Source organism: Mustela nivalis (assembly GCF_964662115.1).
Source record: "Mustela nivalis genome assembly, chromosome: 6".
Taxonomy (NCBI): Eukaryota; Metazoa; Chordata; class Mammalia; order Carnivora; family Mustelidae; genus Mustela; species Mustela nivalis.
The window spans coordinates 129980787-130124965 of record NC_139025.1 but is presented as its reverse complement, the minus strand read 5'-3'; the positions used below and the strand labels follow the sequence as shown (position 1 = coordinate 130124965).

General features: G+C 46.4%; 1 protein-coding gene across 3 annotated transcripts; it reads right to left on the bottom strand.

Annotated features, from left to right (window-relative positions):
- Nucleotides 1–39763: 39763 nt before the first annotated feature.
- LOC309867540 (protein FAM169B-like) lies at nucleotides 39764–127104 on the bottom strand. Of its 3 annotated transcripts, XM_082736492.1 has the most exons (10): nucleotides 109765–110260; nucleotides 109158–109297; nucleotides 107317–107447; nucleotides 103496–103595; nucleotides 78919–79004; nucleotides 72644–72821; nucleotides 52317–52499; nucleotides 48455–48586; nucleotides 43889–43977; nucleotides 39764–42602 (listed from the first exon to the last, which is right to left on the bottom strand). In XM_082736492.1, the coding sequence occupies exons 2-10, from the start codon at nucleotides 109222–109224 to the stop codon at nucleotides 42417–42419; spliced, it is 1152 nt and encodes a 383-aa protein (XP_082592618.1). In that variant the 5' UTR covers nucleotides 109225–109297; nucleotides 109765–110260; the 3' UTR covers nucleotides 39764–42416. The 3 variants fall into 3 exon arrangements, with proteins under 3 accessions (XP_082592618.1, XP_082592617.1, XP_082592619.1); XM_082736491.1 differs by lacking the exons at nucleotides 109158–109297; nucleotides 109765–110260 and adding an exon at nucleotides 126736–127104; XM_082736493.1 differs by lacking the exon at nucleotides 109158–109297 and having other exon boundaries at nucleotides 109765–110242.
- Between the last annotated feature and the right edge of the window lie 17075 nt (nucleotides 127105–144179).

The window sequence follows — 144179 nt, the reverse complement described above, 5'->3', positions numbered from 1 at the left end:
ACAAAGTGTGCCAACTTCTAGAGGAATGAAAGAAAGCCAAGAGGTCATGGGACTTGGCACCATGGTACACCTCCTTTACTGCTGCCTGGCTTTGCCTCGTGGCTGGATCCTAGAGGCTTGAGAATAAGGGAAGATGCCGGTGAGGGTCCCCCACCTCCGCCACAGCACAGCCACACAACAGAGCTTCAGCTGATACTGTGGGTGATGCCTGCCTCTCAACTGGAGACCCTGGAATTGAGAATTCTCAGTTTCGATCGTTTATCTCCAATCATCTTTGGAATTGAAGCCCACTGTGTGATCAGACTTGAGCTTTGCAAACACAGAATCAATTTCCCATAAGGTATTTTGAACAAGGGACCCTTCCCCAACTTCCTTCTCTAAACTGTCACCTTATAGCTCCTTCCATTGGAAGGGCACTGAGCTATGACTGACACTTGGAGGGGAACATAAATGACCCATACAGCAGTCCTTATAGCCTTGATATCTATACTCCAGTAGGTATATTGTAATGGGTATATCTATACTCTAACAGGGAACATACCCATAAAACAAAATGTGTGAGGGCACCTGGGTGGCTCAGTGGGTTAAGCCACTGCCTTCGGCTCAGGTCATGATCCCAGGGTCCTGGAATCGAGGCCCGCATCGGGCTCTCTGCTCAGCAGGGAGCCTGCTTCCCTCTCTCTCTCTCTACCTGCCTCTCTGTCTACTTGTGATCTCTCTCTGTCAGATAAATAAATAAAATCTTTAAAAAAAAAAATGTGTGACACAAGTGTCACCCAGGCAGCAAAAGAGTGTCTCACTCTTACTCAGTGTGTGGTCCAGGGACTAGCAACAACAGGGTCACTTGGAGCTGGTGAGAAACTGGGAGTCACAGGCAGGAGACTGATAAACATATGTGTCAACAGGGTCCGCTGGGCATTAGAAATACAAGAGATTATAAAGGGAAAGGGGTTCCGGAGCAGGAGGGGGAGCCTTCCCCTGACTGGGAGAGCAGACAGGCCGGCAGGCAGAAAGCAGACTGCCTCCCTGATAGATGCAGCCCCGAGAAAGCTCTGGCCAGACCAGCAGCCGATGGCAAATGAGCTGGAGTGGACAGTGACCATTTCAGTGACATAACCAACCCCCTCTTTATCATCCTGCCCTTACTTCCCTTAGTCCTGTTTTTGTTTTGTAAGCCTCGAAACCTATGTGTAAAATCACATAATTAAAAAAAAAATTTTCAGATAAACCTGTTTTTATTTCTTGAGTTTGAGTAACCTTTTCTCAAAAGATGACCCTAATCATTGAATGTTGATCTCACTTTTCTGCCAAACCAGTATTTAATGAAACTGTTTTATGGCTGAAATGTCAGGGATCATTTTTAAGTGCTTCCTGGACCATCAGATATATTCGCACCCCCCCCCAAGCCCCCAACACGATCTTCCTCTGTCAAAGCTTTATGTTCTCCGGTAAGCTAAGAAAAAAGTTTTCCAGCTTTCGGTATGCACAGAAAGGATTAGAAAGATATTTTTTCACACTTCAGGCATCAGATGCTGGGTTTTAAAATACCCTGCATGGTGTGAACTTAGCTTTCAACATCAAATGCAGCTTTAATCCAAGTTTGAAACCAAGCGGCTGAGAAATGAAGATGTTGAGCAGCAAAACACACGCCGCAGAGCGAGTGTCGTGCCGTGAAATTGACATAAGTGTGGGCAAGTGTAGCCATTCACACCCAAATAGACATCTGGAGATCATACGTGATTCTGGATCCTCCACCTCCATCCCTGGTGGGGTGGGGGGGTAGGGGGGGAGTGTGCATGCACAAACACACACGCCAGTTACTAGACATGCCAACTGAAATGTCGTGTGTCCTTTGTACTAATGTCCATTCCATACGTGTACTTGACATCTGTACTAGGGGAAAGCTGGGGAGATGCCCAATGAAACATAGTTGCTACTCTTCCCATTTTAAAAAGAAATAGCCCCTCACACCCTGGAAATCACTGTGTTCTGTATCATCATGATTTGCTCTGTTTTGACAACTCAGATTATTGAAGAACAGAAAATACTAGTTGAGCCTCTGTAGGACTGGGGGTTTGCTGCCTACAGGTGCACCCAGGGGTGACACTGCTGGTGATGTGCGCCCCTGGACCCGGTGCTTGTCCCACATTTCCAAGTCTAGCCTTTGTGATGTGTGTCCTTGTGGCTGTTCTGTGTGCTGAACCTCAAAGGCAGGTGATCAGTGCAACAGGAGAAACCCGGCTTCAGATTGTAAGATCTGGCCCCAGTCCTAGCTCGACTGCCTGGCTCCCTCTGTTTAGCAAGTGAGCCTCGATATGCTCCTCTGGAAAATGGGTCCATGTTGTTTCCTTGCACGGCTTAAGTAAAGATTCAAGGAGTGGAGGTAAATGGGCTTCATATACAATACGGGGGCCCCCAAAGCAAGACCACCTTCCTGAGCACATGGCTGTCACCAAGGAAAGGGCAGACTGGGGCCTAGGTAGATCCAAGAAACTACAAGGGGTCAAAAAGCCTTTCCTATGCTCACCCTCCAAAGTGCTTCTTCCCAGGGAAAAGGTCCTTTAATATTTAACAAAGTATGACGGAATCCTTTCAACATTAGCACTTCTTCCAACACAACCACACCCCTGCGAGTCTCTTTGGAGAAGTCAGACTCTTAGTTTTTATTGCTTTGAAGCCTGATTAAACTCATCCTTTTTAAGCATTTCATAACAGCATCCTTTAATAGCCACACTATGTGCAAGAAAGCACTAATAATAAATGTTTTATCTTTAGCCCTCATAGCAGTCCCTACTTCACAGATGAGGAAAATCGAGGCACATGAGGTGCAGTAAGTTGCCTTAGGCCACAGAGCTCCTAAGCGGTAACGCAAAGATCCAAACTGAGGGCTGTAACTGGCCAGCACGCATTCCCTTCACCACCGAGCTCTCCGGCCTTACCAGCACTCCTTAGAACACACCCTGCCCCCAACTGATACTTTAGGTATTTTAGATCGACAGGAATATTTAGGGAGCATCTGAAGGGAACACTGGGAAGGTGAAGGTAGAAACAAAGAAAAGGCTGTGATTACATTGGTGTCTAGCTCCCAAAGGGACCACCCTGACTGTCCCGGCTGAAGCCTGATGTCCCTGCTTTATTAAGAGCTTCCTCCTTCATGCTCAGAAGTGGCCAGGCCAGATCAATAAGCTGTATGGTCACCATAGGGTTAAATCTTTTGCAAAGATATATAGACAGTAAATGAATAATAAAAGGAATTTGTAAGAAGCTGTTCTTATGGAAAAAATAGCTACTGTTTCTCTGCAAAAACCCTGGGCAGACTTTATCTCATGCTTTACGATTTTTAGGTACCAAGTCCTTAAACCTAATCTGGATCACAGATTATAACATTGCTCTATAAATTAAATATCCAACACCTTAGTATGCAATACCACAAATCTAGGAGTCCTGGAGAATAAAGATCATTCCCAAACTCTGTTTGAAAACCTTGTCACTTCCTGTTTTATTTATTTTTTTTTAAGATTTTATTTATTTATTTGACAGAGAGAGATCACAAGTAGGCAGAGAGGCAGGCAGAGAGAGAGAGAGAGAGAGAGAGAGAGGAGGAAGCAGGCTCCCTGCCGAGCAGAGAGCCCGATGCGGGACTCGATCCCAGGACCCTGAGATCATGACCTGAGCCGAAGGCAGCGGCTTAACCCACTGAGCCACCCAGGCGCCCTCACTTCCTGTTTTAAAGTACGCATTTGTGTGTGTGGCTCTGTTTCGCTTTGCTTTGTGAATTACATTCCAACTTCAGTTTACCTTTTCTTTCTAATTTATTCCATGACTGTGGCTAGTAAATAAAGGAGACAATTATTTAAATCTTATTCTAATTACATAGTTTAAGACGATGTTTACCCGAAAATTGATGAATGTTTATGTTCGACTGAGTTAATAAAAAGTTCCATTTTATAGAAGTCTTTCTGGTTAGTTAACTCTAGACACCATAGCTAAGTCAATAAGGAAAGTTGAACAGAACCGTGTAATTCCCCAAATCTTAGCTATTTAAATGAGGTATTTGGGTTAATAATAATTAAGGCATACTGGCTCATCGGTGTGAAGATTTCTCTCTGTGCTGAAAGGTGTAATTTTGTGAGAAGAACCCGCTGCTGGTCCCCACCCCCACCACTGCAGGATCTCTGCTGGGGGACCAGAGTCCATCCTACCACCTGAGGGGTACCAGAGGAGGAATAAAGGATCTTCTCGGCTCAAACCTCCCAACACAAACAGCTGGTACCCCGAGAGGCCACAGTTCTCTCCAGGAACCCATGGGTTTGCTCCCTGAGACCTGGAAGCCAAACCAATGCCCACCCACTACCGGCAATTAGCACAGGATATACAGGGAAGCTCTCCGTGGCTCTGTAGCGTTCCTATGCCAGAATGTTCCCCTGGCTAACTCGGGGAAACTGCAGACAGACAAAAGTTTGGGGGAGAGAACTCCAACTTAATCAACCTTAAATAAAGCAACTATTTTCCAGGAACAAAGCTTCTTCTAGGCTGCCTTTTACATAATGCAATTACCCACATTTCCAGTTCTTTTCTCAGAGCCCCAGAGCTGGAACATTCGTTTCCTGTAAAATTGGGACCTCTGACCCCCTTCAACGTTGAAGTGTATCCCAGGTTGGGGCTACTGATTATCTCCTTTTTATTTTAGCTGGTTTCACTCAAAGGACAAAACATAGGGTCCTTGAGCGTTTGACCCTCCTGAAAATATTTAACATCTGAATTAAACCGACAAGCTTTGCTGGAGTGCTCTTCACATTTTATGTCTGAGGCTATTTTCCCCCAGCACTGAATCACTAAAACATAAGTAGATAAAGACAGCCCTGATAAATTGTGTTCCCTGAACTAAACGCCATCAAGCAAATTCTTGAATTTTCCCTTTTCCGCAGCAAGTGTTATAAACCGTTCTACACCCTCCGTGTCCCCGCTGGATTCAATTATTCTGGAAACAAACATTATTGTTCAAAATGAAGATCCAGGGGCTATTAGCATGATCCAACAGCTGTACTAGGGGTGAACCCAGAAGCAATGAGGCAGAGATGCGGATGGAGGCGAGAAAGGCTGCTTTGATGGAGGATGAGAGACAATAAAATTATACAGCCATCTTGTTTACTGCCCTTTCGGGATTAACGCCAAAAGACCCATTCCGTGACAATGGACTGCAAAGAGGAATAATGGGGCTTATTGGACATTTCCAGAAGGCATGTCTGGACTACCTTTTTCCCAGTGAATCAGTCAACAATATTTATTAAGCACCTCTGTCACATAAAACATGCTGCAAGGTGCTACGGGGGATATGGAAAAGAGAGCAAGCACGGTGCCTTTCTCAAGAAAGACAGGCATTCTTCTGCCTGGTAAACTATGTACCTATTTCATGCAAAGTAATAGACTAGACACGGGGACTAAGAGGAGAGACACACTCTAGCCCGAGGCTGTGTGTGCCCAGCTCCCATGCAGCCCGTGGCTTCGGTGACCGTGTCAAGGCTAGTGGTCTTGTGGTCCTGGCCACAGCTGGACTCAACAGGGCAAAACCCCAGCTCCTGGGTATGAAATGAACACTCCTGATGTCTGATGGAAACCAGTGGGAGTGTTTTTTGAGATGCTGAGCCACAAAACAGAGCAGGTCAATGCAGTGCCAAAAAAGCTACACAGACTCGGGCTTAGAGAAGGGGCCAGAACACAGGAGGAAATAGCAGCAGAGATGACCAAGGTCACGTGCAGCCGATAAGGCCAGAGCTGTAGGTCACTGTGTGGCCCCTGAGAAAGGGGACAGGAACTCAGGCACTGACCTCTAGGCTTCAGCGTACACGGCTCTCTCAAAGTGGGGCTCCAAGCAGATCCCTAGAGTGGGGGGGAGGGTGGGTAGAGTGGTCCGTATCTGGCCCATCCCTGAGGGATCTAACGGAGAAGGGCAGAGGGTCTCACCTCTGCAGATGAGCTGGGGACTCAGAGAGGAATCCATCCACAGGTGGGAGCTTGTCCTGGAAACGTTTTTAAAGGGATGAGCCCATGGGGCATGTGGGTGGCTTGGTCAACTGAGCATCCAACTCTTTGATATCCCCTCAGGTCATGATCTCAGGGTCGTGAGACGGAGCCCCACGTCAGGCTCCATGCTCCCTGGGATTCTCTCTCTCTTTCTCCCTCTGTCCTTCCCCCTGTTGACGCTCTCTTTCTCTCTCTCTCTCTCTCAAATAAATTCTCTAAAGGGATCAGACCACAGAGAGGTGTGTGCAGATAGACGGATGGAGAAGCTGAGCCTAAGGAGGGGGCAAGAGCGACCAGTTGGAGGCGATTCCCACTCTCCTCCTGAGGGCCAGAACCTCTGAAGGACCGACAGACACAGATGCATAATAACGATGGAGAGGTGGCTCTGGAGATTGGCTAGACCCAGAGTAATAGCTGCATCAAACAGGGGCACTGATCAAGCGCTACCAAATGATCTGTGTCCCCACCCCCACCCCTGCCAGAATCCATGTGTTAAAGCCTTGACCTGACAGTGATGATACTTAGAGATGGGGCTTCTATGAGAGAATCAGGTTTAACCTGCGGGTCAGCCCCATGATGGGATCGGTGCCCTTTAGAAGAAGAGACACCAAATGGCTCGCTTCCTTTCTCTCTTTTTGCCAAGTGAGGACACAGTGAGAAGGCAGCCAGCCATCTACAAGTCAGGAAAAAGGGCCCTCACCAGAAATCAACCATGCTGGCACCTTGAACTCGGACTTCTGGCCTCCAGAACTGAGGAAACAGATTTCTGATGTTCAAGCCCCCTAGTCTATAGTATTTTGTTTTATAGCCCACACTAAGATATCCATAAAGTGGTCCTTACCTTCTCTTCCATTCTCCCTCCCCAGGCTACAGTCTTGAGGGGTCAGTACTCAGGACTACAAGCTGAGGGAAAGACAGCAATGGAGATGACCCCATGCCCTCCCATGGGGGAGGCTGCCAACCCGCGGCCTAGATGTTTTAACTTGTTCTGAATCAGATTCAGAGCATTAAATACTATGCAGGACTGGCATCTTCATTCCTGGAAGGAAACTCCATTTGCTGTAGATGCTACAGGACCTCCTGTTCCTTTAGAGTGACAGGTAAGGTCATAGAGTCCAGGGGTGGCAGGAAAGTGGGGAGAAAATTGAGTTGCATTTTGATCACATCCCCAAGCTGTGAATGTTTAAGAACACAACAAGGAGTGACTGAAAAAACCCTCCACCATGGAGGTGGCTTCAAGTGAGGCATGTGGAATAAGCAAGTTCAAGTAAGTCAGGGCAGGGAAGGGAGAAGGTCAGGACAAGAAACTTGGGAGGGTTACTGGTGACCAGAAATGTGACCTGGTCTAAGCAGGAAAGTGGCATGAAGTAAGCCATGTTTGGGGATGATAGCAGAAGCAAGACCAGTTAGCAGCTTTATAAATTCCTTAGCCAAGAACATTATTAAGACCTGCGGGTCAGACACACAAACAGAAGAGAATGGGCACAGCAGAGGCATTCAAAGGTAGACTCCACGGGACCTGGTCCCAGGCTGGCTATCGGTGGGAGGTGACGGAGGAGAACAGTCCCAAGACGATGGGATACTCCTGACCTGGGAAGAGTAGAGCAGCTTCAGGAGAAAGATTTACATTAGTCAGCGCTCTCCAGAGACACAGAACCAATGCGAGACGTGTAGATACAGAGATTTATTCTAAGAAATTGGCTCACACAATTGTGGAGCCTGGAAAGTTCAAAGCTGCACTGTGGCTTGTAGGCTCAAGACTTAGGAGAGCCAATGGTGCAGTTCCAGTTCAAAGGAAGTCAGCTAGAGAATCTTCTCTTGCTGGGGGAGGCCAGTCAATTTGTTCTATTCAGGCCTTCAACTAATTGGATGAGGCCCACCCACGTTGTGGAAGCCACCAATCTGCTTTACCCAAAACCTACCAATTTAAATGTTCATCTCAACCTCAAACACCCTCCATGTTGACACATAAAATTAACCACCACAAAGAGCACTAAAACACCCATCTTGCTCAGATGTCCACGAGCACATTGGGAGCTGATTGCTCTCCTCAGTACAGAAATGTCAAAGTTCCCAGCCTCTAAGGATAGGTACACATCTCCTTGAAGAACCATGTGAGGACTTCTACTGACACCAACAGAATCAAGTCCCCAGCCCTGTTGGGTCCCACCTGTAGCACAGAAGTCACAGCTGTTAGGTGGAGCCTTTGGAAACTTCCCAGCTGTGCCCATGAGCCAACGGGGGACATCATTACCAATTTAAGACAGAACTTTCCAGAGTTCACCCACATAATCCCTATGGTGAAGGAGGGGGAATATGAAAAGTTTACCGATTTGTGCAGATGATAAGGATTTTCCCAAAGAAGGAACAATGTCTTACCAAGCAAATATGGAATCTATTTTGTATTCTGTGTTCTCCAAGTTCTGGGCTAGCCTAAAGACTACGGGGTACCCAGTATCACCTTGTATCTGTTGGATGTTTTATAATGTGTTCATGCACCTCTCATTTAAACCTTAAGACAGCTTTGAAAGTTGGGTCATTATTCTCCATTTGTAAGTTAGGAAAGAACACCAGGTGTTCTCACCAGCCTACAGCCTCTAACTCTGAGCCCAGTGTATCTCGGGCAACACAGCCTCTTCCAGAATGGAAGCCAGATGAATGACCAAACCGTGGGGCACTGGGCCAGATCCTAGTGTAGATTGTTGCTGATCATGGTGCATTAACCCTTAAAAGGAGGAAGGGGTGATAGAATCAACAGGGGGGAAAGGTTCTGGGAATAAAAAATAGAGACCTTGCTCCCAGTAGGTCAGCAGAAAGAACATAAAAATGACACAAAAAAATAACCCCTTCTTCACGTCACTGCAGCCTCTGCACACAGGGGACATATTCATTCAGAGGCAAGCAAACCAGAGTGCCTTCAGGGAGATGAGCCGCCCCAAGAGATGCTGGAAGGATATACTTACAGTAACAAGAATTATTATGACATTCCTCCTCTCTCTCTGCCTGCCTCTCTGCCTACTTGTGATCTCTGTCTGTCATATAAATAAATAAAATCTTAAAAAAAATAATAAGAATTACAATGGCAGGCAAATTCTGAGATGGTCCCTGAGCCTCCCTCCGCCAGTATTCCCAGTATACCCCTACCTTCTCCCAAATATTCCATCGTCAAAAACAAATCTGTGTTCTGCCATGAAGGGATTTCACAGACACAACTAAGGTTCCAAGTCAGCTGACTTCAACTTAACAAAGGGAGAGTGTTCTGGGACTTCTGACACCGAACTAACGACCTGAGCCCTTAGATGGGACTGGGCTCCTCTTGGCCAAAGAGCCTCAAAGCATAAAAGGAATTTGATGCAGGGCGCCTGTGTGGCTCCCTTGGTTAAGCATCTGACTCTTAATTTCGGCTCAGGTCATGATCTCACAGTGGTGAGGGCTCCCCACTCAGTGGGGAATCTGTTTGACAGTCTCTCTCTCCCTCTCTCCCTTGGCCGCTCCCCCTGCTCTCACATGCATGTGCGCCCACGTGCTCTCTCTCTAAATAAATAAATAAGTAAATCTTTCAAAAATAAAAAGGGACTCAAAGCAAGGGCAGAGCTCTGTGGCTGACTTTGAAGATGGAGGAGACCATGTGGCGAGCACATGGGTGTCCTCTAGGAGCTGAGAGCAGCCCCCCACTGAAGGTCCGATTAAAGGAACGGGGACCTCATCCCTGCAGTGGCAAAGAAATGAACCTGACCAGCTACGTGACTGAGCTTGGGAGCAGATTCTTGCCCAGATCCCCCATGAAGGAACACAGCCCAGCCCACACCCTGATTCAGCCTGTCAGACCCAGAGCAGAGAATCCAGCCCTGCCACATCAGGACCTTTGACCTACAGAACTAGGAGCTAACACATGGGCAGCCCGGTAAGCCACTAAGTATGTGGTAAAATGTTACACAGCAGAAAAAAAATAAATAATATAAATAATATATATATTTATTTACATATATAAATAAATTTATTAGTATATATTTTTATATATTTATATTATATATTTATATTTATATTTATATATTTTAATATATAAATAAATATATTTTATATATAAATAATATAAATATATTTATTTATATATATAAATATAATAAATAATATAAATGCTAATACTCAGAGCTTCCTTTTTGCCAGACAGGACAAGTTTAATTAATTCAATTCATTCCCAGGACCCATGAGGTATATACCAATCCCCATTTTACAGGTGAAAAAATCAGAGCCCAGAGCATTTAGCCAATTCTTAACCATTTATTTTTATAAACATATATTTTTATCCCCAGGGGTACAGGTCTGTGAATCACCAGGTTTACACACTAACCATTTATTTTTTAAAATAAAGATTGTATGAGAGTAAGACTTGCAACAAGTTTTGATATACAAACGCATAATGGAAGGAATACAACAGTGCCCATCCCATACTTACTGCATCGTGGCTGCTGTTGTGACAGCACCTGAGGTCTCTCAGCAAACGTCCAGGCCACAATTCAGTATTATTAACTCTAGTCACCAGGGCACACTTAGATCTCTAGAATGTATTCATCCTACGTAACCAAAACTTTGTACACTCTGACCAACATCTCCCCATTTCCCTGACCCTCCAGTAGCTGCTGTTCTTTAACTTTTTCAGATCCCATGTATAAATGAGGTTATACAGTATTTCCCTATATCTGGCTTATTTCACTTGGCATAATGTCCTCCAGGTTCAACCGTGTTGTTGAAATGGCAGGATTTGCTTTTTTAAGGCTGAATAATATTTTATATTCAATATTTCATATATATATGACTGAGATATCATATTTTCTCTGTCCATTCATCCATCTATGGATGGATATTAGGTTGTTTCCATGTCTTGGATATTGTGAATAATGTTGCAATGACACCAATAATGTTGCAAGATACCAATTTCACCCACGTAGGTGGTTCAGTTGGTTGAGTGACAGACTCTCGATTTCAGTTCACGTCATAATCTCAGGGTCCTCAGATCAAGCCCCGTGTCAGGCTCTATTCACAGTGGAGAGTCTGTTTGTCCCTCTCCCTCCCCCTGCTTGCACTCTCTCTTCCTTAAATAAATAAATGAGTAAATAAATAAATAAAATAAATAAATAAATAAAATCTGTTTAAAAAGAAAAGATATTAAAAAAATTAAAATTAAAAATAAAAGGAAAAGATATTGATTTCATTTCCTTTAAAGATTTTTTTTTTTTTATTCATTTGACAGAGAGATCACAAGTAAGCAGAGAGGCAGGCAGAGAGAAAGGAAGGGGAGCAGGCTCCCTGCTGAGCAGAGAGCCCAATGTGGGACTCGATCCCAGGACCCTGCGATCATGACCTGAGCTGAAGGCAGCGGCTTAACCCACTGAGCCACCCAGGCGCCCCTGATTTCATTTCCTTTAAATATAGGCCTGGAAGTGGGATTGGTGGATCATTTAAATTTTTGAAGACATTCCATATTGTTTTCCGCACTGGCTACACTAGTGCCCGATCCCAACAACAGTTCACAGGGTTACTTTAGCTCTACATCCTCCCCAGGAATTATTAGCTCACACCTTCTTGACAACAGCCATTCTGACATGTGTGAGGTGATATCTCATTGTGGTTTTGATTTGCATTTCCCTGATAATGGGTGAGATTGAGCCCATTTTCATGTACCACTTGTGTCTTATCTACTTCTCCTAACATTTAGTCAGCACTGAAATTCCACATGGCTGCTGGCCTCCCCCACTTAGAGTCCTGGGTCACTTCCACAAGCCCTCATCTCTCTACTCAGAATCAGTCTGAGGAGTACCTGCCTCCTGCCTCTGCCACTGGGGCTCTAGTCTTACCTTCTTTAAGGCTGACGGGGTGCCTCCTTGAATGAGGTGACTCAGGGGCCCCCAAAATGATGCTGAGTAGCAAACAGGTCACCCAAATCTAGCAGAGGGTGAAAGACAGTGTGTTGCTTTGGGAGGCTGTCATGACAAAGTACCACCAATGGGGCAGCTTAAAAAACAGAAACTTAGCTCTCACAGTTCTGGAAGCTATGGGGCCAATATTGTGGTGGTGGCAAGGTAGATGTCTTCCGAGGCCTCTCTCCTTGTAGATGGCCACCTTCTCCTCTCTGGGGCTTCACATGTCTTCCCCCTGCGCGTGTCTGTGTCCAGACCTCCTCCTCTTATAAGGACACCAGTCCAGTTGGGTTAGCTTCCACCCTCATGCCCTCCTGTGAACCTAATTATCTCTTAAAAGACCCTACCTCTCTCCAAATCCAGTCACGTTCTGAGGTACTGGGTCAGGACTTCCGCATAGGAATTGGGGAGTGAGGGAGCAGGGGAAAGGCTGGGAAGGAGACACAAATCAGTCTATAAGAGGCACCCAGTCCAAAACCAAAGGTTCGAACAAACTTGTTAGAGCCCAGGTGAAAGGCTCCTCAGGGCTCCGTGCCAGCATTTCACGGTCTGATGCGCAGCAGAGTTGCCGTCCCCCGATTCCATCTCCTCTGTCTCCCCAACTGTCTCAGGACCCCCGGGCCTGGCACCCTTTCCTGCCCTGCCCCCCCCACCCAGCGACACAGTCGGTACCGCACAGAGCACCCGTACCACAGCACAATCAGCTCTTCTCCTCAGAATTTCAAAGGCGAGCAATATTTTGCAGTTCAAGTGGGGCCAAGGGCTGACATTAAACAAATTTCAAGGGTTATTTGAAGTTAATTGAGTTTAATCATATAATGATTTTATAATTAGTCATAGTGCTCTTGTTTCTGTGTGAGTGGACCCAGGCTCTGAAGAAACGACCGTAGCAGCCAGGGCAGCACTGGGGGAAGGCAGCAGGGCCAGGGAGAAGGGGGCGGCTTGCGGAAGAGATGCTCTCGGGCCCCTGCTGGGTCCCCAACAGCAGCAGGCTCGAGCCGGGATATCCCCGCTGGGGCTCTGACACCCCACCGGGCTTGCTGGTGTCCCTGCATGTCTGTCCGGCTGACCTGGGGTGGACACCTCCCCACCCCCCTCATCTGGGCTAAAATGGAGCCTTAGCACCAGGAGCACAGCACAGGGGAAACTACTGAGGTGAGCAGACTCATCTCCAGCTCCACAAATGTGGCGCCAGACCAGACCATGAATTTAGCAAGGCTTTTAGGCCAAAACACTGACTGAGCGTAGTCGAGCAATAGGCCTGAACTCCAGAGCAGGAACCAGCGATAGCAGGATCAGGCTCCGATCCCTGCGGGTCTTCCAAGCGGCTGTGGCGTGGGTCCAGTGTCCCTTCCCGCAGCCACACTTGGGTTGCAGGTTGGCTTCCAATACCACAACAGTCAGTGCTCAGGACCTCACCATGCCCTTCACTGGCTAGATTATGAGAGCCTGGCGGAGACTCCATGGACTGCTCCAGAAAGCTGGGCCTCTCGGGGACAACCGGACTATCTCAGGTGGGTCGGGGGGAGGCTGAATAGCCCCGCGTGACAGAGCACAACGTGTCTTCCTATGTGTGAGTCTCCAAACAATCAGGCAATATTTTCCTTACGGCCACAAAAGGAATGGAGAAGGAAACTCCCGTTGATGCAGCGCTCGCTCATGGTCAGACCCTGTGTTATCTCCTTAGTTTCTCGGGGCCACCTTCTGGGGTCCCAATGGAACAGAGGTTCCAACAGGTAAAGTCACCTGCCAGAGGTCACACGTTCAGGGCCAGGTCTATCTAACCACGGCACCTAGGACCACGCATCTACCACAACACACCGGCTGGTGGGTGGAAAGAAGGCATGGTGGGAAATCTGGGTGGGTTAGGGCAGAAGCCCCCCCCACATTGGGCAAGGGCACCAGAAGTGGCTCCATCCCACTGCCCTTGCCAAGGGAAGTCCTAGGTTCTGGCTTACACAGAATGTCAACGAGAGGAACACTGAGGCTTATCTTTGTCTCCCCAGTGCCTCCCCCACAGAGGTCACGTCAACCATAAGGACGGGATTCCAGAAAAATGATTCAAGGAGACTAAAGCATGGGCAATTAAGAGTATAGACTTCAGCATTGTGGTTTTTATTTGATGATAGAAACACTTTTAAAAGACAGTGTGCAGGGGCACCTGGGTGGCTCAGTGGGTTAAGCCTCTGCCTTTGGCTCAGGTCATGATCCCAGGGTCCTGGAATTGAGCCCTGTATCGGGCTCTCTGCTCAGTGGGGAGCCTGCTACCTCCTCACTCTCTGCCTACTTGTGATATCTCTCTCTCTCTCTCTAATAAATAAAATCTTAAAAAATATATTTAAAAAAAGACAGTGTGCAGTCTACATGCCCATCAGCAGATGAGTAGACTAGGAAAATGTGGTCTGCTCATACAACAGACCAGAAAAGGAAGGAGATTCTAACACACGCTACAGCATGGATGGACTTGGAGTCTGTCACGCTAAGTGAAACAAACATATCACGAAGGACCAAACCCACATGACTGTACTTCCCTGAGGTCCCTGGAGTCATCAAGTTTATAGAGACGGAAAGTAGGATGGTGGTGGCCGGGGGCTGCGGGGGGAGGCAACGGGGTGTTGGTGTTTAATGGGGGACAGAGATTTGATTTTGCAAGATGAGAAGAATTCTCGAGATGTGTAGTAGGGATGGGCAACAACGTGAATGCACTTAACACCATTGGACTGGGACCTAAAAATTTTAAGATAGTAAGTTTAATGTTGTGTCTATTTTACCACAATAAAAAGAATTGGGGGGAAAAGGTGCCATGTAGTCAGGGCCTGTGCTACTTCCCGGAGCTCCTGGGTGGACACCCACCCCCAAGCCACCTCATACACTTACAATCACACCTGTTCTCACAACACTCACATATACTCTTACATTCACAACCCACAATCTTTCATACCCACTCACACACACACCTCACACACATACTCTCATATTCATACACACATACTCTCACAAAAGCATGTACATTCTCACACACTCACACAGACATATACACTCACATACAGACCTTCATATTCTCACACATCTCACACACACACTCATATATCTTACACTCTCATAGAGTCCACACACACAGTGCTCTCACAACTCACACACTTTCACACACATATACACACTCACACATCCCACACACATATATACCCACATACATGTTTTATGTGCATACACACTCTCATGCTCACACTTCTCACATACTCACACATTCACACCAAGGCACACTCTTCCACATTCATCACTCACATGTTCTTGCACACACACACACACACCACCCTTTGACACACTATCATCCACACACTAATACACATTCTCTCACCTACAAACACACTCCCACACACATACATACATACATACATACTCTCACACACTCACACACTCACAAATACACACACTCTCACACACACAGTTAATCTCTCAGTCCATTCCGTCCATCGCTTCCTTCCCAAGGGGATCCTGTCACCTTCAGCCTCCCTGTTGCTCCTGTCACTGCTGAGCCCTTAAAGCAATAGTCTACAACTCTGCTACCTCCCCACAAAGTGTTTCCCAGAACATCTGTTGAAAATGCAGACGCCTGAACCCCATGCTGGGAGATTCTACTTTGGGTAGGCCTGGGCCCAGAATCTGTGATCTTAACTGATGATTTGGAGGTGTGAGGATGAGCTGAACTGGTATAACCCCTTGCTTGCCCCCTGAGAGACTTCTCTTCTCTCCAGTGCTTCCAGGTCTGGAGTTCTCCTGGAGAGCTGAAGGCACGGGAAGGTTAGTCTCTGACCCTCTGAGGTTCAACTGTTCTTTAGGGAAAGCACCATTTTAAAGCAACACTAAATGCAATTCCCATCACTCATGGAAAGACAAACCATGAATGAGGGTCCCTACCATGGAACTGGTACTGTTGGTGACATCTGACTATCTTAACAACTCACCGGGCCAGGTCTGTGGCTTCCAACATCCATGCCCCCTACATATGGGATACCACCACTAAGACCCTCCATCAAGAGATCTGTTATTAACCCCACTGACTTCCCATGCCATTTCTTTCAGACATTCTGAAATTCGAACCCTCTTTCCATACTCAGCAGCTCAAACTGTGGGTTTTTAGAAAGTTAACCAGCATTATTGAGCCAAAATCCAGGAACACAACTAAACCCACAATATCTGCCAGTGCCTGGTTTAGATAATTTCAATTCTAAGTGACACACCACCCAGATTGAAACTGGTTTTAAAATATGGACTTTGGGGCACCTGGGTGGTTCAGTTGGTTAAGCGACTGCCTTTGGTTCAGGTCATGATCCCCAGGTCCGGGGATCAAGTCCTGCATCGGGCTCCCTGCTCAGTGGGGAGTCTGGGTCTCCCTCTCCCATTCCCCCTGCTTGTGTTCCTGCTCTGTCTCTCTCCCTGTCAAATAAATAAATAAAATCTTAAAAAAATAAAATAAAATAAAATAAGGACTTTGATGACTTCCTGTAACAGGGTGTTCAGGTGGGGCATTAATCTGTCCCTCAATGGTGTCTTCAAGGATTGTACTCTGCTATTCCCAGTCAACTTCCTTTTAACACTGGTCCTTTCAAGGTTCAAAGTGGCTACCACCAGCAACCCTCCATCAAAGCAGATGAGCTGAAAAGTAGATTGTTCTTACCCTGCACCAGAGAGAGCTCCCCCTCCACCAGTCCATCAGTAGGCTCTGGAACTTTTCTTATGGGGCTAACATAGGTACAATGCGCACCCTTTGACTCAGCTCGGCTGCCAGAAGACTGCTATGGGCTGATTCCCCAGCCACATCTCCTGCTTCCCATAGCTATACTGGAAGGGTGGGGGGGCTTACAAAATTGGGTTCCCCTTAGGAAGGGGAATTGAATGCTAAGTAAATGGCCCCAAGAACCCCTGCAGTCCCCATAATGTTAGCTCTTCTCACGGCAAAGCCTGGCTCAGACACCCTTGGCCAATACATGATCAGAAGCCAGCATACGCTCTGTGCAGCACATCTCTCCAGAAAGAAACTCATCCAAGTGGGGAGCTTCACAAGCCGGTCCTGGCAAAGCCAGACGCCTCCATCACAGAGCCCTTCGTTGCTCTTACGAATTTACAGGAGTTCTTTCAGTGCTTGGCTGTGAGCCCCTGATTAAACATTAATAAAAGATCAAGGTTATGGACGTAGGGACCCCCTGACAAAAATCACTCTTTGTCTCTCTCCCCAGGAACCCTCCTTTGGCAACACTGGGCTCTTCTCTATCTCCCTGCATGTCCCGTGGCAGATTAAGGGCTGAGAGACCGTGAGAACAAACTGTCTTTGGCGCACACAGAGGGAGACATTTCCAAAGCTTTGGCATTTAAGAACGCTGCCCCGGATCTCGGGCCTTTGGGGCTCTGGTTGAAAGAGTTTGGGCTTCCCCACAAAGTACTTCCAGGCCACACGAGGAATGGGTGGTCAGCATACTAGAATCGCTGCATTCAAGGCCACCTTTCCTGTAGGTTAGTGTTATTGATTACCTACACCTCGGGCCCTGACAGGTAATCAATAGGCCCTCTGACCCAGAGATGTGACTTGGCCTGTGGGGGCTTTAAAAACAAGAAGTGAACATGGCAAGTCTGGTTCACGCTTTTCATACACGAGAATTACATTTTTTTTTCCCCCAGAGCTGCAAAGCTGTTTCTGCTCAAATTACCCCAGACATCTGAGGAAAGCATAATCAGAAGGCTCTGTTCATTTTTCCTGCTGGTTAGTTCCACAACCAACTCAAGCCATTAAGAACAAGTGACAGGCCAAACTTTGGGAAAATCTATGGATGCCCCCAAAAAGCCAGGGCTCTCTACCATCACTGTGTAGGGGGGTCTCACCCAAGCTTCTCAGGAAGGGATGCAGGAAAGGAAGATGCCGCGGTGGAGGGAGAGAAGGACACGAAGGGGACTGAGCGTCTGCCAGGGAAAGAGGAGAGAACATAGAAGCCATCTGACATCGTGACCTTCAAAAATGGAAGGTTCATGGCCAGTGATAATGACACTGACCCTGAGAATACTGATGTAGTGGGATGGGGTGAGGAGTAGAGCTGCGAAGAGTAAAAGACTCTCAAAAAGAAACAGAAACCCAGTACCTCTGGAATGATTTCTGATGTCACCTCCTCCAGGAAGGCAGCCCTAATACAACTTGATACCCTATACAGACCAGGAGCCATCTTCTCAGTGTGTCCATATTGGCACATCTGTTGCGCTTTCTGCGGGTCTCTGTGTGTACATATATATTGCTGTCCCCTCGAGGGTGAGTCCACTGAGGTTGAGGGTAAGATCAAACCAGGTCACATTGAAATCTCAGCCCCAAATAAAACCCAGCACCTAACAGACTCCCAACAAAGCGGAATGAGTGAATGAATGAATGAGTAATTTACAAGTAAATGAATTTATGAGTGAATAAAACAATTTAGGAACAAGTTAAGTGAGTGAATGAAAGTATAGCATCCAAAAAAAAAAAAAAAAAAAACACAGCCGACAAGGTGCTAATATCCCCAAGGATAATAACCTGAAAGAAATGGGGAGGGGGGCATCTTTCATCTCTTGCCCAGAAACTGGCAAAGAATTGGCTGGATGCCATATAAAGAACAGAGACTTTCACATCGAGGGCTCGGTCCAAATCTTGGTTCCACAAGCAAAGGGAGTTTAGGTAAACTATTTTGCCTGTCCCTCAGTGCTATCATCTAAGAAATGGGAACACTATAAGGCCCACCTTATCGAGGAAAATAACCTGAAGCACAGGGGCATCTCTCATCTCTTTCCCCCAGTGCCAGGGGAGAGGAAATTCTAGAGGTTCTCACATTGGCAATTAAAAGCCCAGTTTGTGGGTGACGTGGTCCATGTACAATCCCTGAGGCCCACCCAACCACAAAGGGCCCAGGAAGTATAAACCCAGATGTGCCTAGAGTGGAAGTAAAGGGACACGGTTGGTGAAGAGCAGTCCTGAGCCCCACACACCACAAGAGAAGGAACATCCAGTAAGCGCCATCCAAACCAGCCCCGGACAGCAGCGCCATGAGGATCACTGGAAGGAAAAGACATCAAACTGCTCCAGGAATCCAGCAACTCAGAAAAGGGGGTCGTGGCAGAAGACGGCTTTACTTTGCCTTTAGCAAAGGGTGGGGGGGACTCAGAATTTCCTCGCTGCTCTCTTTAAAAAAAAAAAAAAAAAAAAGTCAGCTGTGTTCCTACCAACTGAGCACACACATCCTCTCACAATACTGCCTGTGTTGGGCAAGAACAAGACAGAACGCCTCCAAGAGTTCAGATTCTTGCACAGGGGTGAGACAGGGCTTCTTTCCCTAATTTGGAAGTGAGTTTTAAAATGTGCAAAGCAGCAGAAATTCCTCTGGGCACATTACTCTGCCAGGTACGGCTGTGAGTTATTAGCAGCAGCTCCCCCTGGCTCTGCCAAGGCTTACAGGGGACTCAGGAAAGGACCTCATTTCCCAGGTCAAGATCATTAGGGAGTTTAATTAGCACCTTGGCTTCAGAATCTTTATGTAAGCCCATCCTCTGAGGCCTATATAAGATCGACTGGAGATCCCCATTCCTTGCCAGATGGAAAGTTCAGTGCTCCCTAAGATATCTTTGGACTCTTGGGGCTTACATTCACAGGGCTCCTATGGTGCTGCTTCCCTTTTACCCCTGTCTGTCATCCCACCTGCGGAAGGGAACCATGTGCGAGATGCAGACATGGGGAACCATCTTGTGTGACTCTACCAGCAAGGGCTCTGGTGCTGTGTGAACAGAACGAGGACATGACAGCGGGCTGGCGGATGGGGCATCGGGGTGTACTGGGTATCAGGGACAGAAGCTGGACTCTAGCCAGCCCTAGGTTGAATGGCAGGGGAGGCTTTTAAGCAAGGAGTAAACAGAGTCAGAGACGTACTTTGGATGGATCTCTGGCTGTTGGTGAGCAAGTCAACAGAAATGGAGAGGGCAGAGGGGAGGCTCCCACAGGGCTGCTGGCGCAAGGCCAGGTGTCGGAGCTGGGGTCGCGGAGGGGAGGGAGGGAGGGAGGCAGGGACCGGGTTTTAAAATAGATTGAGAAAGCAAACTTGGCAGGGCTTCATAACTGAAAACAGGGATGGGGGAGAAACAGGGGTTCGGAGGGTGATGGGAATCAGTGGAGGAAGAGGACGGGGAAGCCAGAATGTGTCCAGAAAAGAGCAAGTCATCCAGCCGGGCTGGCAGGTGTGATGCTCTTAGGAACAAGATACGGTGGGGGGCTTTGAAGCCCGGAATGGGGGGCGACTTTGTGCTGAATCCTGTAGGAAAAAGGCCGCCCCTGGAGAGTGCTCAGCAAAGAACTAGCAGGTCTGGCTCCCTTTGCTGGCAGCTTGTCTGTCTCGGCTGGGATAAACCGACATGGAAGAGCCTTAGAGACTCACTTCCTTAGAAAAACAGAGAGCGACATTTCTATGAGGGGTATGGTGATTTTAAAATAGGCCCCCAAATTCTTCAGAACTGCTCCCTTCAAAGGTGGGACCTAAATCCCCTCCCTTAAAGTTGGCACTGGCTTCTGACAAATAGAATTTGGGGGAAGAAAAGGGATCTGACTCCAAGACTAGGTCTTAAGACGCATTGCATCCTACCCATTGCTCTCTCTCATGGGCCTGTGCTCTGGGAGAAGGCAGCGGCCAAGGGTGAGAACACTCAAGCAGCACCGTGGAGAGGCCCACATGGTGAGAAACTGAGGCCTCCCGCCAACAGTCATGGGAGCGCACCGTCTTGGAAGTCCATCCTCTGGCCCCAGTCAACCAGTCAGATGACTGGGACTCCGGCGTCTTGGTGCTGCCTCACCAGAGGCCCCGAGCCAGAACCACCTGGCTAAGACATTGGCAAACACCTGACTCTCAGAAGTGTGTGAGGTAATAAATATTTGTTGGTTTTAACCACTACACGTGGGGGCGGGGTAATTTATCACACAGCAGTAGGCGGCTATAGGGGGCTGCTCAGAATATCACTGGACGCTGAGTGATAAAGTAAAGGGAGAAAGGAGACCCGTTAGACAGCTCTTGACAAAGTTTAGAAAAGACACGTGAGGGGCTGAAGGAGAGTGCTGGGAACAGAAAGGATTGGACCACCCAGGACTGACGAAAGACAGAAACGCTAGGGATCTCAGCAACTGGCTGACCACGAGAGGTGTAGGACAGACAGATCGCAAAGATAACTGAAAGGTTTAGAGGCTGAGAGGTTTGAGAGGGACCTAAAAGCCTTTTGGAAATGGAAACTGCATGCGTATGTCCTTGTCATAAACATCATTCCCACCATTGTTAGTTTGAGTGCTTAGAACAGTTTCCCCCTTTTTTTTTTTTGAAAGATTTATGGACGTATTTATTTTAGAGTGGGGGAGGGGCAGAGGGAGAGAATCTTCAAGCAGACCCCTTGCTAGCGAGGAGCCCCAGGCAGGGGTCTCCATCTCAGAACCCTGAGATCATGACCTGAGCCGAAACCAAGATTCGGACGCTCAGTTGACTGAGTCACGCAGGTGTCGCAAGAACAGTTTGCCTTTTAAAGAATACATTCCCAAAGATGGCTTCTTCAGAAACTATTTCACTTAGAGGGGTTTTCCAAACACACCAACTCGGCTCCTGAAACGACCAACGCGGGTCCTCTTCCACGAAAGAATCCCCATGTTGGTGTCGTGTTTTCTGAAATGTTTGTGATTGTCCTTGAGTATTTGAGGAACTTGGAAGCCAGCCTGGCCTCTTTCAGCGGTCAAGTGAGCAAGAGAAAAACCCTTTCCAGCAGCATCTCGGAGCACGTGGAACGCGTGCGTGTGGACCACGGAGCTGGCTCGCATGCAAGCGTGCACACGGACTCACAGCTGCCCCATCAGAGTCCCCAGCGGAGAGAACGTCGCAGGCACCACCACTGATTGACCCATCAACACTCTGGAGCCGAGCGGGGAGCAATGCGCTCAGCTGGCCCTGGGTGGAGCGTTGACAGCGTCTTCTGCAGAGGACTCGCGAATCAGACGGGACTCTTATGTTGGACAGCACAGGCAGCAGATGTAGATACGCCTCTGCCAAGTGCCAGATACAGCCCAACATTTGGCAAAAGCCGAGGCTGGCCCCCTGGAAGCCGGCACATTTGCATGCTCCTCGCCGCGGCTCCCTGAAGGGGCCCCAGACATGCTGCGGGGATTCAAGGTTGAACAGGGAAGGGAGAAGCAGCGCAGGTGCCCGCCTGCCACCCAATGAACTCACGCTCCTCCCCCGAGGTCATGCCAAGGTGAAGGGAAGGTCCAAGCAGAGTAACAGGGAAGGTCGTTTTATTCTTTATCTTATTCACAAGCACCTCCACCTCCTTCATTCGGGCACCCATCACGATCCTCCCGTGATGGCCAGACAGGCTGACCGTCCAGGCTGGGGTTTTAGTGGCCTGTGCTCAGTCACCTGCTCTACAGGCAGGTACTTTGAACTGACTACCAGCTCCACTGCCAGGCCTCTAGAAAGAGCCCCAGCGGAGGCCCTGCCCACCTCCGCAGAAGCTCAGGGAGTGCTCTGTCTCTGCCATTGGATCAGTGGTTTTCAACTACTGTGTGCTCTGTGTCACCCAAGGGGGGCTGAGTGATGTCTGGAGATGCTGTTTGATTGTCCCAACTCTGGGGGGAAGGGAGGTGCTCCTGGCCTCAAGCGTGTGGAGGGATGCGGCTAAGTTCCTTACAGAGCCCAGGACAGCACCCACGGCACACAGTCCTCCAGCCCAAAGGCTAGTACTGCGTGGGGTGAGAAGACCTGGTCTGGAGGGTCAACTGCACCCAGGCAGGTGTGGGGTCTTTTCTTGTTCACTGCTTTGTCCCCAGTGCCTAGGACATGGAGACTGGCTCACAGGAGGTCCGGGGTGGGAAAGTTGGGAGCGGAGGCACACTGGACAAAACTAAAGGCTGGAGGAAGGAGCATTACTAATCTTGGCTTCACCTCCGTATCAGAGTTTCAACGCCCTCCAAAACCATACCCATCCAAACCCAGCCATCGATGTCAAGCCAGATGCCCCTCCTGGCCCATCAGGCAGCGTCACTCTTGGTCAACTTACTTACTGTGCACACTCTGGGAACCACACGTGGCCTTACACATCGTCCTTCACCCTCATCCCTAGAACCCACAAAGTCTGAGCCTGCGCGCACACGCATGCACACGTGGGAATGCACACACGGGAAGTAACGTGCGGGGCCACGTGACTCTTGCCCAGTGCTGGAGCTCTTTGCCCAGTGCCTAAAGACATTCCTGTTCCCACTGCAAACAAGACCCTGAGTTCTAAACTTGGCCATTGCAGAGTGGTCCAGACAACGTTTCTCTTCCCCTTCCAAGCCGCCCCCTGAAAGAGCAGGAACCTCAGTGAGACACCCACGGCCAAGTCAGCATGCCAGCCTCTTCCAGAAGGGTCACTGCTCTCCTGGGCCCCTCCAGCCCACCCCAGGCCAGCGTCCCTGGTGACTGCCCCGGCTGACCAAGCAAGAAACAAAGTAGAGAAGCTGCTGACACGGTGTCCGCACCTGGCCTGCCGGCTGAGCTTTACATAATACTGGTGGCAGCTCCATTCGAATGACAAGCCCAGCCTTTCCGCTGCCACCTGGGAAGACGTCATCTGCGACAGGGAACCATGCAGTCTAGAACACCAGAAACACAAGCCAATACCTTAGGGACCCGAGCATGGCCTCGATGGGTGGAGTCCCTGAAGTTTGACCTTTTTCCTTAGCGGGGACTGAAGGTGTCTCTACTGATCGCGTCTCTTAGTTCTGTATGCTGATGCTTTGACATCTGAGCCCTGGCGGACCCTGGAGGGACTGCCCCCTCCAGGGCTAGCCAACTCCTAAATAATTCCATGATGCGGAGTTTCATAGGCAAACCCGCCCCTCCAGCGCACCACCCCCCCAGTGTCCCCTCTATCAGGCTGGTACACTCAGAGCAGCTAAGCCTCTGCCCTGATCACCCAGGACCAAGTCACCAGACAACTAGGGACAGACCCTAAGCCCCCGAGCCCTGAAGCTATTCAACCCAGCCAATCCCGAGCTGCGCAACCTGCCTCGCCCCTCCCTCCCACGGAAACCACAAAGAACACTCTTAACCTCCATTTTCCCTTGCTCCCTGTGCCTCCTGATTGGCCGGGGTGGGCTCCCCCGCGGCCCCAGGGGGAGTCCTGGGCCCCTGGCCCTAGAGAACTGTGAATATGATAAACTTCTTTCGGACAATCATCATTTCTGTTTCTGGTCAAAACAAAACAAATCCCAGAGGCCCTCAAAACGACGCTAAACCAGCAGTCGTCCGGAATGCCCATGCCACCAGCATTTCTAGATGCCGGGGCTCACGCAGGCCTGGGTGGTGGCAGCCTGTCCAACACCTTCTCCAGTCTCAGTGCTGGAGGCGTGAAGGGAAAAGGCAGCCAGGATGTGAGAGGGGGAGAAAGGCCTCGTTTTGGAAGCACCAACTGTGTGCAAGTATGATGCCCATTAGGGACATTCTGCCTTTTCTCATGGTTACAAACTCTGAACACAGGAGGGACCCTGAGGCACTTGGCCTCACACTCATCAGATCTGGAACCAAGAATTGAACCTGAGACTCAAATTCGGACACCCCATCCCCATGGACACTTTAAAGCATCAAAAACGATGTGTCCATTTTCTTTGCTGGAACTGGCAAAGATCATGCAGACAAAGCCACCTACAGGGTGTCCTTGCTACGGTCATAGCACGTCCCCTGCTGTCTGGTTCTCCCACCGTCCCCTCCCTGGTGACAATCAGTTGTCTGATAGCCCATGGCCAATCACCACTTCCAGGGTCCCTTCTTCTTGGGACAGTAGCATTTTAAAGCTCCAAGGGGGAGGAAGCCTTCTAAGTGTTTTCTCCAAACCCCTGCTGTTTGTACCCATAACATATGCTGAAGTGTTTTAAAAACTATGCAGCAACACTGCCAAAAAGGTAAAAGGTAGGTTGTTCCCAGGCCGGAGCTGCTCCTTGGGGAGGACTGAACAGAGCAGCCCTGCCAGTAAGTCCAGAGAACGGGACGTCTGCGAAGCGTGGGAACCTCCAGCATCGCTCATGCCTGAAGTTGGGACTTCCTGCCAGAAGCCAGGAGGCCCATTCAGCTCTTGCAACCACAGCAGAGAAGAAAGACATTTTTTTCCCAGAACCCACATTGAAAAAGAGCCACCTTTTGACATGACAGCGTGTGCACAGATCCTGCAGAAGCAAAGAGAAACAGAACCAGTTCGAGCTAGGAGGAGGCACTTGGGGAGGGTTCTGACTTTAAATCTGCCTCCAGATGTCACACTCAAGAAGGAACAACATCCCCTGCACTGTGTCCCTCAGCACGATCGTACAGTAACACCAGACACGGGCAAAACAAGGAATGTCCCACTTAAAAAAAAAAAAAAAAAAAAAAAAGCAGAGGTACTGTATGCTTTAGAAATGTCAATGTCATAAAAGAAAGAACTGTTGAAACAACACTCCAGAGGAAGGAGTCTAAAGAGACATGACAAATAAATGTAGTCTCTGCTCCTCAACAGGATCTCATAGTACGGGTGGGGGTGTGAAAAAGGACATTATTAGACCAAGTGACGGAACTAGAGTACAGATAGATTAGATGAAACTACCATATCGATAAAAATCAATAATCACTGTGATCCCACAAGCGAGCATCTCCGTTCTTAGGAAATGGAGACTACATGAAAAATTTTTTTTAAAAAAAGAGAAATATGCATTGAAATATTCAGGTTTGGGAGCACCTGGGTGGCTCAGTCATTAAGCATCTGTCTTCAGCTCAGGTCATCATGATCTTGGGGTGGGGACCGAGCCCCGCATTGGGCTCCCTGCTCAGCGGGAAGCCTGTTTCTCCCTTTCCCACTCCGCCTGCTTGTGTTCCCTCTGTGTGTGTGTGTGTGTGTGTGTCAAATAAATAAATAAAATCTTTTTTAAAAATTATGAGATATTCCAGTTTGTTAGGCCATGACAGACATAAAGACCGGGGCAGAAGAAAATATTACACACAGAGCACATCCGGGTCAAGGGTGTGACGATGCCCCTTATACTAGCTGCGATTTTGCAGCTCCTGTCCATTTAAAAATTCCAAATAAAAACTTGATTTTTAAATCTGATCTTGAGTGAATACCAGCAGAGGGGGAGAACGTTCCACCATCAGAGCATTAGCCGTCGACAAAGCAAGATCGGGCAGGGGCGGCACGAGCACGGGTCCAGGAGAGAACTGTTCTGATCTTCTCCAGTACCTGCTATGTTCCCGAAGCTTCCCTAGGTCTAGGTATATAGTAGGGATTGGAACTGAAACTGACAGTCTCGCGGAGTTTATAGATCAGACAAGCTGGAAATCACACAAGGAAATTCCTCCCCAGAAACTGCTGGAAACTCTAAGGGAGACGTTTGAAAAGGTATCAAAAGTAGTAAAATGGTAACGTGAAATTACAGAGGAGTTAGCCCAGAACAGAAAGCAAAGGAGGGGCCAGGCAGAGCAGTGAGGAGAAGGGGCCCCCTCCCTGACACAAGAGCACCTCCAGGGCACCATTCACTCCACCTTTTCTTGCACTTGGACACCTTGCTCCCTCCAAGTTTATCTCCCTTGGGCTCTCTTGGATGCACCTGGCTCTGGCTGCTGCTCGCCGTCATCTGGTCTTGCCCCCTGCACCTGGAAGGCTTCTAGAAGAGGCTCTAGAAGAAGCCTCACTCTAAAACCAGAGCCTCGCCCATGCCTCCTGGAGGCCTTCGCAGACTGAGCACTTTCTTGTCAGCCTCTCCAACGGACTCAGAACTGTGCCCTGTGGGGGCTGCCCTGATTTTCTCAGGCAGCCCTGGGGCTTGGGGGAGCTGATCTGGGGGGGAGGAGGTAGGGATGCCAGTGGAGCAATGTGTCCCCAGAGCAGGGGGGCCTTCTGCCTCCTCTAATGCCCATGAGAAGACAGATCTCAAGACGTCCCAGCAGGGGCAGCCCCCTCAGTCTGGACACAGCTTCCAGGGATGGCTCCTAGAGGCCACCCTTCTTCAGGTCTGGCCACCCTCAGACCTTCTGTGCCTCTGTTTCCTCACCTGTAAACAGGTACACCACAGGCCCTCCCTCATGGGGTGTGGGAGGATCCCACCAGTTCCTTTTTCTAGAACAGTGCCCAGCACACAGAAGGCATCTTATTGTCACTGCTGCTGTTGTGCTTAGGGCTGGGCCAGCCTCATCTTCCAAGAGACAGCCAAATCCGGGGGTGTTCCTAGATGTGGCCCCCTGCCACCCAGAACTCCATAGAGTTACCACACCATGGTGTTTAGCACATGGGGAGGCTCTTGGATTGGCCCTGCCTCGACCTTCCGCTCGCCCTAAACCCAGGGCCTGCCCTGGGCCGCCTGCTGTCCTGCGGCCCCCAACACCCACAGGCCCCCTCCTTCACGTGCCTTGGCCTGAAAGCCTCAAACGCAGCAGAAAGCTCTGTCCCTCTGGAGGCCTTCTGCATGTCCCCTGCCAATCCGGTGCTGCTTTTCCTTTTACTCCTGTCGCTGCTAAATTGATGCACAGATACACAAAAGAACAAGGGGGATGCAACCACATTAGAGGCTTTTCCGGGGAAAGAAAAGAGCCTGTGGCCACTTTCATGAGCACTCCTCCACTGACCGATATTAGGGCCTGTGACCTGACCTATGCCACCCGACAGGGATAGGGCAGGGAGTAGGAGGAAGGCATGCAGTGTACGGGGAAGGAGACTTGTAAAGTCCTAAAGAGCTTTCCAGCTACAGTCCCGCAGTCAGCGTTCCCCCTGGCCAAAGCCTCCTGGCTGCATATCATTTCCTGAACATCTTAGTGAAACAGGCCACGGCTCACAATGGCACGTTGTTATTTCACTTCGGGAAACTGGTGGAACCCAGGGAAGCTGGGAGGCGGTGCCCGCGCCACGCAGGGCCCGCAAGAAAGTGCAACAGCGCCATCTAGTGGTCGCATCTGGCAGCTGCGAGGTCCGCGGGCGGAGACCCAGCTTTCATTCTAGGGAAAACGCGACCCCGCCCCATCCGTGCTCCGGTGGTGACAGGGCCTCCCAAGCTGAGAAGATAACTAGATCGGCTACAAGGCCACATCATTAAGAGACGTAATAACCAAAACGTGTACAGGAGGCTGACCTGTTTGGCTTGGGCGTTGATGAGGAACCCAAAAGGGCAACATCACAGGATACCTGGAACTCCCAGTGCATGAAACCTGGTGCGGGGCCTCTGGGGTCTCAGGGCCTCTTGCCATGGTGAAAGCCAGCCAGCCCAGGGCCCATCTGCCTGGCCTGCCTGTTAGCAAAGCTGTCATGGAAAGGCCTCCTCCAAAGGGAGAAAGACTGTGTTCTTTGGAAAAGAGAGACCTCAAAGGGGCACAGGTTCTCAGACCTGAGTGTGCTTCCGTGTCACCCAGAGGCTTTGTTAAAATAAGGATTCCTGAGCCACAGCCAAGGCTCTCTGACTTGTGGGTCTGGGGTGAGGCCTGAGAATCTGCATTTCTATCACATTCTTGGTTACATTGATGGTGCTCATCCAGGGCCCCACTCTGAGACCCCCGCTTAAGCCTAACAGTTATTTAAAAAAAAAAAAAAAAGTCTCATAGTTAGTTAGGCTGGACCGCTTCTCCCTAAACATTGCGCCCGTGGTCGGCACTTATCTTACTCCAGTTACACGGCAGAATTCCAGTACCTCTCGGTCTGGCAACTCTCTTAGGAAAAGCCGGGGAGGAACCTAGACGAGGGGTCTCTCCCATTTTCACACCATCACAAGTTGGACTCCACCAGGAGACAAAGTCAGACCCAGTGTCAGGCCTGCTGACACTGCAAAGACCCTTGGTTCCAACCGCAGCATCGAGCAGGACAATGGGCTCAGGATACCTACCATCCACATTCACAAGGGGACCACTGTACATCTTCTCTGCAAAGTTAATGCCTGTGTGCTTTCCACAACCTTCCCACAAAGACCCGTACTGAGGTCATTCCATGCTTGAGATTTATGAATACAAATGGGAAACTTTTGCACTGGTACAACCAGCTGATTCCTTGACAGGATCGTATTCTCAGCCTATAATTTTGAGCTTGCAGGCTTTGCCTGACACCCCGGCCAGAAAGCCAGCACATGTGTTCCGCGGATCAGAAGGGTGCCGTGCTCTTAGTACTAACCTATCACATTCTGTCCAATCAGACCAAGGGTATTTAGCCAATCAGAAGTAAGCATTTTCCAGCGCCCCAACCCCATTGTGTACAAGCCAATCACACGATAAATGTTTCCAACCAATCAGAAGTGAGAGCAATGCTCTGCACCCGCCATCATAGCCAGTCAGGCCACAGATAAATTCACCCAATCAGAAGTGATCAATAGGCTGCACTGTGCCCACAGAAATCTACAACACCGTTTATACCTGTTCTGTTAAGAACGGTTTCTCAGTTGATATGGTTCTTAATTGCATCAAAGATCAATTGAAAAGGTGATTTGCTTTTGACTGGGAACTACGAATTCATTACAAATGTTTGCCTGTGACAGAAATATATAAAAGCTGGAGAAACTCTAACCCCCTCAGAGTTGACTTAACCATTAGCACAGCAGGTACTCTGCCTAGGGCTCAAGGAAATTATTGTATTTTAAAATAAGAAAGAAAAAAAAAGAAAAGAAAAGAATACACTCTGTCTGGGTTCGATTCATCTTTATATTAACAGAGTAGCAAAATGTAATTTTTTTTTTCTAAATGGAGAAAGGGGCCCACAGAGGCAAAAGCACAAATGCCCATGGAAGTCACACATCAAGCAAATGGGCAGAATTAGATTGTCCTGAAGGCCAGTAACAGCGCTAACCATCTGTAGCTGTGTGTAACTGCTTTGCCTTCTATAACCCTTTGCCTTCTTTCTCTTCTACAAAGAGTAAACTGGAGTAAAAAGCATATCCGTCTGGACTCTTGGTTGCAAGTAAAAAACAAACCAAAAAAATTCAAACTGGCTTAAGCAAAAGAGAGACTGCTATCTCTTGAAAAATCTAGGGGGATTCTGGCTTCAGGTGCAACTGGATCCAGGGACGCCATCAAAGCCACTAGGATTTGACATGTCCCCTCTCTCTGCTCCAGTTCCATTTTCAGGCCCTCCCCTGTAGCCACAGGATGACACAGTCTCCCCATGTTCACCTCCCACCAACTTCTTCTTAGGCAGCTTAGACTCATTCTGTCTTGACTAACACATCCTCTGACTGGCCTTGGTCAGGGTCACCTGCCCCACTCAGACCTCAAGGCAGAAGAGCCACCCTGACAACCCAATGGCACATGCCTAACAGATAAGAAGTCTCTGCATACATCAGGGTACAGGATCACCCAACAACCCTGGGGGGTCAGGATCTTATTATTCCCATTTCACAGATGAGGAGCTTGAGGCCCTGACAGGTTAAGCAGCTCAACTAAGATCACCTGCTCAGAAAGTGGCAGAACCAGAACACTAAGCCAAATCTCCAGACTCTGAGTATGCTCTTGGCCACTTCACTACTATCTCCTCGCAGTCTAAGAATCAAGGAAAGAAAAGTATCACAGGCCCAAAAGAAGTACAGGGGGGAAGAAAACAAGAAAATGTGACAAACTTTTACCAACACCCTTGCTGGTCAGTTCACTGCTGTATGTCCAAGAGACAGCCTTCCAGGTCAAGTCCTTATGTTGTTTTCCAACCTCTGTCATACCCACATCACTCCTGCAATGTTGCCACGTGTACTATTACTTGTTTTCCTTAAATCAGTTTGCCTATTCTACTTATAAAAATGGGTTTTAAATATCCTGTCATAACAGTAAATCACAACAGTAGCCTCTCTCCTCAAACGAAGACTCCTTTCAAAATCAACCCAGAATGATTCAAAGTGGTCACCTGTACCCCACGCAACATCACCCTTCATCCCAGGCAGGGTAGGGTCCATGGGCTGTTTGGGGAATCAGAGCTAGCTGGTCACACCAGAACACAGGCAATCACTGTGCTGTTCCGCTAAGGTCCTCTCTGCTGTGCCCACCACATCCCATGAACACTGGGGTCCAGGGGAGGAAAGTCAGAGCCCTCTGGGGCAGAAGGCATGGATGGTAGGTCCCAAGTGTGGCCAAAGCAGCGCTAGCTTGGGGCTCAGTCCCCTTCCTCCCTCATAGGGCAGCTGGGTGTGCTGCAGCATCTGTAATAGCTAATTTTATGTGTCAACTTGACTGGCTCACAGGGTGCCCAGATATTAGGCCATTATTTGGGGGTGTGTTGGTGAGGGTGTTTCCAGATGAGATCAGCAATTGAAACAGTAGAGTGAGTAAGGAAGATGGACAATGGTCCTCCCTTATTGTTGGGCATCATTCCAACCCACTGAGGGCCTGAATAGAACAAAAAGGTGGAGAAGGAGCTCTCATTCATTCATTCTTTCTCCTTCCCTCCCTCCCTGCCTGACTGCATGAGCTGAGACATCAGTCTTTTCCCCTCAGACAGGGACCGATATCCTCATCACCCCTGGTTCTCAATCCTTCAGACCCAGACTGGAATTCACACCAACTTTCCTGGACCTCCAGCTTGAACATGGCAGGTCCTGGGACTTCTAGGTCTCCATAATTGCAGGAGCCAATTCCTTATAATGAAGCTCTTCTTGGAGATGGACAGGTTGGCAGGTAGGTGGATGGAGAGGTAGATAAACACTTTAGTAGTTCTGTCTCTGGAAAGCCCTGACTGAAATAGCACCCTTGGCCTCCTACCCTCACTAAGGTAAGATGTTATTCAGGAGCCACAAGCCTCTCAGGGCTTCCAGAACACTCTTGGCTGGCCTGTTAGTCATCTCAGGTCCCCAGCTTACTTCCTCCATGATTATTTCCGTGATGCTCTGGGTGGAGGAAACCAAGGCAGCCCTGGGGTGAGCCGTGGCCATACCCGCATCTTCGCCTACAGTTGCTCAGACCAGCTAGCCAGATGCATGGTAGTGTAAGTCTCTGCAGAGTGGGAGAGAGCCTTCAGAGATCCCACAAGGAGCACCTCACTGTATGGAGATGGAAACCTGCCCAGGGATCTGTGGCTTCCCACCCCGGGGTCAGGCGGCAGAGATGGGCTAGGTCACAATCCCCTGACTCTTTTTTTTTTTTTTTTAGATTTTTTATTTATTTATTTGACAGACAGAGATCACGAGTAGGCAGAGAGGCAGGCAGAGAGAGAGAGAGAGGAGGAAGCAGGCTCCCTGCTGAGCAGAGAGCCCGATGCGGGACTTGATCCCAGGACCCTGGGATCATGACCTGAGCCGAAGGCAGCGGCTTAACCCACTGAGCCACCCAGGCGCCCCACCCCTGACTCTTGATACAATTTTCTCTCTTACTTGATCAAGAATATTCCCACTCCCAAATTAAACTGGGTCAGCTCAGGTTCCTAGCTCCAAACCCCCCAGAGGAAAAACCTAGAAAATGGGCCAGGGTGATGAAAGAGAAGGGGAGAAGTGAACCCAAATCACAGGTGCGTGGTGACCTGTCTCCAGGTACATGGTCCCCAGGGTTTCCTGAATCCTCTCTCCCAGGGGCGATTACGGAGGGGCTGGTAATGCTGAGAGGGAGCATGGGGTCTGGGGCATGGATGGAGGAACAGCCTGGACTTGTGCTCCTCCCCTGCAAGATTTGCTCCTTAGTCAGTCAATGTACCCTCCCTTGGGAAGCTGGGTTGAGGCCTCCTGGGACCCCCTGTAGTGGAGCACAGAAGGGAGGAAATGTGCTGAGTAAGAAAAATAAAATGCCATCAAATGTCAAAAATGAGTCAGGCTTAAAGAGTCCTGCCCTGGGGTGGTGGGGCACCTTTAAAGAAACAGAATTGAAATCAGGATCCTGAAGAGGCATCTGCTCCCCCTTGTTCACTGCAGCATTATTGATAAGAACAATGACACAGAAACAAAGAGCCTGTCCACAGCTGAACAGGGAAAGGACACATGGATATACATGCCATGGAATATTATCCAGCCTCAAAAAGGGAAATCCTGTGACCAGCAGCAACATGGCTGAAACGGGAGAACATTCGGCTGAGTGAAAGAAGCTGGACACGGATAAATACCACAGGATTCCACGTATATGCGGCACCTAAAATAATCAGACCCCTAGGAGCAAAGAACTGAATGCTGTTTACCAGGGGCTAGGGGAGGGGGCCGGTGACAGTCCATGAGTGAGTTCTAGAGATCTAACATACAGCAGAGTGCCTCCAGCCAGCCACACCAGGTATTACACACCTGAAACTGGTGAAGGGGGTGGATCTCATGTCAGGTGTTTTTTTGTTTTGTTTTGTTTTGTTTTGTTTTGTTTTAAGATTCCATTTATGTATTTGACAGAGATCACAAGCAGGCAGAGAGGTAGGCGGAGAAAGAGGGGGAAGCAGGCTCCCTGCTGAGCAGAGAGCACGATGTGGGGCTCAACCCAGGACCCTGTGACCATGACCTGAGCCGAAGGCAGAGGTTTTAACCCACTGAGCCATCCAGGCGCCCCCTCATGTCAGGTGTTTTTACACCAATATAAGGGGCACAGGAAACTCCTGGAGGTGACAGGCCAGACCATTACCCTGATAATGTGGTGATGGTTGCACAGGTGTGTGCATACAAACAATATGTGTAGCACCAAATATGTGTAGTTTCATGTGTGTCAGTTACACCTCAATGAAGCTGTTTTTAGAAGAGAACTGGGGCGCCTGCATGGCTCAGTGGATTAAGCATCTGCCTTCGGCTCAGATCATGATCCCAGGGTCCTGGGATCAAGCCCCACATCGGGCTCCCTGCTCAGCAGAACGTCCGCTTCTTCCTCTCCCTCTCCCCCTCCCCACCCTTTGTGCTCTGTCTCTCTTGCAAATAAATAAAGTCTTTAATAAGAGAGAGAGAGGGAGAACCAAAGGGAAAGACCTCCCCACTTCCCTGCATGGGAAGGATGTGGGCCACACAAATGGGTGTACGAAAACCAAGAAGGCAGGGTTCCCTTGACCAGCAGCACGACCGCTTCCCTTTCGAGACCGCATCTTCAAAGCTCTCAACCCGTGGGGGGTCTGGGAAGGAAGCAAGGGCTCCCACTTTCCCCAGCAGCAAAGGGAAGCAGGGTGCACTGCGGTGCATCTTTATTTTTGCATTGGAAAGCCCATAGGGTTAATGAGGAAATGGGGAAATCTGGAAACTGCAACGCCTGGACTCCCAATGAAATCTGAACATCTTTTCCTTTAAAGCACATCAACGAAACAGATTCACAGAGGCAGGTATGTGCAGTCTGCACTCCCGTTTCTTTCACTTACAAAGCTCAGTGTTCCCAATGATAACTAAAGACACCCCTCCCCACCAACAGCCAGGCCGGGCCTCTTTGGTTTCTGCAGGAAAGCGGGCGGGTGTCCACTGCCCTGGGACACCTGGCTTAGGGCTGCAGTGCTTGGCGAAGCAGGCTTTGGTTTGTGCAAGGCTGCCATCGTGTGGTCGCCGCAGGTATTCTCCGAAAATGGCCCAGAGGGAGAGGGGGCGTGCTCTCTGCAAACCGAGATTGAGATCACCCTTGTTCTACCACCAGCTGGAATGGGGGCTGCAGACATAGATTAAGAGGAAAATCAAGTTCTAATGTTGCCATCCAGGGCTGAGTCCTCCCCAGAGCACTCCCCGGGCCCTATGATGGACCTCAGCTCTAGGCACACGGTGATATCTCCAGTAAATGCAGAAGGATGGTCTCACCAGTCAGGGCAGTAGGGAGCCCCAAGCACTGGTGTGGTCTCCGCTGGGTCGTCCTACGAGCCCCGCCCCAGCCTCAGAGCTATACACCCTCCCCGGGGCTCCTTGAACGCTCCTCGTGTAGGAACTGGGCCAGTACAAAACAAGTGCTTGGTCAACAGCACTTCAAGGTCTTCACCCAGGTCTCCTCAAGGCCTGACCTCTCGGCTCGCTCTGAAGTCGCATCCCAGCCTGGAGTTCCCAGAGAAGGAAAGGCCCCAAAGAGCAGCCTGAGTCCCGGGTTATGCAAGCATCATGGGGACGCCTGAGCTTACCCCATGTCAAAGCCACTATGTCCCCAATGGAAAGTAAAAGATTTCCCTTGTGGCCAGGAGCAGCAAGTCATGGGTTGTGAGGCCATCGCAGGTTTCGGCTTCACCTCCCGACAGGGACCAGGCAAAGCACCAGAGGATGCCAGTGGGGCTGCAGGGCCAGAGTCCAGGTGTCGAGGGCCACCAGTGCGGCCCTTCGTGGTCACGTGGTTGGGTCCCTGAGACCAGAGACACTGAAAGGACAACTGTACACGTGAGCTGAAGCCAGTGTAGGCAGGATAGATCCAGGCCAAGAGGTGATGTCCCCTCCTTGCCAAGGCCCCTGTCCCAGGCAGCCCCAGAAATGAATGCTCACCAAGGGAGGCCGCAAACGGCCCGAGTTCCACCTACAGAGTTACGTTTAAGTACATTCCTTAAAGCGTTTCCTTGTGTAGTTTGTGTGGATTTTATTTATACAGATTTCTTTTTTTTTTTTTTTAAGATTTAATTTATTCAACAGAGAGAGACACAGCGAGAGAGGGAACACAAGCAAGGGGAGTGGGAGAGGGAGAAGCAGGCTTCCTACAGAGCAGGGAGCCTGATGTGGGGCTTGATCCCAGGACCCTGGGATCATGACCTGAGCCAAAGGCAGATGCTTAACAATTGAGCTACCCAGGAGCCCCCAATTTTTTTTCTTTTTTTAAAAAAAAGATCTTATTTATTTTAGAGAGAAAGAGAGGACAAGCAGGGGGGAGGGCAGGAGGGGAGGGTGAAGAAAAGTCCCCGCTGAGCAGGGAGCCCGATGTGGGGCTGAATCCCAGGACCCCGGGATCATGACCTGAGCCAAAGGCAGATGCTTAACCAACGGAGCCACCCAGGTGCCCTAATTTATACAAATTTTCTGAAGTTACTTTACAAATATAATATACACAGTTATATGTATGTGTGTGTGTGTGTGTATATATATATATATCCATATATATTCAATGACATGCTTTTTACCTGTTGTTGGTACTCCGAGAATCCAGCAAACATTCCCCAAATCAAGCAAGTGTAGAACCAAGAAGGAATAATAACCAACCAAGCCTATTCCTGCAAATCATACTGAGCCAGGAAGACTGCACCACACTCCACCCAAGGACATGACTTCTAATCCCATGAAGTTTGAACAGAGTCCGCTAAGACCAAAGGAGCCATCTGCTCAGTGCACACCTCACACAACCTCCATGAGCTGCCCACCAGTGAGCAGGTGCCACCAGTCGGGGGCAATGACGGCCCCGAGAGTCTGCAAGTTCTAGAGCTCACCTGCACACTGCCAAGGGTCACTGCTGGAGAGGTGACCTTCTAGAAAGCCTGAGGAACACATTCAGGGAAGTCTTTCAGTTGCTGGGCCATTTGGAGGATTTTTCTTACAGGAAATTCCGCTTTCTGAGAAGGTCTCATCTGATGCTGCGAATGACAGAAAGTCCCATTGCCTGGATGCTTGGTTGGGTGCTGGACTTGCAGACCCTCCGTGGGCATTGCTGTGGTTTCCAGCTCTTTTTTCTTGCTTGGCCACGGTGACATACTGTGCCCTGTGTAAAATGGTGGAGGTGGAGGGGGGAGAGGAAGGTGGCCAAGGAATTTCATGGCTTCTCAACATGGAAACCTAGACACCTAACATCAAAACTTCCAGATGCTGACCATCTCTCCCTAGAAAGAGAACTAAATCAAAATCAACTTTTAGAATGTTTTTTGCAGAAAATGGGGGTTTTAGAAATTGTTTCATAATCTGTTGGGTCCCTAAGGTTTCCGCAAGTAGCTGACCAGTTGATTTCTTTCTTCCTCATCCCAAAGGACATGTTCTGAAAGCCTTCCTGAACAAAATATCTGATGCTAAGAATGCCTAAAACCCCAGTCCCTGAAAGGAAATCTGTCTGAGGCCCCAGTAGGCAACAGTGAAGTCCATCACCACTGCCAGACCCCAAATCCATAAGGCAAGCTTTTGCAGGACCACAGACTCCCAACATCCTCTGCCCGTCTTATATCTGGTTTTTCCCACATTATGCTAAGTGGGTTTTCCATGGTGTAGCACATATCAGTACTTCATTCATTTTTAAAGATTTTTTATTTTTATTTATTTGTCATAGAGAGAGAAGTGAGAGCAAGCACAGGCAGACAGAGTGGCAGGCAGAGGCAGAGGGAGAAGCAGGCTCCCCACCAAGCAAGGAGCCCGATGTGGGACTCGATCCCAGCATTTTTATAGCTAAATACTATTCCGTTGTATGGATATAGTACATTTTGTTTATCCCTTTATCAGGCCTTAAGTCTGATTTCAGTTTGGCTGTTATCAATTTTATGCTGCTTTAAACACCTGTGTGTGAGTTTTTGTGGCCACAGTTCTTCGGTTCTCTTGGCTATGTACCCAGAAGTAAATTTCTGGATCATATGGTAAGTTTGGCGTGCAGCGATGTACAAGGCACTGAACCTCTCACAGGACATGGGCCTGGGATCCTGAGATGGCTTTCTTCGAAGTATTGACTGCTTTGTAGATTTTTCTGTTATCATTGTATAATCAAACAACTTTCTCCCTAATAACGCCCTTTAGATGGACGGCATTTATAAGACACAATCATTATTACTTCCACACCAAATGCACAAGCCACCAAAGAAAAGTAGATAAACTGTGCATCAAGAATTCAAATTGCTGCACTTTAAAGGACACCATCAAGAATGTGAAGACACAACCCGCAGAACAGAAATTATCTGTGAACGATACATGCGATCAGAGACTTGGTTCTGAAATATACAAAGAACTGTTACAACTCAATAATACAACAACCCAATGAAGAATGAAAAGAGCCAGCAGACGTCATCAGCCGTCAGGGAAGTGCACATGAAAACCACAAGGAGAAACGAGCTTTCTGGCACTGGGATGACAGCTCGGCAAAAAGACAAAGAGCATCAAGCACTGGCTGGGGTCGGGAGACAGTGGAACCCTCGTGCACTGCTGGACGAAACGGAAAACGGTGTCACCACTTCAAAAGAGAACTTGGCAGTTTCTCAAAAAGTTAAACGCAGATTCACCCTATGCCCCAGAAATTCCATCTCGGGTATATACCCAAGAGAACTAAATACGTCCACATAAAGACGTGTGCCCGAACATTCACAGCAGTATTGCTGATAATGCCAAGACATCAATCTAAAAGCCCACTAATAGGAGGCGCCTGGGGGGCTCAGTCGGTGAAGCGACTGACTCTTGATTTTGGCTCAGATCATGATCTCAGGGTCGTGAGACAGAGCCCCATGTCAGGCTCTGTGCTCGACGGGGAGTCTGCTGTGGATTCTCTCTCCCTCTGCCTCGGCCCCTCCCCAAGCTCGCTCACTCACTCTCTCTAAAATACATAAATAAACCTTTTTAAAAAATAAAAAGTCTTCGTGGCAACTGCGTGGCTCAGTGGATTAAAGCCTCTGCCTTCAGCTCGGGTCATGATCCTGGGGTCCTTTGGTCAAGCCCCATGTCGGGCTCTCTGCTTGTTGGGGAGCCTGCTTACCCCTCTCTCTCTCTCTCTCTGCCTGCCTCTCTGCCTGCTTGTGATCTCTGTCTGTTAAATAAATAAATAAAAATATTTAAAGAAAAAGAAAAAGAAATAAAAAGTCCATTTAAATTAAATTTAAAAGTTCATTTAAAAAATTAAACCCATTAATTGATAAAAAAGTTAAGTGAGCAAAACGCGGTATATATCCCTACACTGGAGTATTATTCAGCTATAAAAAGAGGGGAAAATAAAATAAGATGAAATCAGAGATGGAAACAAACCATAAGAGACTTTTTTTTTAAGATTTTATTTATTTGACAGACAAAGATCACAAGTAGGCAGAGAGGCAGGCAGAGAGAGAGGAGGAAGCAGGCTCCCTGCCAAGCAGAGAGCCCGATGAGGGGCTCGATCCCAGGACCCTGGTATCATGACCTGAGCCGAAGACAGAGGCTTTAACCCACTGAGCCACCAGGCACCCCACCATCAGAGACTCTTAACTACAGGAAACAAACCCAGAGTTGCTGGAGGGGAGGTGGGGGGGGGAATGGGGTAACTGGGTGATGGGCGTTAAGGAGGGCACGTGACGGAATGAGCACTGGGTGTTACACACAACTGATGAATCACTAAACTGCACCATGGAAACTAATAATAGCCTGTATGTCAATTAATTGAATTTAAATTTTAAAAAACAAAGAACTGATATAAGCTACAATGTGAATGAACCTTAAAAACATGACAGGGATGTGTGGGTGGCTCCGTCAGTTAAGCATCCAACTCTAGGTTTTGGCTCAGGTCATCATCTCAGGGTCCCGAGATCAAGCCCCATGTCGAGCTCCATGCTCAGCACAGAACTGACCTGTCCCTCTGCTCCTCCCCAACTTTCTACTTCTCATGAATAAAAAATGTGTTTTTTTAAAGATTTTATTTATTTATTTGACACAGAGAGAGCTCACAAGTAGGCAGAGGCAGGCAGAGAGAGGAGGAAGCAGGCTCACCGCTGAGCAGAGAGCCCGATGCGGGGCTCGATCCCAGGACCCTGAGATCATGACCTGAGCTGAAGGCAGAGGAGGCTTAACCCACTGAGCCACCCATGTGCCCCAATAAAAAATGTTTTTTAAAAGGGGCACCTGGGTGGCTCAGATGGTTAAAGCCTGCCCACACAAGCACATGGAAAAGAACGCTGCACATGGCCCCAGACCCAACCCAACTGTGTCACTGGCTGGAGAGGGGGTTACTCGGAGCTTCAGTGTTTCCTTCTAACTCTGCAGGGTTTGTCTTTGCATATTTAAATGAACTACACCAACGCCATTAGTTCTTCTCCCTCAGGAGGATGCTTTTATTGAACAGTGACTTCATCAAACCCCTGAGACATTTTCATCAGTTCATTTCCATATAAACACAAAGCACCAGCCATTCACCCAAAACAGTGCCAAGTTCACAGAAGACACTGAGTCACACACTGAAGATCGTGTCTGCCGTAGAGCACCCCTTGGGTGCAGAGTCCACTTTTATGGTCTGTGCCTCCTTCACAAGGGGCCCACATGCACTGGGGGACTTCATGAGGTCTCCCTATGGAGCTCTAAACTCTGCTTCTTTCCATTGGACTCTTTCCTCTTTCTAACGGGTGAAAGACAGACAACAACTCCAGGAGAACACTCTAGAAGAGAACCTTTCAGAGAGAAGAGTTTGAGTCCAGTAAACACCTTTCACGTATCTATATAACCCCCGTGCCCAGCACAGAGATCAATCCTGAGCAAGCATGCTGAATATTTATTGAACATCAGGATGGATGGATGGAGAGAGGGATGGAAGGAGAAATAAACGGGCCGATGTGGGCAGAAGGATGGACAGACATGTAGGTAGGTGGATGTGATGGATGGACGGACGGACGGACGGATGGATAGATGTCAGGATGGATGGAAAGACAGGTGGGTAGTTGGACAAATGAATGGAAGAATGAACAGATGGTCAGAGGAATGGATGGACAGATGTGGAGAGACAGACAGTTAAGTCCATCAGATGAATGGATGCGCAGGTGAATGGACAAATGTGGACTGATGGACGGAGAGACAAGCGGCAGATGATGGAGGGACGGCCTGACAGCTGGGTAGATGGGTGGATGGACAGAGAGACGGAGGAGTAAGTAACAGGTCCCATCCAGTGTGCCCTCTGACCACTCAGGGAAACACCAGTACCTTCTCAGCACAGGGTACTGGTGGCCTCCTCTCCAACCCCAGGCTCCAGGAGGGGCTTTACTATACCCCCAAAGAGCTGAAACTGGTCTCCATCCATCTCCAGGGTCAAACCACAGAGGAACAGAAGGAAGGTGTCACCCCTGACCCCCGGGGTGATCTGTTACCATTCATTCCCCACAGTTACTGAGGACCGGCTCTACACTGGCACTGAGGACACACGGGGCAACGGAGGCGGCCCAGGGATGACCCTGTGGGTGGCTCATGGAAATCAGAGCTGAGTGCCCAGTTCTTTGAGGTCACATGGGAAGGGGAGGAGAAGGTGGTCAGGAACGGACACCTAAACTGAGACTAGATGTCAGCCTGACGGACGAGCTGCGTGTGTGTGTGTGTGTGTGTGTATGCGTGTGTGCGTGCGCACAAAGGTGGGGTTGGGGAAGGAGGGAGAGACAGAGGAGGAGGAGGACGAGAAGAAAGACGGGAGGACAGGAGGAGGGACGGAGGGAAAGGCACACGCCCAGGGCAGAGCAAGTGTGTGAGAGCTGACCCGAAGCAAGAGCACAGGTGCGTCTGAGACAGAAAGCCCAGGCAGCCAGGATACAGAAGGCAAGGCAGGCCGGCCGAGAGATGGGAGCAGTCGGCAGCGCCCCAGGTGCTCCACACAGTGCTCAGCCTCAGAGGGGTGTGCCCAGTGAGGACATCAGACTTCCATTCACCCGCAAGTAGGGGCTGGGACTGGGCTGACCCAGGCTGGTTAGATTAAGAATCCTACTGAGCATCAGTGAGACTCGGCCAACTGCAGAGAACAGCAACTTCCGGGGAGCAGGCCACAGGCCCCAGGCCTCAGGAAGCAGCCCACACTGCCCCTGACCCTGTGGAAGGCCTGCCTGGCCTGTCCTCACCAGGGCCTTATGGGCACAGTCCTTGGCTCAGCTTCGAATCCCCGAGTGCAGGGGGCGCAGGCAGTGGAGGCCAATGTCACAGTGGCGGCAGCCACTAGCTGCACAGTCACCTTGACCTCACGGCACCAAACGCTGTCTAATGGCCAGCAGCACAATATCTGCTCCAGTGGCTTCCCCTATGAATGAGGTGATGGCTAAGATCCTGATGTCCGCCTGGAGGCCACCTTGAGCACCTCCTGTATACTAAGCCAGACGTGGGCGGGGCGCTAAAAAAAGGTGTGCACCAGGCAGTCCCCACCACCATCCTAGGGGAGCTTCCGCTCCAGCTGAAGCTTCCCTGGAAAAAAAACGAGTCTCCCTAGAAACCCGTCTGGTGTCTGTGGTCTCACAGTGACGTCTGGGGTAGAGCAGGTTGGGGGGGAAGGGGTAAACCTGAGACAGATTTCTGCAGTGCAGACCAGAACAGGCGCAGCCCTTCTCGGAGCTTCACTGCGCTTAAGAAAGAGGCATATCCGCGTGGTTCTAGCACAGTCTCTACCAATTCACCCCAGGTAACAGAAACTGTATTAGGTTTAACAAACACACTTCTGAGATCTGAGCCCAGGAAAATGGCTGCATGTACCTGCTTATTAGGTCTCTGTGCTTGAGGAATAAAACACTTTTATAGGCTTTCTATCACCTGAGCCCACAAAACAAGCCTGAGGTGGGCAGGGTCTGTGCCGTCCCTTTCTCCTCAAAGGACAACGCAGCAAGGGCAGAGGCCAGCTGCTGGGTGTGCGAGCACGGAGTGACGGAGGCAGCGATCACGCCCGTGCCCCCCAGAGCCCAGACAGGCCCCTCGAGGAGGCTCGGGTTTGCCCCCAGGAGTCAGGAGCTGGGCCGCAGGTGCTTCTGCTGGGATTCCCAGGCCAGCCCCGCCTCCACCGCTGTCCTCTTGGCCTCCTTCCCCGCTGGCTGGGCCCCACAGGCTCCTCCAAGCCACCCCGCTGCTGTTTCTTCCACTCCGCAGTCTTGATCGCTCTTTCTCTCTTCCCGTTCTCCAGGGGTCCTCTCCTGAATCAGAAAACAATCAACACAGCTTTCTGATGCTGCCATAAGGGGACTTCCGGTGTCCTGGCTGGGCCCTTGCACATGCTGTGTGCTCAGATTCAGGCCAGATAAGCCAGGCTCCAGAGCCCCAGCCAGCCACAGGGACCCCGTATTTTGTTCATCAGATGCTCTGAGGACCTTTTTACTGGTGGGAATATATTTCCTGGCAGGAACTGAAGAGCCCATCCATGGAGATCAGAGAAAGAGCAAAGCAAGGAAGCACTACTTTAAAAGGTAGCACTCTATGCCTGAGTCTGTGGACTTCCCCGGACTCCTGGCCGTGGCCATGACATCACACCGAACACCTCCTGCTTCCTCTAATGGCCTTCCAGGCTTACGAGCGAAGTTGGGGACCAACAAAGAGGCAAAGCACAATTCTCTCGCTTCAGTGGCCTGGAAAGGCTGTCAGTGAGCCCCTTTCTCCATTGCAAACCAAGGAAAAGGAGAGCCCTCCTCTGCCAGCTTTTCTAAAGCAATCCAGCACTTACTGGGATAGCGTATGCCTCTGATGTTGAGTCTTCTATCCCTGCACCACCTCCTTTCCAAAATAAGCAGCATTGCTCACAAGATGCAACTGGAAGTTCTGGAGTTTAAAAATTATTAACAACTTTTTCAGACTTCAAGACAAAGACCCATCCATAGCAGAAAATGGATGTTACCAGAATTGCCTTGTATGGGCAAGGGTCTGTCTTGGCTTCAGGAAAACCTTAATGGAATCACAGCACTTCAAAATCTTATAAAACACTGAACAACAGATAATGGGCCACGAACTAATACTCTCTGTCCTTACTCCCAGTTCTCTTCTCCCACCACTCTGAGTTCTACAACAATCTAATGCCATATTCCATTTTCGAGCATCGGGGCTCGAGGGACAGAGGCAGAAAGAAAGACATTTGTCCACACATTTGCTCTGCTTAAAAGATGCCGGTCCATGGCAGAATGTGAAATTCAGATTTTTCAATATTTCCTTACCAATGCAAGGTTACAGCTGATTCCCCTGTGCTCCGTTCAGTTCTGGCTTCATGAGAGTTTGTCAAGCTTAGAGAAGAGGACTGTGAAAAGTCTAATTACAAAGGCCTCTCCGCCTACCGCAGGACAGAGCCCTGAGTATGAATCAACGACCCACTGCCATGGAGAAGCCCAAAGCCAAGGTGATTAGGAAGATGTCTTGCAGGTTTAGAGCTCCCCTAAACAAGCACGACATGATTGCTGGGAAAACCGTTCCTAGAATGACACATTCACGACCATACCTTCTTGCCTTCTTCGGAGTGTCCGGGCCCCTCATCTGGAGTAGTCTGCCCTTGACTGCTCATATCGTCCTTGGCATCTCCTGGGTGAGCTGCCCTCCCCAAGCAAGAGAGCAGGATGAGCAAACGGGGGTAGTTCCAAGGGAGTGGACAATCAGAAGATTAATAATACACCGGGGACCCCGCTGAAAGCACTGATTACCATGAGCCAATCTCATCCTCTTGACTTACAATATGATACCTGCTACAGTGCCCTCCAGAGGACAGGGAAACCTGCCAGGTTTGGGGAGACGGGAATGGATGGTTCTACTCAATCACTTCCGAGCTGGAATACGACCTTTTCTTCCATTATTCAGACATTAAATGGAGTCTGTCTCCAGTGCTACTCGTGGTCCTTCTCCGTGCTCACTGGAATTTTTACTCACAAGAGAGCCCATAATCACACTTTTTAATTCAGCTCCCCTAACCCTCTTACCAAATCAGTCCCAACTTAGAAAGGGATGACTTTCTTATCCTACTGTGTTCTTTCCTATACCCCATAATCTCTATGTGGAGGTATGTGTGTGTTAAGACGGCATTCAGATCCTTTGGAAAAAGAAAAATAATAGGTTCCCCATTTGAGCTGAAAATGCAAATGAAACACATTTTGCAGGGCACCTGAGGGGATCAGTCAGTTAGGCATCTGACTCTTGATCTCAGTTCAGGACTTGATCTCAGGGTCCTGAGTTCAAGCCTCACACTGGGCTCCATGATGGGCATGGAACTGACTTAAAAAAAAAAAAAAAAAAGACGGGGCGCCTGGGTGGCTCAGTCATTAAACATCTGCCTTCAGTTCAGGTCATGATCCCAGGGTCCTGGGATCCAGCCCCACATCCTGCTTGGCAGGAAGCCTTCTTCTCCCTTTCTCACTGTCTCTCTCACTCTGTCAATTAAATAAATAAATAAAATCTTTAAATTTAAAAAAAAAACACTTTTCAAATAAGAATATATTATTTAGTTGTTACCTATATACATAAATTATAAAGTTTATTTACAGACTTTATGAATTAGCCAACTTTGGTTTGGCAAAACTGAGTGAGAAGTATTTAAAAATACCCGCATGCTTTAGTGCTGTCTTGGAGTTTCTATATAATGCAGTAATGGATGCCCACGTACTTCTCTTTGCAAAAATGTAAGCTCCTAAATGAGTTCAGAGACAGCCAGCCTTATTCACCACTGTATCCTTATTACTTCTACCAGAGGCCTGTCATGGATAGATCCTCCATCACAATAACCCACTGAATGAATGAGAAAATACATGAATGAATGAATGAGGCAATGAAGTAGACAATCCATTATTTTCTACACTTTCTGGTGTGTGAAACTACATTTTTATGTGGTAGGGACTAAAGCATGCTAGAAACTACCAAATGTTAACTTGTATTTTATCCCTAACCAATAAAGGTCCGATAATCTTTAAAAATGAATGCTCCAATTTGGAAGCGTCAGGATGAGAATCTGGGAAGCAACCACACAGGTAGGTCAAGGTAAGGGACCATCCATGAGTGACCATACAGGACGCAATAGATGAAAATGGCCACTAGAGGGAGCCACATGACCTTTCGAAGAGCAGCATTAGGAAAAACCCATCCAGTATGGTGGTTCTGCTCTCAGCACTTCCCACCATAGTTCACCGCCATAAAATTGCACTATATAATGCCCAACTCACCAGAACAAGCTGAGATAAAGTTAGAGTTGCAGTCTTCTAGGATTCAGATTTTCAGAAAAAGACCCCACCTCCCAGCTCAAATACTTCACATCCTTTTGTGTACACTCTAGCATTAAAAATTAAATATAAATAGAGGAAAACTATTTCCCCTGTGGATGACAATTGGATCTATTAAAAAATGCACCTGGAAAGAAGGCAAAACTATAACCTAAAGAATGAAAAAATTTATTTTTAAAGCTGTGTGCAATTACTTCCTGTCTCCAGCCACATTTTTGTAAAGGAACTTTCAACTGCTGGAGCATTCAATTTCATCTCCTCCAGTAAAGAAACTTAAGGCATGTGCAAGCTGAGAAGTCATACCAGATAGAATTATGATCCTATTGGTCAAGTTTCAAAGGCTTCATATGTAACTGAGTGTAGGAAGAAAAACATTTCCCACAAACGCCTTCTCTCAAAAGTTCTGAAAACCCTGTAAATATTTTCGGGGCCATTAAAATCCACAGATGTTATCAACAGGCAAGATCCATGCAAACTTTAAAAGACCTAGTTCATAAAGGTCGTTGCTTCAAAAATATATTTTGAAACATTTGAAAGAAGTACAGGTTAACTTCCCTTTGGAACCATGTAAAATGTCCATGCCTTACTTAGAACGTAAAAAGCAATTGGCTCCACTGGGCTTTTTGCTTACAGTTCTATCTCTACACCACACGAAATTGTAGGAAACCTCCAAAATAACAGCCAGAAATAAAGGAAGATAGAACTTGAAAAACAGGACAATTTAAGAAAGCAACTCTGAGAATCACTGATTAAAAACTAAAATTAAATTAAATGGCTCTGTGAGATTTACAAGGCAAGAGAAGATTCCAGAACCTGCATTGTCTGGTGACCTGTGGGAAAACCTAATGGGCTAACACTCACAGAGTTCCATGAAGGCAGACAGACTAGAAACTGAGAAACTGCAGAGCATCTGGGCTAGTCTGTGATTGCATATGCAGCCCCACTCACCAACCCGGAAAAAAACCCGAAATGTCAGCGCTGACAAAATTGTTACAAGACGAAGCTGGCTGGCTGAAAACCTTCCTGAGTGAATTAAAATCCTGACTGCTGGCCCTGGGGGAGACAGAAGTTGTGGGTGAAACTGGGAACTAGCCATGATTTATACAGCCAATGAAAAGATCGTAATTTTGAATTTTATAAAAATTATAGTTTTAAGTAATCTAATTATATCCTAATTATAATGATGACCCTTCTTCCTTCAAAGGACTCAAAGCATGCTTCTGGAACATTCTCTGTGAAAGTTCCCTCGTTTGCTGTTTTAAAGAGAGAGTTGGCAAATCTCACAGTGAGTTAAAGTGACAAGTCTGGCATCTGACTTCCAGCTCAGTTTCCTGTGACCAGACCACACCAACTCTCAGCTCTGGAAATAACCCCCAGAGGAATTCTCTTCGGAGGAAAGCAATCTCCCCAATTATAAGAAAACGTCCTCCCCCTGCCTAGCCCCCTCTGGCCTGTGCAATTTCCACATCATTTCCACATTCTGATATGCAAACTTTTTTTTTTCATTCCCAGCCAAGGAACTGCAATGTCTAAGACACAAAGGCCTTGTCCACGTGGGAGCTGCAGGCTCATTTGTGAAGCTCCTCGATAAACCCGCTCAGCTGTTCAGCTTAGTGCATGGGGATCCGGGCCAGCTCCCCCTTCATATCTAGCTGTGGATGCCACAGGGCAAGTCACTTAACCGCCTCATTAGGATCACAGTCACAGTCCTGCCATGGCCTCCTTCCCAGGTGCCTGGTCACCCCATTAATATCTGTAAAGATCCATTAAGCCTTCTAGCTGAAAGGCACCATAAAAGCAAAACCTATCACTGTTATCATCAATAAACTCTAAGGCGCTCTTCCCTGTCACCACCTAGGGTAAATCAGTTACCCACTGCCCCCTAATGAGCTACCTCCAGCCTGGTATATGGCATTTGATGCTGACAAGAGCTTTCTTTCCCAGGAGGGAGGAAAAGCCAGTGCTTTCCCTTTGGCCAGTGAACTTAAACTGTGAGAACCTCCAGCAACTCCCACCCATACATTGTACCTGCAACCTAACGTGCTCTGCGTGGATCCAGGCCTGCCCCCAGGGCCCCTCACCTTGAGCACTGCGCTAAGAACCACCAGCAGTGTGCAATCCATGCTCCACGTGGGAGAGGTGTTAGACGTACTGTTAAAAAGCACCTCGGAGAACCCGACACCCGTATGTCTGGTCTTCCACCCACTGCCTCCCTTTACCTATTCTCATTGCTCGGAAACACCCTCCATCAAAACCCCGCTGGCAACACACCGTGGAGCTCTAACACACCAAACGGAGGGCAGTGTCTGTCTGTAATGGGGCTGCCCAAATAAACAATATCGCCACCCAGCACCCTACTATGCTGCCAGTAAGAAGAACAGAGAGGACAAGGTACTCCTTTGCAGAATGCTGTCTATGCAACACCACCACTTACACACGCGTGTCATCGCCCACAAGCGGAAAGGGGAGGGGGCGTGGAAGGCTGGCTCGTCACAGCAAACCCTCGTGCGGCTTTCCAGCTGGTTGAACCGGGTGCGCACACTCATCTTCTAGGTTTCTGAGATCCCTTCTAGTTATACACGGGGATCCCCTCCGTCCCAGGGAGCTTCTGATTTAGCTACATTGGGGGAGATCTCGCACAAGGTTTAGGAGCTGTCATTCATTCGGGAAAGGAAGGTGGGCCAAGGGCAAGAAGCCACCACTCTGGTCTCCCTCCCTCCTCTGTTCTTGCAACCTGGACGGGCCTGACTTCATGGGTAGCATTAACCTGTGCTTCCAAGCGCACAGCGCTCACTGCGACTCACAGTCTGGAGGTCGTGACTGCTGCAGGCGAACCTTCAGCCAGATGCTGCCCCGCTGGCCCCAGGCTCCCGGGGGTTCCACCTCCCACAGGCGTCCGCGCTCCTCTGGATGGGCCAACAGGAACTTCCTGCAGACTGAGGATGCGCACGTGTGAGCCAAGAAGGCCCGCCCCCTCTCTGTCCTCAGGGGAAGACACTTCCGGTTCCTGTTGAGGCCCCGCCCACCCTGCCCTGGCTCTGTGCTCTGATCCCGCTCTGCGCAAGCTACCCCTTAACCGTCTCACCTCGTGCTCCCACGTTCACCCCCACCCCATCTGAGCTTGAGGCCGCCATAACAAAGGGTCACACACTGAGTGGGGGGCTTCAACAACAGACTGGCTGTCTCCTAGTCCGGGAGGGAAGTCCCACATCCAGAGGTGGGAAGACGCACCTCTGCAGTGGACCTTCGTGTCTCTGTGCCTTCACGAGGTCTTCCCTCTGTACCTGTGGCCCAGGCCCCTCTCATAAATAAGGACCTCTTCCTACCACTCTACTGAATCAGGGCCTCATGCACATGACCTCACTTAATCACCTCTTTAATGGCCCCTCCTCCTAATACAGTCACATGGGGAGCTAAAGCTTCAACATAAGACTTGGGGGTACCCAGTTGAGCCTGTAACATCACGGTGCCACACTGTCCTCTCCTTAGGCACTGTCCTTTCTCAGCCGGAACCTTCCCAGCTCTCCTCTCCCACAGAACCTTCCAGTACATCCTCCACGGATGCCTTGATTCCAGAGTCACCTCAAGGTTTTTATGTCCACGTTTACAGGGTGAGCACTTTCCACGGGGCAATGCCCCAAATCCTGCCAAATGGGAAGCTGCTCCTCGTCCTTCAGGTGCCCATGGGGACACCATTGGACCCTCTCCTAATATTTCCCGGCCCAGGGCAACAACACAGATGGAAACCTCCAGAACCTGACACTAAGTATTCAGAAAGCGTAAGCCGAGCTAGCAGAGTGCTAGATAGAATGTTCTGCTCTCCTATCTTGACAAATATAACTTCATAACAACAGGGAAAGCCAGTTTCAAATTTAGAATTTCTTGGACTCCTTGGAGTTCTGCACCAGAATGTGGCAACACCAAGAGAGATGGCCCCCAGCAGGCAGCCCACTTGCTTCTCCTCCTACCCCTGCCCCACACACATACACCACAGGGGGCCTGTGCATACAAATGTGGACACCATGCCCACATTCCATCCACATCCCACCAATGGCTGCCCCTGGGATCTAAAGATATGCAAACTGGTGGCATGGTCCACCCTGAGATGCACAGATCCAGGGATGGAGTCTACTTGGGCCCTGAGCACCACTGGCAGGAATCCTAGGGTCCTAGTACCTTGAGCTGGCTTAGAAGAAGTGATCTGGACCCAGGTAGGAATATTCTCTTGGGCCCACAGATTCCTCACACCATAGAGAGAGACAGAGCTGCCCAGGGGCGCTAAAGCATAGGGCTGTGGACAGGAGTCCCTCTTGTCCATTCAAAGGGCAGGACTGTACTCAATAAAGGCCAATCAGAGAAGGATGTGGTCAGTGCACCTGTACCCAGCCTTGAGCATCTAGCAGCTTCTTTTTCCACATTCTACCTGGTTTACCAACATGCCCAGACACAGCCAGGCGTGCTGTAAAAGACTGAGGCCCCAGCATCCTTGGCTAGGCAGCTGAAACTCCTAAGACAAGCAGCATGCTTCAGAATAAGAGCCTTCATATATTCTTTCTCTGCAAGGCAGAGACAGAGAAGGGAGAACAGAGATCCACAGAACCCTTCAAGGGTCTTAGCAGCACTGTCCCTGCGGCAGCCTCCCCCCGGAAGCTGCTATTACCCTGGGAAACCTGGGGTGGCTGCCCTGGGAGGCCAGTGCACTCAAACAAAACTCTCAGAGGCATAGCAAAATTAGGGCTGGGGGAGGGGCCCCTGGGTGGTTCTATCGGTTAAGCAGACACCTTCAGCTCAGGTCATGATCTCGGGGTCCTGAGATCAAGTCCCATGTCTGACTCCCTGCTCAGCAGAGTCCACTTCTCCCTCTCCCTCTGCCTGCCACTCCTCCTACTTGTGCTCTCTCTCTCAAATAAATAAAATCTTAATAAATAAATAAATAAATAAATAAGGAGAGGGACAAAAAGGACAGGTATGTGGACAGAGAACCAGTTGCCTAGGTTCTGAAACTTTCCAGCACCTCAAAGTGAGGAACACGGTGCAGAAAGCCTGGAATGCTCTTTGCAGAAATTTAAGGATCTTCAGAGTTTAATTATAGACAAAGACTTTGGAAATACAAAGAAATGACTAAACCTACTTGAAATACGTTTCACCTGCTTTTCTTAGGACTTCAGAGCAACGGAAATGTCCTTATCTTTCCTGCCTTTTCTCTCTTATTTGTTGTCCCTATATAATAGTGGCACTGGAAACTCAATACTGAGGGCTCAAAATCACCTGTGGTTTTGACAATAAGTGAAACAGAACCCAATGTGGGGTGGGTGGGGTGCAAAGGGACCCTGGGGAAATACCCATCAGAATCTGCTGCCCTTACTGACTTGGAATGTGATGTGTAGCATCAGAGCTTTTTTCATTTCCTCTGACAAATATATATAAAGCTTTCTCTTCCAGAATGTGGAAAGGAACTGAGACAGTTCATTTTAAGTCTCAACTTGACTGAGCCAAGGGTGCCCAGATATTTAGTCTACATTATTCTGGGTGTGTCTGTGAAGGTGTTTTGGATGAGATCGGCATTGGAATCAGTAGACTGTGTAAAGCAGATTGTTGTCCCTCATGTGCTTGGGCCTCACCCAATCAGTTGAAGGCCTGCGTATGGAACAAAAAGGCTGACATCCCACAAGTAAGAGGGAACTCCTCCTGTCTGTTGAGCTGAGACATCAATTTTTTTAAATGTAGATTTTATTTATTTATTTATTTATTTGAGGAAGAGAGAACATGAGAGGGGAAAAGTTCAGAGGGAGAAGCAGACTCCCTGTGGAGCTGGGAGCCCAATGTGGGACTCGGTCCTGGGACTCTGGGACCATGACCCGAGCCAAAAGCAGTGGCTTAACCAACTGAGCCACCCAGGCACCCCAAGGACATCGATCTTTTATTGCCTTTGGATTTGAACCAAAATATTGTCGTTCACTTTTCTTGGGTCTGGCTCCTGTGGGCATTTGGACCCGTAGGACACCATTGGCTCCCCTGAGTCTCCAGTTTGCTAACAGCCACAGATCTTGGGAGCCTCAGTCTCTACACCATGAGAGTAAATTCCTCATAATAAATCTCTTCTCTATATATATCTACATCCTACCGGTTCTGTTTCTTTGGAGATCCCTGACCAATAGAGGGACTCAGTAGGTCAGGAATGGAAGAGGGGACTATCTTCTTCAATAGGAGCTACAGAGGCCCTTGGGAGCTCATGCTGTCAGAGCTCGCTTTTTGCACTCCAGCTGCCCTCCCAGCTGAAGCTCCTGGGGATCCTTTGCAGCTTCTAGGGGAAAGGACAAAGTCATGGGCTCTAAGCTTCAAGTGAAGGAGCAAAGGCTCTCTGAGCGCTAGCAGCAGTTAGCAGCACAGGTGAACTTCTCTGAATTCTGCCTCTCTCTGAGGTCATGTAACTTATTTTTTATTATCGCTAAATCCAATTATTTCTCAGGCTGGGAAGGGCTCACTCCCTGTAATGCAGCCTAAAGCCTCACCTGTGCAGAAGCAATGGGAGAGTTCTAAGGAAGAAGAGAAAACCCAGACACCGAGAGTGCCAAGGAACCTCCCTCTCCCACAATCACCTAGAACGCACATGCATTATCCATCACCATTACCTCAGCACTTCCTCCTGATACAAGGTGGGTTTACCTTGGTACATAGCAGGAGAAATCGGCCAACTGACACCCAGGGCTTCATCCTCTCGGAACGTCTCACAGAAGTCCTGCAGCATGGCCATGCCCAGGCCTTGGCGACGGTACATCCTCCTGACAAACACGGTGTCGAAGACAGGCAGCAGGTAGCACGCACCCGTGCCATCACCACACAAGCTGCCTGTAGGGAAAGGAATTGATATGCACTGGCCGCAGACTTGCACCAAGCCACCAGGACCCTAAGGAATGCTTGCACAGCCAGGTCCTTGGTACCACCTGGAAGAAGGGCTCACATCACTAACTAAACAACCTACGACAAAACAGCAGTTCCTCCCAAACCACCAGGGCTCCAGCTGGCCGATCAGCCCACATGTGATTGATCACTGGGAGTACAGCCACCAGACTATTGTACTGAAATGAAAAACAAACCCAGATGAATGCACCATTCATGCGCTCAAGACCCTCAGATGCTGCCCTCTCCGCACGCGGGTCACGGAGACACTCGAAGCCAATGATGAGCATCTGGATGACATCAAAGTTCTCCATGAACCCAGGGAATTCGGGCTGGGAGACCCACCCAACACATCTCTAGGGCATGGACATGTTTTGGTAACTCTAGCAAGCAGTCTTCGCGTCTTATTAAGGTGAAGTACCTTTACCCTGAATAGTCTAAGCTGTATTTCTCCTACAAGATCAATGGCCTTGCTATAGCAAAGCAGGAGAAGCAACAGCTGACACCCTTCCCACTTTTCCACCCTGAACTGAACTTCACTTCACTGCAACCAGCCCCAGTTATCAGCACAGTTGCTGTGTCTGCAGTGGGAACTTAGAGTCACAACCAGTCACCTCTGTCATCACCCTAACCAGAAAATCAGTGCTACATGGAGCCTACTACAGTATCTCTCTCACTTCCAAACTGCACAGGTGCCTGTGCCCTAAATGCACTGGAGTCCAGGAAAAGAAGTATGTAGCATATTCAGTTCCTATCAGAAGAAGAGGCATTCATCCCCGCCAAGATTCAGAAGGTGGGTAATTTCCCAAACAAAAAAAAATGATTCCAATTCTAATTGGCCAGACTGTGTTGCAGAGACATATGCTGCTGTAGTTAACTGCAAAAATGGCCACAGTTATCTCCCTTCCTGTATCCACATCCCTTCACATGTGGTTCTGAAGCACGTGCCATCAAGAGATGGGGTCTGGCCTCATAGGGTCCAATGCGCATCTGTTCCCTCTCATATCTCTGCCATTTGCCCCAAGAACAAACCTGGACTAGCCTGTCACCATGAGAGAAACATGACCTGGGCACCCCTGTGGTCTAAGCAGACATCAAGCCACCCCCAAATAGCAGAGCCACCTACTGAATAGGTTAAACCCCCATGGAAACTGTCAATCAAAAGAATGGGGAACTAAATGGTTGGTTTTGTGGAAAAATGAATGAATAAATAAATAATCTGTGGCCAGCAATCAATACCACCTAATTCACAATCAATACCACCTAATTCACTTAAGATGGTAACAACAGAGTATTTGAATTTCACCTTCAGTGTTCTTGAAATGATAGTACAAACCTGGGCTGGAATTCTGTAACTACCAACTTTTATAGATGATGACAACAACATTCCCCAAATGATAAAGTCTTCCAAAGCTAAAAAGGTTTAAAATTAAATAAAATACAATACACACAATACAATACAATACAAATGCAATACATATAAATACAATAAATAAATATACAATGTATAAAAATACAATTCCATTCACATGAATTCCATTCATTCTCTTTAAAAAGAGTCAGTACTTAGGAATACAGTTAACAAAAGAAACACAAGCTGTGAATACTGAAAAACTACAAAACAATGTTGAGGGAAATTAAAGAAATTCTAAATAAATGGAGACATTCCATGTTCATGGATTGGATGGCTCAATACTGTTGAGAAGGCAATTCTTCTCAAACTGGTCTGTAATTTCAATGCCAGCCCTACCAAATCCTAGCAGGCATTTTCTTTTTTTAAAAGAGAGTGAGAGAGAGGACAGAATGGGGGCAGGTGGAGGTCAAGGGGAGAGAAACTTAAGCAGGCTCCATGCCTAGCACAGAGCCCAACATGGGGCTTGATCTCAACACCCTGAGATCATGACCTGAGCTGAAATCAAGAGTCAGACATTTAACCAACTGAGCCACCCAGGCACCCCACCAGCAGGCATTTTTGTGGACAATGAGAAGCGGATACTAAAATTGATATGAAATGCAAAGCCTTTATATAATAAGCAACCCAGTTCTGAAAAAGAAGAGTACAACTGGAAGTTTTACACTACCCAGGTTCAAGGTTTCTTATAAAATCAAGGGAGGCAAGTCAGTGGGATACTGGTGCAAGGATAGGCATGCATAGCAGTGAAACGGAAATGAGTCCAGAAATAAACTTGCACTTTGAACTTCAAAACAGTGCCCTTTTCAAATGAGGAAAAGACAGCCTTTTCAAGAAATGGTGGTAGGATGACTAGATATTGAAAATTTTTTTAAAAAAAATTTAAGGGAAGAAGAAGCTGGAACAGAACAGAAAGCCCAGAATTAGACCCGCACCCATAGACTCAAATGATCTTTGACAAAGGAGCAAAGTCAAGTCAGTAGAGAAAGGACCGTCCCCATAAGTAATACTGGACAACTGGATATCCACATGAAAAATAATAATCATCATCATCTAGACCTTAAACCCTTCAAAAACTTTACCTTAAAATGAGTCGCAGGCATAATGTAAAATGAAAAACTACAAAACTCCTAGAAAATAGCATGAAAGAATATCTAGATGACCTTGGGGTTAGCGATAAATTTTTTACATACAATACCAAAGGCATGACCCATAGAGGGAAAAAAATGACAAGCTGAATTTCATTAACATTAAAATTTGCTGCTCTGTGAAAGACCATGTCAAAAGAATGAAAAGGCAAGGCATGAACTGGGAAAAAAAAAACAGTTGAAAAAGACACATTTGTCTGATAAAGGACTGTTATCTGAAATATGCAAAGAACTTTTAAAACTCAATGGTAAGAAAACAAACAACTTGATTAAAAAGTGGACCAAAGGGGGTATCTGGGTGGCTCAGTGGGTTAAGTAAGCCTCTGCCTTTGGCTTGGGTCATGATCCCAGGGCCCTAGAATCGAGCCCTGCTTCAGGCTCTCTGCTCAGCAGGGAGCCTTCTTCCCCCTCTCTCTCTGCCTGCTTCTCTGCCTACTTGTGATCTCTCTCCCTCTGTCAAATAAATAAAAATCCTTAAAAAAAAAAAAGTGGACCAACGATTTTAATAGAAACCTCATCCAAGAAGCTATACATACAACAGATGAGCATATCAAAAGATGCTCCACATAATATGTCATCAGGAAAATGCCAATTTAACCAAGAAGATATCACTGCCCACCTAAAACAGTGGCCAAATTCCAGAACACTGTCAACACCAAATGCTGGTGAGGATGTGGAGCAACATTCCTTGTTGGGGGGAAATGCAAAATGGTATAGCAACTCTCATTCCTCTCATTCCTTGTTGGGGGAATGCAAAATGGTACAGCAACTCTAGATGACAGCTTGGTGGTTTTTACAAAAGTAAACATACTCATACCAGATGATTCATCAATTGTGCTCCTTGATAGTTATCAAAAGGAGTTGAGAACTTATGTCCACACAAATGTTCATGGCGCCTGTAGTCATAATTGTTACAACCTAGAAGCAACCAAGATACCCTTCCATACCTGAAAGGATGAATAAACTACAGTACACCCAGATAACAGAATATTTAGTTCCAAAAAGAAATAAGCTATCAAGCCACAAAGACATAGAGAAATGTTAAGGCATATTACTTAGTGAAAAAAGTCAATATGAAAAGTCTACAATTACACCAATGATAGAACATTCTGGAAAAGGCAAAACTAGGAAGGCAGTGAAAAGATCAGTGGTTGTCAAGAGGTCATGGGGAGGGAGAGATGACTGGGTGGGCCCAGGAATTTTTAGGGCAGTGAAGCTATTCCATATGATGCTACAAGGATAGCTACCTGTCATTATACATTTGTTAAAACCCATAGAATATACAACACAAAGAATAAACCCTGATGTAAGCTATGGGCTTTAGTTAATAATAATGTATCCTTCTGGAATGAATTGTGTCTCCCCAAAGTCTTACATTGAAACTGCCAGTACCTTAGAATGTGACTATATTTGGAGACAGGCACTTTAAGTGGTGATAGAGTTAAAGAGAAGTCTTTTGAATAAGCTCTCATCCAATCTGATGGGTGTCTTTATGAGAAAAGGAAATTTGGACACACAGAGAGATGTGCACACACAGAAGAAAGACCGTATCAGGACACAGTGAGAAGTGGCCATCTACAAGTTAAGGAGAGAGACCTCGGAAGAAACCAAACCTGCCAACACCTTGATCTTGGACTTCCAGCCTCAGGAACTCTGAGAAAATTACTTTCTGTTGTTTGAGCCACCCAGTCTGTGGTATTTTGTTATGGCAGTACTAACTGATTAATAGGTGTATCAGTTTTGGTTTACAAATAGTAACAAATGTGTCACACTACTGTAATGCATTAATAATAGAGGAAAGTGTATATGCATGGAGGAGGTGGGGGATATTGGGGAACTCTCTGTACTTTGTCCTCAATTTTTCTATAACCTAAAACTGCTCTAAAAAACAAAGCCTATAATTTTTTAATGTACAAGGTGTTTTTAAAAATTAAGTTGAACACTCACCTCACATCATATATAAAAACTTAATTCAAAGATGGATCTAGGCATAAATACAAGCTAAAACTACAGAGCTTTTGAGAGAAAACATAGAGGAAAATCTTCACAACCTTGGGTTAGTCAGAGAGTTCTTAAATTCAATACCAGAAGCATCATCAATTGACAAATCTGACTTCATTAAAGTTAACTTCTGTACTTCGAAGTTAGACTGTAAGAAAATGTTTATGAATCACATTTCTGATAAAGGACATATCCAGACTATATGAAGAACTCTTATAATATAATTAAAAGGAAACAAACAACCAATTAAAAATGGACAGATGATCTAAATAGAAACTTCTTCAAAGAAAACATAAGGGGCGCCTGGATGGCTCAGTGGGTTAAAGCCCCTGCCTTCAGCTTGGGTCATGATCTCAGGGTCCTGGGATTGAGCCCCACATCGGGCTCTCTGCTCAGCGGGGAGCCTGCTTCCTCCTCTCTCTCTGCCTACCTCTCTGCCTACCTGTGATCTCTGTCTGTCAAATAAATAAATAAAATCTTAAAAAAAAAAAAGAAGGCATACAAATGGTTAATCAATGAAATGATACTCAACATCATTAGAAAAACGAAAATCAAAACCATATAGTGCAAAGCTACTTTTGACCTACTAAAAGATGGCTATAGTCAAGGCAACCAGCAGTCATAAGTGTTGACAAGATATGGAGAAATTGAAACCGTCACATAGTGCTGATGGGAATTTGTAATGGTAAAGCTACTTTGTCAAATAATTTGACAGTTTCTTAAAGTTAAACATGTGTTTATCCAATGACCCACCAATTCTATTCCTAGGAAGCTAATATTTGCTACAATTTGGATGAACCTCAAAAAACATCAAGAAAAACAATTCAAGCACAAAAGGCCACATATTGTATCATTCCACTTAGATGAGCTGTCCCAGAAAGGCAAATTGATAGGGACAGAGAGCAACAGGGTTGCCTAGAGCTGGGGTGGAAACAGATTGATAGCCAACAGGCAACTTTTTCGGGTGATGGAAATATCCAAAATCTAGGTAATGGTGATGGTTACACATCTCTAAATTTTTCAGAAATCACTTACCCTTGGAAAATTTTATGCAGTGTAAAATTATACCTCAACAAAATCGATTTTTAAAAGATTCAGTGGGGGCACCTGGGTGGCTCAGTGGGTTAAGCCTCTGCCTTCAGCTCTAGCCATGAACTCAGGGTCCTGGGATTGAGCCCCTCATCGGGCTCTCTGCTCAGCAAGGAGCCTGCTTCTCTCTCCTCTCTCTGCCTGCCTCTCTGCCTACTTCTGATCTCTGTCTGTCAAATAAATAAATAAATAAAATCTCTAAAAGATTCAATGAATTGCATTAAAATTATTGTATTCGGGTGCCTGGGTGACTCACTGGGTTAGGCATCCAACTTTTGGTTTCAGCTCAGGTCATATGAGATCTTTCAGTCATGAGATTGAGCTCCATGTCCAGCCCCCCACTCATGATCTGCTTCATGTTCTTTCTCCTTCTCTCTCCCCTTTTGCCCCTGTCTATTTACATGTTCTCTCTCTCTCTCTCAAATAAATAAATAACATCTTTAAATAAATAATAAAAATAAATTATTTTATTGAAATTATATGAAAAAAATACAATCAAGAGTCAAAGAGGGAAAACAGTAACTTTAGGGTGGAGAAACCTGCCAGACACCCCCATGAGTGATCAGGGTGAGCATGGCTAATAGTAATGCTGGGGTCACGTACTTTCACGTGTGATGGAAGCATGTGAGGACCAGGACACTTACCTCCCTTTCCCCCAAACCCATATCCTAATCTAATCATAAGAAAATATCAGACAGACCTAAATCAAGGGACAGTCCGCAAATCTCCTGACCAGTACTCTTCAAAAGTGTCCAGGTCATGAAAAACAAGGAGAATGAAGAAATGGTCACAGATCAGGCAAGGGAACTAAAAAGATCTGAACTATGTGCAAGGTGGTATCCTGGATCAAACCCTGTAAGAGAAAAAGGACATTGCTGAAAAATTAACCAATGTTAATTTCTTAGGTTTGATCCTCATACCGTGATCCTGTCCTATGTTACCAGTGGAGGGAGAGAGGTGAAGGGTATAACAGGAACTCTGAACTATTTTGCAGCTGTTCTGTAAATCTAAAATTATTTCAGAATAAAAATCTGGGGAAGGGGAAGAGGCAGAAGAAACAAAAGCACTCTACCAGCCCTTTCTAATGGCTAATCATACCATCAGGTTGGTCAAATAAAATCTGTCCTCTAAAATCAATTCCCGGGGCACGTGGGTGGCTCAATGGATTAAGCATCTGCCTTCCGCTCAGGTCATGATCTCAGGGTCCTGCAACTGATCCACTGATCAATGGGGCATCCATTGATCCCCTGGTCAGCGGGGAGTCTGCTTCTCCCTCTCCCTCTACCCCAACCCCAGCTCCTGCTTCATCTCTCTCTCTCAAAAGCAAACAAACAAACAAACACCCTTTAAAATCAATTCCCAAAACCAAAGAATTGCCTTTTTAAGAAGGATACTAATTAACTGTAATAAGAATATTATGTGATTATGAACAGGGGCAGAGATAATGAGCTGGCTGAATGCCAATGGACTCTCCATTCATAATCAGAACCTCAAGTCCAAGGAATTCATATCACATGGCACGGAATGGTTGGGAAGAACCACAGCCATGATCTCAATCATTCTACCCATTATACAGACATGGCAGTTGGCAGTGTCAAGAAAGGGTCAAGAACAAACAAAACAAAACACACAGAGAATAAAAGGCTTGGCTCTCTTCTGTCAGCAACATCTGCCCAACTGGGTCTCATCAGCTCACAGAGAGTCTGGTGAACCCAGACCAAACTCAGACCAGCCATGCCACCAAGGTAAATGGGGGCAGAAATAAGCCAAAACCAACACCTCCTGGTGCCCTTTCTTGTTCTTTCTGGCTGCTTCATGTCCAAAATTACCTTCAGTGATTACATAGGTCGTCTTTACCTAACAACACTTAGAAGATTAAAGCATATTCCAGATGGGCACTGTTCAAAATCACAACAAAGATGCTGTTTCTCAGGCAAATTTAAATATCCAGAAAGGTCTTTTACCTGAGGACAATGGATCATGGAAAGAAAGTTCATGGGAACAGATCCATAGAGATCACAATTCATAGTAAATGGTGGGGATAAAACAAACAAAAGTCTGGTAAAGCACAAACCAGTCAGAACTGGCTAAATGAGCAGCAGGATGAGATCATTTTTACCATAAATGCTGGTGGGAAATAAACAAGTAAAACTGAAAATTAACAAACCAAGCATCAGAATTTAAAAGACTGAAAAAGAACAGAAAAGAGACCTGAAGAAAATAAAGGGAAGGAGACAAGGACAATAGAAATTAATAAAATAGGGGCGCCTGGGTGGCTCAGTGGGTTAAAGCCTCTGCCTTGGGCTCAGGTCATGGTCTCAGGGTCCTGGAATCAAGCTCTGCATTGGGCTCTCTGCTCGGCAGGGAGCCTGCTTCCTCCTCTCTCTATCTGCCTCTCTGCCTACTTGTGATCTCTGTCAAATAAATAAATAAAATCTTTTTTTAAAAAAAAGAACTTAATAAAATAGAAAACAAAAATACAACATAAAGGATTTTTTTTTTATTTCAAGAGTTATTAAAGGAAGATTGAATACACCATACATAAAGCACATTGGGAATTAAAGATATCACTATAGACATGGCAGAAATTTCAAAGATAAAAGAATATAATAAATATCTCTATACCAATAAACTGGAAAAACAGATGAAAAGGACAAATTCCTAAGGCAATACAAACCACCAAAACTGACTTATAAAAAAACAGAGTGACCAACCTGTCCTATGAGCATCAAAACATGAACTCAGTAGTTTAAACCTCTCCCACACTGAACACATCAGGTCAGGTGGGTATAAGTTCTACCAACCTTCCAAGTAAAGCCTTCCAGAGAACAGAAAAAGGGAGAATATTCTCCAACTTAGTCTCTGAGTCTCACCTTTTAAGGAAAAAGAAAAAGAAATAGCCAAGGAGGGGTGCCTGGGTGGCTCAGTGGGTTAAGGCTTCTGCCTTCAGCTCAGGTCATGATCCCAGGGTCCTGGGATTGAGCCCCGAGTCTGGCTCTCTGCTCAGTGGGGAGCCTGCTTCCCTCTCTCTCTGCCTGCCTCTGCCTACTTGTGATCTGTCTGTCAAATAAATAAAACCTTTTAAAAAAAAGAAGAAGAAAAGAAATAGCCAAGGATCAGAAAGATAGGTAAATAACAATAATTCATAAGCATAAGACAAAAAACTTACACCCATATTAACAAACTGCATTCAACAGGGTGTACAAAGTTAATTCAATCACGGTAAGGGGCTGGTTCTCTGCCCACCACTCTGGCTGTTCTGGGGGAGATGCAGAATCAGGAAGGGGCATGAGCTAAGACTACACATAATGAAGGCTTTGCCTTCAACAGCCTGGGAAGACCTGAAGAAGGAACTTCTGAAAGAAGGAAACAAAACTTACCAAAGAGTAGGCAGACAGCATGGTACCAACAGGCTGTCCATTAAAAATAGGCACCCCAACAAAACACAGAAAAAGACAAGGAGGGTTACTTCACGAAGACATTGAGTGAATTCTTGGAATACCTAAGACAGCATTCACAGATGGTGCACCATGGGGGAAATGATAGCAACAGGCAGCCAGAAAGTAAGGGAAGAAATGGAATCTGCTTCAAAGAGAGAGGTTTGCTGGGAGGAAGATAAAACAGGCAGGGGCGAGACGGTGATCACAGTGTGTTCCCCCCGCCGGCTGCCTTTGAGAACTAAGACCTGGGCACCAGGGAAGTTTTTGGTGGGAGGCCCCAAGGCACAAAACAGCCAAGCGCCTGGCCAAATGCAGCCCGGCTCTCCGTGCGTTTCCTTTTGCAAAGTAGCATTTGTGTGGGCTGGGAAGCACCTGTCCAGGTTTGTCCAGCTGATTCCAAAGACAGTTTGCTGTCCGTGGCTGCTGTAGAAACTTGGCCCTGCGAAGCACTTTAAGCATAACTGCTCTAAAAATCCAAATTCAGGCCACAGTTGCTAGTCCAAGAGATTCAGTTCAGCATGGGATACTCTTAACCCATGGACATAGAAATATCTAAAAGCGTTAACTTTTGCTAGCCATTAGCACTATCCTTTTGTTACAATCATATTAGATGTGGGTGGTGAACCCACTGTACAAGGTCAGAGCCAAACATCCCTCAGAACCAGGGTCAGAGCCAGACTTCCTGGGTACCCACTGCACAAGGTCAGAGCCAGACTGCCTTGGAACCTGGGGCAGTTGAGGATGTACTGACGATTCTACTAATGACCTGAATGTTTCTGAATTCTTCCCACCAAGGAGCGTTGCTAGCACCTATTCACATAAAATCTTTTTTTTTTTTTTTTTTAAGTATGAGATATTTAAGTTGTATTTGCTGGACTAGGCACTGGCAAACTTTTTCTGTAAATTCCAAACAGAAAATACTTTTAGGCTTTAGGGGAAACCGTTCATCTCTGGAGTTGTGCAAAATCAGCTGTGGACATTATGAACGGGCATGGCTATGTTCCAATCGATTTCTATTTACAAAAAGAGGCGATGAGCGGAACTGGGCCAACAGGCCATAGTTAAAGCAGGCAGTTAATATCTGCTCCAGAAAAAACATCACTTTTACAGGTAGGACTAAGTGTTTATAACACCTATTTGTAATAATCATCTTTTCTCAAGAACAACTGAAAACAATGCATTAATGTCAACCTCTCCTAAACAAGATACATTTATTTTTAATATTTTCCTAAGATTTTATTTATTTATTTGACAGAGAGAGAGACAGTGAGAGCAGGAACACAAGCAGGGGGAGTGGGAGAGGAAGAAGCAGGCTTCCCGACGAACAGGGAGCCCGATGTGGGGCTCGATCCCAGGAGCCCAGGATCACGACCCGAGCTGAAGGCAGACACTTAATGATTGAGCTACCCAGGCGCCCCAAAACAAGATACATTTAGAGATAAGAATTAACTATATCATTTTTTTCTTCTAACATTTCTTTGTATGTATTTTACTATTATAAGAGGAATTTATTTATTTACTAAGATGCCATGAAATTCTCTCTTAATTATTGGGGGAAGAAAGTTTATGTGCTTAAAGAAATAACTTTGGCCAAGTTGGCTTTATCTCGGATTGTTAGATGAAAATCTGTATCAGTAAGTCACCTTCTTTTCAGATTACAAGAGAAAGAACTGTCCCAGTTCAACTCTGAGCTAGAGGACCCTGCATGAAATCCAGTCCATGTGGCATAGAACAAAGGAAGATTATAAAAGCCAAAAAAAAAACTACAAGTTCCTCCTTATTTTTTTTTAAGATTTTATTTATTTGTTTGAGAGAGAGAGAGAGCAAACAAGAGCACAGGGAAGGGCAGAGGGAGAATCAGGCTCCTTGCTGAACAGAGAGCCCAGTGCGGGACTCGATCCCAGGACCCTGGGATCATGACTTGAGCAGAAGGCAGACGCTTCACAGACTGAGCCAGCAGGGACCCCTAGCAGTTCCTCTTCTAAGTATACAGTCAAGTGGTGTTGCCCAAATGTTTTCTCATTATCACCAACCTAAGGAGCCATTTTTTTCCTAATCTTGCACGCCCGCTGACTAGATACTAAGGAATGAATAAGACTTTGTTGGATAGGGCTGAGGTTTGGAGGCCAGAGACCATTGTTTTATCCATGATTCCTTTGCTCCCCAAAGGTTTGACTGTCAGGGGCAAAGCCACCCCACTGAGAATGCATGCCTTGGGTGAGTGGGTCTCCAACTTCAGAGTTCTTGGGAGTCACCTGGAGGGCTTGTTAAGACAGATCACAGGGGCCCAATCCACTGCCAGGGTTTCGGAGGCAGCGGGTCTTGGATGGAGCCTGAGAACTCCTGTAGCCCATAATATGTGAGCAGCACAAACTGCCTGCTGAGCACTCCATCCATTACACACCAGCCACTGTGCAAGCAAGGAACGGCTGCCTGGTGGTGGTGACCACAAGTATTCCAGGCCAGACTGAGACTACTTTATGAGTAGGATTCTTCCGTGGATTATTATGGGCTGTCTATCCAGCCCACAGTCCTTTAAAATTGGCCCTACCACAGCCAAGAACGAAAGCTAGGTGGCCATACCTGGACCACAAAAGCCAGCCCCCGCCAATCCATAGTCAGTGGAGATCAAAGTGAACCCATGATGCACAAGAAAACCAATCCACGAGCCAGCTGGACCAATCTGATTCTTTCAAGAGAATTTAAATGATGTGAAAAAGGGATCACAAATGACCTTGGCTCTTTAAGGCAGGTACAAGGAGAGGCCAGGGGGCATGATGGCAAATGAAAGCCAAGGTTACAAGGAGGCAGGAGATACAAGTGGGTAACGTTAGCAGCTTTGCAAGGCTGAGATCGCAGCAGCTGCTGGTACACATCCCAACAGAAGAAGCCTGGCTGCATCCCGTGCATTTCCCCCTGTACCTTCCAATGCCGTATCTCCACAGGAACCTCCATTCCTCGTCAACAGCAACCCCTTTCTCAACAGACAGCACAGTAGGTACCTGAACCAACACTGCACTCCCCACTCACACCACCTTTGCTACTGATGTTTCTGCTGAAGTCCAGAAGATGGCCTGAGGGGGGCCTTCTTGATGAGACAACTCAGCAGGAGGGACCTGAGGCACTGGACTTCTGGGGGAGGGAGAGCAGAAAACCCTCCCCACCCCCCCACTTCAAAAAGCAGGGCAGCCAAGGCCACTTCAAAACATCACTGCTGTCCCGAAGGATGGCAAGTCACCTAATTTAATACATTTCAGTGCCACTCCTGTTTTTATGATTTGCATTAGTGTTGGAGCTTTCAGCCAGCTGAAACAGAAAGCTGTTCTTTTTAGATTTTTATACAAAAGCAACACACATCTTAGCTCTGCCTCAAATTGGCCAAACTTGCCATTTACCAGTCCAGTATTTTCTTCCCTTGAAAGCTAACAGTCAGTGGACTAGTGCTCTGAGAACAAAAGGTCTAGTAAAACCTCATTAGTTTTGGTTATTTAGGGAGAATTTCAACATAAAATAGTGAACTGGCTGAAGTGTCAATATTACTGAGCAGTCAAATGAAGGCAGAAATTCAAACCAGCCCATTAAGAATATGTCCCCAAAGAGAGCGCTACCTGAAAAGATCTCATTCAGTCCATACAAAAGCACCCACTTGTTGTAAACTGAACGTGCACGTCAGCAATAAAGAGACACAAACTACTGATCTACACATTGACTTGGATGAATAAAGGCATTATACTGAGTGAAAAGAGTCAGTCTATTGGGGGCGCCTGGGTGGTTGTTTGAGAGGCTGAGTCTCAATTTCAGCGCACATCATGATCTTGGAGTCCTGGGATCGAGCCCCGAGACAGGCTCCACACTCAGCCTGGAATCGCTTGAGAGTCTTTCCCTGTCCCTCTGCCCCTACCCTCTGCTCATGCTCTCTCAATATATATAACATAAATATATAAAATCTTAAAAAAAAAAAAAAGAAAGAAAGAAAGAAAAGAGTCAGTCTTAAAGGGTTACAAACTATATGATTCCATCACACGACACTTTAAAAAAGACAAAACGATAGTGATAGAGAACAAATCAGTGGTTTCCAGGGCTTTCAGGTGGCAGTTAGGGGGCAAGGAATGACAAGGGATAAGATGAAGGAGGTTTTGGGGGTGGTGGATTTTATTCCTTATTTTAATTATGGTTGTAGTTACATGATCTATACATAGGGCAAAATCCACAGAACTGTAAAGAAAAAAAAGTCAATTTTACTGTCTAATAAATTTGTAAAATACTTAAAAGTATGTGCCAAGGAAGTATTTAAAACCAATGTATACTCTTAAATAGGTGACCCCTGACCCCTGTGATCTAATTTATGCAATTAATCTGCACATTTTCTTTTCCTCTCTGAATGAAATTATACACTGCAGCCCAGCTTAAGCTAAATTAAGATATTCTAATCCAAAGGACCTAATCTCATGAAGAAAAATCATAATACTGCAAAGTTGAGAAGCATGCCATGTGCTACACCAGTATCCTCAGCATCAACACAAAAACACTACATAATGTCATGACAAACACTGAGGACAGAGCGGAGACTATAGAAACGTTAACTGTTCTGAACTTGTGAACTACAAACTCCTCCTGTAGGCCATTAAATTATATGTATCCACCAGTGATTTTTTTTGTAAATTGTGTGTGCAAATAATAAAACATAATAAAATATATTTATCCACTAACTAAATTATGTTTTGTTTACTCTACTTATATGCTGCTCTATCAACCATTTCCTTTTTTTATTTTTAGATTTCATTTATTTATTTGACACAGAGAGAGAGCACAAGCAGGGGAAGCTGCAGGCAGATGGAGAGGGAGAAACAAGCCTCCCACTGAGCGGGGAGCCCCATGTGGGACTCAACCCCAAGATCCTGGGATCATGACCCGAGCTGAAGACAGACATCTAACAACTGAGCCACCTATGTGCCCTGCTATATCAACCATTTCCTACTTCATCAAGATAAATATCTTTCTCTGATTATAGAAAAAGATGAGAAGGAAAGGAATAAAATTCTCTGATCCACACTTAACAGGATCCCTATCAGAAAATGGTGGTGGAAGGAAATGTTTGGTTTTGGTTCCTGCTGTTTAGGGGTTCTGTACTTTCATTATGCAAACCATACTGTGCAAACCTCATGTATAATAACTACTTAATAAATGAATAAAGGTGAGAAATCATTTAAAGTTACCACTGGATAGAGGAAAATTTAATTTCAGAAATTTGCAACTGGAAATGGTGCCTCAGTGGCCTCAGTGGTTAAGCATCCAACTCTTGATGTCAGCCCAGGTCTTGATCTCATCATGAGTTGAAGCCTGGCAGTGGTCTCCACACTGGGCATGGAGCCTACAAGGAAGGAAGGGAGGAAGGGAGGGAGGGGGGAAGGGAGGGAGAAAGGAGGAAGAAGGGAGGAAAGAAAGAAAGAGAGAGAGAGAGAGAGAGAAAATAAAGTTGCAACTGGACTAGGTAAAACCTATGAGTTTGCAGCTTACTGGCTGTAGGTATAATTCAACCCCCAAAGCTACAGAAAACACCTCATGGGAAAAACTGAAACATGACCCATTAAATGTGTCACAGATCAGATTTACAATTAGGAAAGCAGCTGGAAATGTAAAGCAGCATGATATCTACAGAATGAACCAAACTCAAATTCACAGCAACTGCCACAGCTAGCCAATACATGAGTGAAGGAGACCCCATGGAACCCAACAAGAAAAAAGTCAAAGACCAGAGAGACCGTTTGAAAAATGGCACCACACAGGATCAGATGTGACAGTTTGATGCTTTTCTCAAAAATAGACCTTCCTCAACTGAGACAGTTCAAGTGGCAGAGAGCTGAAGCCAAATGGGCTTAAACAGTGAAAGTACAGAACCCCAAAACAGCAGGAACCAAAAACAAATAACAACAAAACAAAACAAGCCAACAACAACAACAACAAATGAAAAGCAAAACAAAAACACAAAACCACACACACAAAAAATCCCTCAGGAAAAGTAAATCAAATCCATATGAAAATCTTTGGCCACCAAATCTGCAGGCACACTGAAGACCTCTTCAGGGCCAGGCTAAAGAAACAGCCATGGGAAGTCACACAAACAGATGTCAGCCGCTATAGATCACAAAGGAGACAAAGTCTACCCTTTGAAGCTAGGCAGGTTGAACAGCTACTAGATCAAAAATCTAAAAATCCTCAGAAAACACACACCAAAAAAAAAAAAAAAAATTGAACTGTTATACTACATCTGCAATATCTAATTTTTGATGAAAAATTATTCAAACACACACACACACACACACACAAAGCCAGGAATGTGTGACCCATACTCAGGGGGCGGGGGGTTGTCAATATAACTGATTCTAAACAGACCCAGATGTTGGACTTTGCAAAGGCCTCAAAACAACTTTACAAATATATTTGAAATATTAAAATAAAATAATTCAAAAAATTAAAGGGAAATATAAGGAAAATCTCAACAGAGAAATAGCAACTACAAGAAATAATATAAATCCTAGAGCTAAAAAGTACAATAACTAAAAATTTTCAATGAGCTCAACAACAGATTGGAGATGGCAGATGAACTTGAATAGGTGCCAGTAGAAATTACCCAACAAAGAGAGAAAAACGTTTGAAGAAAAATGAATAAAACCTCTGAGACAAAACTTAAAGACATTATGAAGCACCTCAGCACACACACAACTGGAATCCCAGATAAAGAACAATGAAGGCAGCATTTTTTTTTAAGATTTTATTTATTTGAGAGAGAGAGAGAGAGAATATGAGAGGGAAGAAGGTCAGAAGGAAAAGCAGACTCCCCACATAGCTTGGAACCCAATGCAAGACTCAATCCCAGGACTCCGGGATCACAACCTGAGCCGAAACAGTGGCTTAACCAACTGAGCCACTCAGGTGCCCTGAAAGCAGCATTTTTAAAAAACTGAAGAAATAATGGCCCAAAACTTCCAAAATATGGCAGAAAACAAAGATTCAAGAAACTCACCAAAGCCTAAGAAAGATAAACAGAACTAAAATCATTTCTAGACACACTATAGTCAAACACAAAAAAAGTTAAAGTTAAAGGGAAAACTTTGAAAGCAATCAGAGAAACCTATGTGTTATGTATGAGGGAATAACAATAAATAACTGGTTAACTTCTCACCAGAAACTATGAAAGACAGAAGCCTGGAAGAACACATTCAAAGCACTGAAGGGAGTGGGAGAATTATCAGTAACAATCCTATAGCCAGCTAAACTATCCTTCAAATATGACTATAAAATAAAATATATTTCAGTAAATGAAACCCGAGATATTTGTCGCCAGCAGAGCCACACTACAGCAAATTCTAAAGGAAGTATTTTAGCCTAAAGGAAAAATGACACTGGATGGCAAGTGGGACCTATATTAAAATTTTTTTAAAGGTGAGTATGTGAGAAAAATTTTAGCTATACTTATTTTATTTATTTTAAAAGATATGACTACTAAATTAAAAATTATAAATCAATAAAGATAGGTGTATAACATGAACAGATCTAATATATAACAATAGCACTATGTAAATAAGGGATAAACAAAAATACACTATTAAAAGATTTCTATATTTCACCTGAGGTAATTCAATATTAACTGTAAGTAAATCTGGAAAAGTTTAAGATGCATACGTGATCCCCAGAGTAAAAACTAAAAATGCAAAATATAGAACTAGAAAGCCAATAGAGAAATTAAAATGAAATACTAAAAAATATCTGATTAAAATAAAGGAAGTTATAAAGGAGGGACCGAGGAACCAAAGAAAAACAGAAGACACAAACCAAATTGCAAATGAGAAGACCTCAGTGTACTCATATCAATAACTAAATGTAAGTGGACTAACACTCAATTCAAAAGACAGACATTTTTAAGACTAGGTTTAAAATCCAAGACCCAGGGATGCTTGTGTGGTTCAGTCAGTTAAATGTCTGTCTTCTGCTCAGGTCCCAGTTTCCTGGGATTGAGTCCTGCATTGGTCTCCTTGTTCAGTGGGGAGCCTGATTCTCTCACTCCCTGCCACTCCCCCTGCTTGTGTGCACACTCTTTCTCTCTCTCTCTCTGACAAATAAATAAATAAAATCTAAAAGTAAATAAATAAATAGGATCCCATACCAGCTATATGCTGTCAACACAATATATGCTTCAGATAATAGACATGAACAGACTAAAAGTAAAAGGCAACAAGCTACAGTACAAAAATATATTCCATACAAATCATAAGCATAAGAAAAATGATGGGTCTATATATATTAATATCAAACAAAACAGACCTCATAATAAGAAATATTACTGAAGACAACTGGGGACTTCATAATGATAAAATGACCAATATATCAGGTAAGTATAACAATCATAAATATAGATGTGACTGATAACAAAGCTTCAAAACACATAAAGTAAAAACTAACAAAACTAAAATTGTTAGAACTAGGCAAAAATAATCAGTAAGAATGTAGAAAATCTAAACAACATTATTAATTACCTTATGCCAAATGATATTTCCAGAACACTAAACCCAATACCTGCAGAATATACACATTCCTTCAAGTCTACAGGGAATGTCTACCAATACAGACCATATAATGGGCCATCAACAATTCTCAATAATTCTTAAAATATAAAAAAATTCAAAATATTTTTAAATTGTTAAATTTATATTTATATTAATTATATTTATATAAATATAAATTTATATTCTAAATTATAATATCTATTTATATATGAAATGATTTTTATATTATAAATGCATATAAATTAACCTTATATTAATAAAAGTAATGTTTAGAATATTTAAAAATTTAAATATTAATATTTAAAATAGTAAAATAGACTACATCCTTTTACTCAAAGGAATTAAGTTAGAAATCAAAAATAAGGGGCACCTGGGTGGCTCACTGGGTTGAGCCTCTGCCTTCAGGTTGAGCTCACTGGGTTGAGCCTCTGCCTTCAGCTCAGGTCATGATTCTGGGGTCCTGGGATCAAGGCCCACATCAGGCTCTCTGCTCAGCAGGGAGCCTGCTTCCCCCTCTCTCTGCCTGCCTCTCTGCCTACTTGTAATCCCTCTCTGTCAAATAAATAAATACAATCTTTAAAAAAAAAAAAAAGAAATCAAAGGTAAATCAATAAGTAAAACATTTAGAATACCTGGAAATTTAAAACTCACTTTAAAACACTCATAAAAATCATAAAGTAAATTTAGAAAATATTCTGAACAAAATAATAATGAAAATTGGTTAAACTGATCAAATAGATTCCATTAAAATTTCAAACGTTTGCTCTCTGAGAAATACTGTCGTGCCAAAATGAAAATGTTTTCCAAATTTATATCTGATAAAGAACTGACACCTAGGGGCACCTGGGTGGCTCAGTGGGTTAAAGCCACTGCCTTTGGCTCAGGTCATGATCCCAGGGTCTTGGGATGAAGCCCCACATCAGGCAGGCTCTCTGCTCAGCAGCAAAAGGCAGTAAAAAAAAAAAAAAAAGTTTTCATTGGCAACATATACCTGAAGCATATATTTTCATTAATTTTATACTGGTTTGGTACTTTTTAAATGAAATAAACTGTTGAGTCACTAAAAGTCAATTGCCACTTAAAAAAAAAAAATCATTTCATGGATGAAATGACGTGACCAAATAAGCAGCTTCAGAGAACTTTCCACCACGTTCGTGGAATTCATCAAAAATGAAGAAGAGGGGCGCCTGGGTGGCTCAGTGGTTTGGGCTGCTGCCTTCGGCTCGGGTCATGATCTCAGGGTCCTGGGATCGAGCCCCGCATCGGGCTCCCTGCTCTGCAGGAAGCCTGCTTCCCTCTCTCTCTCTCTCTCTCTCTCTGCCTGCCTCTCTGCCTACTTGTGATCTCTGTCTGTCAAATAAATAAATAAAATCTTTAAAAAAAAATGAAGAAGAAACAGAAATCAAGCACCTAGTCTGGTCTACCTTAGCTTGACAATCTTTTAAGGTCCTCCTTCCACTCTGAGTTCTGGATCAGCCTAGGGAAAAAGGAGGAGGCCACAACCAACCTCTCTACTTGAGTGTCAGGACTGACCTTGACAAGTAGTTAACTAATGGAACTACTTGCATGGGAAACTGGTCATCTCACGCAGCAGGGGGCGGGGGGGCTTGACCAGGAGTGGGGAGGGAGAGAAGTGGATTTGTTCCATCCTGGACAGGTGGAACAAACACATAGTATGAACAACATTCAACAGCACAGTCAGCCTTCTGAGCCCCGAGAAAAACACGTAACCCAGGAAAACAGCATGTCCATGGTGGTTCTTAGGGAGACTATTCTTGCTAAAATTTAGGACTTCGTAAGAACTGAAGGACAGGGCTGGGTCCGCTTGGAGTAGAGATGTTGACAGCCTTTAAAAAATTCAATAAAGTATTAAAGAAAACGACTTTAAAGAAACAGACCAATCCCCAAGGCAAAATGGCCCTAGGATCACACTCACTTCTCATCAGAGCCCCTAAAAATAAGTCCCAGTGTTTCACCCCGACCTTGTTATCATGGCCAACCTCCCCCTCCTCTGAGGTAATGTCTATAAATCTTGGCATCCCGTGTGCTTTTGCGCCACATGTCAGCTATTAGCAATGGTATTTTTCCTGACAGCTAATGGGTAGCCTTAAAGAAAAGAAATGAAGAGTGTCGTGCTTTGCAGAGTCATTTTACACCATTAGCAGCAATAAGCATTTATGAGGGACATGGCACTGCCTGGGAATCAAAAGGACACGTTTTTCACCCTATTTGCCAGTACAATGAGAAATGAGAAAATGAAATCCATACCTTGGGTTTCCTTGGGTTTATTTACAGGACGGCTGAATTAGTGACACTTTCTGAGCCAGAAGACTCTCTCCAAGGAACACATGTGCTGAGGGAGTCCTCCGACGCAGGCAGACATCTAGGGGGCCTCCCCACCCCATCCTCTGCCCCCTCCCCAGGGCCAAGTGTCCCTTACCTTTCCTTTTGGTCGTGTAAAATCCAACAGCAGACCCATCCCGCCACAGAATCTTTGCTTGCTCCTTCACAGAGTGAGGTAAAAAAAACATGTCTCGGTCATCCAAATTTCTCTCCAGTCTTCCAAAAATAACGACATTTAGAATGAAAAGCACAATCCTTTCCCCAAATGACTGAACCTTTGAAGGGGAAAAAAAGAAGAAGAAGAAGAAGAAACAAAGGAAGAACAAGCAAGTGAGAGAGGAAAATCACACACGATAAATTTTGCACTTGGAATCAACCCACACATCGGGGCCAGGTGTGTGCGCCACCATCACATGATTCCCCCCGTGCTCAAGAGCCAAAATGTGACTCACAGTTTCTCACCAAGGTTTTCACAACCCTGACCTTTCACACCCATCAGCCTCCAGGAGTGAGGGGCAGGCCCAGAGGGGCCTCCCTGTTCCCCAAGGCTACCTATGTGTAATGGACATAAGTAGACAAAAAAAAAGTCCACTGCAGGTCAACAAAACAGGAAGTAACCTCCAGGGGAGTCAGGCAAGACATTTCAGCAGATCCCTGGATGTGTCTAGAAATAAACCCAATCCACCTTTTTTTTTAAAGATTTTATTTATTTATTTGAGAGACAGAGATCACAAGTATGCAGAGAGGCAGGCACAGAGAAGGGGAAACAGGCTCCCTGCTGACCAGAAACCCCCATGAGGGGCTCCATCCCAGGACCCTGGGATCTTGACCTGAGCCGAAGGTAGAGGCTTAACCCACTGAACCACCCAGGCGCCCCCCACCATTTTTAATAACAGCCCCAGAATTCTGGCCTTCAGAAGGTGGGCAAGGAATTGGGGGGAATTAAAAAAAAAAAAAAAAAAGAAGAAGAAGAACTAGGAGGATCAATGGCTATATCAGAAACGTGATTTTTCGATGGCTTATCACATGTTAGATTTGGAGCACATGCTACAGTCCCAATCCCAGAGAACTACCAAGAATCAAGGCCATCAAATGAAACCACTTCTTGCCCACCACAATGTCATGGCAGATGAAGAAAGTATGTGGTCAAGGCCAGGCCCACACAGAGTTTTAGCATTAACAAGTCTAAATGAGGAGCGCCTGGGTGGCTCAGTGGGTTAAAGCTTCTGCCTTCGGCTCCAGTCATGATCCCAGGGTCCTGGGATTGAGCCCCACATTGGGCTCTCTGCTCAGCAGGGAGTCTGCTTCCTCTTCAGTCTCTCTCTGCCTGCCTCTCTGCCTGCTTGTGATCTTTATCTGTCAAATAAATAAATAAATAATCTTTTTTAAAAAAGTCAAAATGACTTCATGGTCCTGTTAAGATTTTCTGCATTTGGGGGCACCTGGATGGCTCAGTGGGTTAAAGCCTCTGCCTTCAGCTCAGGTCATGGTCCCAGGGTCCTGGGATCAAACCCCTGCATTGGGCTCTCTGCTCAGCAGGGAGCCTGCTTCCCTTCCTCTCTGTCTGCCTGCCTCTCTGCCTACTTGTGATCTCTACTTGTGTTTGTGTTGTCAAACAAATAAATAAAATCTTTAAAAAAAATTTTTTTCTGCATTTGGAGAGCACCCGGGTGGCAAATACATAGCAAAAACAGAGGTCTCCAGCTTCTGCACCCACAGCAGACATAACTAATCAATCCCACTATATGTGGCTCAGCTTGGATAAAGTCACAGAGTCCTACATGCACTCCTCTGGACAACCACAAGCCAGCACTAAATGTGATTCTTGACATGAACCCAATCAGCTATTGATCAAGGGACAGCATCGTTTTATTAGATTTTACTCTGGCAAGACATGTGTGACAGGACAATATTTTACTCTGACAAGACTATGTGACAGCCTACGTGTGGGGGTGTTTGTCCCCCATCCTATGCAGCACCATGGGATCAGCAATGCCATTGAATGGGCCGTGACTCCCACCCAGAAGCTAGCATTCAAGTCTCCCACCCGCTGGGGAGGTCCTGATTTATAGGTAAGGAAAGAAAAATCCAAGGAGGGTAAGTGATCACATTTATTGATTTCCCTGTCTCATTCCAAAGAGGACTTAGGAACCCTGGACAAGGGCTCTGTCCGAGGCATCAGGCTCAAAACAACAGACCAGGGCCTTCCAGGTCCCAGGCTGGTCCCAACCCCTGGTTGCCACCAGCATCTTCATCCATTACAACTAAGGCTGTGGAAAAGGGAACATTAATATAAATATCTACACTTTGTTTTATATTGAATACTTATTCCTCACATTTTTATCATTATCATCATCATCATTTGTGACCATGACTTCTCAGCCTAGCTTTGCTGGGAGATCTTTAGCAATGCCCAACTTGCTGAGCCTCCATTTCTCCCACTGATCAAGGGAAAAGATTGTCTGAGGCATCCTTAAAACACTTGTTTTGGGGAAGGATGGGTTAAAAAAAAAAAAAAAAAACATTTGTTTTCAAATGCTCCGATAACAAAAAATAAGGCAGCTTGCTGTCCCCCCTTACAAATAGCACGAAGTGTTCAGTGCCAATAAATCTATTAATTGGTCCAGAATGTAAAATAGTTCACCTTCCTCTGGAGCCAAATCTTAAATGAGGAAAAGCTTTGTGAAAACCACACCAACTTAGCTCTAAGAAGCTGCCGCAATTTTGTATCTCAGACAAGAGCAGCCAAACCCAGTTCAGACTTTGAAGAATCACTAGCTGGTCACAAAACCTGAGTGGGGTGATGTGTGAGGTTATATTTTTCAACTTATAAAACCAAAAAGTTCAGAGAAAAGCCAGAAGAGAAAAGCAGATTGCATCTGGCAGAAGGGAAATATCCAATCAAAAACTGGCAGGAGAAAAAGGAGAAAAGAAAATGCATTGAATTTATCCAATTTCATTATGGGGGGCGGGGGGAGAAATGTGTGTGAATCTGACTTAGAAACATTTCTGGAAACACAAAGCCGAGATCCAGTTCTAATCCCTCAATTAGGACCACTAATTATGTTAACAGAAAGAACATTAAGCATTTTTTTTTTTGTAATTTATGAAGAATAGTTGGCTAAGAAACAAAATATAATTGAAAGGAAAAAAAAACGTCAAGACCCCAAAATCTTGGGGGATGGTTGGGGTACGTCGATCTTTACAACACGGTTCATTAAGAGCAGGTAACATCCAAGTTTCTTCTGTTCACAACATAGGCCACATTTTTTCAGAAAATGTGGGGTTTCCCTCATCTAAACACAGAGGAATTGAAACATGGAACAAGTGAATACTCTTGTTCTGAAAAAAAATAAAATAAATAAAATAAAATATTAAAGAATTATTTAAAGAGCACATTAGACTTCTCCTGGCATCCAAAACACCCAACCAGTAAATATCTCTGGCAGAAGGGTCCAGAACAGCAAGACAAATAGGCCAGGCCACCCCACTGGGTACCTCACATTCACTGGCTGAACCTCAAGCCATAGTTAAATCTGCTGGCGTCGGGGTGGGGAGGGGGAAACTTTTCAAAACAGTATCTACCGAGTCAATTAAAACCAGACCTGAAAATATCCTGCTGTTTGCAACAATACGGATGTAACTAGAGGGCATTATACAAAGTGAAGTAAGTCAGACAAAGACAAATCCTGCGTGATCTCACGTGCACATGAAATCTTAACAAAGCCCAACTCATCCCAACAGAGAATAGAATGGTGGTTACCACGGTCTGTGGGTAGGAGAAAAGAGATGTCGGTCAAAAGGTACAAACTTCCAATTATAAGATGAATAAGTTCTGGGAATCTAATATACAGCAGGGTAATTATAGCTAAAAATACTGTATTATATTAAAGTTGCTAAGACAGTAGATCTTAAATGTTCTCATCACACACACAAAAAAATGGTAATTATGTAATACAAAGCTGGTATCAGCCAACACCACGGTGTCCATCATTTGGCAATATGTAAGTACACCAGATCAACACCTCCTGTGCCTCAAATTCACACAATGTTTATGTCAGATATATCTCGGTAAAGCTGGGGAGGGGGAACAGGCATGCAAAAGACAACCCACAGACGGGAAAACAATATTTGCCAATCAAAAAAGGCAATGTGTGAAATAAGGACTCGCATCCAGAATATATGAAAAATGTTTGTAACTCAATGGTCAGACGTCAAGTAACCCAATTAAAAAGTGGGCCAAGGATTTCAATAGATATTTTCCCAAAGGGGATGTATGAATGGCCAATAAGTACATGAAAAAATGCGTCACAGCTTTGGCCATCAGAGCAATGTGGCTTAAGACCACAGTGAGATACCACTTCCCACCCAGTCAGATGGAGAGCATACAAAAACAGACAATAAGCAAGTGCCAGGATGGACATGGAGAGATGGAAGCCATCAGAGGTTACCAATGGGACTATTCGTGGTACACCTGCTGTGGAAAATAGTTAGTGGCTCCTCAACAAGTTATATAGAGAATTACCACGTGACCAGCAACTCCGCTCCTGGGTATATACCCAAGAGAATTGAAAATACATGTGCTCCCAAAAACTTGTACACAAATGTTCATGGTGCCATTATTCGTAATGGCCAAAAGGTAGAAACAACACGTGTCCATCAACATATATACAGATAAGCACACATGCTCGAGTCATGCAGTGGGAAATGATCCAGCCATAGAAAGGAATGCGGCTCTAACACACACTACAGTGTGGGTGAATGTCGAATGATCAGTGAGAGAAGCTAGACACAAAAGGCTACATATTATATGATTCTAGGGCTGGAAATGTCCAGGAAAAACAAATTCACACAGGCAGACTCCTTGCCAGGGGCTGGGCAAAGAGAGAAATGAGGGGTGACTGCTGATGGGTAAGGGATTTCTTTTGGGGACGATGAAAACATTCTAGAATTCAAGAGTGGTGACTGGGGCACAACTCTGTGCAAATACTGAAAATCACTGAAAGGGTGAAATTTATAGGACATGAATTGTATCTCAATAAAGTTGTTGTTTGAGGGAAAATAAAACTGAATTTGGTTGTTGTTTTTTTTTTTTATTCATTCAAGCGAGGAGGAAAAAACTGTATTATCAAATCCTTCTCTAAACCAGACCCAGAAGAATACTGGTCATTCATTCAGTATTTGTAGGTCCCAATGAGGGAGGTCAAGTGGAATTCCATACCACTACAGACAGATCCACCATTTTAAGACTGCCAAGAAGCACCTATGGAATTAAGATAAATATGTCAATCAAATGAAAATGGGCAGACATGAGGCAAATAGTCTAAATTCTACACTAGTTACTACCTTTATCATCAAATCTGCAGTGGAGCAGACGCCACAGGGACTCTGAGGAGCTGCTGTGGCACCTGCCCTCACCCCTACCATCCTAGGTCTTGGCTTTACAACTGCTCCATAAAGCCACAGCCCATCCAAGACCTTCAGGCCTGACATCACAGAGACTGGAGTTTGTGTCCAACCCAATCACTCACTAGCTGTGTGGTTCAGCCTCAATTTCTTCATCTGCAAAACAGTACCTTGAGGATTCTAAAATTAGATAAGCCCTGTAAAGAGTCTGAGGACATAGGCGAGTACCTAACACAATGTCTGACTCAGAGTGAGTACCAAAAAAATAATACTTGGACACAATAAGCAAAAATTTTCCTACACACTAGAGAGACGAAGGGGATTTAGTTTTAAAATGAAGACACAAGAGACCACTCAGGAAGGTAAGAGAGATCTGCCAATAGCCAGATGTCTGCAGCATACAGCCTTTTATTACTATTTTCCTTACTGGCAGGGCATTCTAGATTGAATTGCATCCCCTGGAAAGATGTTCCAAGACCTAATATCCAGTACTTGGGGATGTGACTTATTTAGAAATAGTCTCTACAGATGATGAAGTGATGATGAGGTCATGGGGGGGTCCTAATCCAAAATGACTGGTGTTTATATAGAAAGGGGGGATCTGGACAGAGGGAGACCCACACTGAGGGAAGATGATGTGAAGACACGTGGAGAAGGCCATCTCCAGGCCAAGGAACTACTGAGGCCACCAGCAGCCAGGACATAGGCCTGGAACAGAGTCTCCTTCATGGCCCTCAGAAGGAACCCTGATTTCAGGCATAGTCTCAGAGGCTGGGAGACAACACCTTTCTGTTGTTTCAGCGCTGTCCCCCCCACCGCGCCCCACCCCATCTGTGAAACTTTGTTTCTTGCAGCCCTGGAAGACCAGTCCACAGAGGCCAAGTGCTTTCGATCATTAACATGATAATCAACACACTGACTTTAAAACCTGTTTCGCAATATCTGTTCCAGTCTACACCACCTCACCTTCAAGAGACCTTCTCTGGCAGGATCAGAGGTTCGCAGGACGTCTTCAGTGGGCCACCAGGACTCCTTTATGTACACAGCCACCACTAGGGAGAAAACCAAGAGAAAATGAAGAGGAGCGCAGAGCCAGCCAGCCAAGGCCACCGCGGGGCGGGTTCAACGGAGTGCAGCCGCTGTCAAGGTGCAAAGGACAAGTACGTGTGGGCAAAGAAGGTGATGTTTCTAGAGCTTAGTTCTCTGAGAGCACTGACCAGGACCAAGTGGCCACTCTCACCCAAAGAGGACTTCACTGAGGTCTTCACAGATGGCCTGCTGCCGCCTCCAAAACTACAAGTGCATCTCCGGATGAGACTGGGCAAAAAGCGCTACACACCAACACAGAAAAATTCGACGGAAAAGAGGGATGCCTGGGGGGCTCAGTCGTTAAGCGTGAGTCTGTCTTTGGCTTGGGTCATGGTCCCAGGGTCCTGGGATTAAGCCCCCCCATCAGGCTCCTTGCTCAGTGGGAATCTTGCTTCTCCCTCTCCCCCTACCCCCACTTGTGTTCCTGCCCTCGCTTATCTCTCTATCAAATAAACAAAATCTTTTTAAAAAATTGATGGAAAAGAATCACATTTTCTTTTCAAAGTCCAGTTACATGCCACAACTCAGAACTCCCCATGCAGTCAAATCCAACATTATCAAAGGGCATTGAGCACAGAATCTTCTAATTTTTTTTTAAGATTTTATTTATTTGATTGAGAGAAAGCATGAGCAGGGGGAGGGGCAGAGGGAGAGCGAGAAGCAGACTCCCCTGCTGAGCAGGGAGCCTGACACAGGGCTCGATCCCACGACCCTGAAATCATGAGAGGAGCTGAAGGCAGACTCTTAAGCAACTGAGCCACCCAGGCGCCCCATGAGCACAAAATCTTACCGCTCTCTGCACTAGGCCTGGCACTGTCTTCTTTTCTATGATTTTTTTTCCCTTTTCACAGTGAAACTGCCGCCTGTGTTTTTCTGAGGAGGACACTGACACGCTGAGCAGCAAGTAGCTTGAAGGCAGCCAGCAAGGGGGGGGGCTAAGCTGGGTCCACCCCCAAAGCCATGGACTGCAAGTGCAGTGCTCTCTCGCAGAGGCCAGAAATGAGTGAGGGGTTAGGAAATGGTGTGAACCATGCAGGGGTTGGGGTGACTTTGAATAAGGAGGCTCTCCTGCAGAAGGAAGAGAGATACCTTCTCCCCCCACTTCTGCCCCATCCCAGTCTAGACAGCCCCTGAAGCTTCTGGATTCTGCCCATTCCATGTTTGGGCATCAGTCCTGCTATGGTAGAGATGACCTTGGAAAAGCCACAACCACACAAAGCCCCAGGCTCCTCATCAGTGTTGCCCAAACTGATCACCCGAGATGGCTGACAAGTTCCGATGAAGATGGGGTGTGAAACACCCGCCACGGAGCCCGGTGTGCCAAACGCGCTCGGTGACAGCTGATAAATGTCAGCTGTCCCCTCTTTCCCCCAGCCCCACCCACACCGCTGCCACCAAATCAACCAGCTCCACCTGCTGCCTCGCGATGAGCTCTGTCCCCTCCTCCCCAGCCCCAGATGCCAGCAGGGTCCTGTCACCAACCACAGAAGACTGGGATAGTACCTCACCTGGTCCCCTGCCTCAGTCTCCCCCTCTGATCCATCCTTACCGAGTGGCCACTCCAAAGGCAAATCCAGTCATAGCCTCTCCCTCTTGCCTCTCAGCTGGGCAGCCTTCCTGTCCTTGCTTAGGGATTCCATTTAAACAGCAAAGTTACTTTGGTTGTTTTCTTGCATGTTTGTTTTTATTTAATTAAGATGATTTTTTACAGCAGTTTTAGGTTCACTGAAAGGAAGGTACAGAGACTTCCCACATGCCCGTACATATCACGTCTCACAGTGTCAGCATCTGCCCCAGAGTGGGGACATTTGTTAAAAGATGAACCTACACGGACACATCAGAGTCAAAGCCCATAATCTGCATTACAGTCCATTCTTGTTCTACATTCTATGGGTTTGAGCAAATATGCAATGACATGCATCTATCATTATGGAAGATTATCATATGCATAGTAATTTTCACTGCCCTAAAAGTCCTCTGGTCTCCATCTATTAAACCCCTGCTCTCACCGCCCACTCCACCCCTGGAAACCACTGACTTTTTTTTTTTTTTTTTTTTTTTGGTCTCTATACTTTTGCCTTTTCCAAAATGTCATTTAATTGGAATCTTACAGTCTTTTCAGATTGTCTTCTTTCACTTAGTAATATACCGTTAAGTTTCCTCCCTGTCTTTGCCTGGCTAAAGATCTCAAAAATCTTTTTAGCACTGAAAAATATTCCATTGTCTGGATGTACCACAATTTCTCTTCTGGTATCTTTTTTCCACCCGCTCTTATAAAAATTGTCATTTTTACACCAACTTCTCAAGCCACACATCTGAGCCTGAGCCACATGATGAAAAGATGCACCTTCCCAGTCCAATCATTTTAGCTGAAGATGTGTAGGAAAATAACATGGAACAGAAAACAAGAGTTACTTGAATACTTATATAAGGCTCAAGACTTTTCAACTAATTTTGTGGGCCAATGAGGTAAAGTTTGCTACCACTTTCTTCCCTATTTCTGTCTGCTCCTTGAGGAACTTTCGTAGAAAATTCTGTGAAGACCAGGTTACAACGACATCAGTCAGTGATTAAGCGTGAACTCTGCCCAGCCAGCCTCTCTTCCCCAAAGACATGTCAGTTTCATCTCACTGGTAAATTACATCATCAACAATAGTTCCAAAGCTGATTGAGCTGGCTGAGAGAGAAGGGCCAATTAAATGCCTGACACCTGCCTTCATTTATTCAATTAAAATCATGTTTGAAATGGCACCTACTAGAACTTACAGGAGGTTTATAAAGCCATAAGGATTATTTTCCTGCTTAACAAGGTGAATCAATAAAAGATGTTCCATTTACTAATACAGTCTATTACTATAATACAGATGTTCAATTTGCTAAGACAGTTTCAAACAGGACACATGTTACGATTTGGCATTTGTGTGGTGCCTTGCAAGTTTCATGGTGTTCTGCAGAGCATTAATTAGTCACACAAGTTGTCACAAAGTAGATTGAACTGGTTTTTGGTGTTTTTTTTTTTTTGGTTTTCTTTTTTTTTTTTTTCTTTTTTTTTTTTCAAAATGTATCTGAAGCTGGTAAGGATATATAACAGCGAAGGGGAAGTGAAATCAAATTTAACAGGCCTAAAATAAATTGTCCTCCAAACCAAGTCTTAAAAGAAAAAAAAAAAAAAGGAAACCAGAATCAGCCTTCTGGAAACCAGCAGCTTTTGATTGGAGAAGCATAATACCCAGTCATGAGGAAACGGTAGGAGAGAACGGTAGCAGAGTCCTGGGAGAGAGGCTGTATCCAGCTCAGCGAGGACAAAGGACAGATTCTGGGGACTCTGACAAGCACTGTAGGGCCAGCCTCAGGGCACCACAGAGACCCTGAAGCCAACTAGTTCCTAGAGTTAGAAAGTAGAAGCCACGCATCTGTGGTTTAAAAAAAAAAAAAAAATGCTCAGTCTCCTTTAGGCTCTCTCCCATCTAGGGCCAGAGCAGAGACTGGATGCTCACAGAAGGCTGTGATAGTGGTGACAACAGTCAACAGGGCACTAAGAGTTAAAAGCCAGCCTCGCTGCGTGAATTTAATTTCCCTACCCCCTGAGTGACAGGCGATGTGGATGACAGAGAAATGTCAGTGATGGAGTCTCCTCTGTGACACTCCAAGGTTTCCCAAACAAGTTAAGACAGTGAGGTTGCTTAAGGCTAAGTCCCAGTGGTCCGGCTTCTCTGAAGCTCAGCATGATCAACTCTATCCAGCTACCCGTGGCCGAGTCTCTGAACGTGTGAACAGTGCTGTCTATCCCAGGACCCCAGCAGCAGATGAGTCAGTCCCCATCCTTGCCCCTGGGGGGTGGCGAGCTGCAGAGGAAGAGAACAAACAACAATCAAGTTGCTCCAGTACAGGCTGGGGACATGAAAGGTGCTAAACTCGAGATGGGAACCAATGTGTCACCAGGACCCAGAGGACAGGCAATTCTGTGGAAGGGTACTGGAAAAGCATCCCCAGGGATTTCAGACAGCTTGGGTTCTGGATCAATGGGTGAGGTTTCAACAGGCAGAGATGACAGACAAGGGCAATACCAGCAGGGTAACCTGTGAGCAGGGGTACAGAGCCCTACAAGTCCAAGGTCACACTCAGGGCATCACAACAACAGGGATAGCTAGAATGAGGTCTACACAATGGAAAGATGTGGTTGCAAACTTTGATTACAAGGAGGTTTCAGAATACAAAGCTAATATACAAAAGCCAACTGCTTTCCTATATACCAGTCATGAACAAGCGGAATTTGAAATTAAAAAACACAACACTTTTCACATTAGCACCCCCAAAAATGAAATACTTTGGTATAAATCTAACAAAATGTGTATAAGATCTACAAGAAAAATCACAAAACACTGAGAAACAAAGTCAAAAAACAAATAAAGAGATAGTCTATGTTCATGGATATGATGACTCAATATTGTCAAGATGTCAGTTCTTTCCAGTTGGTTCTATGGATTCAATGCCATCCCAATCAAAATCCCAACAAGTTATTTTGTGGATATCAACACACTGATCCTAAAGTTTATACAGAGAGGCAAAAGACACAGGATAGCCAACATGAGATTGAAAGAGAACAAATTTGGAGGAATGACACTACCCAACTTCAAGACTTACTATTAAGCTACAATAATCAAGACAGTGTGGTTTGGTGAAGGAAGAGACAAAAAGATCAGTGGAACAGAATGAAGAGCCCACAACAATGAACTATTGGGACTTCATTGAGATCAAAAGCTTTTGCACAGCAAAGGAAACAGTTAATAAAACCGAAAGACAACAGACAGAATGGGAGAAGGTATTTGCAAAGGACATATCAGATAAAGGGCTAGTATCCAAAATCTATAAAGAACTTATCAAACTCATCACCCAAAGAATAAATAATCCAATCAAGAAATGGGCAGAGGACACAAACAGACATTTCTGCAAAGAAGACATCCAGATGACCAACAGACACATGAAAAAGTACTCTACATCACTCGGCATCAGGGAAATACAAATCAAAACCACAATGAGATACCACCTCACACCCAGTCAAGAATGGCTAAAATTAACATGTCAGGGAATGACAGATGCCAGCGAGGATACAGAGAAAGGGGAGCCCTCCTACACTGTTGGTAGGAATGCAAGCTGGTGCAACCACTCTGGAAAACAGCATGGAGGTTCCTCAAAAAGTTGAAAATATGACTCAGCAATCACACTACTGAGCATTTACCCTAAAGATGCAAATGTAGTGATCTGAAGGGGCACGTGCACCCAAATGTTTATAGCAGTAATGTTCACAATAGCAAACTATGGAAAGAACCTAGATGTCCATCAACAGATGAATGGATAAAGAAGATGTGGTATATATACAATGGAATACTATGCAGCCATCAAAAGAAATGAATTTTGCCATTTGCAACATTGTGGATGGAACTAGAGGGTATTATGCTGAGTGAAAAAAGTCAATCAGGGAAAGACAATTATCATATGATCTCCCTGATATGAGGAAGTTGAGAGGCAACGTCAAGGGTTTGGAGGGTAGGAAAGGAATAAACAAAACATGATGGGATCAGGAGGGAAACAAACCATAAGAGACTCGTAATCATAAAACAAACTGAGGGTTACCACAGGGAGGTGGGTAGGGAGAGGGTGATTGGGTTATGGACACTAGGGAAGGTATGTGCTATGGTGAGTGCTGTGAAGTATAAACCTGGCAATTCACAGACCTATACTCATGGGGCTAATAATACATTATATATTAATAAAAAAAATAGTAAACTGACTTTTATATAGTCAGTTTTATATAGTAAATATTGTCAACTGACTTTTGACAAAGGAGCAAAGGCAATACAATGGAACAAAGAAAGTCTTTCCAACGTACGGTGCTGGAACAACTGGACACCCACATACATAAAAATGAAGCTAAACACAGACCTCTTACCCTTCACAAACACCACCTCAAAAAATGTAATCATCATGCATTCCATGATCTCTAACGGACTTCACTGCCAGCAAATAAGATGACACAAAGCATTTAGATGTGGCCCCATCCGTCTGTGTAGGGAAAAGATTACAGACTTCAGAACCACATTGGGCTCAAATTCCGGCTTCTTCCACTACTGATTATGTGACCTTGACCCCCTCCCCAAGCCTAAATTCCCCTATCTGTCAAGTGGAGACCAGAATATCCTCTCACCTGGTCATTATACAGGTTAGGTGAAAGAGCTCACTTCCTCAAACTGCTTTTCCTAACGTGTCTGAAGCTTGTCAGTGGTTTCCAGAAACTTCCTCCACTTGCTTCAAGTGGTGTACTGGGGTTTGGAAGAAAGATGAAAAGCCCTTTGTTAATTGTTGGCTTTTGTCAGCGAGACAATGGAAACTTGCTTCATAACATTCCCATCTCTTCCTGGGAACTCCCATTCCAAACTTTCTGTTCTGGTTTGCACAAAAATGTCTGTCTTTCTCCCCTCCAACTTAACTACTGTGGTCCCGCCTCCTCCTTCAAGAGGATATAGGTTTCTACCCACCACATCGTCTCATGCCAGCTCCTTTTTCTGTTAAGGAGTCTGAAGCTTACCACAGCATCCTTCTCCTTCCAAGGCATCCTTGGATGGATCCTTTTCTCCATCCTTTTCTCCTTCCATCATGCTTAAGACATACACTTGAACCCACAGGGTACCTCCCAAAACTTTTAAACCTTTCATCTTGCCTACTAAGAATTCTTAAAAGAGCTATCAGAAGAGACCCCGAATTGCTAAGGAAATGTTGGAAAAGAAAAACAAAACGGCCTGATTTCAAGCTTTACTACAAAGCTGTGCTCACCAAGACAGCATGGTACTGGCATGAAAACAGACACATAGACCAGTGGAACAGAGTAGAGAGCCCTGATATGGATCCTCAACTCTATGGTCAAATAATCTTCAACAAAGCAGGAAAAAATATACAGTGGGAAAAAGACAGTCTCTTCCATAAATGGTGCTGGGAAAATTGGACAGCTATATGTAGAGGAATGAAACTTGACCATTCTCTTACACGATACACAAAGATAAATTCAAAATGGATGAAAGACCTCAAAGTGAGACAGGAATCCATCAGAATCCTAGAGAATAGAGGCAGTAATCTCTTCGATATCAGCCACAGCCACTTCTTTCAAGATATGTCTCCAAAGGCAAAGGAAACAAAAGCAAAAATGAACTTTTGGGACTTCATCAAGATTAAAAGCTTCGGGGTGCCTGGGTGGCTCAGTGGTTTAAGCCTCTGCCTTCGGCTCAGGAAATGATCCCAGGGTCCTGGGATCGAGCCCCACATCAGGCTTTCTGCTCAGCGGGTAGCCTGCTTCCTCCTCTCTCTCTGCCTACCTCTCTGCCTACTTGTGATCTCTGTCTGTCAAATAAATAAATAAAATCTTTAAAAAAAAAAAAAGATCAAAAGCTTCTGCACAGCAAAGGAAACAGTCAACAAAACAAAGAGGCAACCCACAGAATGGGTGAAGATATTTGCAAATGACAGTACAGACACAAGGCTAATATCCAGGATCTATGAAGAACTTCTCAAACTCAACACACACAGAACAGATAATCATATCAAAAAATGGGCAGAAGATATGAACAGACACTTCTCCAATGAAGACATACAAATGGTTATCACACACATGAAAAAATGTTCATCATCACCAGCGATCAGGGAGATTCAAATTAAAACCACATTGAGATACCACCTTACACCAGTTAGAATGGCCAAAATTAGTAGGACAGTAAACAACAAGTGTTGGAGGGGATGTGGAGAAAAGGGAACCCTCTTACACTGTTGGTGGGAATGCAAGTTGGTGCAGTCACTTTGGAGTACAGTGTGGAGATTCCTTAAGAAACTAAAAATAGAGCTTCCCTATGACCCTGCAATTGCACTAGTGGGTATTTACCCCAAAGATACAGATGTAGTGAAAAGAAGGGCCATCTGTACCCCAATGTTCATAGCAGCCATGGCCACAGTCACCAAACTGTGGAAAGAACCAAGACGCCCTTCAGTGGACGAATGGATAAGGAAGATGTGGTCTATATACACTATGGAGTATTATGCCTCCATCAGAAAGGATGAATACCCAACTTTTGTATCAACATGGACGGGACTGGAGGAGATTATGCTGAGTGAAATAAGTCAAGCAGAGAGAGTCAATTATCATATGGTTTCACTTATTTGTGGAGCATAAGGAATAACATGGAGGATATGGGGAGATGGAGAGGAGACGGGAGTTGAGGGAAATTGGAAGGGGAGGTGAACCGTGAGATACTATAGACTCTGAAAAACAATCTGAGGGTTTTGAAGGGGTCAGGGGAGGGAGGTTGGGTGAGCCTGGTGGTGGGTATTATGGAGGGCACGCATTGCACGAAGCACTGGGTGTGGTGCATAAACAATGAATTCTGTTACACTGAAAAGAAATTAAATAAATTAAAAAAGAGCCAACTCCTTTTTTTTATCTAAACATGCTCTTCATAATGAATCAATAAACAAAGAAATCATTGCTGGGAGGCTGATATGATGTTTCCATAACATGGGGTAAGGAGAGCTGGTTGTCACCTGTCTCCTCAAAGGATGGGCCATGACAGAGGGGAGCTTTCCTGAGGAAGATTCTGAGGCCACATTCCAAGTCGGCAAGGAGGAAGGAGCACTGGGATGGATTAGCAATGTCCGGACAGACTACTGAGGCACCCTGTGATTATGGGTGTCATCCCTCCTCATCCGCACCAGCACAGGGGACAGCAGTAGGCGGCACCCCCGTTGTACACAGACCCTGCGAAGGTCACAACTCTGAAGCATCTGTTCCCCCATTGAACCCACATGCTGAGTCACTAGGATGTGCAAAGGACATAATAAACCCACTCGAGGAATTAAACTTAGACTCAGGCTTAAGACACTGACAGCTCAGAGGAGGAGGCAGTGCCCAGGCCATGAAGCAGAAAGAAACCAAAATCAGCTCAGGACCTGAGAGAGGAAGAAGCAGGCATCCCCACCGAGGGGCCAGGAGTCCTTGGTGGAAGGTGCCTGCAGCAGACCTCAAGAAGGAGGCAGGAAAGGGGACTCCAGCTGGGGTAGGGGAGAGAGCCTCAGACATGTGAGGCACACAACATGCCAGGCAAGGACTGGTAGGCTCAGGGAGCAGGGAGGAGGCTGGTCAGGGAAGACTCCAGAACCCTACTCTAGAGACCACCGCCGCCAGCGGAGGAAATAAAGGGACATGAAGGGACAGCTGCAGGTTTAAAACAGTAATGCTTCCCACCAACACAGGTGCAGGCCCTCACCACATGTCTGGCACGATGCCAAGGGTGGGAATCTCAGCTCCTGCTTGCCACAGCTGATTCTTGTGTTCCAGGTGAGGCTCAGAGGGGTTAGGAAACTGGCTCAAGGTCATGTGCCTACAAACAGCAGCACTAGGACCAGGTGCAAATGGGGTCTGCTGGTTCCAGAGCCCCCATGGTCCAGGTGAAGGAATCGACAGACAGCCAAGAGGACAGAGCTGGGGACCAGACCCCCATGAAAGCTCACGGAGTCAGAAAGAGAGAAATGAAGGCTGAGGAAGAGACAAGCCAAGACACTATGACAAGAAAGGAGAGATCAGCACGGAAAGACCTTACCGTGATGGATGCCTGAGCATTTCATTTTGCACTTCAGGAGGGGGCAGGGTCTGCCATTTACTTAGCACTAACAAGTGTCAGGCACTGTACTTGGCACCAGCAGGGGTAAGAAAGGTGACCAGGCCATGACCACACACACACCATGACCTCCGAGACATGAGCGGCAGCCACACCCCCTCCCAAGGGCTGTATGTTCATCCATTTCGGCTGCCACGACAAAATACCATAGACATTTATAGGTTTATCAACAGCAGAAACATAGTTCTCACATTTCTGGAAGTCTGAGATCGGGACGCCAGCATGAGCCGCGTCTGGCTGGAACCCTCCCTCCTCCAGGTTCCAGGCTGCTAACCTCAGGCAGGGTTCTCGCATGGTGGAAGGGGAAGGGGAGGCCTCTGGGGTCTCCTGGGTAAGGACACGATTCCCATTCATGAGGGTGGGGCGCCTCCCCCAAACCCCTCATCCTAACGCCATCACCAGGGTTTGGATTTCAACATATGAATTTATGGGGAGACGCAAACCTTCGGACCACAGCAGTCTTTCTGGAGGGCGGGGGGAGAGAGCCAGTATGGGCCAGAGCCAGAAGGGGCTTCACAGCTGGGGGCTGTGGGGACCAGGCTGTGGGAACACCTTCACAGGAAGCCTCTGGAAGGGTCTGACCAATGAGAGACATAATCAGAGTGATGTTTTAGAAAAAGAAGACTTGGATTATGACCTGGTTGGAGGAATTAGCCCTTTGGGGGTTTTTTTGGTTGGTTTGTTTGTTTGTTTGTTTTTAAGATTTTATTTATCCATTTGTCAGTGAGAGAAAGACAGAGAGCACAGGCAGGCAGAGGGAGAAGAAGGCTCCCTGCTGAACAATGAGCCCGATGCGGGACTCGATTCTACGACGCTGGGGTCATGACTTGAGCAGAAGACAAACGCTTAATGACTGAGCCACCCAAGCGTCCCGGAAGTAGTTATTTTGAAGTTTAAAAAAAAGGCGGGGGGGGGGGGAGGGCGGCGCCTGGGTGGCTCAGTGGGTTAAGGTCTCTGCCAGGATTGCCAGGGGGCGAGTACACATTCCCTGGGAATCGGACTGGTCTAAGGCAGAAAAGAGGGAGGCCGGGGAGGCAGGGGAGGCTGGGGTGGCAGGGGGCTCTGGAGCCGGAGTGAGAGACACAGGTGCCTTGACCAGGCAAAAGGCAAGACAAAAAAGATGGAGACATGAAGGGTTCAGGTTTGAAATGCCTGTTAGAGAGAGGTCAGGGCAGCCAGGAGGCAGCTGCATACACAGCCCGGGGCTGAGCAGGGCCACAGAGAAGGTCCCTGTCCCCGTAGCATCCTGGGAACCAAAGGGTTGACACAAAATATATCTCACCTCCTCACACTAACTTCAAGTTCACGTACTGGTCCCTCGTCCATACGTGTTCGATCACAACCGAAAGGCCTTTAAGTCCCCTGCTGCCCACCCCTCACCCCACCTTGAGGGGGCTCCCCTGGAGTCTTAACTGCCGTTGATTGCCTCGTTACAAATCGAAGAAATATGTAGTTGGACCAAAAAAAAAAAAGAGCACAGTTAAACCAAAGTGACAGGCCATTTTCTCAAAAGCAAAATACACGTAGGGGGGGAAAAAAAAGGCTGAAAAGTTCTGGCAGAGGACAGCACATAAACACATTCCAAGGCATTGCATGACTTTTATGCAACATTGAGTGAGCAGGTCAATAATTTAAGGGGAGGGGAAAAATACGCAAGTTGACATAGCAACTGTCACATCGCATTACTCGGGCGACCGTTTCCATACAGATGTCTTCCTTAAAGGAAAACACTTCCCCAGATGCCCCGTGAACTCGGGCGCCTCTCTGCCACGGAGGAAGAAACATCTGGTTTGCGGTATGTTTGCAACAGGCTTCCCTGTGGTTCTCGGGCCTTTCTTGCCTTAAGCAATTTTTGTTTTCATGAGTCTAGATTTTAACTCAGGGAAGAGGGACAAGAAGGGGTGCCTGGACCCTGAACGTCAGCTGGGCTGCAAGGTGTTGGAGCAGAGAGAAGCCCGCGCCAAAGCTAGCGCATCGAGGAAAGGAATCTTAAAATCACCAAGCTGGACCGAGGCAAGGGAGGCAGAGAGAGAGTGCAGACAGCCCAAAGTGCACTGGTAAAACCGTCAGATGCCTCCCAGACGCACCCCCGGCCCCAGACAATGGCTCCATCCCTGGCACTAGAAATATTTTCCTTGGACCTTCCCTGTTTTGCAAATACCATTAGTCCCTTGGTAAGAATGACATGTCTTTGTTTGCGGGATGCTGTTTTCCCCTACGTTGAAATCCAACTCACAGTAAGTGCCATAAATTAACAGGGAATCAAGAAGAAAATCCCAAACAATAGCCAACATGTGTTCCCAAAACACGATGCTGTCACTGCGAATAGTTTTTCAATCTGCATCCGTCGCTGCCCAAGGAAAACAGAACCCTCCGTTTCAGGCGTGGAGCTCCTCTGGCTTAAGTGAAATCAGGTCCTCCCGAACCTGGGGGGTCGCCTTCGCAGCAAGAAAGAGCAGGTTTCTAAACTGAAGCTGCCTCCCTGGCCAGAACTCTTTTCCCCCTAACTGTCAAACCTACTTAAGTGGGACTCTACCAGAGTGGAAGGGGGGGGACGAGAGGCCTGTCCTGGGCTGACGTTGATCTTTGCTTTACCCAAAAGGCAGGCACAGACTCCAAACACCCCGATCCTGGATGGCTCAGTTGGTTAAGCCTCTGCCTTTGTTTGGCTCAGGTCATGATCCCAAGGTCCTGGGATGGAGCCCCATGACGGGTTCCCTGCTCAGAGGGGAGTCTTCTTCTCCCTCTCCCGCTGCTGCTCCCCCTATTTGTACTCTGTGTGTGTGTGTATGTCAAATAAATAAATAAAACCTTTAGAGAAAAAAAAAAAAAAACACCAAGCTCCAATGTCCACACGATCATGGGAAGCTACCCCAGTGGAGTGTCAAATAACCAGGTGGTTCCTGGACACTAGGATTCGTGAATGTGTGGGGTCCTCATGCTTCAAAGCAGAAAAAGTGCAATTACTTCTCGTGCTGAAAATCAGATTTTGCCAGGCCTGCAAGCCTTGCCTCCATCCAACCCCCATAGTAGCTTGCTTCTTACCGCACATCCAGAAGCCCCCATTTCATTGGGTCAGATTGACAGGCCCGTCCTGCTAAGCAGAGCTGTGTTTAAGCCCCATCCATGCCCCCTGCCAGGAAGCCAGGCCTCTCACTTTAAGACACACTCAAGACAAGGAGCTGCCCTAGTGGTTCCCCTTCTGGGTGTCAAAAGTTCCCAGAACCCTTCAACCGCCACCTTCGGACCTTCCAACCTTGCCCCACCCCCCAAAGTCTAGATAGCATGCTCAAAAGTGAGGAGCGTCCCCGGCAGGGTTCCCCAATTCTGAAGACCCCTGGGCAGCTCAGGGGGACAACTGCCATCCCCAACCCCTCACCCCCGACCCAGCACCCACCTGACCCGAAGGCAGTCCCAAGTTGGCCTGGACTCGGGCCCAGCGTGTCGCAATCCCACCAGACCTATGACAGCCACCGGGAAGGCGGGCTCCGCACCGTTTCCAGTTTCCTTTGAATGTTTGCCTTGGCTCTTGCTGTCACTGAAGGCCTAGCATGGGCATGCTTTTCCAGGAAAAAATCATCATTTTTTGATTCCCTGCTTGTTTTTCTCAGGGTGCACATGACATGCAATCACCAAAAACTGTAAATAAATTAGCAGCAATTTGAAGGATGAATGTTATGCTTGGTCACAAAACGTCCTGGATCCAAGCAAGCTAGGGGGAGAGATGTTCTAATCAGAGAAGTCAACATGTGGTAAAGACAGCAAACAGTCGCTCCCCCCACCGCCTTCTCCAGAAGGATCCTGCTTTCTGTTTGTCAGCCTCGCCGCCTCCCCAGCTCACGTCTGTCTGCCCTGCACAGGGACCGATGAGAATTTAGCCAACACCTTCTGGGAAGAGCACCCTCTGCTCATAGAACTGACCGTCCACCTAAGAAGATCAGCCACAGGAAATGACCAGAGACATGAACATGACCAGAGACATGACCGAGGACCAACTCAAAAGTGATGGGTCCCACCCTGACGGTGCACCCAGGGCACAGGGCTCCACCCAGAACCCTCCTTCCAATCTGAGGTCCCACAGACCCTTCGGACTGAGCTCAACTTATCCTCACTGCAAATTTTTCCTTCCAAATCACCTAGCACTGTTGACAGCACCACCAAGCCCAGCTGCAATCCAAGCTACTTCCGGCCCTTCGTCTCCGCGCCTGCCATCCACCCCCAATCCTGTGATCCCCACTGTTTCTCCAACCCGGGCCCTGCCTGCCAGGCAAGGCCTCAGCATCCCTCCCCTGGACGCTAAGCACCTCCAGAGGATCTATTGGCTTCTCCTCCCATGTGGTCATGCATGGTACATTCTGCTCAGGGCTGAAGATCCAAACAGGACCCATGTCTCAAGCCCCAGAAGCCCCCTGTCCTCCAGAGCATCACCCGGCCTCGCTTTCCCTGCCCTCAGCATGGCCTCCCTGCAGCCAAGGGCTGGGAACGTAAGGAGAAGGTTCTGTGAAAGGAAACTTCAAAATATTCAAAGAAGGAACTGATCTGAGTCATAGCCAGACCCTCCAACATGGAGAGATGCTGGGAGTTGGTTGGGGGGGGGCACCTTCCAGGTCCCCTGTGCCTCTGCAGGCACTCCTTCAGGTCCAGAAGCCCCAGCCCTGGCAGAGGAAAAGCCTCTGTGATCATCATGTGACCACCGGTGAGCTCAAATGCCCGGAGAGAGAACCAGAGGTCCCAGGAAATAGATAGTGGACAATTCCTGCCCCCTATTTTGACCAGATCACCACTTCCCTACCAAGAACTAAGGTTGGCCCCTCCCTACACCCAGCAAGACCCAAATGGCCCTTTATTCTGGAAACTTCTGTAGCACTGTGGCATTAGTTCTCCTTCATTTGGCTTAATTATAAATTATAATTTTTTAAGACTTTATTTATTTGACAGAGAGAGATCACAAGTAGGCAGAGAGGCAGGCAGAGAGAGAGAGAGGAGGAAGCAGGCTCCCTGCTGAGCAGAGGCCCTGATTCAGGACTCGATCCCAGGACCCTGAGATCATGATCTGAGCTGAAGGCAGAGGCTTTAACCCACTGAGCCACCCAGGTGCCCCTAAATTGCCATTTTTCATTAGCCTCTGGACATTCTTCGTCATCCCCTCTGATCATCTGACCACTAGGTTTCATATGAAAAACAAACAAACACACACACACACACAAAAAAAACGCTGAACAGATACTTGTCAGAAATGTGCTGGGGATAAAAAAATCTGGCAAGTTTCCTAACAAGGAAAACAGGTAGGGATCATCTAGGAAAATGATACATGTGGCCCAGAACCTTGCAGAAAGACCTTCCAACAGAAGGGGTCAGAGGTTAAAAGAGTTAAGTATAGAGGATGGGCGGCCCCTCATAACCAAGGACCAGGTCCCCAGGCTGGGCACAATCCTTTGAGATCACAGGGGAAAGGCTGGAGCACTGAGTAAGTCTAGGCAGGCTGGGAAAATAGAGTGCGCAGCCTGGGGAGGCTGGCTCGAGTCCGAGGCGAGAACGCGGAGGGAGGAATGCACCCTAGCCAGATGCATTAATGATCACAGCTTCACGGGGAAGGTGGAGGGTCTTGAAATGAGGAGCAAGGCTGTTTGGTAACTGGAAATAGTGGAAAGGCAAGACGGCTGCATTGGCTGCTTTCAGAGAAGCTCAAGTCTCTAGACACAGTGAACTGATGTCCCAGGGGCCAAAAAAATCCTACAAATGTGATCCTAGGGCTGTAACCCTTAATCTCAGGGAGCATGGGAGGCCAGAGAACCCCAGAATGAACTAGTGCTTATCCTAGTGTGTCAGGGGAAGATGTAGATCTTGGAACCAATGCCTGGTTCCCTGAACATCTCCTCCTGAGGACAGTCTAGAGTGAATGATAAAAGATGGTCCGTAATGACCCCAGAAAAAGGGAGACAGGATTTAAAATCAGCAGGAATTCACCAGGACCAAAGAAGACACACTGGCCTCACTCCCTCTTCTGACAAGCGTTCCAGGCTAGCGTTAGGAAAATAATTAAACATAAGTAATCTTAATTTCATTGGCCAGATTTCCTGCCATTCTTAATTTCAGACATGCATTTCATAAAAGCTCCTTAAATCTCCTTGTGGATGAATGAGAGATGTATGTTAAATAATGGCTTATGTGTGTAATAACTGCATGAATTTTTAAAAAATAAATAAATAAATAAAGCATTTTCGGGAGTGCCTGGATGGCTCATTCGTTAAGCCGCTGACTCTTGATCTCAACTCCTGTCTTGATCTCAAGATTTTGAGTTCAAGCCCTACAAGGGGTTCTACACTGGGTGTGAAGCCTACTTAAAAAAATGAAATAAAATAAAAACCAGCATTTAAAAACAATTTCTTGGATTTAGAAATAAAGAATGCACACCTTCAGGGGCACCTGGCCGGCTCAGGCAGTGGAGCACAAGATTCTTGATCTCAGGATCATGATTTCGAGCCCCATGTGGGGTGCAGAGATTACTCAAAAATAAAATAAATAAATAAACCTAAAATTCCAAAAAAAAGAACGCACACCTTCGGAAGGTTAAATGACATTAACTAAATGGCCAGAAGGAGGAGTTCATCTAACTGGATAGAGGGACTTACTCTTCTAACAAGCAAAGTTTTCTTAGATATAACACCAAAAGTACAAGCCACCAAACACAGATAAACTGAGCTTAATAAAAATTTTAAACTTTTGTGCTTCTAAGGACACTATCAAGAAAGTAAAAAGACAACCCACAGAACAGGAGAAAATTTTTGCAAATCATATATATAGGAAGGATCTTATATCCAGAATACATAAAGAACTCCTACAACCCAAAACCAAGAACACAAATAATCCAAAGTAAAAAGAAGCAAAGAGGGGCCCCTGGGTGTCTCAGTCATTAAGCCTCTGCCTTCAGCTCAGGTCATGATCCCAAGGTCCTGGGATCGAGTCCCGCATCGAGCTCCCCGCTCAGAGGGAAGCCTGCTTCCTCACCCACTCCCCCTGCTTGTGTTCCCTCTCTCACGGTGTCTCTCTCACTGTCAAATAAATAAATAAAATCTTAAAAAAAAACAAAACAGGCAAGAGTCTGAATAGATAGTTCTCCAGAGAAGATATAAAAATGTTCAGTAAACACTTGAAAAGATGTTCAACATCACTAGTCATCAGGGAAATGCAAATCAAAACCACCGTGACTCTAAAAAATAAAAATAAACATAAAATAAATAAAATTTTTTAAAAACCACAATGACTCCTTGACATTGGTCTTGGCAATGACTTTTTTGGATCTGACACCAAAAGCAAAGGCAACAAAAGCAAAATAAACAAGTGAGACTACATCATACTGAAAAGCCTCTGCACAGCAAAGAAAACCATCAGCAAAATGAAAAGGCAACCCACCAAATAGGAGAAAACATTTGCAAATCATGTAGGTGATCAAGGGTTAGCATTCAAAATATATAAAGAACTCCTACAATTCCACAGCAAAACAAACAAACAAACAAACAATCTGATTACAAAATGGGCAGAGGATCCATGTGATACCGTAACTTACAATTTATATACATAGTTGATCTTCATCCCCAGTTTCTGGCAGAGCTCCTAAAACTATTGTAATTTCTTAAGGGACAAAAGTGTCTGTTGTTATGTTAACAAGACGACTTTTGGAGCTCCTAAGGATAGAGGCTGGTTGTCAGGAGAACCAAACATGTGATTTGTCCTGGGGACTTTCAGTCCCATCACCTTGACCTCTGAGAAGAGGGGGCTAGAGGTCAAATCAACTGCCAGTGGCCAATGATTTAAACTCTCATATCCATACCATGAAGGAGAGGGTTCAGAGAGCCTCCAGGCTGGTGCAAATGAGGAGCCCCTCGCCCTCTCTCCATACGCTGCCCTATACAATTCTTCCATCTGGCTGTTCTGAGTTGTATCCCTTGATATAAGCCAGTAACGTAGTACGTCAAATGTTTCTCCGAGTTCTGTGAGCCTCCTTAGCAAACAAATCAAACTAAAGAAGTGGGAAACTCTGACTTCTGAAGCACAGCTAACAACCTAGTTGTTCAATTGGGATCTGAAGTTCAAAGAGAAGGTTGTGGGAACCTCCAATTTGTAGCCAGTTGGTCAGAAGTCAAAGGAGCAATCTGGGCTTGCAACTGGTGTCTGAAGGGGGTGGGAAAGTCTTGTAGGACTAAACCCTTACCCCATGGGATCTGATGCAAGGAAGAGTTCATCTAACTGGACAGAAAGACTTACTCTTCCAACAAGCAAAGTTTTCTTAGATAGGACACCAAAAGCATAGGCAACCAAACATAGATGAACTGAGCGTAATAAAAATTTTAAACTTTTATGCTTCTAAGGGCACATCTACCTCTACCCTGTCCCATCTACCTGTGGGAAGATAGCATCAGAATTGAATTGAATGGTGTAACCCCATTCACCATTACAACTGAATTACACCATTCAACTCAGTTCTGAATGGGTGGATAGTGTCAGAAGTGAGTTGAATGGTGTAACACCCAGCTGGTATGAGGAGAATTAGTTGGTGTTTTGTGGGAAAACACCTCCTGCACCCATTGGAAACGGAGTCTCAGAACACACATAACATGAATAGACATTTTTCCAAAGAAGACACACACACGGCCAACAGGTACATGACAAGTGTTCACCAACCATCAGGGCACTGCAGACCAAAATAATGAGACATCACCTCCTCATCTGTTAGAATGGCTAGTAGCAAAAAGACAAGAAATATCAGCTACTGGTGAGGATGTGGAGAAAAGGAACACTCGCGCCCAACTGGTGGGAACATACATTGGGGCAGCCACTGTGGAAAACAGGTCTGGGGGGGTCCTCACGAAATTTAAAATAAAACTGTCATGTCATCCAGCAGCTGCACTTTCTGAAGGAAATAAAAACACCGACTAGAAAAGAGAGAGGCACATCTACCCACCCAAAACCTTGCACATGAATTTCCACAGTAGTCTCATTCATAAGAGCCAAAAGGCAGAAATGACCCAAAGGCCCATCAACTGATGAATAGAGAGCCAAAGGCAGTATATCTATACAATGGAATAGTTCTGAGCCATAAAAATAAATCAAGTACTAAAACATCTGTAACAGGAAGACCCTTGAAAACATCATGCTAAGTGAAGGAAATCAGACATAACAAATGCAGGATCCCATTCATACACAATCTCCAGAATAGGCAAATCCACAGAAACAGAATGGATTGCCTGAGGAGGAAGAGAGGTGGGCAGAAGGAAGTGGTACACAGGGGAGGCAGGTGGGTTTCCTTTAGGGGTAGTGAGAAGGACATGTGGTGACAAATGTGCAGTTCTGTGAATATACTAACCACCATCGAACTGTATGCTTTCAATGGGTAATTGTACAGTATGGGAATTATGTCGTAAGAAATCTGTTTATATATATAATGGGAATAAAAGTAGTCTTTACTGAAAGTTTAAAACATCAACTCCACAAATTTGGGAGGATGGGGCCAGGTCTTAATAATGAGTTTGTGTTTAAAAAGCCCAGAAGCTAAATAAAATCTTTAAAAAAAAAAAAAAAACGGTGTTGCCTGGGTGGCTCAGTCGCTAAACGTCTGCCTTCGGCTCAGGTCGTGATCCCAGGGTCTGGGATCGAGCCCCATATCAGGCTACCTCCTTCTCCCTCTCCCTGCCCCCAACCCCCCACCGCCCCTTTGTGTTCCCTCTCTCAATACGTCTCTCTCTGTCAAATAAATAAATAAAATCTTTTTAAAAAATAAAAAATAGAAAAAATAAAAAGCCCAGAAACCAGACATGCACAGTAATGAGCTAATAGTAAGCTGGACACAAGTCAACCTTGGGTTGATTCTACTGAAATACCAAGGCACACTAAGGCTAAGTTGGCAGAAGAACGTCCGAGGAGAATGGGAAAAGCTCTCCGCCACCATGCGTGTCTTGCTGCTCCTGAGCAAGCATTTCTTAGGTGGTAATAATGTGTACCAGTTACTTGGGGATCTTGTTAAAGTATAGATTCTAACTCAGCAGGTCTGAGTGGGACCCAGACTCTTGCATTTCTTTTTTTTTTTTTTTAAGATTTAATTTATTTATTTGACAGATCACAAGTAGGCAGAGAGGCAGGCAGAGAGAGAGGAGGAAGCAGGCTCCCCGCTGAGCAGAGAGCCCGATGTGGGACTCGATCCCAGGACCCTGGGATCAAGATCTGAGCTGAAGGCAGCGGCTTAACCCACTGAGCCACCCAGGCGCCCCCAGCTCCTGCATTTCTAACAGGCTTCCTGGTGATGCCTTGCTGCTGGGCCAGACCACCGAGTAAAAAGACAGGAAACTGATGCTCAGAGATGCTCAGTAACTGAACCCAGGGCCAACTCTCTCACCAGGCACAGAGGACTTGAAGTCCAGTCTAACTGACTCCAAAAACTCGGGCTCTTTCCACAGCAGCACCCATGACGTGGATCCTGGACGCCATGTTCTGGGAGAAGCCCCGATCTGAGTGAAGGAAGAATCCAGGATTAAATGAGCTCTGGAGCCCACATGATGGGAGGAACAGTGGAAGAATGAGAAATGTGTGACAGCCTCAGCAGTTGGCCCAAGCCTGGGGAGGAGTCATACCTAAAGGCTGGGATAGCCCCAGGGGGGGCATCATGTCAGGGAGGAGATATACGGGCATATCAGTTTGGACTCCTTAAGAATGTTCTACCAGAGCTGTCCTAGAATAAAACAAGCCATCCCAGACTAGAAGCCAGCGGTCCCCAGACAGCACCTTTCTCATTCCGACAGAATCATACACCAACCTTATTAGCCCTACCACAAAGGAGGCATCATTGGCTGTAACAAAAATAAATCTTAGACAACTCTTTCAATTCTACCTATGGGCTCTCAGCTGGGAGACCTATTTTCTTTTTTGCCTTTGTTTTTAAGATGAACAAGGGTTAGCGAAGCATCAAAGGCATGTTCTTGGGAAAGGAAAACTTTTTCCTTGATACATTTAGGATTGAACTGAAACTCCAAAGATCACCCATCCTTTTTCTCCTTCTGGAATTCAGTTGCACCACGGAAAATCATCTTGGAAAATACTGAATCTAATGATCGAAACAGCCCTTTGATGGTGAGCCTCCGGAACCCCGCATCCCTCCTCCAAAGCCAAACAGCCCTGGGTTCCGCAAACCTTGTTCAAATGGTCTTCAAGCCCTCTCATCACCCGGGTCTTCTCCACGGAGAAGAGCCAGTTGGCTTCCTGGGGGGCCTGACCGGCACCAAAGAGAACGGAGCTCTAATTGCACTGGGGGTTCATCCTTCCATCAATGCAATCCCAGGTCACGTCTGATTTCCAGCAGCCTCCCTTCTGTGCCGGGGCTCACTGTGCTTTCTGAGGATGAGAACTACCATCAGTGCCTTTCTCTGTGTAGAGACACAGCCTCCTTGATCATTGGTTGTTTGTGGATGGACTGCATGACCTTGCATGCCTCATCCAATGAGGCAGTCTGGGATCAGTAGAAGGAACAACTCTTTTACAGTTAGGGTTGTTCAAAAACAGACTAACCCGGCCTATCGTGGTACTGCCTTCCTATCCATAAGGTATGCAAGCAGAATTCACCAGGGAGGGAATTCAGCGGCCAACGTTTGGCCCACAGTGGACAAGAAGGCCTCGCAAACTAAAATCCCAGACTTCTATCACACAACACCGGAAGATGAAGGAAAAGCAGGCAGAGGCACGCCACGATGGAAGAATTCTGCTAGGGTCATGCCTGCTCTCTGCCCGGGGCCGTGGCGGGGCGAGGTCCAGATTATCACACAGGACTTCATTCCCCCAAGCACCCTACAAGCAGGATGTCCCATTTTGCAAATGACAAAATTGGCTCGGACCAAATCACACCTCTGGGTCCCCTGTCAGGTGGCAGAGCCAGGACACCAAGTTCGTTGTCTCTGACACCGCCACCCAGGTTCATCCGATTCTATTCTGCAAATTGCAGGAAACGAGAAAGGCAAAAGGCCATCAGCTGATGGGACTCTGGCATGCGAGGGTCAGCAGTTTTGATTTAATGCAGGAAATAGGAAAAAGACCACAGCTTTTTTTGATAAGGAGTCATTTTTTTTCTCTCTGTAAACAGCTGACATCAGTTAATAATTTAAAAATAGGAGGAATAACAAAACAAGGGGAAAGAAATGAAAGAAAAGGCCCTTGAGAAATACCGAGGTAGCTAAACAATGTGGGGGGTCCTCAGCAGCCTTGGTGACAGACCAGCCTCTGACTGAGAAACAGTCCAGACTGAACCCCATGGGGACAAAGGAATGTGCTTCCCAAACCACCTTTCTGGAACATGCCTTCCCAGTTTCTTCAACGGGGGAGCTAGAGACTTATTACTTACATCCTAACAACAGCGGGTCATGAGTATTAACTGCTTGCCCCCCACCACCCCCCGCCCAGGAATTCAGAACTCCGGGGTGATTTTCCTTTGCTTGTGGGCTTGTCCCAAATGGCTGTGATGGCTTCAACCAACTTCTCCATAGTTAATGCATGCACGGACAGGGCTTATCAAACAGCGTGAGATCCATCTAACCACATGCACACGCATACATACCCCCGGGTCTTCCCAGACATAACCCTTCCAACAGAATTACAAAGGAACCAGGGACCATAGAACCAAAGGTCACCATAGAGCCCAGCAGGGAAGTGGCAAACAGGTCACTGGATAGGGTCTAGGGATAGACTGAAAGAGAGTCTAGGGATACCATCAGCTGCTTCGAGTCCGTTTGCTTCAAGCTACGGGAAGTGCATTTATGCAGTTGCGTTGGCTTCTCAATACTAGATTGAAGAGCGTGAGGTATGGATTATACCTGTACGGTGTTTGGAACGCGTGCAAAATTTCAGCGAGCGCCATAGAGCCCCAGCCAGTGGGAAGACATTTGAAAACATTGTTTCGAGCACTATGATATATAAGGAAAGGTCCGGAGTGAGATTGCTCGGACCTTATGAATATTTATTACAATGCATTCTTGAAAACAACCAAAAAATTAAGTACAGTATAAATAGAAAACAGATTTAGGAATCAGTCATAGGTTTACATTATGCAAATGATCATTAAAGACCTACAACCAGGATGTTGTTAAATGCCGGAAAAAAGGGGAGGGCTGCTGCTGCTATTTGGACATTTTCTTAGAATCGACAAATGATATTTTGAGTTTTTTGACAATCTGTTCGCCGAGGAGTGCCCGTGGGCACATCTTGTCACTTTCACTAACCTGGTGGGGGAGTCCCAAATTCAAAGCAAAGGCGCAGGCCTGGGGTTTTCACAGCCTCCCTTGTTCATGGCAGGCTGGCTTTGGGGGACAGAAAGGGGTCCCAAACCTCAACCCAGAAGCTCTCACACACAGCTCAGCCGACCCTCAGGCTCGGAGCAATGAAGAGGCTTTGCCAACGTTCAAAAACTCCCAGACAGGGCGCCTGGGTGGCTCAGTGGGTTAAGCCGCTGCCTTCAGCTCGGGTCATGGTCTCGGAGTCCTGGGATCGAGTCCCGCATCGGGCTCTCTGCTCAGCAGAGAGCCTGCTTCCCTCTCTCTCTCTCTGCCTGCCTCTCCATCTACTTGTGATTTCTCTCTGTCAAATAAATAAATAAAATCTTTAAAAAAAAAAAAAAAAAACTCCCAGACAGCTAGCTGAGCGCACTTGCGTCTCCAGATTCACAAGAAAAGCAGCACGAACAACAGTCTTTTGTGCTGAATAACGTATCCCATCGAGGATGTCACCTGGGGCTTTGCGACACCACTCAGGCAGGCCGTCCTCTGAGCACAAAGCCCAGACAGGCACGCAAGGGTTAAAGGCAAAGGTCTGTCTCTTGGGGAGCCGGAAAGCCAGGAGAAGCTCCCTTTGCAAAGTCTAGCAAAAGACCTCTAACCCCTCCTCCCCACCTCCTGCCGCCCAACAGCCCACAGCCCCAGCTCCCTGCCTCCCCCAGCTCCCTGCCTCATACCCACTCAGCACTCACTCCAAGGAGCTGAAACCAGTCACCAATGGCCTCTTGATGATGCGGAGGAAGAATAAATGAGTTACAGATTCCATAAACTTCCCCACCAGAAATACAACCTCACCTGACCATCACCTGGCAAAAATTCCCTCTCAGGCCCCGGCTGCGTGGCCCCGGGCAACTCACTAGACCATCAGACGCCTCCCGAGGCCCAGGGCGGTGAGACAGTCGCACAAACGGGCGCCACCCTGTGCATGCACCCCTGCATGTTATTAAGGAGACCAGCAAGGGCTTCCCTCCAAAGCAGCTCGGAATACAGTCATCGTGGCTGAGAGGGAGTCCAGCGTCAATACAAAAATCCACGTGAGCGTCGGTAAACACGAATAACGTGCCAGCTGTCAGCGGTCGAAACTCCGAGAACACAGCCCTCGGGCTTTGATACTCCTCTAGGTCCAGCCTCAGAGTTCAGCCCCCATTTCCGACATAGTTCCTCCCGCCAGTTGTAAACGATAAAATCAGAATCCCCGTGTTTGGTTTTGTTTTTGTAAGATTTTATTTATTTATCTGATAGGCAGAGATCACAAGTAGGCAGAGAGGCAGGCAGAGAGAGAGGAGGAAAGCAGGCTCCCTGCTGAGCAGAGAGCCCGATGCGGGACTCAATCCCAGGACCCTGAGACCATGATCTGAGCCAAATTTAACCCAATGAGCCCCCCGGGCGCCCCAGAATCCCCGTGTTTTAAATCCATTAGTAACTACCAACCTGTCTTCGTGTCCTGGGGATTAACCAAGACTAATATTTTATGTTGAGGTTCGTCACGGTGCACAGTGCAAAAGCAAACAGATGAGGCTTCAAGTTTAACCTAAAAAAAAAAAATAATGAAATCGCCATTTTGTTCTGTCATCAAAGTAAGAGCACGGGAAATTACTTACCAATTAATTAGCACCGTATTCACTGAAAGAACACTGTTGCACAGAGGTTAATTTGACAGGATGGAAGCAAGGTAAAAATGGAAACCTTACCCCACTCTGAGCTAAACACAAGTGGGATGTGACAAAGGCCCTTCCTCCGGCTCCCACCAGCCCGCCCTCCCCGTCCCTCATGTCCATCCAACCCAGTACTGATTAAACACCCACTCACTGGATACCCTCCCGCCTCTCCCTTCCAAATGCTTCGGGCCCCAATGCCTTTCCCACCCTGGTCCCCTTCCAGCCTCAGCCCACAAAAGCTGGTGACCACACCCCCACCTCAGGCTTCTACCTGCCATGCCAGCCTCAACGTTCCTCCTGGGGCCACTCCACAGAAAAAGCCCGAACAAGCCTGTGTCCACCCCCGCCACCTCTCAGGCTGCCGGCTGCACAGCCTCGGATCTCGGCAAGGAGTCTCAGCAAACCCTTATCCCTTCTGGGCCCTGCAGGCTCGGCTCTGACTTTGAGGCAGCCCAAGGGCAGAGAACCTCTGCTGTGAGAGACAGAACAGTGCTGGTGCCTGTTTGCTTCTGAACAACGGCAACACCAAGCAGCGTCTCGGGGCCTCCAACACTGGGACCCTCCCAGGCTACCCAGGGCTGGTAGCCTCTCTGTGGCCATCAGACGTAATGTTCCCGGCTCCAAAGCAAAAGGTCAACACGTTCCATTGCCAAGTCTGTTTGGAAAACGGAGGAGAGCAGAAGAAAATGAAAAGAGCATGTGTCAGCTGAGCTAGGCGGGCAGGTCGCCTATATAAGTTTATGGCCGGCCTCCGTGGTTTGAGAGAAATGTTTCCTAACAAATTCTGAGAGCCGCAAACAGCTGGGTGGCTCCCTGTCTTCAAATCCCCTGCCAGGAGCCTCCCCGAGCTGGCTGTCCCACGAGGGGGCTATTAGAGGCCATTAAAAATACGCACAGGAGTGCCTCGCTGGCTCAGTGGTGGGGGCAGCATGGAACACTAAATCTCGGGGTTGTGAGTTCGAGCCCCATGTTGGGTACAGAGATTCCTAAAAAATAAAATCCTTTAAAAAAAAATGTACAAAGCATTATATCGACATGGAATTTATTTCCATTATATCGACATCACATTTATTATACCTGAGAGTGTATTCTGAGAGTGACCTAAATGTTTAAAAAGTATATGCAGAAATAAAAGTCAAATGGAAACATATCAAAATGTTCACAGCATCAATTGTGATGTTTTTTTCATTTTCTCTGTCTCTGAAGATAGTTCCCAAATATTATACAATGAGCATACACTGGCTTATTACCAGAAAAATCAATAAGTATTACTGTATTGTATTTTTTTTTATTGTATTTTAAATGTGATAGGGCAGTTTCAAGACTGGAAACAGTTAACTGAGACTTTCCGGAGAACCAGAGCAATGCGGCATGAAGTATCCTCAAATCATTTTCTCATCTTTCTCTCCGTTTGGAAAAATTTCTCTGGACTCCAAGAGAAAAACTAAATTTGCTAAAAGCCATGAGGAAGTCTGATACCACCCCAAATGAGACTATTTCAACTGCTAAGTGATAGGGAATGCCTACCATTTCTTAAGTAACTGTTAAAATGGTAGAAAAACAATTGAAAATCTTCTCATGAAAATTTATTTTTTTCTAAGGAGGGGAGAAGCAGATAGTTATAAAGTCCTTTCAGCATTTCTATCACATAAAAACAACTTAATTTTAAAAGCTGTCTTATTTTATTATGTTTTTGCTAATCACACTAAAATTATTCACTCTTTGCACAGACTCAGATAATAGGTTTATGTGATGCAATCTCGTAAGGAAGGGTGAAATGAAAGCTGAGGACTGAAACTGCTTCGTAGAGCCTTCCAGAGCTAGCTTTCAGATTTCACCCGCTTCTCAGGTTGCCCTCCCCACACTCCAGCCCACCCTGCAGCCCACAGCCAGTGTCTCCCCAGAGAATTAGCAACCCTAACCCCAATGGAGAGCTGGCTTCCGTTTTTGGCTTAACTGCCACTAGGGGGCGCTGAAAGCGTGTGCGGGCAGGGACGTCGGTCCGCAGCTCGGCCCTGCAGAATCACCCAGGGGATTCTTGTAGCCCTTGATCTTGAACTAGCATGATCTCCAAGATCTCAAGAAAGCCACAACTGTGTAAGCTGCACAAGCCACTGTTCTAATGAACTCTGGAACAGCTTCAGTACAGTGAACTAAAACTCTGCAGTGCTGGATACACGGCAATGGTATCAGTAGGTACGAGCAAAGTCTACGTATGACCAAGAAAATCTTGTCTCTTGAAACAGATCGGACTTAAATCTGAAAGAAGTGTTACAGACTGAGGTACAACCCAAGATTCATATTTCTTTTCTTTTTTCTTTTTCTTTTTTTTTTTCTTTTTTTTTACTTACTGCATGGGAAAAAATGTTCTTCACAGTAACGCAATTTAAAATTTTTACCCACAGTCCCTCCATCCTAACGAACAAAAGGTTTTCATTTCTCTCTGTTCTCTCCCAGCCCTAACCCAAAAGTCTATCTTTTCAGTGCCTAAAATCATATGGATATAACTAAATTTTAAATAGAACTATTTTAAATAGTTTGAAATTTTAATATAACTGAATTTTAAAGCTGAGCCAAACCACAGAGACCAAAGAGCAACCAAGCCCCTCATTTGACACATGGGGAAACTGAGGCCCAACCAGGCATTACATAAACAGTGTCTCATTTAGTCCTCCTTAAGGACAATTCAAGGTAAGTTCCAGCAGGGGAAAGGGTTGGTGTTTTTTGTTTTTGTTTTTGTTTTTGTTTTGCTTTTGTTTTTGTTTTCCAAATAGGCTCCACGCCCAATGTGGGGCTTGAACACAGGACCCTGAGATCAACAGTCTGATGCTCTACCGAGGAAGCCACCCAGGCACCCCAGTAAGCTCTGTTATTGTCCCAATTTTTTTTTAAAGATTTTATTTATTTATTTGACAGACAGAGATCACAAGTAGGCAGGCAGGCAGAGAGAGAGAGAGGAGGAAGCAGGCTCCCTGCTGAGCAGAGAGCCCGATGCGGGACTCGATCCCAGAACCCTGAGATCATGACCTGAGCTGAAGGCAGAGGCTTAACCCACTGAGCCACCCAGGCGCCCCCCATTTTTTTTTTAAAGATTTTGTTTATTTACTTGACAGAGAGAGACACTGCAAGAGAGGGAACACAAGCAAGGGGAGTGGGAGAGGGAGAAGCAGGCTTCCCGCCGAGCAGGGAGCCTGATGCAGGGCTCGATCCCAGGACCCTGGCATCATGACCTGAGCTGAAGGCAGATGCTTAACTGACTGATCACCCAGGAGCCCCCTTTTCTTTTTAAAGATTTTTATTGTCCTAATTTTAGATATGAGAACATCAAAACCAGAAAAGTTAAGACACTTGCTCAAGCTCACATAGCTAGTAAGCGATAGGTGTGGGATTCACAGCAGGCTATTCTGTTCACTCTCTTGCATAACCGGACTTATCCTCAAGACTCCAGAATCCCATTCTAGAATTCCTCTGCTTCTCAAAGTAGAATTATTCTAGTATTCACTCCAGAAGTTGTTGTTGTTTTTAAATCTGTAATACTCTCTTTAGTACTAACATTCTACTCTCTAGTAAGTTAGATTTTACGATCACACGTACCTGCTCCCCCGTGGGAAGAGAGAAAAGCTCTTCTGAGGGCTGCATCCCTTCCCTAAGCGTGGCATAGTAAGCCAGGGCTGCTTCCCGATGCCTTTCAGGGTCATCTTCCAAAATATCCACAGGGTAAACACCTGCCAGGAGAAAAAAGACAGTAAGAAATGACATTAGTTTTATTCTTTTGTTAAAGGGGAGGTCCCTTATTTCTCGAAGATTTTTTTTTTTTTTTGTAAGCACACAAGTAACGTTTGCCATAAAAATTATGTTCCCCTATTTTTTTTTAATTTTTTTTAAAGATTTTAACTATTTATTTGGGAAAAGAGAGAGAGAGTGAGTGAGAGACGAGTCCGGGGAGGGGGGTAGAGAGAAAGGGAGAAGCAGACTCCCCTGCCGAGAAGGTAGCCCCATGTGGGTCTCCCCAGTTCTCTGGGATCATAACTTGAGCCGAAGGCAGACACTTCACCCATGGAGCTACCAGCTACCCTGTTTCCTCAATTTTTCTTTTAATGAAAAAATAGTTCCGTATCAGGTGCTAAAAGAAAATAGAAGACATTCCCAATGGCAGGGTTGGCAGGGACACGGGGGAGATAGGAAATTCCACCTGGGGGAGTCTGGGGTGGCTCAGTCCTTAGGCAGCTGCCTTCGGCTCAGGTCATGATCCCAGGGTCCTGGGATCAAGTCCCCCATCAGGCTCCCTGTTTGGTGGGAAACCTGCTTCTTCCTCTCCCACTCCCCCTGCTTGTGTTCCCTCTCTTGCTGGGTCTCTCTCTGTCAAACAAATAAATAAAATCTTTAAAAAAAAAAAGGAAGCTGCACCTGACCCCCACCTTAGAATGCTACAGAAACTTCGTTGCATACACCCAAACCACCAAATTGTTTCCCAGGGAGGGAAGCCACAGCAGCCACAGGCACAAGCAGGGGCATGGAGAGCCGACACTAACTGGTGAGAACCTTGATAATGGACAAAATTGAGCTCAAGTTACTATTTTGCCGGCCGCTGTACTCGCTGTGCAGTTGATGAGATTTGCCAGCCCGTCTCCTAGCGCTCGGCCACTGTTACGTAGAGAGTTGAAATGTACAATTTGGTGGGAACTGCAAACGTGTGCATACACAAGGAGACACCTGCACACATTCCTGTGCAAGTTTCCCGCCGGCTGCTCCTCAGCATCTCTTTCTTGTCCTCACACTCGCGAGGAAAGTTATACCCTCGAAGAATCATCCAAATTGATAGCATCCAATTGAGCTCGGAAGCAGTCGTCAGTTTCCCCGGGATGCTGGCCACCCTCGGATGGGCATGTCCCCAAGTGGGAGGGGGCTCTGCAGTCCCCTCTCCTCTGGGAATCCTGGACTCGGCTCTGGGCATCCTATGTGGAGGGGAGGATGTCCAGAGCACCTGTGGACCAGACCCCCACCTATGCGTAAGCCCCCCTCCTGCCCCAGGCTTGATATGCTGAACGTGTCCTGGGCACACACAGAGAGTGACAAGTCACTGAGCAAATACGTTCTCCCACTATTCAATTTTTTAAAAAATATTTGAGGAGAACATGGGTCCCAAGAAATTACAATTATAAATGCACGATACAAATGTTTCAAATAAAGACAAAGAATTAACAGTCCTCTTGGCGACAATGAGTCAGTCAGTGAGGAACTCTGGGATCTCACCCTCTCTAAGAAGGGCTGTACCCCCAGCCAACATATTCTGCTGTGAAAGGCACATGCTTGTGGACTCACATATACGTGCAAAAAGCCCAGGAAGCCCAGACTCCCCACCATGAGCCCCAAAGCCCCCGCAACTGACAAGACAAAGCACCGGAGCTGAACCTGTAGGCGCCCCTACTCCTTACTGGGCCTTCCAAGCCTAGAGCCCAGGAGCCGGATGGATCCACGCTGGAATCCCGGCTTCACCCGCATTTACAGATGAAGAAACCGAGGCCGAGAGGAAAATGCTTGGCTAGTCAGCAGCAGGTCTGACTGTGCTCAGGATCTGCACAAAACACTCAGATTACATTAGTGACCCAGCCAGGAAGGCCCTTTAGAATTCCACATACACCCCCAAGAGCATCCAACAGGTTCCTAGGCCCCTGTTCCCCACCCCTTCTAACTTGACATCCTTAACGCCTATCTGAGACACCAGCATGCCCAGAAGCCTTCCTGGAACCCCAAAGAGCAAAAGCCCAGGGGACCCCTGAGTCCTATGTTCCAATCCCAGCTCAGCTTAGGATGGGAGTGAATCCACCTTTGTCACCTCTCTGGTCCCTCAGGACACCACACACACACACACACACACACACACACACACACACAGGAATTCGGTGGGCAAATGAGAGTGGGCAGCCCTGCCCGACTCTCTCCCAACCCAGGGTGTTCCTCGGAGCACCCTGTGTGCACCCCTCTCCTCTCCTACCCTGCACAGACAGAAGACACCCCCAACCCCCAAGGCCTTTCTCACACCAATCATTTGGGAAATTCGTGTAGGCAGTCAGCTGGGCTCTTCCTTCAAACCGCTGGTCATCCTTCTAGAAAATCAGGTGGCTTCCCACAGGTATGAAAAAAGACTGTGCACATTGAAATAAATCAAGAAGATCAAACAGGAGAGAGGGTTTCTTCGACCCTGAAGTAGCCAGCTCAGGCGGCATGTTAGCCCCATGAAAGCAGCTTGAACAACCGAGTTTCCCTAACTGCCCCCAGGAAGGAGTAAAGATCTGCCTCCTTCCACCTCCCTGCTGCCTGGGGCTTCCCAGGTGAGATGGTTGTTAGCCCCCAGGCCTCCAGTGAGATCTGAGGCTCCCAGGACAGTGGCATCCCCCAGCTGCACTGAGAAGCCCAACTGGGCCCCTTGGGACAGGAGTCAGGAGGACACTGTGGTCTTCAGGGCTTTGGGAGAGGGGCGCCTCACCATGGCCACAAAGCCCAGAAGCCTGGGTGCTCTAAGGGCCTGGGGAGCCTCACAGGCTGCCAAGGGTTACCTGGCCTCAGTTCTGGTCGCCTGTGGTCAGGAGAAATGCAATGAATGTGTTTTGCTCCTCACACACCATGAAATCACTTCCCCTGCTGGTTCTGCCGACTGACGCTGTGAGACCCCCCTCAGAGAACTCCTTGGGCAGTAAACCCAGGCCACCCTTGGCTCTCCTTGTTGGGGGTAATGTTGGGCGGGGGGCGGGGGGGGAGCTCACAAGAAGAATCAGGCCTGCCTCTGGGAAGCGGGGCCCTGAAAGGCAGAGATTAACCCTCTGGGAAGTGGAGGGCAGCTGCAAACACCTCAACACTCACCCATGCTCTGTTCCCCCCTTTAAATCCTCCAAGCTGGACACAGACCCCAAACTCCTAAGAAGTGTCCTGGGGCGGGCAAACCAGCCTAGGGGAGGGAAGCTCCATTTTCAGCCCTTTGGGTTTTAATTAGTTCTCCTCCGTCTGGGTGTGGGGGGTGGAGATGGGCAGGGAAATCCCCCGTTAGAAAAGCTCCAGCAGCTGAGCTCTGACACACAAAATGTTTGGGTTTGTTTTCTGGGAATCTGGGAGGAATGAAAAAAGGAGATGCTTACAGCAGGAGGGGAAGCATTCAGTGCTCAATGGGAAAGGGAACCCCTGCCCTTCTGGAGGAAGAAAGACCCCTCCCCATATCGGTGGGAAGACAGACTCCCTCCTCCCCAGCCCAGGAGGCACAAGCACAGGCCGCGCGCGCGCGCGCGCGCACACACACACACACACACACACACACGACCCCCAGAGGAAGGAAGCCTCCCACCCACCCAAACCGCAAGGGCACACTTGGGCCTCCAGGAAGTAAACAAGTCTGGGGTGTTTCACACATGCGCTCTGGAGCCAAGCTGGGCGGCCACACTCCCCTCCCTGGTGATGGAAGGCTGACTCTGGGCAGGGGCTTCCAGATGTGAAATGCTAACAGGCTTTAATGGCTTGAACTGAACAGGAAATATTTTTCCAAAGCCAAAAGAATGTAATCTTTTCAGTACAACGTAAAATGCTTTTATGAAAAAGGCACACAGTTGAAATGATAATTCACTGCAGACCGTAAAGAAAATGAAATCCCCAAACGAGTCCCCAATTTAAGAATTCACTTTAAGCATATGTTTGCTGTAGTCACCAGAACAACAACAAAGTGGAACCTCTTAAAGCATACTTCTGGGGAAAAAACTTGAATCATTCAGGATTTTTGTCCCAAAGCTCCAGTTCCCAGGGTAGGATGAATGGTATCCCACTGAGCCACTACCTGTCACCCACTGCCCATCAGCCACAGCCACTACTGGGTCAGCACTGCTGCTCAAGCCAGCAAAGCCTAATGCTCTAGGGCATTCCCAGTACTTTTGGGTCCTCCTCATATAAAGAGCATTGCCAATTAATGAAAAACCTGAAAGAGGCCAATGCTCTGCACTTAACCATTTATTCAGTATCACTTGCAGAATATTCTTTCCAAGTACTACCTCACCACGATGATGAGAAAAGTTCTTTCATTTTAGCAAAGTGAGATTTTTCTCATATGGGACTACTATTATGAGAAACATTAACAGATATTTTAAGTTTTACTAGCCCTGCTCTTGAGAATTTTGACCTCAGTGAAAGCCTCTATCCATCCATCATTTAACTATAAGGCATTATGTCACTGGAAAAGCTGACTGTAAACACTTGATTTTTTTGTAGTCATGTGGGTTGTCATTCTTGAATTATAGTTAAGAACAACTCTTGCTCATAACATGTGAAAAAAATTTCAGGGACACAAAATTATAAGGTAGTATTCTACTTTATTTTTCAAAAATGGTTTAAGTGTGGATATTCCTAATATAGAATTTTTTTTTTGCCTTTCTTTATTTTTCTCACCAGTGTCCTGCTTTTCCCTCACAAATCAATTTTATTCTGAAAAGAACTTATAAGAAGAAATCTTTATTATAGAAGAAACTGCCACCAGGGATTAAACGACTAATTTGGGACTTAGCAGGAAATATGGAGACTAGTTTGTAACAGAGAGAGGAGGGCACCAGGAGATCCCAAAGCATGTTGCAAGAAGGGCCTGTGGAGTTCTGAATGCAGGTGTTCTGCACACGCAAGGCTGTGAGGGCAGCACCGGAAGGGAGAAGGCTCCCCAATGCTACCTCAGGAGCTCAGACTTCAGGACCAGGAATTCATCAGTTTCCCCGATTCCTAGTGAAACATGTGTTATCACACAGCACAATCCCAGAGCTGTGTGTCGAACTTTATGCTTTAAATCTCCATAGTCACGGGGCACCTGGGTGGCTCAGGTGGTTGGACATCTGCCTTCAGCACAGGTCATGATTTCAGGGTCCTGGGATCGAGCCCCGAGTCGGGCTCCCTGCTTGGTGAGGAGTCTGCTTCTCCCTCTCCCTCTGCCCCTCCCACTCCCTTTTGTGTGCCCTCTCCCTCTCTTTCAAATAAATACATAAAATCATTAAAAATAAAGATTTTATGTATTTATTTGATAGAGAAAGAGATCACAATAGGCAGAGAGGCAGGCAGAGAGAGAGGGGGAAGCAGGCTCCCTGCTGAGCAGAGAGCCCCACGTGTGGCTCGATCCCACTGAACCATGAGACCATGACCTGAGCCAAAGGCAGAGGTTTAACACACTGAGCCACCCAGGCGCTCCAATAAATAAAATCTATTTTAAAAATACCATATTCACAAACTTCATCTTGGGTCTCCAAAGCTTTCACCACAGGATGCCTTCAAACTGAGAACTACTTTTAACTTAAACGATGATTACGTTTAAGCAAAAAATTTTTAAAAATAAGGGGGGGGGGTGCTGTTGCATATATACAAGTATTCCCGGCTTTCCCAAACTTCACGTGATGCTACTTTGCTTTTATGAAAGAGCTCCCTTTTTTCACTAACTGAAGAAATCCAAAGAGGACTTTTGCTTTAATGATCAAAAGTGAAAAGCAAAAATAGTGTTCAGCCTCCATTCTGCAGTGAGCCCTCACAGACACACCACACAGCTGAGCCGTGACCATGGTCCTGACAAGGTCCTTCCCCAGGAACAACATCACGCATCAAGCTAAGCTCCCAGAACTCTGCACAGGGTCCGTGTGCCTCTGTCCTTTATCTTGATTTATTTTATGTGTCCCTTAGCAAGAGGCATCCTAAGGAATCAGAAGAGTCCCAGGCAGGTCAGTTGTGGGTCTAGGCATGCTCAAAACCTTTCCCATATACGTTAATGGTAACTGACTCTTCTCTTTACCTGGTTCCAGCTTGCAAGAGGTTTCATGGGAACGCTCTACGTCCAAAAGTTGCGGAAACGGGTGCTGGGAAAACCCACAGTTGTGTAAAACGTGGCCTGGCATTTACTTTCTATCAAAGAATCCCAGTCCCTCCAGCCAGCACAATGACTCTCCTCAGGCCATTCCAGCCTTTTCCCAGGCATATCCTGTGGAACACAGGCTCCCCAAGATAGGCTGCAAATGGGGTTCCCACGGCCAGCACATTTCAAAAAGGAGGTCTGCTGTGGCACTTAGGGGCGCCTGGGTGGCAACATCGGTTAAGCACACGACTCTATGATTCTGCCTCAGGTCATGATCTCAGGGTTTTGGGATCGAGCCCCGCATCAGGCTCCGCAGTCAAGCAGCAAGCCCGCTTGAGACTGTCTCCCTCTCCCTCTGCCCCACCCCGGCCCCGCACGTTCGCATTCTCTCCCTAAAATAAATAAAATCTTAAGAACAAAGGAAAGAGAAAAAAGGAGGTCTGTTGTGGCATCTAGAACTCACTGCTGGGAGTTCTACGGGCCTATCAGCAAATGGAACATTTAGAAATCCTAAAGCAAAAAAAAAAAAAAAGAAGAAGAAGAAAAAAAAGAAAGTCTGAAGTAGTGTAATTTGCTTAATCCAGCATTTATTTCCCAGACTTATTGAACCAAGGACCTCTTGTCCCAAAACACTAACAGACATGTGACAAGCATACCTTGGAGAAGAGTGTTTTGTTATTGTTTTTGTGATTTTATTTATTCGACAGAGAAAGACACAGCGAGAAAGGGAACACAAGCAAGGGGAGTGGAAGAGGGAGAAGCAGGCTTCCTGCTAAGCAGGGAGCCTGATGCGGGGCCCGATCCCAGGACCCTGGGATCATGACCTGAGCCCAAGGCAGATGCTTAATGACTGAGCCTCCCGGGCACCCAAGAACAGTGCTTCAAAGTACCATCAGGGCAGAAGCAAGCATCACTCTCAGACGGGTAGCAAAGGTGCAAATGCCGAGGGCCAATGGCCCACCCAGCAGGGGGCCACCCTGTCAGCAGAGCGCCTGTCTACAGAAAGGAGCAGAAAACAGAAGGTGAAGCAAACACACACTTGGATATTTTTGTTGGTTTTGAAGAGCATCTGATTGCCAAAATAGTCTTAGCAAAGAATTGAAAAAAAAAAAAATGTTGGAAGACAGAATGTAGAATCTGTTAGAATTTTTTGAGCAGATGAGCAAAATTGTCAGGGAACGGAGGCACGCTGGGGAAAGGTCTGCAGGTGGTGGCGGGAAGGTTTCGTTCCCCAGTAATTGACAGGGTGCCTGTCGCTGTGTTATCACATATTTAGTACTGGCCCACTTGCAGCTTGTCATTGCCTTGGCTGAGAATAAATCACTTGTCCCAAATCTAAGATAGTAAAATATGCAGATGACTTTATGTGCCTCCCACACAAAGGTTTATGTAATCCTAATTGCTTCTAATATGAAGGTCTTCTAATCTGAGCATTGGTCCGTCTTACTTTCAGGCAAAGGATACAAAGATAAAACTATTTTTCCCCCTGCATCATTCAAAAGGATTTGAGGTGGGAATGAAACAACCCTTCCTTTTGCATACAAAGAGGGGGACAAATGTGAAGCCCTGTTTGGGGTAGACAGAACAAAACAGCATCTCACATATATGCTTCCTGATGAATGGTAACAAAAGAGGGGCCCTTGCTTCCACAACTGCAGGAAGCTCAGCCTTCCCTCACCCCTGAACCAAGCCGCTCTACGCCATGTGGTCATCAGCACAGTGCCATATTTGTTTAACCTTTACTGAGAAGGAAGAAGCTTTTTGCACACGCCCAGGAAGAACACAGAAAGCCTGACTCTTTGTATCTTGCGTGTAATTGACCAAGAACTTGAAGAAAAGCAAAAAAGGTACCCAGCCCCAGTGTCAATAACACCACCATGAACACATGCTGGCTCTAGAGCTGGTGGGGTAATGATGTAGGGAGCCACCATCCAGAGTGGAACCAGAGCCCTAAACCACACAGCACGCGACGAGAGGAAGAAAAATAACTCTTCACCAACGTAATGCTTTTACCCATTGCTCACAGAATAACATTTCTCAGAACTTACCCCCAAATCGTGGCTATTAATGGATTTCACCAACCTTCATCCAGAAATCAGATCTCTATATGTTCATCTATTACACGGCAAATGATAATACCTCTGGGGGGGGGGGGGGGGATCACCTCTATTTGGCATACCCAGCCCCGTGCAAAGAAACACAGGGAGCTGAAAATAGACCAGTGCTTAGTCTCTATAACCCAGTCCTAGAGGAAGTTGTGTACACATAATAGTACTTACAATCATCACCCAGAATACCATGCAAGGAGAATGGATGGAAAAGAATCGGTTTACCTTAAACTCAAAAGTTACGTACTTAGGAAGAAGGCCATTACTCTCCAGTAACTGGAAATGTATTGAGATAGATACTTTTTTATAAGGGCACTGGACTCTTGTGTAAAACTAAAAGTAGATGAAGAAATACACCCCAAGTAACAATTACTTGCATCAAAGTTAATACCAGCGCAGTTTTAAATGGAAGAAATTAAAAAAAAAAAAAAAAAGAATATTCTGCCTTCTGTGGATAAAGTTTCTAAAGTACTGGCAAAGTGGGGCACCTGGCTGGCTCATTCACAAGGACATGCAACTCTTGACCTTGGGATCGTGAGATCGAGCCCCACATTGGGCATAGAGATGCTTAAAGGAATAAAAAATAGATTTTTTTTAAAGTATTAACAGGGAGAAAAAGTATTAGGATATTGATGATAAGTTCTCACATTAGAATGAACCCTTTTACATCTCATATTGGCAGAGTGTTTTTGCAATTTACAAAGGGATCTTGCAATTTACAAAGGGCTCCCACACAAGTGCTTGCTGGTTTGAAACTTACATCAACCCCTCCAAGTCAACAAAGCGCTCACCCCCATTTTTCAGCTGTGGAGGCAGAAGTTCAAAAACAGAAAATCAGTAGTAGGGCTGGACTCAAACTCAGATCTGAAGATTTCCAGCACAGCCTTTCCCAATGCCCCTGCTTACTAATTTATATCATGTTAAGAGCCACACTTTATCTACCAGCACCAAATGACAGCTAGTCCTCAGCACAACACTGCTTAAAATACCTTTTTAAGGCTGAATAATATTACATTATATAATACGTATATGTGCGTGTGTGTAAAAATACCATTTTGTTTACCCATTCGCCTGTTGTTGGACACTTGGGCTGTTATCGTCTTTTGGCTATTGCAAAGAGTGCTGCAATGAACATGGATTTAAAATATTTCTTTCAGTCCCTGCTTTCCCGTCTTTTGGGAACTAGAATTGTTGGATCATATGGTAATTCTATGCTTAATTGTTTAAGGAACTACCATACTGTTTTCCACAATAGCTGCACCATTTTACATCCCCACCAAAAATGTGCAAGAGTTCTAATTTCCCCACATTCTCGCCAACACTTGTTATTTTCTGGGTTTTGTGGGGGTTTGGGTTGTTTTTGTTTTGTTTTGTTTTTTCCCTATAACAGCCATTCTAATGGGTGCAAAGTGGTATTTGTTATGGTTTTAATTTGCATTTCCCTAATGATTAGTGATGTTTAGCATCTTTTTTAAGGGCTTGCTGGCGTCTGTATGTCTTCTTTGGAGAAAGGTCTATTTGAGTCTTTCAAAAATTATGGTCATACTTTCAACATGTGTTTTGAAAACCTTGTGAGAAGTAAAGGGACATGAATTCGCAAGAGGTCAAATGACAAGGCTGATGTGGCCTAAGTGGGCTACCTGCAGAGGATATGTTCACACGACCTGCATCACAGGGCAATGATGCCCACCTCTGCCCCCTGTCCAGCTCAGACGCACTCCAAAAAAAGATAGCAGTGGGTGGGAGGTGGCTAAAGTCAAGAGTGTACAGACTTAGTGTGCACTGTCATTTGGTAAGCATTTTAAAGCTTGGAAGGGGGAAGCACCTGGGTGGCTCAGTCAGTTAGGCATCTGCCTTTGGTTTGGATCATGATCCCAGAGTCCCAGGATCGAGCCCTGGGACTCCCTACTCAGCAGGGAGTCTGCTTCTCCCTCTCCCACTCTCCCTGCTCATGCTCGCTCACTCTCTCTCTCTCAATAAGTGAAATTTAAATTTAAAAAAAAAAAAAAAAACTTCCACCAGTTTAAATAATAATAATAGTAATATAGTAACGCCCTAAAGCTTCTAGGACACCTGCTCCTAGGGTCCCTACCCAAAGGTGACACCAGGTCTTCCTGATACCCCAGGGTCCTAGGAAGAGTTCTAATCAGACCCTGGAAACATTCAATACTAACCCCACAGCCAAGGTTTGCAAAATTTTCTTCTATAAAGCTATGTTAAAATGTGCAACTTAAAACATCCTGGCCATCATTTAGGGTGAAATGATTACACTGGTGAAAAAAAGCAGAAACAGTCTCTACACTTATAGGACTTAGAGGCTGGTCGGGGAGACACAAAAACAGTTGAACACCCCCATGGTATGGCAGGAGAAGGGAAGGGGAGACAGGAGACAGGATGACTAGGGAAGTTCAATGTGGAGGCAACCATTCAGCAGAGGACCGAAGAATAAAATGTCAGCCCTGTGCAGACCAGGGGCAAGGGCCCGCCAGACATACAGGAGGAAGAAAGGAGCGGAGGGATTCCAAGAGATACAGGTCAGCCGGTGTGGCTGCAGCATGGCTGGCCAAGGAAAGAAGGGCAGGAATCATGAGAAGCAGGTGGGTAGAAGCCAAAGTTACAGGACCCTGGCTTTGTTCCTGACTTCAGGGTTCAAGGACAATGCAAGAAGAGGTTGTTAAAAGGTCCCCGACAGGGCGTGATAGCTGGAAGGCGTGTTTACTGCTTCTTCCAGAACACAACGCAGCAGGAAACCAAAGAGACTATACAGGTTAAGGCAGCCAACGACAATGTCTTGGATCAGTGATGGCAGTGGAGATGACAAGAAAGAGATGGCAGGCATGAGCCAGATGTGCGGTAGACATGGCAGAAGTGACTGCTACTTAGACATGTGGGGTGAGGGGCCGAGGTGACCTTCTACTCTAACCCCTCCCCTCCACATAAGTCAATGAAATTCTACGGGGAGCTTTCAACTTGTGACAGATTTATAAACTAACATTGGAAGCAGTCTCAGTCTGCTAAGATCCTAGTTCTTTCCGAAGGGGAAAATCGATGAACCTGCCAACAGAAAGAATAAGATGTACATTATTCTAAAATATTAAGAATTTTCCTTAAGGTATTATGAAATGAGCCCATCTTGAAAGATAGATGAAGCAGCCATAAAAGGGGCTCCTCAGTACTGAGTCACACAGGTCAGAACGTTTGAGCACGAGGACTGGGGTCTTTCAGACCTAATTTCAAAAACCTCTGAACACGGGCAACACTCTCAGATCCCCTCCCTCTTTGGGAGCGTTGTGCTATCACTCAAAAAACTTTATTGTCTCTCAAAAAAAAAAAAAAAAATCTCTGAACGTATGATGAAATAAACAGCCACAACAAGGGCAGCACAAATCGGACCCACAGAGACTATAGATGTTGAAATTATCCAGTATAGAAGATAAGGAGAGTAAATACGGCTAAAGAAATTTAAATTTAAATTTAGGATATGTAGGGGCGCCTGGGTGGCTCAGTGGGTTAAGCCGCTGCCTTCGGCTCAGGTCATGATCTCAGGGTCCTGGGATCGAGTCCCGCATCGGGCTCTCTGCTCAGCAGCGAGCCTGCTTCCTCCTCTCTCTCTCTGCCTGCCTCTCTGCCTACTTGTGATCTCTGTCAAATAAATAAATAAAATCTTTAAAAAAAAAAAATTTAGGATATGTAAAGAACCAAAATTATTGTTTGAGCAGTAAGACTCTAGGGGAAAGAAAGTAGATCTAGGTATGAACGTCTTAAGTAGGCGATGAACTGGAAAATATATCTGGAGAAATTACCCAGAATGCAGCCCAAAAAGATACTGATGTCGGACATGATAGGCAGGTTAAGAAAGAGGGTTAGTAGGATAACCAGGTCCAGTAACAATCTCTTTTCTTTTTTTAAAGATTTTATTTATTTGACAGCTAGAGATTACAAGTAGGCGGAGAGGGGGGGGGGGGAGCTGGCTTCCCGCCGAGCCGAAAGCCCGATATGGGGCTCAATCCCAGGACCCTGGGATCATGACCTGAGCCAAAGGCAGAGGCTTTAACCCACTGAGCCACCAGGTGCCTCTGGTCCAGTAACAATCTTAAATGAGGTTCTCGAAAGAGAAAATAGGATGAACAAGAGTCAGGATTTGAAGAACTGATTGAAATTTTCCCATAATTGATGAAAGATACCTATCCTCAGATATTAGAATCCCAACCAATCCCCAAAGCAGGAAAAAGAGATATCCTCACCTAGACACACTGTGGTCAAACTGCAAAACAAAAAACACAAAAATAGGATCATAAAAGCAGCCAAAAGACAAAGACAGAGCCTCCAAGGCCAAGTAGACTGACAGCAGCCTTCTCCACCACAACTATGGCAGCCAGAGGATAATAGAAGAACATTTTTAAAGGACTTTCATCCTCTCCCTAGCAAAAGTAATTTCCAAGAACATGGGCTAATAAAGAAATGTTTAGAAAAGCAAACTCTGTGGGAGTTTGCTACCAGAAAATCCTCACTAAAGTTATTTCTAAAGGATACACTCGGGAGAAAGGAAAATAACTTCAAGAGAAAATTAATTAAGAAGGCATGGGAGACGGCCCCTGGCTGGCTCAGTAGGTTGAGCATCTGCCTTCGGCTCAGGTCATGATCTTACTGTTCTGAGATCAAGCCTCTGTGGGGTTCCCTGTTCATCAGGAAGTCTGCTTCTCCCTCTCCCTCTGCCCCCTCCCCCCAACCCCCACCTCATGCTTGCTCTCTCGCTCTCTCTCAAATAAATAAAATCTTAAAGGGGGGAGGGGGAGGAATGGGAGCAAAGAAAATAATAAGCACATGATAAAACCCAAGCCTGTGCAGACCATACGAAACAAACCATCTAACTGGAGGAAATTAAAAATCATAATAGAACAGGTTGCTATGTAACAACAGCACAAAAACTGGGAAGGGGATCTGTGGAATGAAAGTACTATAAGGCTTTTAGATGACTCCAGAGAAGGTTTAAAATTCATTAATTTCAGAATTAGAATTAACATGCATATTAAAATTTCTAAGTTAGCCCCCCAAAGAATAGAAACATAGGTATCCTATTTCAAAGTAGGAGAGAAAAAAAATAGAATCAAGGCAAGGGTTGGGGTGGGGGATCTCAATATAAAAGACATAAAAACAATATGATTTGTTGATATTCAAATTTTATTGCTATGATCAACAACAGATATTCCTCAACAAGTAACTAGACGATCCTTTAGCAGGAGAACATATTTTATTACCCCAAATATTTCCAAGTATTTTAGTATTTCTATTCAGTGTTCATGTAGTAAGGAAAAACACAAAGCCATACCTTTCTTTCTGGATAGCTTAAAATAATTTTTTCCCAAGATGTTCTAAGAGCCCAATAGGCAATACACACACCTTACAGAAATCACTTGTTGGGGAAAAAAAAAAAAAGGTCAAAATGAACACCAACTATAATTCACTGTTTGGGCATTATACAGCTCTACCTGCTACATACACTGGGTAAAAATAATTCATGAAGTTGGGGTGCCTGGGTGGTTCAGTCGGCTAAGTGTCTGCCTTCGGCTCAGGTCGTGACCCCAGGGTCCTGGCATGGAGCCCCACGTCGGGCTCCCGGCTCAAGAGGGAGTGTTCCCTTCCTCTCCTTCTCTCCAACCCCCTCCTGCTTGTATGACGTCTCTCTCCCTCTCTCTAGTACATAAATCTTTAAAAATAATAATAATAATAGTCCACAAAGTAGCAGTCTCCGAGAAGAGATCTGGACAGGGACAGTACCACCGGAAGAAGGTTGTGCAATGGGGACGTCTCCATAACATCGACTTCTCGAGCTCTTACCACTGAGTGAAATATTCAGGGACCCTGATTAGGGCTTATTTCAGCAAAATGCAACGAAGACATGAACACAGCTTTCTCCCTCTCTTAATGGAATTCAAGAGTAGTGGTTAGAAACTTGGTTTCCAAGAAAAACACATTTATCTTAATTTTTACAAGTCTAGGAAACTGAGCGGTCTAGAAGAGATTTGGGGCCTTGAGAGCCCCCAAAACATGCAGGGATGGGAGCTCCCCCTCGGCCCTCCCTTTGGCCCTCTAGCCCTCACCTCAGCTGGGAACCAGTGGCCCTGTAGCTGCCCTCGTTTGGAGGAGCAAAGAAGCACAGGGAAAGGTTTCTGTGCCTGGACAGACAATAGGTACTGGGTTAAGTAGGGAATGAGGCCACCGCCCGGGCATGGGGAATGCAAAGGGTCTGATGGGAGAGAGCTCCCAGGGGGCCAGAGTCGGGTGGGAACAGCAAGCCTGGATGTCAACAGACATGCCTTTGGGGTCACACACACTATGTGTCCCACCCTCCGACCCAAGCTTGCTGACTGCAGGCCTTGGGAAAGAAAAGCCACAACAGAGGGTGAACTAAAAGGCATGGAATTTCCAAGCCAAAGCTGCTACATCCTAATGAGCCTTACTCAAAGGCCCCAAGCCTCCACCACTACTGACAGTCGTAACTGCCACTACCCCCCAACTCCCCCTCACCCCCTGCAACCCAGCAACCCTGACTTTAAAAGTCACAGGACACCGGGGGCATCTGACCAACAAACGTGCCTGAATTTTGTCCTGACTTATCTTTCTGTATCACACGACACAGCAGAAAACATGGTCATTTTCTACAACCCTCTGTTTGGAATTTCCCAATGCTGAGCTACAAATAAGAATGTCATCAGAGAGGCCAGGAGCCAACTGCTGTCAGGAGCCCAGGGAAGGCCAGTCAGCAGGTCAGCAGACTAGGGTTTCAAAGTTCAGAAAGACAACACCTCAGTGCCCACTGTCCTCCCACAATCCAGCCTGAGTCTTGGCCCCTCGATCATTCACTCCATGCTGCCAGGACATGGCAGGAGGTCAAGAACACCAGCCATTTCTGGTCTGGCTTCATGCAATGGAGATCACCACTGAACACGGACATAATACAGCCCTTGTTTAGAATTGGAGGCGAGCGAGAACCATCTCTAGCACGGAGAGCATTCTACGGCAGGGAATCACAGCCAAGGGGTGGGGGAGGTAACATGAAATGCCCAAGCCTGTAGGAGGGCCTGCTCAGGACCGGATCTCCCAGGACAAGTAGGACCCTGGAAAGATATTCCAAGGGATGCACAGACCACAGCACAGTTCAGGGGCCCGTCTGCCCCAGGGATTGAGGCCAGCCGGTATATTACCCCATATCCTGATACCCCCCAATCTGCAGAAAATTTCCCAGTAATCCTACAACCACACAACCCACAATGGCTTTCACCAGCTCCTAGGGGAAATGATTTCTCCATTCAAAGCCCAGGTAACTCCTGCTATGCACCAGGTAAGGGCAAGGTACTCAAGAAGAAAGATCACTGGAGGCCCTACCCTCAGTCTGGTTGGGTGGGAAGTAACTGACCAACCTCACAGCCAAAAGGATTTTTAGAGACCATCCCACCCAGCCTTTCCCTTCTTCCCTGATGAAGGGACAGAGACTCACCAAAGGTCATGAATGCTCTGTGACAATGACATGAGTCCCAGTGGCCAGCCCAGCCCACTGCCCTCAATGAGACCCTGCTTCCAGAAACTCACTTGGCCACATGCATCTATGGGAAGGCTTCTATACCTTGAACTAGAGAAGATCCAAAACACCTGATTGATTTTGATTTTTTTTTTTTAAGTTTTATGGTCATAAGAGGTCCTCCCTCAGGAGGGAGGCCCCTTCGGGACTGCCTCATGGAGTGTTTCCTTCCAGAGCCTACACTCTTTTGGGGTGGGGTGGGGGGCGGTGGCGGTTCTCCCATCAAACGTCACCATAACAAGAGGCTCCTTTCTGTGGGGACTCAGACCACTACCACCCCCGCCATGTGACTCCCAACCCTGCCACTTCCTAGCAAGTGACCTTAGGTAAGTTACTTCTCCCTTGCCCTGACCCACTTCCAAGCAGACCCCACTCTGCACCCGCCTCAGCCTCTCTCGGCACCAGGCCCTGCCAGGGGTTTCTTTGCTTCCTGGTCTCTCCTCCTCTGGGTCTAGGTCTCATAATCTCAGAACTCCACCCTCTCTGAGCCCTCGGGCTGTGCCCTCAGCTCCTCCCCTCCTCCCACATCCCAGGGCACACGTCAGCAGGCCTTCCGGGGTCCCCAACAGGGCTCGCGGCAGGCACTACTGGCCTTTCTAGATTCTTCCCACAAACTGGCGTTAGTGTTTCTGACTAACTCTTCAGTTATCTCCAACGAGAGGCATGTTTTGGAACATTCTGAAATCACTGTGTCTAGATGGCTTCATGTTTTCCCCCTCCAATAGTTGGTTCCTTCCCTGGCATCACCACTCTCCCTGTTCCCCTGACCCAAGCTTCGGAGCCAGCCCATCTTTTAGAGTCTTCCTTGCTCGCTAGCTTTCCTATAAAGCTCGGCTTGATTACTAGTGTAAACTGTCCAACACCAAACTTTTCTTAACCGGAACACTAAGCTGACTTTCTAAATGGAGATCATCAAACCGGCAAGTCTCACAAATGCTTCAATTTGGGTATAAACAAAAGGGATGAGGGCGAACCAAACGGCCCTCTCAGAAGGGACCCCAAATTTTACACTGGGCCCAGCCCTCTGCTGTGATGAGCACAGGGTCTCAAGGAACCATTCCGAGGTCAATCAAGTCCTTATCTCACCGAGGAGGGAAATTCAAGGTGAAGGATGAGGGGAGTACGGAACTAGAACACGTGTGACTTTCCTTCTCTTCTCCTGGATGCTCTAAGCTAAAATGACAGCAGCAGAAGGGCTGCTGAAACCTAAGAAGGTCTTCAGCATCAGAGAAATAAAAAACACATACAAACTCTGAGAGAGAGAGAGAGAGTGTGTGCGTGTGTGTCTCTTTCTCTCTCCCTGTCTTGAATTACTGGGGGTAGCTCCAGAGCCCCACTAGATAGTGCCCAACTGGACACCCCAATATTGAGGAGATTCATCTAGATATAGAACATGACTCCCACAGAAATGTCACCTGCCCTTTCCCTATATGTTAGGGCTAAAGTAGTCACCGAGACACAGCCTTGTCTGAAAGCGTGTCTTAGTTTAATGCTTCCTTGTGAAAGGAAAATGGACTCCAACATAGACACAGTTTGCTCAAGCCCTTTTTGGAAACGGGCTATCAAAGCTCAGGCATTGATTCGGCTAACATAAAAAGTCCAACCCATTAAGCTCTAACACACATGGAAATTATTAACGTGGAACCACCATGGGTCCTCTGGTCCATCAGCAACTATGAAAGCCAGAGCCAACGCTGAAAGAAATACAAAAAAACCCTTAAGCCAGTTAGGCCAATTACACTTTTCCAGAAGGTGAAGTTACCATGACTTTTCCCATGAAACACAGAAAGACTGGGTAGGATAAGCCAGTTAGGCCAATTACACTTTTCCAGAAGGTGAAGTTACCATGACTTTTCCCATGAAACACAGAAAGACTGGGTAGGATAAGCACAACACCAAGGCCATAGCTGGGAGAACTCTCTGACCCATGGGACCACTCAAAGGAGGAGGTAAGGGAGAAGGTATGGATTGAGCAACTCTGTGCCCACTAAGTGTTGAGGATAAGGGAGATAGCTCTGAACAGTAAGTCCCTAAGTGCCCAAATCCTCTCCATCTAGCAGAGGTGTTGGAGGAGATCAGAACAGCCTGTCACTTGTGTTTCTTGACTCAGTTCTCCAGCAAACTGGCAGCACCACTCCCCCTATGGCGACCAACTTTCCAAAAAGGACGGGGGAGTTGTGGGGGTGGCGGAGGGCGGGGAGGGGAGGGATTTAAAAAGGATACATTATCCTCTCCCTCTCTAAAAACAGAGAGAAACCATGTCTCTATCTCTAGACCAATGAAAACTCCCAAGGAATGGAAAATTCATACAATTGGCTAGCGGCCACTTTCTCTTAACTCACTGGAAATCTGGGGTAAACAACTCAAAGTCACAGCTTTTAAAGGCAGGCCATAAAAACCAGTTATCTGTCGCTGTTGGCTTCCAATAAAAGGCAGAGGAGCTTCCATAAGATTGATTTTTTTTTTCCTTACACAAATGTGTGTCGGGAGAAAGCGCCCAGGCTGGGGTTGGAGTGCACTTGCGGGCAGGGCTGGTCAGCCTCTTGGCTGGCCTGACGTGCAGGGGACCAGAGGTCGAGAGGTACTGGCCCCGGGGGGCCCTTCCAGCCGCCTGTCCCCGCAGGAGGAAGAAGAGGCAGGGGCCAAGGAGGCATTTCCTCAGCACTTGGTACCCAACATCCAGCACCAGGACGCCAGCTCCCCTGCAAACACTCCTTTTGCGGAACCGGCAGCCACCCCGCTAGGGATTTGTTCCACCTGCTTTCAAAGTCAGAAGTGGCACCGTTTTTGTATGATTCTCCGGAGACAAAACGGGCAGGGCCCCTCCCGGGGCCAGCGAGAGGAGGGGGTTGGAGGAAAGGAAGGGGCGCGCCCTCAAATCCAGAGTCTCCAGCTGGCCTGCTGGGCTAGGGGCCGGGCGCCCTTCGCCCAAGGTGCCTGGGGGCACAACAGGCTGTCCCAGAGGCCGGGAAGGGGGTGGCGTGGGGGCAGAAGTGCCCGCTGTAACCCGAGCTGCTGTACTGATTTCTCCCCCACCGAGCGGTCCCCATTTCACAGACAAGGCCACCAAGGCTATGGGAAGGCGGGGAGCTCGCCAAGCCCGGGTCAGCGGTCAGGGCGCCGGGTGTCCCCGGAGACGCGCTGGAGAGCCGTGGCCGTGGCCGTGACCCTTCCAGGACTGCCCGTCCTGGGGGTGAGTGCCGCAGCCCCCCGCAGCCGACGTCCGGGGTCTCCGCGTCCTCCTCGTTCCCCGGCGGCGACAGGTGCGCGGCCTGTGGCGCCCTGGCGCCGACTCCGGGGAAAGTTTCCTGGCCGCCGCGCGCTGTTTACGGTCTTGTTTTGCAGCGCTGGGGCCCCGAGCTCTCGGGCCAGCCCAGCCATTGAAACCCGACACGCGGGGAGGGGCCATCGCGGCGGCCAGCGGGGGAGGCGAGCGGAGTCGGGGCCAGGCCGGCCGCGGCTCCCCTTACCTGCGGCTCTGCGAGCGGCCTCTGCCTCCATGCTCGACTCCGGCGGCGCTGCGCCCCTCCCCAGGGGCTGCCCCATTTCCCCTCTCCGCCTCCGCCCCTCCCCGCTCCAGGGCTGCCCCCGCCCCCCCCTCCCCCGGGGCTGCCCTGGCTCTTGGCTCTTGGCTCTTGGCTCTCTGCTCTTGGCTCTCGGCTCCAGGTTCCCTAACCCGGAGCTGGCCCTGCCCCCGGTGCCCACCCCCTGCCTGGGGCCTTCACAGCCAGCCAGCGAGCTTGACTCCCCAGTTTGCAAAGCCAGTCCTACACCTCCGAGGAGTTTCTTAATTCTTTGGATGAGAAAACTATTAGCACCGCACCCCATAGCCAGTGGCCCTCTTCGGAGCTCCCTCTCAGTTCCTTCTGCTATTTCTGTTTCCAGGGACAAGAATCATTTGCATTATCCCTTTTAGAAAATGTACACAGTTTGAAAATAACAGAAAGACTATGAGTGGCACACTTAGGACAGAAGAGCCAATAACCTGTTCTGCCCCTTTCCAAATTTTTTCTGATGACTGTAATGTGCCTGTTTTTGTTGAAAACTAAGACTTTCATCGATTAAATGTTCAGGCTTGTGAGCAGCTTGAGCTAGCGTGATTCAATGACAGCCAGCTGTTTCTCCAGTATTTCAAAGTGTTTTTTACAGGAAAGGTGTGGAGCAGGACTGCTTTTGAAAATGCTGATGGCCTTGGAACCCAAGGTCTGTGGTCAGTCAACTAATGCTTGTTCTCCTGTTGGCAGCTCTAAAATTGGCCTTTGTGCACAGCCACCCAAGTTGCATCCTGGGTCCTTATGGACTCAAGGGTCTAGCATTCGTCTGCCTGCCTATCCCTCCACCCCAGCAACCAGCTGCTCAGAGAATCCCCCCAACTGCTCCCACTGTGCACCCCCAACTTCAGACCAATGAACTTGCCATAGCCCAGGGTATCTTCATGCATGGGATGAAAAATGGCCCCAGTTCCGCTTCCACTGCTCGTTGTAGCAGTGTGCAGGTTAATAGAGACCAGAGCTGGGGACCCTCCTTAGATCCAGCCTGAGTCACTTCCTGAAGTCTGAGATTTCATTTTTCTACAGCAATAAAATGCAGAGCTCCTGGGCAATAGCTTTAACTTCTCCAATCACCTGTTCTCATTAAACACAGGTTTATTAGGCTCCTACTATGTGTCCTATCCTGTTCCAGATTCTAGTGATTCAGCAGTGAACAAAATTAATAAAACCTTGCCTTTGGAGGCTAATTTCTAGTGGGTAAAAGTGAGCAGGAGATAGAACATAATAGTATGGTAAATAGGGCTAAGGGAAAAAAATAATATAACAGAGAAAGGGAAGCAAAAACATGAAGGGAGGGAAGTAAGTATGTGGGAAGAGGAAATGGCGAAGGTGGCAACAAGTGCAAAGGCCCTGAGGTTAGGGTTAGGAACAAGTCTTTTTGGGAGCCACGCACCTTTGTTGAACCCCTCATATTACTTAATATGATGTTACTTAAGCTATTGACACACACAGCTAAAGGCTTATTAATCTCTTCTCTAAAGTATACTTCTTCAAGTCCTTGTTACTTTTTTTTTTTTTTTAAGTTTTTGCATTGTTTTTTCAATTACTCAGAGTTTCAGGGCTGGAGAGTGAAGTTCTTGTCTCATGGAGTCCAAGAATGAATCTTGAGGACAAAGGAGAGTGAGTAAAGCCACAGAGTTTTATTGAAAAAAGATCCAGGAAAAGCTCTCACGAGTGAGAGGGCTCCCAATAGGGTGGCCAGTGGGGACCTCCATGGACAGTCTCTTATTTACAAGTAACCAGGGAGCCTGTGACCTTATCATTCTTGTGATGTCTTGGTTTGAGTAAGGCCTGGTGATAACATCTTTAACGCCTTACTTCTTCTTTGGGGTCTGGTTATTATTGTTTGTTGGACACCATATGACTGCCATTAAAAAAAAAAACCACCACCACCACCACCAAAAACAAACCCACCCCCTACCCTCCTACTCCCCCTACTCTCCCATCCCCCACCCAGGGCAGGGTGGTCTTGTTTGTTCCCTTGTCTCTGATGTCCTTATACCTCAGCATTTCCGGGATTTCCTTAAGCCTGGTCCATAGCCCCCTACCTATCCCTGCCTAACTAGGTCGGCCTGTCCCTTACTCAGTTCCCTGAATACATGTTCCTACAAAAAAAAATAAATTTTTTAGATGGAAAAGATCCCTGTTTCTCATTAAACACCTGGTCCCCGAAGTTGGTATTTAGTCAAATACTCCCTCTTTTCTGTAATAGTTTCCAGGTTTTCTGTTTCACTTGGGTAGACTAAAACTACCCCAAAATTAGAAAACAAATTTTTCTACATTTGCTTCCAATATTTTTATTGTTTTGGTCTTTAGATCTGATCCCCCCACCATAAAATGGGCCATTCTTTGCCCCATTACTATAAATTACTTCCTAAATCATATATTAAATTCCTATATACATCATGGCTCTTCTTTTTTTTTTTTAAGATTTTATTTATTTATTTGACAGATAGAGATCACAAGTAGGCAGAGAAGCAGGCAGAGAGAGGAGAAAGCAGGCTCCCTGCTGAGCAGAGAACCTGATGTGGGGCTCGGTCCCAGGACCCTAAGACCATAACCCAAGCCAAAGGCAGAGGCTTAACCCACTGAGCCACCCAAGCACCCTCATTATGACTCTTTTTTTATTGACCATTTTTCCTATTTCTACTACAATACCACACCATCTTAATGACCACAGCTTTATCATGTGTTTGGACATCCAGGAGGACAAGCCCTTCTTAAACAAATATTCAAACAAGGTAGTTCAGGATACTGAGAGTTGGCATAAATTACTTCTTACCTTGAATATTAATCTGCATAGCATTCATATCTTTAAAGTTTCGAGTGTTCCAATCAAAGAACAGAAGTACACCTAGGTTTATTTGGGTGTTTTGGGGGGGCAGGGGATGGCTGAAGCGCCATTCTTACAGACAGACCTCAGACATTTCTTTTTTTATTTATTTATGTGACAGAGAGAGAGAGAGAGAGAGAGATCACAAGCAGGCAGAGAGGCAGGCAGAGAGAGAGGGGGAAGCAGGCTTCCCGCTGAGTAGAGAGTCCGATGTGGGGCTCGATCCCGGACCCTGGAATCATGACCTGAGCTGAAGGTAGAGGCTTAACCCACTGAGCCACCTCAGCACCCCCAGATCTCAAACATTCCTTATTCTGGGTTTATGCCTATACATTTCTGATACTTGTTGGCCATTATGAATGGGCTTTTTCTTTTTTCCGGTTATACTTGCTAATTGGGTATTGAGGGTACATAAGAAAACTATTGGCTCAAACTATGGAAAGAACCTAGATGTCCATCAACAGATGAATGGATCAAGAAGATGTAGTATATATACACAATGGAATACTATGCAGCCATCAAAAGAAATGAAATCTTGCCATTTGCGACAACATGGATGGAACTAGAGCGTATCATGCTTAGCGAAATAAGTCAAGCAGAGAAAGACAACTATCATATGATCTCCCTGATATGAGGAAGTGGTGATGCAACATGGGGGCTTAAGTGGGTAGAAGAAGAATCAATGAAACAAGATGGAATTGGGAGGGAGACAAACCATAAGTGACTCTTAATCTCACAAAACAAACTGAGGGTTTCTGGGGGGAGGGGGGTTGGGAGAAGGGGGTGGGATTATGGACATTGGGGAGGGTATGTGCTTTGGTGAGTGCTGTGAAGTGTGTAAACCTGGTGATTCACAGACCTGTACCCCTGGGGAAAAAAATATATGTTTATAAAAAATAAAAAATTAAAATAAAATACAAATTAAAAAAAAGAAAACTATTGGCTTGAATATATGCCTGTAGTATCCTGCCACTCTTTTGAGGTCTAATAGTTTTTAAAGTCAATTATCATAGATTTTCTAAGTAGCCCCTCAGATTGTCTATAAATTAAGTTGTTGGGGGTGTCTAAACCTTCCTCAAACCTCAGTGACTCCGCACTCACTACTGACACTAAGATTGCCCTTAATCCTAACCAAGAACAGAGAAAAATATTATTTATATACATACACCAGAAAATAGGGGCCCCATAAAGTCCTAGAGCATGTTTTCAGTATGGATCTCTCTAATATCCAGGAGGTAGTCTTGTCCACCCTCATTTATCTACGTGGGAATTTCTTCAGTGTTAAGAACACAACTATTCTGGGGTGGCTCAGTCAGTTAAGCCTCTGCCTTTGGCTCTGGTCATGATTCCAGGGTCCTGGGATCAAGTCCCCCACTGGGCCCCCTGCTCAGCAGGGTGTCTGCCTGTCCCTCTTCCTCTGCCTCTTCCCCTTCTCTATCTCTCCAATAAATAAAAATCTTTATATTTAAAAAAAAAAAACAACCCACACAACTGTTTTAGCCATTCCCAAGGTATTTTGTGAAATTTGAAAGAAAAATCCAGTATTTAAACAAAAGGGCTAGCAAGCTACTAGATTTTATTTAATAAGTAAACAAATTCCTCTTGTAGCTGTTGTGACTTTTTGGTCAGGGAGCCATAGTCCTGAAAAAAAGGAGAAAGAAAAAGCCAGATCACGGCTTAGCAAAAATGGGAGGAAAGATATATAAGACAGAAGAAACATATAGACAAACCTTTCTCCTAGAAAATGCAGGGGAAATAGTACTTTGTGATGTATCAGAGCAAACTGCTAGAAATTTTAAAACACGAATCTTCTATTAATTCACAATTGTTCAGTGACATTATACAGACTAGTATCTTTCTATGCCAGCTTCCCATGGAATATGGAACATAATCCCAACATTGCCGTATGGTTTCTAACATATCAATTCTTTGATTGTTTTAAAACAGTTTCAAATGGTTGTTTCTGAATACTATAAATCTAAAGCTTTCCTTTTTTAAACACTTTTTTAAATATTTAATTTATTTATTTACTTAACAGGCAGAGATCCCAAGTAGGCAGAGAGGTAGGCAGAGAGAGAAGGAAGCAGGTTTCCCCACATAGCAGAGAGTCTGACGCGGGGCTCGATCCCAGGACCCTGGGATCATGACCCGAGCCAAAGGCAAAGGCTTTAACCCACTGAGCCACCCAGGCACCCCTAAAGTTTTCCTTTTTTAAAAAAAGATTTTTTTAATTTATTTGAGAGAGAACATAAGCAGGGAGAGTGGCAGAGAGAGGGAGAAACAGACTCTCTGCTGAGCAGGGAGCCCAATGCGGGGCTCCATCCCAGTACCCTGGAATCATGACCTGAACCAAAGGCACTTAAACAACTGAGCCACCCAGGCACCCCTAAAATTTTCTGCTTTTAAATCAGTAAATGCCGTGAGCATTTGAAAGCTATACTTTTTAAAAAAGATTTTATTTATTTACTTGACAGGGAGAGAGAGCACACAAGTAGGCAGAGCAGCAGGCAGAGAGAGGAGGAAGCAGGTTCCCCAGTGAGCAGGGAGCCAGATGCAGGACTCGATCCCAGGACGCTGGGATCATGACCTGAGCTGAAGGCAGTCACTTAACCAACTGAGCCACCCAGATGCCCTTGAAAGCTCTTCTTTAGTGGGAAAGTTAAAAGCATGAACACGTGGTGTCAGAAACCTGCAAAAAGGTGAAGTAAAGCTTTAGGTCCTTCCTCACATGGGTGTTGGAGCCAAATCTCGCCTAGGAAACCAGCAACAGCACGAGGAAAAAATATCTGTTGCTAATTGCTTCAGTGAGCAATTCCACAATAGTAAAAACCATAAATACTATAATTTTGAACACAAAACTGTTTGCAACATTCATTCAGAATGTTCTTCCAATTTAACATGGTTAGGAATTAGCTGGATAGTTAGGTAATGAGGGAGTCAGGACCACGGTCCCCAATAAGGAAATATGGAGCCAGGACAGCTAAGATACAGTGGCCCTGCCATCCTATTTTGCAGCTCAGATGGGACCGCACTGACATTCTGCTTTGCAGCCTTTGCAGAAATGACTTCTGCAAAATGTCCCAAACTGACATTCTGCTTTGCAGCCTTTACAGAAATGACTTCTGCAAAATGTCCCCAAATAAAACAATGAACCATTGTTTGTCAATATTGGGGGTAAGGGGCAGTGAAGACCTAAGCCTCCAGACGGCAGCCAAAAAAGAAAAAAAGATCATCAGCACATGGACATTAACCTAATAGGTAGACAGATACATGACCAAAGCCCTGATTAGCACACACAACACATCCTGATTGCTTAAGAAAGCTCTGCAAAAGGGCTCATAAATACCCCCAACTTAGAAAGGGGAAACAACCTATTTGGGTAACCCCTCCCTCTCCAGGAGGGGGTACTCAATAAACTTTGCTCAATAAACTTTGCTTTTCTGTCCACCACTCTTCGTCTGGTCTACCTCTTCTTTCTTCAAAGCAGCGTCACTAAGAACCATGGGCGCTAAGGGAACACAAAATCCGGGAACACCAGCCCAATCTAACACAAAAGGGAAAGCCAAAAAAAAAAAGAAGAAGAAAAAAGAAAAAAGGCGTGGGCGGGTGTGTGGAATATGGAATATTCTGAATCGCTCAAACCTAATTTTGATTTTAACTAAATCTAGTTACTCCTTTAACTACAAATTTGTTCGTGTATCCCATAAGGTCAATTTATCATCAACCATATCTCCTTCCCTACAGAAGAAACATTGTATTCTAGCGCGCAGGGTCTGACAAATGACCGTCCACAGCCCCAGCCCAGCCCAGCCCTCCGTCTATTTTTTGTACAGCCTGTAAGCTAAAAGTAGTTTTTACATTTGTAAATAGTTAAAAAAAAATCAAAAGAGGAATAATGGTTTGTGACACGTGGGCATTGTATGTACTCAAAATTCACAGTGGTTGGAACACAGCCACGCCCCCTCATTTGCAAAGTACCTGCACTGCTTAGAAAGCTACAAGGATGGAGTAGAACAGTCCCAACAGAGACCCGGTGGCCCAGGGTCTTTACAGAGACTGTGTTAGCCCCTTTTGAGCTATTAAGCTGGAAAAGCAGAGGAATGGGGTGAGGGAGTCCCAAAGGCTATCTTGGAAGAGTGACATTTTTCAAGATTCAGTCAAGGCTTTGACAAGAGGCAGTTTGGGTGTCAGTTTATATATATATATATATAATTTTTTTTTGAGTTTTGTATTTTATTGTAGACATTAGTAGCTGAGCTGGAAGCAGAGATGTGTGAAGTAGGAGAGACCTATTAGTATTATTATTATTTAATTGCAAGTGCATCTTGATGATTGATTTCTTCTCCCCACCTCCCAAGAGGAATTTGACCAGGTTGATTAAATTTCATTTATGTCAAGTGTACAAAATGTGTTGTAAGAGATGTTCATGGTCAGAGACAAATAAACAAACCCTTTTAATCCTTTTTCTTGCTTAAGCAGGAAGTCACAACCTGCCAATGAGAAATTTAAAACAAATCCCACAAAGTTGTATGTTTGGTTCAAAACTCGAAATATTTAGGTCTTGGGATATCACAGTCTTGGCAGCCAGCATCTGTCGTCCCTGGTGAGAACACGTGTGTCCTATTGCTTGCTTTTCAGTTCACTGGGAGAGGGTCGCACCTTGCCCTCTTAATCCCAGAGTCAAACACAATTACAAATATTTTCCTCTCAGGAAACTAACTCATAAAAAAGATCACTGTGCTTGTTTGTTAAATGAAACATCTCTCTTTAGTTGCATTATTCGTTTTCAGGCTTACTGTGTTTCATGGGCCTAAAGATTGTGTTTGACATCAACAATTGTTAGAGCCCTTTTGTTTTTACAATGGAAAAAGAAATGAAAGTGCAGACTTCAAAATCCATACTTCTCTGAATTGTTTTCATTTTAGAGAATGAGAATGTGTGTGTGTGTGTGTGTGTGTGTGTGTGTGTGTGTATTTTTTTTCCCTTGGGGAGGATGGATGCAATCAGAGACATGTCACTGTTGCTAAGTAAAAATGTTTTACATCTCTCCCTTTCTTTTTTTATTAATTGCAAAGTGAAGGGAAAGTTTAGAACATAAGAAAAAATAAGTGAATTATGGGAACGTGAAAATTCCAGGACACATTCCAGTTTAAGTTAAAATAAGAAAGGTTTACATCAAACCCTGAAAAAAATAAAAATAAAAATTGCGATGTCGTTATCAGAAAAGTAGCATCGGTAACAACTGGCAGTCTTAACAACTTGAGTCTGTTTTGAGCTATGATAGGTTAACAACAGTAAACACTATAAGCTAACCCAGATCTCATTAGTGTTAATATCAGAGTTTGACCTTGGCAGCAGCCAACTTTACATTTCCAGTGGCCTAATTTGCCACTGGAAATGGCAAATTACATGACAAATTACATCACATTACATTACATTACATTACATGTGATGGCAAATCACATGACTGTGATGGGCAAGCAAAACCCTCCGGATAGAAGAAGTAGGTAAGTGACAAGAACTTGAACCAGGGGAGCCATTCACCAAGGTAGGGAGTTGACATTACATCCACAATGCCGGAGGGAGTATGAGAAACTGGGTAATTGCTTTCAAACTTGGATTTCTGTATTGTCTACTCTAATCTCAAAAGAAGGGGTAATGCAACGCCTTCTGTGTCCCTGAAAAAACAAGGTGGCCCCAGCTTCCCCGAGCTGGTAGGGGAAGGTCACTGGGGGGAAAATACCACTTCCCACCTGCTCTCTGCTGTAAATAAGCCTGCAGTCCACACCAGGGGCCAATTAAAAGGAATGGCCTTTGGTTCAGCATCCCAGGAAGGCATCAGGTGAAATCGAGTCGTTGGCAGTGATCCCAGTTAAAGGGGGTGGTATAGTTTTTTTTCTATCAGGGGCCCAATTAAGAAGATGAAACCACATGGTCACACCCTCTAATACAGGGCACTCTGAACTTGGGAAAGCACTGTGACCCTGGAGGAGCTCTGCCTGTCTCCCTGGGACAGAGCTTCACATAGCCATGCCTAGATGGGGAAAGAGAATGTTTTTTTGTTTCTCCTATTAGACAGCTTTCTTTCTTTTATTGTTTTTTAAGATTTTATTTATTTATTTGAGAGAGAGAGCAGCAGGAGATGTAGAGAGGGAAAGAGAGAATCTCAAGCAGACTCCCCACTGAGTGGGGAACCCCACATGGGGGCTCGATTCCAGGACCGTGAGATCATGACCTGAGCCAAAATTAAGAGTCAGATGCGTAGGGATGCCTAGGTGAACTCAGTCTGCTTTCAGCTCAGATCAGGATCCTGGGATCCTGGGATCCTGAGATCGAGCCCCGTACCGTGTTCCCTGCTCAGCGGGCCATCAGCTTCCCCTCTACCCCTCCCCACTGCTTGTGTGCACTCTCTCCCTCTCTCTCAAATAAATTAATTAATTAAAAAATGAAAAAGGAGTTGAATGCTTAACCAATGGCGCCACCCAGGCTCCCCACCTCCTATTAGACGGCTTTCTAAAAAAAGTATTTTTAGCTAAAAAACTATATACATATACAAATATATATAAAAAACTTTTATATAGTCCTAGATATATAAAAGTTATAAAAGTTACATAAAATATAGAAGTTTTATATATATAAAAGTTTAAATAAATATAAAAATGACATAAAACTTTATATACAAAACTATATAAACATATATATATAAAACTGTATAGCTATAATATATATAATATATTCTGAAAGGTCAAGACGTTGCATAACATGGCTTCTTCCATAGAAAAACTAGCCCCAAATGTGAGCTTCAGTGACTCTGACACAATTAAGAAGGCGGAGGCACATGTACAGAGCCAGGTGGAAGGTCACCACGGGGCGGCCGCTGACATTCCATGGAGTTAGTCCAGCACCGCGTTACGGGCGGGTGGCAGGCGGGATGCGGTGTGGGGAGGGCACAGTCCGAGAAGCCAGCGAAGACGTTGCTGGCGGGGTGAGCCTCTGCCCCTGCCAGGGCTGGGCTTCAGGGACTGAGGACAACGCCCCCAGGGGTCCCCCATTTAGGAAGAGAGTGTTGTGATCCTCTCCATTTCCCACAAAGGGGAGACAGGGCACAGAAAGGTGAGCTTGTCTGAGGACCCACGGCTTTATAGGTGACCGGTGCTTTCAACTAATACTTTTTTTTTTGAGATTTTATTTATTTATTTGATAGACAGAGATCAAAAGTAGGCAGAGAAGCAGGCAGAGAGAGGGGGAGGCAGGCCCCGCGCCGAGCAGAGAGCCCAACGACGGAGGGCTCAATCTCAGGACCCTGGGACCACGACCCGAGCTGAACGCAGAGGCTTTAACCCACTGAGCCACCGAGGCACCCTCAACCAACACTTTTAACATAAGCTTCATCTCTGGGTTTGGTTTTCTTTTTCCTTTTTTTTTTTTTTTTAACATATTTTGCATAATCAGTTTCGAGAGCAACCAAATTTCACAAAGCCATCATGGCCAAACACAACTTGGGACTGCAGGGGAGGGAAGGGGGGAACATTACTGAAGAGAGGAAACAAGATCTAAACAAAGAGATGGTAGGGGCCCCCACCAACCTGATTTGCCAGAGACTCTACGGGTTACAGCACATTTCAGTACCTCCCCCCCGCCAGCCCCTACCAACCTCCCCAGTCCCAGAAACCCCTCAGTCCCGGGCAAATAGGGACAGTTGGTCACCAAACTTGTGGCTCACCTTTGACTCATACCCAGCAATGAAAGGAAACAAACTGACCCAGACCCCAAGGGTCCAGAAGGTCCCTGACGCTGCTCTGACCCTCTATGTGTCTGTTGTCCAAAGCCTCTGAGCCCCGAACTGGCTGCTTCTGCTTTCAAGGGGTGTCATCTTACCACCCTACCCCCAGCCCAGAGTCCTCAGCCTTTCAGGGGGGTGCCTCCTGGCCAGACAAGACTGGGCACCACCACCCCTCCCGCCACCAGGAGCCTGAGGCTGCCAGCAGCCCTGGGCGGGAAGGGTGCCTGGTGTTCCGAGTGCCCGGTGCCCTGTGCGGAGCCTTGGCCGCCTGACCCCCAGAGACACAGAGGCACGCTCCCCACTTGGGATTCATGGATTCCCAGCCCAGCTGCGTGGTGGTGACTGGTAAGACTGTTTTTCTGCTTTCCCATTTGCTGCTGCTTTTAGCCTGATCTTGGAATGTGCACTTGCCTGATCTGCTCATAAACAGCTCCCTCTCCGGGAAAAAAGAGTGGCAACCGGTGGTGCCAATAATTCCAGATGGAAGCTTGCGTCTTGCCATGCCTTAATTGAAAAACAGTCCAGGGGACAGAGTGGCTTTCGGCTCTGGTCCTATCCTTCACTTCAAAGGTGCCTACAGGGGGCTCAGGCTCAGACCTTGTCCATTCGCCCACCGGGGAGGAATAGAGGTTGGCACCTGCTGTCCCTGAACCGTATGGCACCCACTGGGGAGTCAGCTCCATAGCAAGGCAGTGGGAGTTGGGGATCCAGAAAGAATGGGGCCTTATAAGGCGGGGACAGCGGTCTTTCTACAAGAACCTCCCCCAAAGGAGCACATAGCCCCCAACACCCAGACTGAAGAGCTTTCAGCCACTCAGAAAACCCTGAGCACCACCTCAGAACCTCCAAGGGGAGACTCTGAACCCCAAAAGATCAACTTGGAGGGAACAGCAGCCACGTACTCCTACCTTCCGCCAGCTCATCCCAAATCCCCTCCAGCCGCCCTCAGTCATTGTCAAAACCGGTCCCAGAAGGGCTCGATTTCTTCACAAAGTTCCTTCTTTCCAGTTAGACACGTTGACATATTTAAAGTTTTTCGACTTGGGTGTGATGAAGGAAACAGGACACAAGGATTCCTATGGACATGGAACACCGAAACTTAATTCTCTTAATATTTTCAGACTATAATCAAACTCCTGTTACCCTTCTGAGGAAAAGAAAATTCTTTGGAAAATCTTTCATCTCCCCTGTTCTCATTTGTGTTATTTGGGAGTAGAGAGACTGAGTGGTTCAAAATATTCTGGAATCGCTAAGGAAACTGTATCCCTGATAAACGCAATGCTTGTCACAAATGAATTATGAATATTGGAGCCCAGTTGGCATGTCTTTGACTCACACTGACCCCTGCCTCTGGCCTGTCAGCTTGTGGCTTGCGGGGAAACACTAGGTTTTTTGATGAAATACCTGATTATCCGCCACGCTGTGGGAATGCCCACTGACTTCTAAGAGTGTGGCCTGCCTTTATTAAAAGTGCTTTGGGGGCACCTGGGTGGCTCAGTTGGTTAAGCGACTGCCTTCGCCTCCGGTCATGATCCTGGAGTCCCGGGATCGAGTCCCCCATCGGGCTCCCCGCTCACCAGGGAGTCTGCTTCTCCCATTGACCTCTCTCCTCTCATGCTCTCTCTCTCTTTCTAAAAAATAAATAAGAAAAATATTTTTTTTTTTAAAAAGTGCTTTGGACTGCCAAGGGTAGTCTCTTCTTGTAATTGGATTTGCTTGGAAATCTGGCCAAGACAGTTGGCACAGAGACCGATGCGGGTGGGAGAGGACAGGGCTCTGACAAACGGGCCTCAGGTTCAAGGCCTTCTGCCTGGCACCAGGAAGAGCAGTGGGAGGCTGAGAAAACCTGCATCCCTCCCTCCAGAGGGCCTCCCATGATTTCAAGAGAAGATTCCCCAGCCTTATGTAAATTTCACCCCCCCACCCAGAGCCTGCCAAGTTTAAAGTATACGGTTTGACCCTATAGAACCAGAACTTCAAACCTGTACTTGCTGAGTCGTTTTTCCTAATTAAAAACAGAGAAGAGATGATCTGACCGTGCTGATCTGAATATGATTCTAAAGCTGAATGTGATTTTTTTTTTTTTTTTGTGGCTCTGCATTTTTATAATGTCTGCAATCATCCCAGGAGGTACCTGGTTTCTCAGTGATTTTTTTCTGAATCTCAATATTTTCTAAAACTTTTGTTTGTTTGTTTGTTTGTTTGTTTTTCCAGGCTGCCTCCAGTGGCAGCCACAGTCTTATTTACTGTCTAGGAGACAGTCGTGTCTAGAAGATGCACCATGGTCTTCCTGGGGTCAGGACATCCTGTCCAGCATTTCCGCATTGCCTGAGAAAGAGGGATGGATCCCTTGTGAGCCACGCTTGTTAGCGGTTCTAGACTCAGGGGCTCTGGAACTTGAAAGGCACCATCCTCTCTGGGACTGGCTCTTATTCTTATTCTGAAAACCATTGGCCTCCCCTGCAGGGGCAGAGGTGGGGGTGACCCAGGAGCTCTGAGCAAGGGCCACTCTGAAGGAGAGAAAATAAGCGGTCTCCTGGGTATAGTCACTCCTGCATCATCCCTGTGATGGTTAATTTTAGGTCTCCACTTGACTTGGCCGCAGGGTATCTAGATACTTGGGCTGAAAACAAGCCGCTTCCCCACCTCTAACTCCTTACTGCCATTAAGCTATTCTACATCTGTACAATTATGTTATTTTACAAATATTGTATAAATGGCATCGTGAAGTATGTATCCTTTTGAGATTGGCTTGTTTTCACTCAGCATATTTCCTTTGAGGTTCATCCAAGCTGTTGTCTGTATCAGTGGTTCCTTTTTTTTTTTTTTTTAATGGCTTTATGGAGAAGAAATTCACATGCTATAATTCACTTAAAATGGACAGTTGTCATGTGTGGTTCAGTCAGTGGAGTGTGTGACTCTTGATCTCGGGTTTGTGAGCTTGAGTTGCATGTTGGGTACAGAGATTATTTAAAAATAAAATCTTTAGGGGTGCCTGGGTGGCTCAGTGGGTTAAAGCCTCTGCTTCCGGCTCAGGTCATGATCTCAGGGTCCTGGGATTGAGCCCCACATCAGATTCTCTGCTCAGTGAGGAGCCTGTTTCCTCCTCTCTCTCTCTCTGCCTGCCTCTCTGCCTACTTGTGATCTCTGTCAAATAAATAAATAAAATATTTAAGAAACAATAATAAAAAATATAATAAAAAAATAAAATCTTTAAAAAAATAAAAAATAAATAAAATGGACAGTTTGATGGTTTTTAGTATATTCGTAGTTATGTATTCATCACAAAACCAATTTTAGAACATTTGAATTACCCCGAAGACAAATCCCAAGCCCCTTGGCTATCACTCCCTAATCCACCCTGATGCTGGAAAGATGTTAGTGTTCAGAGCTGAAGGCCAAGAAAGAATTCTTGAGACATCTTTGGTGCAAAAAGGCAGTTGGTTTTGTTAAAGCCTGGGATCTGTGGGCAGGAAGAGCTGGAATGGGGCATGAGGAGTGGCCCATCATATATTTTCAAGTTGAGAGAGGCTTAGGGATAACATAATTCTCTAAGGAATTTTGGTAGCAAGGTTTCCAGGACCTTGAGGGAGCTAGATAGTTGGGAAAAGGTTGTTTTATTACTGTCCAAGAAAATCTTAATCCTGAAACCCTTCCAATGGATATCGGTGGGCCCTATGCTTGGGGGATGACTGCCATCACGTATCTCGGGGAACAGAGATAAATGAAATTTTAAAGGCATTTTTATACGTTAAAGATTTACAGGTTGGGCGCCTGGGTGGCTCAGTGGTTAAGCCGCTGCCTTCGGCTCAGGTCATGATCTCAGGGTCCTGGGATCGAGTCCCTCGTCAGGCTCTCTGCTCGGCAGGGAGCCTGCTTCCCTCTCTCTCTCTCTCTGCCTGCCTCTCCGTCTACTTGTGATTTCTCTCTGTCAAATAAATAAATAAATAAAATCCTTAAAAAAAAAAAAAAAAGATTTACAGGTTAAGATTGTCTTTCACCCTTAGAAAAGTGTTCACACTGAGGCAGCTGAGTTCCTAGAGGAATATCACTCTGCCTGTTTTAAGGACTGGTCAGTGGGCTGTAAGTAAGGAGAAATTTTCATTTTTCTTTTGTCTTTTTTTCCCGCACCACCCTCCAGCCCATCCCACACTCCAAATCTACGAACCACTAACCTATTTTCTGTCTCTCTAGATTGTCAAATCTGGATGTATCATATAAATGCGGCCATACACTGTGTGGTCCTTTGTGGCTGGCTTCTTTACTTGGCATACTATTTTCAAGGCTAAGCCATGCCGTACCATGTACTAGTACTTCATTTCCTTTTCTATGAATCCCACATTTTGTTTACCCATTTGTCAGTGGATGCACACATTTGTGTGGTTTCGACTTCTTTCTTTTCACAGCTGAGTCATATTCCACGATCCGGAATTCTTGCTTTACTGTTCACCTCTTGAGGGACATTTGAGTAGTTTCCAGCTTTGGGTTATTACAAATAAAGCTGCTGTGAACATGTGTGTACACGTTTCTGTGTGAAAACAAGTCTTTGCGTCTCTGGGATAAACTTCCGGGAATGCATAAGCTGGCAAGTCCACTTTCAGTTTTTAAAGAATCTGGCAAACTATTTCCCAAAGTGGCAGTACCATGTTGCATTTCCACTAAGCAAGGTGTATGAGCCAGTTTCTCCTCATCTCTGTCAGCTTTTGGTGTTATTAGCATTTCTATTTTAGCCGCTCTTCTAGAAATGTGATAACATCCCATTGTGGTTTTAGTTCGTGTCTCCCTGCTGGCAAGCGCGTCAGACAGTCCCCACTCTGCTTGTTTGCTGTCTGTACATAGATCTTCTTCAGAGAAATATCCCTTTGTGTATTTTGCCAACTTTTTAATTGGGTTGTTTCTTTAACATTATGTTTTGAGAGTTCTTTATATAGTCTACCTACAAGGCCTTCCTCAGATGTGTGACCTGCAGCTGTTCTTTTCTTTTTTTTTTTTTTTTAACCTGTCCATGCCTTTCTTTTCATTCTCTCAAAAGGCATTGCATACAGCAGAAGTTTTCATTTGGTTGGGGTTCAATCATTAACGTTTACTTTCATAGATCATGGTGTGCTCTTGGCGTCAAGAATTTGCCTAAGCCTAGGTTTCAAGATACTCTCCCTTTTTCCCCCATAAAACTTTTATAGTTTTCCCTTTTTTGTTGAAGGCCATGATCCACTTTGAGTTAATTTTTGCGCAAGGTGCCAGACTGAGGTTGGGGATTCGTGTTTTTGCCTCCGGGTATCCTGTCGTTCCAGCCCTGTTTGTTGGAAAGGCCATCCTCCCCCGCTTCCCCGAACTGACTCCACACCTCTCCTAGCAAACAACGGGGCATATTCCCACGGGTGTACTTCTAGGCTCTTAACAAAGCATGCATTTTAACTGGACATTTGTGCACTTTCTCAAGCCCTGCTAGCTTGGGAGTGGGTGGGCAGCACATGCCTTTTTGGCTCCCCCACAATGCCTGACACAGAGAACTCTGAAAATGCTCCCAGACTGGCAAGGTAGCAGGCCTCCTGAAGGGGGGAGGTGTATGGAGTACCCCAGGCCCACCATGGCCCTGGGAGCAGCAGGAAGCTCCCCTGGGAATTTGGAGAGCAGCCCAGGTGTAGAGGCCCAATAGGCCCGACCTGAGCTAACCAGGGTCTCTTTGGCTTCAGGTTTTGGGCCCTTCCGGCAGCACCTGGTGAATTCCAGCTGGGAAGCAGTGAAGGTAAACAAACGCCCACCAGGACCGGACCTCACAGCTCAGGGCCCCACTGATTCCTTTTGTAGCTGAGAAACCCCGGGTACAAGGCCCCTTGGTAGCCAGATCCACATCAGAGGGGAGAAGACAAATCCTCAGGACCCTGACAGAAGGACTACTAACCTTTGGTCCTTGGATTGAGATTCACCTGCCCCCCTGTCTATGTGGTAAAGAAGAGATGGTGGGGACACTCCTGGGAAGGACAGGGAGTGCCCAAAAGCAGGCTCTGCTGCCCCGAGAGCTAGGTTCTCATGACCACTGCCCCCTTTTGGCCCTGGGGCCGTGGGAAAATCACTTCCCCCAGGCTTAGTTTCCTTATGCATGAAATGAGTGGGTAATAGTGCAGATCTTACAGAGGAGGAGGAAAAGGGACAAGCACGTAAAGCAAGTAAGCATGAAAGTCTGTAAAAACAGCTTTTTATAGTGCCTGGCACAAGGTAAGTAAGTGCTTGACAGTTGTCCTTATTATAAAGGACACACATTTTTTATTATTTAAATTCTATTTAATTAACATATCGTGTATTATTAGCTTCAGAGTTGGAATCCAGTGATTCATCAGTTGCATGTAACATCCAGTGCTCATTCCATCAAGGACCCTCCTTAATGCCCGTCCCCCTGTTACCCCATCCATCCCCCCACTCACCTCCCCTTCCTCGAACCTCCCTTTGTTCCCTAGAGTTAAGAGTCTCTTATGGTTTGTCTCCCTCTCTGTTCTCATCTTATTTTATTTTTCCTTCCCTTCCCCTATGTTCATTTGTTTTGTTTCTTAAAGTCTACACATGAGTAATAAAGGTGTGTCCTAATAGCGTATGATTTCACTCATAGGAGGACACACCTCTATTTTGAAGGAGGTAGCCAACCAGTAGAAAGCTGGTCCTAGGACGGGGTGGGGGTGGGGGGTGGGGGGTCAATGTCTCATCACCAGAGGGGACCGCCTCTCCTCCTTGAGGCAAATGCCTCCTATCAGT

Excerpts from the sequence above, each read along its gene's own strand:
- LOC309867540 (XM_082736491.1), bottom strand. The coding sequence starts at position 127,093 with ATGGGGTGCGGTGCTAATAGTTTTCTCATCCAAAGAATTAAGAAACTC. Across the intron at positions 48,587-52,316 it reads TTCTCCTGCTATGTACCAAG|TCTGCAGGAAGTTCCTGTTG; the intron begins GTAAACCCACCT and ends GCGCATCCTCAG. Across the intron at positions 42,603-43,888 it reads ACTCCGAAGAAGGCAAGAAG|GAGAGGACCCCTGGAGAACG; the intron begins GTATGGTCGTGA and ends TTTCTGATTCAG.